Consider the following 117,059-nt stretch of genomic DNA (forward strand, 5'->3'; position numbering starts at 1 on the left):
TATACCTTAAGTTAGTAATAACTGTTTTTTTTAGTTGTCAATATATACTTTAAAAAAATAAGGGTAAGGTAGTACCTAAACAAGTAGAATCTCTTACAATAAAATCTCTTGAGACTTTGAATTAATTTAATAAGTTCAAAGCACATTTTTATATTTGATTCCCTTAGATGAAGGTTATTGCAATTTTCCCATAAAAGTTTTCAGGGGATAACAGATGAGAAAGTTGTTTATGTTTATTTGTTGGGCTGATATAAGATTTGGTCATTTAAATTTATTTTTATTTCTCAATTTTAGGTTTTTTGTTTCTCAAATTTCTTTTTTATTTAAAATAAATTGATCCCTATAATCTAATAAAATCTCATACCATTTTACCCTTTGAGGGATCAAAACCCATGGTTTAAAATTTAAGGAACTAAAACCAAAATAAAAAAATTTTTGAAGGACTAAAGATTATATTAACCCTTTTTTTTTTAATGTTTCCTCTAATTTTTTTTCCACCAGTGTTCCTCCTAATTAAATGTATTAAAATTGAACAAAAATTTTACTTCTTTTTTTTTGCCAGAGTGAAAATTTTTGTTGTATGCTTATCAAATTGCAAGGAAAAAAAACTACCTTCTATAAACCTCGTTTATAAATGAAATCTTATAATTAGAACCGGGAGGTAATATTAAAAAAGAGACAAAGATGATACAAAAAATTAATCTAATATATTTTTGTTGTAATTTAGCGGCATGAAATATTTCCTTTCTTAAGTTGGAGATCGTAAATAGAGATAGGGGGAATATTTTTTTTATTTGGAAGATATAGAATTGATTTGAATGATTTACTAAAACGGATAAAAAGAAAGATTAAGTTCAAGTGTTCTTATTTTCTTAAAGACAATTGGTTGTGGTTTAGTATTCAAATTAATCAATTTCTAGCTCTCGGATAGTTGTGTTTTTTTTCATTAATATAAGTTAGTTTGGGCATCGGTTGTTACTTTTATATTTGTTTTTTAACTCATATATTAGTTCTATATCAATAGAGAATTTTGTTTTTCTTATTATTTATCGTAATATTATGTTAGGATTTTAGAGTGCCACACGAATTTTTTAGGAAATCAAAAAAATGATGCCACTCTATGCCAAAGAATCATCTTATTCATATAAATAACCATTAAAAACTTTGAATGTAATAAATAACTAGAAATTCTTCCCAAAAAACAAACTAGGAAAATAATGTAAAGAGGAGAAAATATGAAATTTAGATGTTATTGTTGTCTCTCCCATGAGACAAAGGAAGGGATTAAAATTTTAATCTTGGATATTCATTTTCTATAAATATTTACGTCTAATCTTTGCCTCCAATTTGTTACTTAACGGTTTCATTCTTATATTGTCAGCACCTGGGATTTCAAATTTTATACACCCGTTAATAAGAGTTAATCCAATTGGTAAAGAGTCGGTCCATAATCTAAAAAATTGTGAGTTTGAATTCTACTACCAATGTGAGAATTTTTATTAGTGGATGATCTGTAAGTACCTTTAAAAAGTAAACAATGACCTAATAAGCTTCTCAGGACCTAATTCATTTGATTTTTTTGTAACAAAAAAAATTATACACACATGCGTTGCGTGGGTCCTAAACTAGTTTTATAATAAATATCCAGGGACTGGCTATTGAGCCATTTAAGAGACTAGCTTTGTGGAGCAGTTTAACATCAACTCCATGTAAAAAATGTTTCATATAGACACGGACGGTGCATGTGCTTTATCTACTCAGATGGCACGATACATCGCTTCCCGAATTTGAATCACCCTCGTCGCCGTCTTCAAGGCGAGTAGCATACAAGGCATACTTCCTTAAATCTATTTATAAAGCTAAGAAAAACATTTTTCTTAATTTTATTTATAAGTTATTTTATTAAAATTTTAGTATGAATGTATTATTTTATTCTTTATTTATTATAGTATAGATAATTATTATTTTAAAAAAAAACCGTATATACTTCTCCGGTCCTTAATATAAGACCCATTTAACTAATTTGATTAGATTAAGAAAGTTAGATAAAATAGTTAATTATAAGAAATGTGACACGTTTTTCCTAAAATACCATAATCATCTTTTTTAATATCTTCTCTTCTTCCTCTTCTACTTAATTATAGTTGAAAAATATCTATATGAGTAATTTAGAAAATTGATAAATATGATAAATGAGTCTTATATTTAGGATCAAAACCAACTCATAATTGGGTTTATATTAAGGACTGGAATGGTATTAAATATGGATAAAATTAAAAATTTATTATGTTTTAATAAAAAAAATTAATACGGTTTAAGCTTTTTCTTGATTTATTGAAATATATTGGAATTGTTTTATAAATAGGAACAGATTAGTATAGTGCTCATATTAGTTCAAACCTTTTTCAAAATGTCTAATACTGATTAACAAATTATCGTAATGATGGTGCCTTGAACGGTCAAGAACTGAGAGCAACGTTACACAGTTATTACTTCAATTGAAGTACGAGAATGCATGCGTTCCATATGGGTAGAGACGGAAATAACGCTGCAGTAATGGATTGGATCTGTGCTCAGGTAGTTGTCAGAACCAATATACACACTAACTTAGCATGCCTAGTAATTTGTTTAATTAAGTCCATTGGTTTCTTATGATACCTCTCTCTCTCTTTGGAAAGGATTATTCAGGCATTGACATGTTGATCATGATATCGAGAAATCTTAATCAATTGTGAGTTATTTTAAAAGTCTACCAATCATTTTGAAAAAATTTAGGAGTGTTATTCAAATTTAATAATCAATTCCATCTTACCAACGCTATAACAAGGTTTTATTAGTAGTGAATTTAAATTTTTATAGGAAAAAAATGAAGGTATTAATCACAAAAGTTAATTAAAAGATAATCATGAGGGGGAAAAAAACAAATGTCATTGGCAGATTGAAAACAAGTGCTGAACTAAACAAGGCTAACTAGGTAAGATTTAAAATATTAGTAAGGATATAATCCCAAAACAATGAAACAAAAAATTATGAAATCGGTGACATGTTGGCTTTGAAATCAATGCAATACAACAACACAGCAAAAATTAACTTTTGTTGTTAGTTTTATTAAATATCATATATTTTAATAAAAATTATCATTATCAATATCAATATAAGTGAGTAAAAGTTTTCTTTTGGTCCTTTAAATCTAAATACTATGTTATCTTAATCTCTATCTTTCAATTAAATGACAATTTTTTTGTAACAATTAGTCTTATTTCATAATAATAATTTTTTGTAATAATTAGTCTTATTTCAAAAATTAAATTTTATATGTGCGCATTTGAAAATATTTTTCCCTCTAAAATTCTAAAGCTTTAATATTAGAATTTTTAATGGCTTTAATATTAAGACTAAAAAAATACTTTATAAATATTATACAAGGTTACAAAATCAAAAATATAAGTGTACTTTTGCCATATTTTATATTAAGGTTAAAGTATATATTTGATTCTTTAATTTATATCAAGTTTTAGTTTTTGCCTTTTAATTTAAAAAGCATATTTTTAGTTTTTTTTTAATCTTAAAATTATTAGTATTAAATAATAATTTTTATAATAGTCATAGTTATTTTGAAAATTAAATTTAATATTAACATTTGATAACATTTTATCAACATTTAAAATCTCAATATTATTTTTAAATGATTTTAAGATTAAAAAACTAAAATTATATATTTTTAAAATTAAATCTTGTGTAAAATTAAAAGAGTAAATGTTGTTTTAAAGCCTTAAATATAAACTATAAAAGGCAAATGAAGGCCCAATGTTATATCTATTTGTTAAACACCATATAATGAAAATATCCAATAATATTGGTTAAGCTAAAAAGAATGCCTCATACAATGACAAATGACATGTCACTCTCCATATGAAATAATCGGGCGTCCAGTGGAATAAAAACGTTACAGAATCAAACAAACACCAAAAATCGGAAAAAATTAAGGGTGTGTTATATTACTTCTTTAATATAAAGTCAGTTTAATATTTAATTTAATTCTAAATATAAGATCCCTAATTTATTTTGTCTTTTATATTTATTTATTTTTTAAATAAACATTATAATTATTGTGTATGTTAGATGTTTCATCACATGATTGTTCTACTAATACACATTATTAGCAAAAACATTTTAGGAGAAATAACATCTATTTATTATAATAACTAATTTAATAAGCTTCCTTAATCTATTTAATTAGTCAAATAATTCTTATAGTAAAAATAAGAAGTAACATATTAGATTTTAACTGTTGGGATGACGTTGCTCTTTTTTTAGTATTTTTCTAAATGATATTGAATTATAAAATTTTTTTGAATACTATACTTGCAAAATAATCCTTATCCCTTTAATTAATTATAAGTTATTTACTGTATCAAAACCTAGCGGAGATTAATATTAATGTCACCTCATGAAAACGTAAAAAATATTTTTTTATTAAATATAGGTGTCTTCTACTATCTTATTGAAGTTAATCTGATTCGAGTTGCATTACGCCAGCGTGCCAGGGAGCTTTCGCTGAGTTGGCCGTTGCAAACGTGGGCTCCTTTGAATTCGCCTCCTTTATGTGCCCCGGGATGGGGGGGGGGGTCCATACTCTTTTTTTTGCTAATGAGTATTTTCAATACAATAATGATTGTAGACAGGGTATTTTATGAAAATTAACATATAATTTTTTTCCAAATAATTAACATATTTCAGGGTCATAACCAACATCTCCTCTGGAAATATTTCTTAGATATTTTTACATTTTAACCCAATATCTTTATTTTAATTGTACCTAACCTTTTTTTTTTTTTTAGAAAAAAATTACACAGTAATTTAAATATAGAGAGATGACACAAAAAAAAAAGCTAAAATTATAAATCCCAAATAAGATTTAGTACAACACTTTATTTGGTACTGGCAATATTAAATTTGCAAATAATAACAAATTTTTGTTGACATTCCTTATTTAGTATCTTTTAAATTTTTCAGTTTTTTTTTAATCATTTTTCCTAATTCACTTTAATACAATGAATGTCCATTGTTGATGTTGATGCCTTGCCTTATCCACTTATTAGAGTGATTACAATTATCAAACTCTGCCATTGCCGGTGGTTGGAGACTGTTATAAATATAAAATGTATAGAAGAAAAAAATTATTCATCAATTTATTAATTCGTAAATTGTTTGTTACTTTTTTTTTTCTATCTATATTGCATTTATGGGATGAAAACCCCTTTATTAATGAATTTGTAAATTATGCATTTGAAGTTCGGATTTATGGAAGAAGATATGGTGGGCATATGAATTATGGTGAAAATTACACATTAGCAATAAAAAATAACAGCCTAATAAAATAATATATCAACATTGGCAAACAAAAATAAAGTAACATATCTAAAGGATAGAAAACCTCGCACGTAACGGCATCCTCTTATACTATTGTACTGCTTAATACTTATCCTTTGAATAAAATCTAAGCTAATCTAATTCATTCCTACTTTAACTTTATATAGAATTTTAATTTGATTTCTTAATGTTAAAATAATATATTGTTAACTTTTTAATGTTAAAGTTATTAATTTTAAATAATAATTTTTTTATAGCAATCATGATTATTTTAAAAATTAGACCTAATATATAAACTATTTGATAATATTTTATCATCGTTCAAAATTTTAATATCATTATTTTTTTAACAGTTTTAGAATTGAAAGAAAATTAAAAAAAATATTTTTTTAAAATTAAATGCCTAAATTAAAAACTTTACATGAAGTTACGAAAATAAAAGTATATTTTAGTTTAAAAATTTCATTTGCAAAATTTTCAAATAACTCTGTTTCATCTTTTTGAACAAAAGATATTCTCACATCAACATCAATTGATTTTTTTTCCAGACACTATCAATTGATTACAACTTATAAATGGTTAAAAATGGTATAGCATTCAAGGTTAAAAAAAAACAATGTTATATTATTTTAAGTATCATTAACTTAATATTAGTCCGAATTTATAAATTTATTTACTATAAATTTTTATAGACATTAGCCAACTATACAACGGAATTATCCCCCCCCCCACAGAAAAAGGGACTATCTTATTTTTATTATTTTAGCAACGCTATTTAATACAATTGATTTGCTCGGAATCATTCACATATAAGTTGCAAGTATAACTACTTTGATGCGTGGACAAAAACTGAAGGAGTCAAATTTCTATTGTGTTATTTGTCATGGCTTTTTATTAAGAAAATTTTTATTATTTATTTCAAATATTCTAATATAAATATAATATAAGAAAAAAAGCAATGTCACTTTTCATTTTAAGATAACAAAAAAAATTTAAAAAAATATAAACTCACACCTAACGTCAAAGAAATATCCATGAGGAAGCAGCCAAAGTGGAAGACAATGCGTAGGGACTAAATAATCAAATTTATTTATTTTTTAAAAAACTTTTTTCAGAAATTTCATAAATACTATTTATCACCAACTTTTTCTTCGTCTTCATTTTTAGTTTTTTAATATGAAAAACAAATTTAGAACACTAAACGTTAATATAGTTTAGTCAATTCTCTACAGCTCTGAGACCCGGTTGTTTGATGTTGAAGAAGGAGACTCTCTGCATCAAAAGGAGGACAAATGGAAGGGAAGAAGCACCAATAGCTCATCGCGTAAAACGACTGCCTTGTGCAGAGAAAGAGACATTCTTCTTCATGTTTTAAATATTTTCAATTCCTTTCTTTCATCCTGGCTGAATTTCCTGCTCTTTCAAGGCAAGTGATTTTTTTTTCTCTTCCCGAATTGTTCTCAATTTTCTGGTGTTTGTTTAATTCTCAATTGTTTTGGTTTCCCATTGGGTACTTGATTTTTCATCTGGGGATTCCTTAGGTGCTAATGATGAAGTCTCTTTCTTTTTTGGCTCTTTCGTTTCTTAGGTTGACGGAGAATTGGCGAATTCTGATTTTGCCTGTTATTTTTCCGATCTTTGTATGATTTCTCGATGCTGCATGTAATAATAGAATTTCACTGGAGTTTATATGAACTGGAATTAGGAATTAGGAGAGGTTCACTTATGAATTTGGATATTTGTTTCAGGATAATTCAAGGTTTGTCCCTGGCAGATTGGGTTTTCCTGCAATAATAACAATTTCCCCTTCATGTGTTCAAATATGATTGATTGAAATATATTGCAATCTTGACTTCAATTCCCCAGTTTCTCATAGCATATGAACAGGGTATTTTTGCGATTTTTGGTGTTTTACATTATTCAGATTTTCAAATTAGAAACCCTATCTGGGAAATTTTACATAGTTCAGGATCATTGATATTGCAAAAGAACATTTCTCCAATGCATATTTGTTGGACACAGTGCTTTAAATTAAACAAATGGAGAACTTGCTGTGCTTCATAGTCCTGCAAGGGTCATATTTTCATTTGATCCCGTATTGCTATTGGCTTCTGATTAGAACATTTTGGTCCAGGAAATGATGGTCTTCTGTTTATGATTTGCATAGCAGGGATTTTGAGTATCTCTTGAACAGCTGAAGGTTTGTCCTGCAACCTATCCTCTGAATCCATGGAGAAAGGTAATCAAACCTCAGTATATTATATTTATAATTCCATTTGTTCAGTTGTTCTTCTGAAAGACAGTTTCATGGTAATTTCACTGTAAAGGATGCAACTTGATACGCTTATAATGCAATTTCACCTTTGGTGTTACAGATCCTAAGGTAGAAGAGACTATTGATTTGAAAAAAGGTGTTGAATTGACAAAATCAGTCTCTGAAAAGCATCGGGATCTTTTGAGACCATCAGCTCGATATTATTCAATATTTAAAGGTAAAAATCCCTCTCGTTGTTTAATAGGCAAGATATCTGAAATCCAAGATGCGCTTTTAAAGGTTTGCATTCTGTTTTCAATTACTCCTTTGTTGTTCTCTGGCATGATTTGCAAGTTATGAGTCACTTATTCCAATTAGATTTCATAGAAAGCTTGGATTAGCTTATCTGTGGTTCCAAAATATTTAATTCGTCCTCTGTTTTTCTCCTCTTTTAGTGGGGGCATCACACCGTTATGGGGTTTAATTTGTCTTCTAGAATCTGCTTTAGGACATGTTGTTTTCCAAAACATGACAAAATTGGTAGATATTTTCACAATATAGCTGCTTGGTTCATTTTCCCCCGCAACTCCCTTGGTCCCTTAAACTATGAAGCCCTGGGCCAATTTTTTTATCAGGAAGTTGCCCTTGTTTACAGATATTAAAAGAACCAATGTTGTATCACCACATGATTGCTTAAAGTTTTTTAAGTTGAATCAACTTTTGACATGTTATTAGAACCTCTATCAAGTAGCCAGGATATGATCCTTGCCTTCCACATTTTTCTTGTTCATTCAAGTATTAGCACAGAGGTCGGGAAACTTGAGCCTTTCATGTGATGGGGCTTGCTAAAGAAATTAATAAAATCATTGGCCTTCACTAAACTTCTTTCAAGTTGAATTGACCCTTGACACCATTCATAGTATGACTTTTCATAGACCTGGGTCAAGTGTTTCAAGTTAAATGATGTTCAGGCTTCTGTAACAGCAATGCTAATCCCCTAGCAAATGTGCCTCTTTATATTCAACATTTTAATGTTTTGACAGCTTTTCTTTATGAGCACTAATTGGTTTTACGGCCAACTGCAGATCGGGAAAAGGGCAAGTATGCCCTACTGAGAGATCCAGAGGATTATCAACAAGGACTTTATGACAAGCCTCTTCCATTTTATGGATGTGGAATTGGATGGTTTTCGTAAGTAACTTTCATCAACTCTCTTTTCCAATTTCTATGTTCTTGTCTCATGGCTGTTTATGTTGAGTTCCAGGTTTCTCTTGGGATTTCTTTGCCCAGTTATGTGGTTTTATGGGACAATTCTCTATTTTCAAAAACACTATCGGAAGGATCCAAGAGAACGTGCAGGGCTCGGAGCTTCTGCAATCGCTGTACACTCTCTCTTGCCCCCCTCTCTGTCTGTTTGTGTGCTCATATGATGCCTTAGAATGAGATCAATCATATTATTGAAGTAGTAAAGCTTTTGATGTGGAAGAGAATGCAGCATAGGGAGTTGGGTTGTGAGCATTCAGGGGGTTCATTTCTTCTTTTTCCACCAATTATCTCTTTTCTCTCTCTTTAGAACACTTTTCAAGCATGTAACTTGGATAATCAAAGTCCATTAAAACACAGTTGTGTTCTTGTAACCTCAGAAATGTACAGCTGTGTCATAGTTAGCTCAGCTCATCTCAGATCAGGCAAAAAGGATGTTGGTAAAACTTGTTTTTGCTATATAAACTTCCATCAATGGAGAGTCCAAAACCCCCAGGGAGGGAGGGAGGGAGGGAGAAGAGATAGTGAGCGAGGGAGGGAGGGAGGTGCCATTTTGATGGGATTTTTAAAAGTTCTTTCCTTTATTTGCATGGATATGTTGAACAATATAGATCATCTTTTCACTTCGTACTTTTCTTGGAAAATGATAGCGCAAAATACTTGGAAATTTGATAGCCCAAATGGAGGCAAGACAATGTTAATGTTTGTATGAAAATCGAGAAATATAACATTATGTATCCATGGTGGTTTATGCATACTAGATGAGTTTCCCTTGTATTATACGGAACTTGAAGAATAAGTCACACTATTCGCAACTTATAAATACTCATGTTTTGTCATTGAATATTGGTTTATTGATATTGTTTATCCGTTATTGGTCAATAAAATCATACTGGACCAAGAATAATAACTATGCATCCCTATTGATTACTAAGAGTGACATTTTGATAATCTTGCAGGCACTGTTATGCTCGGTAGGGTTGCTGGTTACGGCAGCCATTCTTGCATTAAAATTTGGATTACGGCCTTCATAAGTGAAAGTACAGCACAAATTCATATCGATTACCATTGATTTGCAGCAAAGACTGTGCTTTGTATATAGCAATTTGCAAATTATAGGATCAAAATGGCTTTCATATTATGCTGGGAGTGGAACAGGAGACTGCCATCATAAAAGTCCTCTAAAATCTGTAATCCTTTTGTTTTATAAGTTCTTTGAAATCCATCTGTTATGTGTATGTGAAAGTAGGGTTTTGAGCTGCTCTCCTGTTGTTCCACCTCAGTGACTTGAACGACAAATCAACAAGTGACGCTTCCTCATGCCCTTAAATTAGTTCTTCGATTTGATGATGTAATAACAATCATTGCTGACATTGCTACCTGCCATGATGATGCGGAAAAATATTTTCTTAACTGGTAGGTGATACCAAGAGAAGACTCTCATTCAATAACATAATTGGGATTCCGGATTGGATTATGATATGGTTCTGAACGGGAAAACTATGGGATCCCCTTGAAATTGTGTTTGGTGTGAGGAAAAAGCTTTTCTATTGGCATTCTAATGGGGTGGTAATGCGGTTGGCCCGCAGCAGCCTTGGGCCAGAAAGGCCCACTTACAGCCGGACTGATTGAAAGCCAACCTGAGCCTACCGCATTTATTAACCTTTTTTCAAAAACCTATTTTTTGATTGGAATACTTGATGGAAAACGCCTAAAGAATTATATAGACATTTTTTCAAAAAAAAAAAATCAAAGGAGACATGACATATAATGATATAATTATAATAATTAATAAAATTTTAAAAAACCAAATTAATGCATGTTAACTTTGGGGTTAGTGGTCTAACTCATCTGGGGCTGTGGTCTTGCGGGCATGAGAGTGTGAAAAAGGTATGCTTTCAAATAAGTTGGCTATTAGCTAACTTGAACCCATTGGTTTTGACATGTTGGCGAATTGAACTCATGGACCCAACTTATATTGCTAGCTCTTAACAAGTCATTTTAGATTGTTGGTGTGAAAAATGAGTGTCAAATTAAGAGAATTACTTCTAGGTTTTTGCTTTTCCCTCCACAAAAAAGGGGCTTTCTTCCTAATTCTATCACTCAAGCAAAAAAAAAAAAAATTCTTTCCTTTAATCATGGATGGGAACATTATCTTTTTATTGCTTTTTTTAAATTTCAATCCAATTTCTACCCCAAAAATATTTCCAATGCCTGAAGCGAAACAAAGACGTGACTTTTTCTCTTTAATGATAAAAAAAATAACTATTAATGATTTTGACAAAAAAAAAATCCTTGTTTTATTTATAAATTAAAGAAACAACTTTTTTCAGTCTTGTTATAAATCATTTTATTAAATTATTTTTAAAAAGGTATAATTTTATCCTTTATTTACTATTATATACTGTTAATTTTTGGGGAAAAAGTGTGTGTTAACTGTTAAGTAGGAGTAAAATTAAAATGATAGTATTAAATTTAAAGAGAATTAACAATGCTAAAATAAGCTAGAGGAAAAGGCAAGCACTCCATTTCAAGCATGAATCTGTATTCCCTCCTCATCGAATGGTCATGCCCCAACGGCAATGAGATACCATCTTTTCTTCTTCTTCTTTTTTCCCGCCAAATTTTTATTAATACTCCCTCCGTTCCTTATTATAAGAGACATTTGATGCTTATGGCATGTTCCTATATATAAGAGACACTTACAAGTTGTCTCTACTTTTTTGTGTTAATTTACTATTTTACCCATATTTATTATCTCCAACTCACACTCTCTCTCCCTCTCACTTCTCTTTCTTTTAATAATTTAATTGTTCTCTCTCATGCTCTCTCTCCTTATTAATGAGGGCATTTTTGGAAAAAAAATTATACTTTTTACACATTAATTGTTCTTAACTAATTTTAACTGTTTTTTTGATCAACGTACTTCGGTTATTTGTCTCTTATAATAAGGAACGGAGGGAGTACTATTTTTTATTTATTTCAATTAACTTGTATCCGATATTTTAAAATATTTTTTAACAACAATTATTATTTTAAATTAATTAATTTTTAGTGTATCAAGAGTGTTTTTTTCAGTTAGTAAGGCTACTAGAAAAATACTTTAATATACTAAATGCACTAACAATTGAGAAATACTTCGAGTGCTGAATTTCTTAAAAATTAATTAATTTAGAAAAGTAAATGTTATTAAAAAAATATTTTAAAATACTGAATGCACTAAAAGTTAATTAATTTAGGACAGTGGATGTTATTGAAAAAATTCCAAATGCTGGATTCATGAAGAAATAATTAATTTTATATATTGAGTGTTACTGAAAAAATATTTTAAAATATTAAATGTACTAAAAATTAATTAATTAATTTAAGATATTGGATGTCATTGAAAAATTACTTCTAGATGCTTAATTCACTAAAAATAATTAATTTAGGACATTGGGTGTTATTATAAAAATATTTTAGAATATTAGATGTACTAAAAATTAATTAATTGAGAATGCTAGGTAGCCGCTACTGAAAAAAATACCTCAGGATGATAGACTCATTGAAAAAGAATTAATTTAAAATACTAGGTGTTACTAAAAAAACATTTCACAATGCTAAATTAAAAATAAATTAATTTAGGATATTGAGTACTGGAAAAAAATATTTTAAAGTGCTAGATACAAGTTAACGTTGATAAATAAAAAAATAAAATTAATAGAAATTGTTTTTTTAAAAAAGGAGGAGGGTTATATCATCTCATTCGCTCAACATGACATGTAGACTCAAATTAGATTTAAAATCATTTATAAGCATATTTCATGTATGTTGAAGTAAAATTTTTCTCATATACATACTTTCTATTTTACAAATCATGATTTAAAAGCTAATTATAAATTATTTTAAACAGGCCTCATACCTAATCAGATGCAAAAACATATACTACCTTAAGTCTTTAATAATATAAGACCTCATTTGAATTTTATTTTAGTCTTAAATAAAAGATTCGAATTTACTTTGTCTTTCATATTTATTCATTTTTAAAGATATTTATTCTAATAATAGTAATTCTAATCAATAAACTTAATTAGCAAGGATATTTTTTTAAAAAACACCTATTTATTATAAATAATTAATTTAATTTATTTTTTTAATCTATTCAAATTAATTAACTAGTTCTTATATTTAGAACTAGAAGTAGTATATATTAAGAATACCCTACCATATTTTTTTAGGATTAAAATGTAATTTTAACAATAAAATTTTTACATATAAACATGGGTCATCATCAGGTTTGCTTGAGTGCAGTACTGCCGTTACTGTATATCCACGGGGCAGTCCCACGCTCCCCCCCCCCAAAAAAAAAAAAACCTTCTCTCTCTCTCTCTGTTTATTCTCCGATAATTCCTCCAGGTTCATGTGGCCATGGAATCAAGTAAACACAGTATGGCTTGGTCACTGAAATCTGGTAAAAATGGGGAAAAAAAATTTTCAGTATATCAATTAAATTGATTTTAAAATATAAAAGATCAAAATGCACTTAAAAAAATAACTCTGCAAGAAAAAAAAGTTGGGGAAATCACAAATAAAGACCCTTCAATATGCAAAATAACAGATAGGTCACCTGAATAAGTGAAATCACTCACAAGGACCCGGTCTCAAATTGTAATTATGAAATCATGGCCAAATTACCAAAATACCCCTCTTTAATTTTTTTTTTAAAAGAAAGCCACTGCCTCACCGGAATCCGGCCACCGGCGCCGGAGCTCTGGCAGCCGCTTCCGACCATTGCCGGCGGTCGGCCGGCGGCCGCTTTCGGCGGCCTTCCTTTGTTTTTTTTTTTTTGCAACTGTTTTTTTTTAAATAGTGGGGAAAGTGAGGTTGGTGGGATTTGATCTCCCAACCTAATGCTTCCCGAAATAAGGAATGACCATTGAGCCAACAAATTTTTGTTAGCATTATCATGCAAAAAAAAAATATAAATTAACTCATTTACTCTTGTTCCAGGTGATAACAACAATACATTTGGAAATAACAAGTTCTGATTGTAAAATAACACGTCTAGAATAAAAATTTAACAATATGTTTTTTTTATAACAATAAATTATGTTGTAGGTAATAACAACAATACATTTAAAAATAACAAGTTCTGATGATCAAATAACAAGTTTGGGATTAAAATTTAACAACACGTTTTTTTTTATAATAATACACTTTGTTTCAAGTGATAATAAAAATACATTTAAAAATAACAAGTTGTGATTATAAGATAACAAGTCTGGGATTAAAATTTAACAACACATTTTTTTTATAACAACACACTTTGTTTCAGGTGATAACAACAATACATTTGGAAATAACAAGTTCTGATTGTAAAATAACAAGTCTGGAATTAAAATTTAACAGCACCTTTTTTTTATAACAATTAATTATTTTATACTTTTGGAAAATAAATTATTTATAACTTATAAAAAGTACTTGTAATCTATTTAATTTGCTAAAAAATAATTTTATCTCCAATTTATAATCAGAACTTGAAGTATAATTTTTATAGATTAAAAATACTTTTTATTGTTCAAATTTATAAATAAAACTTAGGGAAAATGGCAATACGCTTTTTTAATTTTTTTAAAAAATTTTTAATCTATATATCTATACAACTTATTATAAATCAAACTACTTCTTATAAATTATAAATAGTACAATTTATTGTGGATTAAAAATACTTTTTGACTGCTTAAATTTATAAATGAAATTTATCTCTAATTTATAATTAAAAATACTATTTTATTCTTTAAATATAAAAACCATTTTTAATATTTAAAGAATGAAATAATATAAAATTTATACTATGATTAATAGATTAAAAATGCCTTATTATAAATACTTTATAATTTATAAGAAATAGTTTGATTTATAATGAGTTGTATAGATATACAGATTAAAAAGTATTTTTTAGAGAAATAAATATATTAAAAATATTTTTTATAAGTTATAAATAATTTATTTTTTAAAAGTATAAAATAATTAATTGTTATAAAAAAACATGTTGTTAAATTTTAATCCCAGACTTATTATCTTATAATCAGAACTTGTTATTTTTAAATGTATTGTTGTTATCACTTGAAACAAAGTGTATTGTTATAAAAAAAACGTGTTGTTAAATTTTAATCTCAAACTTGTTATTTTATAATCAGAACTTGTTATTTTTAAATGTATTGTTGTTATTACCTGCAACAAAATTTATTGTTATAAAAAAAACATATTATTAAATTTTTATTCCAGACATGTTATTTTACAATCAGAACTTGTTATTTCCAAATGTATTGTTGTTATCACCTGGAACAAGAGTAAATGAGTTAATTTATTTATTTTTTTTGCATGATAATGCTAACAAAAATTTGTTGGCTCAATGGTCATTCTTTATTTTGGAAAGCATTAGGTTGAGGGATCAAATCCCCCCAATCTCACTTCCCCCACTATTTAAAAAAAAAACAAAGGAAGGCCGCCGGAAGCGGCCGCCAGCGCCGGAGCTCCGGCGCCGGTGGCCGGATTCCGGTGAGGCAGTGGCTTTCTTTTAAAAAAAAAAATTAAAGAGGGGTATTTTGGTAATTTGGCCATGATTTCATAATTACAATTTGAGACCGGGTCCTTGTGAGTGATTTCACTTATTCAGGTGACCTATCTGTTATTTTGCATATCGGAGGGTCTTTATTTGTGATTTCACCGAAAAAGTTTTTAACTAAAATTCCCTTTTTTAAAATAATAATTTAAAATTTGATATTTTCAAAAAAATATATTTTATAAAATCCACAAATAGTTTTAATGCTCCTTCGGTCCTTAATATAGAACCCAATTGTTGAGTTGATTTTAGTCCTAAATATGAGACCCATTTCTTATATTTATCAGTTTTCTTTAAATTACCCCTATGGATACTCCCTCAACCATAATCAAGTAGAAGAGAGAGAGAAGCTATTAAGAAAGATGATTATAGTATTTTAAGAAAAATATGTCATATTTCTTATAATTAACTAATTCACCTAACTTTTTTAATCTAATCAAATTAGTTAAATAAATCTTATATTATATTAAGGATAAAAGGAATATATATATTTTAAAACTTCTAAGTTTAGGCTCTTCACATTAGGTGGCAGGTTGGGAGACACAAATTGTGAAAAGCAGGTATCCGCCACATTCCAAGGCATCCCCCGACCTAAACCCAGTACGTTTCAGCATTTTTATGTGTATGTTGTCGGTATCAGTTGCAGAATTTTCATTACCATCAATAATAACCTTGGCCTCACGATCATCATTATCTTCTCCATTATTCAAAAATAGAATCGTCATCAATCCTTTCACCTTATCCCTTTTCTTCTAGTTTATTATTATTATAATCATCTTTTTCAGAATTAATATATAATTTATCAGTACAATGTTTACTTTTATCACAATTATCAATATCTTCAATATATACGGTGAAAATTTTTAAAATTAAAATACAAATATAATAAAATCAAAACAAATAGAAACTAAACTAAATAGTATAAATAGGTAATTGGTCATGTGAAGACTAAATCCTGAAATAATATTTAAAAGTTATTAAAGATAGCACGTGTGTGTGCGTGAGATGATTTCCCAAAAAAACCGTGCTGCAATTTTCAAAACAAACCATATCTATATGTAATTTACTTTGTTTGATGATATTTTGATGGTGCTCCAAAATATGAAGCAAGCCAATAAATTGTCAGTGGCCTCGTGGACTAATTTTAGCCATAATATATTTAGTGAACAGCCAGTATGCCATGCTCTCTGGCTCTGACGCAATAATACCCAGCAGGCCAAATTCTCTAGGCTCTGCTGCCAAATTTGACTTTGGGACAAAACAGAAGAACATGAAAAATTAGTACAGCGCGGCCCCCACGCAATAAGTCGTTTTCTAGTCGCGGTCTTGATTTTTTTTTTTTGGATAAAAATTGTGTAACGGTAAAAATAAAATTTAAAAATTTAATAGAATGAAAAGTAAAATAATAAATAAAATTTATTTTAATATAAATTTCAGATAAAAATAATATGTTTATAATTTTTTTAAAACATTTCTATCGGCATTAACTAATTAAATTAAACTGTGTTTTAGAAATAGAATGTAATTGTCATAAACTAAAAAAATAGTCAAAGTACTTTACTCTCGTTAAAATTCCACCTTAATCCGTTTCTTTTAATATTATTTTTGTTCCTTGCATCGTTTTTGAAACCCGCTGTCTACGCTTTTATATTGAGAACGCCGCTTTCCACCGTTCGGCTTAGGAGCTGCTTAGTGCTTACCATTATATGTTGACTATTGAAGTCGTTTAATTTAGCTACTAATAAAATCATCACTTATAAAAAAATTAAAATTATTTTAACCTTTTTCTATGATTTTAAAAATAAAAAATATTATTATAATATTAACAATAATTCTTTTACCAAAAAAAATATTAACAATAATTCTTCAAATCTCAAGTGAATTTTTTTTGAGCGGAATAATAATACTCTGCATTAATACTCAAAAACCAGTACAAGCACTGACCAGAAACTGAAGCAACACAGAAAAATGAGACTAACAGAATAAAAGCAGCTGACATTAAATGACAAAGAAACACAGCTGCTAACTAGCCTATGCCAGATCTTTCCCCCACATCCTCATGAGAGTTCGTCACATCCAGATACAGCACAGACTCCAAAGAAGGTGGTGGCTCACAAAGCCAACCTTTCGGTACCATACTCCTCATAGCATCAGCTGCCATAAGATCAGCAGCTTTGTTCCCATTCCTTGCAACCAAAGATAAATGCCAATTCTGCCTTGCCTGTAGCATTGAGATACACTTCTGCAGGATGTCTTCACAACCCCATTCACAGCCCTTTACCTCCTTTTTCTGCAATTTATCAAATAAGACTTGACAATCAGTTTCAACAATTACCTCACAATTGCCTATTCTGTCATAGCTATTCAAAGCTTCCATTACTGTCATACTTTCAGCAATGAAAACCAAATCAGCATTAATTTTTTTTCCCAAACCCCCAACAAATCCTCCCTTATCATCCCTTGCTACTAATCCCACGGCAGCCTTACCTCTTTCCTTACAGAAGGCAGCATCGACATTATTCCTTTCCACCCCTGTCTCAGAAACACGCCTCCTCTTCTTATCATTATCTGCATCCCAGAAATCACATACCATTCTCATAGCTCTGCCAACACATCCAATAGCATCCACCTCCTTACCTTCAAAAACGAACTGGCACCTTGACTTCCAGATTTCCCAGCAGATTATAGCAAAAAGGGCACAACTATAGTCATCAGGCCCCTCCTTAATTTTCAACCACTCATCCAACCATAAATCAATTCTCTTCATACCTCTCTCGTCGAATCTTAATGATAAAGGGGAACCAAACTAGACCTGCATAGCCCAAGGACACAGAAACAACATGTGTTCAATCGATTTTCAACCTGCCAATAACCTTGTTTTAAGAATAATAAACAATAAAAGAAGTTTCCTTTTTATTTAGTCCTTTAATTTTATGTAAGGTTTTAATATTGTCCCTTAACTTTAAAAAGTATGCTTTTAGTCCTTTGACCCTGAAACCATCAACAAAAAATGATGACATTTGTTGATAAAACATGCCCAAATTCTAACAATTTTCGAGTTAAAGGACCAAATGCATCATTTTTAAAGTTAAAGGACCATATTAAAACCTTACATAAAATTAAAAGACTAAATATATACTCTAGCTTTTGTTTATGTGAAAAGAGAGATTTTATTGACAACTAATATTTTAAGAGATTCTAGCTTACACACACTCTAGAGTTCCACACAGTTTGTCCCGGTGGCTCATTCAAACTTCTTTTTCATCCATTGAAGAAAACTACGTCACCTGATTGTAGAAGAAGCAAAAGGAATTGATACTAAATTTTTCCTTTTCAGATTCAGAACTAGTATACTTTATTATTACTTGATGATTATATCTTAAACTAAATTCTATTTTGACTCTATGATATTCACAATAAAAGCTCCCAATTAATGACCCAAATTAATTTCTCAAATGAACTCTTAGAAATCACCGAAAATTAATTGATAACTCTTAAAAACATGCTCAAAATATTGTTTAAAACTATTCAAAATGAAGATGTGTCACTTACTATGCAAGTTGCAATTTTAATAATTGAGCTGTGCGCTAAACCAATATGTTTTGCATTAAATCGCCCGAGCAAGGACAAGGGCAAGGGTGTTGCGTTTTTAAGGTGTGTCAGTCACCGACTTGGAGTGGCGTTGTCCATACCTCAGCTTATTCTCTCCAAATTATATCTTTCCTTCTTGTGAAAACTCTTCATGATCGACAATGTCCATTAACCTAATCCCAGATAAAGATGAGGTCGAATACTTCTGGTGGAGAAACCTGGGATTCCTATCGAGTATCATTGGCCTGTTATCTTATCGTCTGAGTTCCTCTTTTCACTTTATGTTTGGAGAGATGAACACTTGGAAGACTCTTCTGTATATTTTTTTGAGTCTGATCTTTCCCTACAGTATCTTCTTCGTGAAGACATGGAAACCTCTCCAGAATTTATTGTTCAGATCTCACCTAGCATTCCTGGTCTTGCTCCTCTCCTCAATTTACTCTTATTTCTATGACAAATTCGTGAAGGAAAAGCCGGACATGTTCAGTCTCCTTTCTACTGGTTCATTTGCTTTGACGTCTTTAAGCTTGAAAAGGCAGAATATTCAACTTGGATTTGAGGATGATCTTCTCAAATTTTTCCTGGGTTTTCTCACCATCCAGCTCATGAAGATCAACTTGCTTCTCGCTTTGGTCGGAGCAGCTTTGTGTTACTTCGCCATCGTTCTAATTCCTTGGAGTTTAGGTTCTCCATTGGAGACTGTTAGTTGTATTACTGCCCTCCAAGAGAACGTGGCAATAAAAATTGATTGTCGTGTTTCCGATCTCCGAAAGCAATTGTGTTCCACTCAGCTGGGAATTGTGAATGACAGTGAAAATCCTGAGAGATTCGTTTACCCTTCAGATTTTGAGTCTAGACTCAAGGACGCAATCGCTTCTGGGTTAGTTCAAGAGTGTTACGACGCTTTCATCACTTGGCGAAAACAGTTCCTAAACGACCAGATGACTACTATGGGGTTTCAGAATCTCAGCATCAATGAAGTCCCCAGGTTGCCGATGAAAACCCTCAAAAACGACATCGAAGAATGGACAAAAGCTTGTCATTTGGTCGTTAAGAGGCTGTTTCCTCAGGAACGGCATGCCTGCAGTGTCGTCTTCTCGGCGCTCTCTCCTGGGGACGAACTGTCTTTCATGGAGGTTTGTCGGGGAATAATGGCACGGCTATTGAATTATGCCAAAGCCGTTCTGACCACAGCGCAGTCGCCGGAGCATTTGGTCACAATCGTCGTCGTTTTGGACACATTGGAGGAGATTTTGCCTGACATGGAATCGCTTTTCTGCAATAAGATTTGTGAGTTCCTCTACGATGAAGCTATCGCAGTGAGCAAAAGACTAGGAGAAGCAATCACAGGAGTCTTCATGGAGCTCGAGAATCTGATTGGTCAAGACCCGGCAAAAGTAAATACACACGAATCTCAATGCCTGATCTGCATTTACCAATTCTGATCATTTTTTCGCCATAAGAAATTATATGTTTTGTGTATAATATTGACGCGTAAAATTACGAGCTTCTCCCATCATCCTTTGTTTCCATCTCTAGTCCCTCATTCCATTCGTTCTTCGCTCCCTTGGATCGTAAAGGTGGTTCTCTTTGATGAATAAGATGGCCACCATGTTGCAAGCTCGAACTTGTTTGGAAATGTTTCTACCATTGCTCCCAAAAGAGGAATTGGATAAGCTTTATCAAGAGCCAGAACCTTGGCCATCGCTTCCTTAACTTCCTCGTCGCTGACTTTTTAATTCCGATCGTGAGAGCTTCATCTCGATCTCGTTCTGGAGCTGCCAGAAGAGCCCCGTGTTGTCGCGTTGCTCCTCCGCCAGCTGAGTCTTGTTCATTATGAAAAGCATCCCCGTGGCGGTGGGAAAGAGGAGGCCGGAGGAGAGCTTGAAAGGGGGAAGCGCTGCTCCGTTAGCACCGACGACTCCAGCAATAGTAGATGGGGCGAGGTTGATGGTGTTGATGGAGTTGAGGAGGTGGGTGTTCCGGTTGTCCCGCTGCTCGCCAATGTTGTGGTCCATCTATCTCTACTCGATCGACTACTGCTTCGAGGATCAAGTACGATTCCGATCTGATCAGATCATCGCCGTGAAATTGTGAGACGGTGACGTTGGTTGTGAGAGGGAAGAATTGGGTGGGGGAATATCGTTGGCATTTTTGCCCCAGTTTGAACTTGCCTACGCAATATTTAATGTTGAATCACCTCGAAAAAATACCTGAGCTCTTAAATAATTAAATACTAATTATTATATCATAATATCAAGCCCATGATATTTTCTTATTCGTTCATTCTATGGCACGCAGCTAGCAGGAGCCAGCAGAGGTGGGCTTCATCCGACAAACATTTATGTGATGAACTACCTAAGAGCTGCTTGTCAATGTCGGAAGCAACTCGAAAGAGTTTTCGAGGGCACCCATGTTTCATCGTTGCCATCATCACCCTCGTCTTCCTCTTTATCTGAGCAACTGCTTCGGATTGTGGATTTGCTGGAGACCAATCTGGAGGCTAACTCTAAGATCTATGATAATGACCCAGCTCTGTGCTCTTTTGTCATGATGAACAATATAAGGTACATAGTTCAAAATGCCATGAACACTGAACTTGCAGACCTATTAGGTGGCGATTGGCTGCACAAACACATTTTAAAAGTGTACCAATACCATGAGATTTACCAGAAAAGTTCATGGGATAGAGTGCTCGAACTGTTGAACGTTATGGACTACTCACTTGTTCGATTCGAAAATGCCGGACACAGGTTTGAGTTATTTAAGTTGCAGTTTGAGAAGATTTGTGAAAACCAGTCTCGATGGGTTATCTGTGATGATCACCTTAGAAATGCCATTACGAGTTCACTGAGGAGAACTATGTTGCCTGCCTATGAGAATTTCATGATCGAGTTCCTAAATGACGTCGAAACTGGAGATTTCGGAGTCCCAGTTATAGAGGGTCAAATAAACCAGCTGTTTCTGGGAAAATACGAGCAAACAAACCCCAGGTAATGAGTGTGTGTGTGTGTGTGTGTGTGTTTTTGGGTATTATTACCCAGAATCATTCGTAGGTTTTCCTATTGGTTCCCTTAAGATATCAAAGCATAATCTGATTGTACGATGAATCTGGTGCAGCAATATTTAACCGACATGGACGGTGGTGTTACCGAGTGCAAAAGATTTTCATGAATGGGAGGAGTATGGTGAGAAGACGATCCCCAGTTGAACACACCCAAGGTAATTTCATAAACTGTGCAAATTAAAGGATTATATCGACTTATATAAGTGCAATTTTCTTTCTGGGATAGTAAACCTATCCACTTTAATTTATTGCTCCCAACTTGTACGCCTTTCATTTATGTAAGTCGGATGTTAATGTGAAATTTATAAACATTTATATGCTGTGGGGCGACAAAACATGTTCAGCAAGTACAAGATAACCCAAGGTTGCACAAGATTCGCTACTCTGGCTTCCGCACATGTTGCTTTTAAAGGCTTAACAATTATACTGAGCTGTACGGAGGACGAACCAAAATGGATCCTTCAAGTATATGAATGTTGTTAAGTTTCTTGAAGTAGTTAATTACTGTGTTTTTGGTATTAAATTTGTAATAACAGAGAGCGTGCAAGACTGGTCAAGGCAACGGTTCAAAATGGGGTCAGACTAATTGTAATTAAAATAATTTAACTAAAATGCACAAAATATTTAGATTTAAATATAAAAATAATATTTAGAAGAAAAAAAGGCATTAGGCTCACACATACCATTAGTAGACCACTCAAGACTTAACTGTGAAGAAATTAAAGATGTGCTCTTTGATCAAACCTCTTCTCTTCTCTTCTCTCGGTCAGGAGGCGGACGTTGACGAAGGATGGGATTTTTTTTGTTTTACCAGTGCTCTTTTTTTGTTAGTTCAATGAAGGTTCAGTTCTTATACAAAAAAAAAAAAAAAAAAAAAAAGCGCAAGAAATTCAAGATGTCGGTCTGCGTATGGCCGTAACACAATAAAAGCGGAAAAAGGGTTTTGAATATCAGCGTCACGAGCCTTCCATCATCCTAATGACCTAAAAGAGGAGAAATTCTTGTGTACTTTCGAGGTGCCACTTCACCCCTTCTCTCTCCTGCCACGGTGCCCTCTCCCAGTCAAAGCCAGACTTCCCTTCCTAATCCCCCTCACGCCCACGCAAGCGACGAATCTCTCCTGTAACTGATTTGTGCCCATAATTATGAGTCTAATCACAACTTGGAGGAAGCAGCAGAGGTAGCACAAGTAACTAATTCCCTTCTCAATATTTTGTCTCGTTTTCTTGTAAGGCAGATTCTCATCCCTTCTCTCTCTCTCTCTCTCTCTCTGTGCATATGTATACACGCACGCGCGCATTTATCCACCGGTACAGGCTTAATTAAGGGAAAATGACAGTAAAATACCTTCTGAATTTTAAAATGACAAATAAGGCATCTAAATAAACAAAATAACAAACAAGGCATCAGGTACCAATCTGGGATTTTGATTTTGAATTTTACAAAACACATAGTGGGATTTACAGCTTTCATAGTGAGAGTTACTTCTTCGTCAATAGGTTTTGCAACATATTTTGAAGGGCTGGGTAAGTTTTGCCGAATTTTACAAATACATAATGAGATTTACAATTTTTATAGTAGGATTTACTACTTGGTCAATAAGTTTTGTAACCTGTTTTGAGGGGTTGGGCAACTTCTCTGTAAAAAAAAATATAATTCCACGCTGAATTTCACAAAACACATAGTGGGATTTATAACTTTCATAGTGAGAGTTACTATTTTGTTAATGGGTTTTGCAACATGTTTTGAGACCAAAAATCAAAATTTCATATTGATACCTAATGCCTTATTTGTCATTTTGTTTATTCGAATGTCTTATTTGTCATTTTAAAATTCAGAATGTATTTTATCATCATTTTTCCCTTAATTAATCAGGAGCAGTAATTAAGTACCTGCTTTGCCACAAAATCCATAACCTCGATCAAATGCACTAATATTGGTAGTTCACTATTTTTTTCTTTTCTCTTTTTTTAGTGATACGGACAAGAGGTGAGCTTTCCAAGCTACAATTCTACTTTTAATCATGTAGAAAGAACATGGTTGCAGATGTGAGATTTGTTCCTGCCTAAATCATGAGGAATATTTGGGCTAAAAACGAACTTGCATTAAGCTTGACAACGGATATTTCATATCATGAGGAACAATTGGGCTAAAAATTGATGAAGATTTAGTATGATTCAGTTCTTTTCCAGGCCAAAAACAACATAAATCCAGGGCTTCTTTAACCGCCTCAAAGCATATAAAACTAAATCTATATATCTTCGAGGACCAAAAATGAATTTATAGATTTCACCTTCTTTTGGTCTGGTTTAAAATTTTTTGTCCCTAAAATAATAAACAAAACCAAAACCAAATCAAATTTTAAGCAACCAAACTATTAGTTTTAGATTTCTGGGACTAGATCCAAAATGATTAACCTTTTAATTTTTAACAAATTAAAATTAAATCTCATCCTTGCCTTGGAGCATAGCACGCAGGTAGCTAGAGGGAACAACGCACACGACGAGCAATTTCTCTTCCTCTTCTCATTGTGGCGACCTTTATTTTTAATTTTCTTTATGGATTTTTTTGGTGGTTAGTGGGGAGGGTTAAAATCAGCAGTCCCTATCATCTGTTATTTAAATTTTCTGATGATTTTTCTTTTCTTACAAAATTAAAGAAAAATAAAATAGAGAGAGAGAGAGAGAGAGATCATGGCTTTTTAGAATGTTAGCAAACATGATAAATATTCCGATCAGGCTTGTAGTGAAAATAAGCTACTTTTAAGCTTGAAAAAAGTTATGCCAAACAGGTTCATTCTCACTTCTATTTAATACCTTCAATTTATATTTTTACTCAAGAAATCACATTAGAGATTGTTATGGTACAATGGTAGGAATTTGCTTCTCTGCCCCTTATTTGATCTCTAACCATCAAGAAAACAAGATATTCTGGAAAAAAAAAAATTATGAGGAAAAAATTATGAATAAAATTGTAAATTGAAGGTATTATTTATTTAATTTTGTGGATTTGGATATAGTTAATTGCATTTTTCAAATCTGTTTGAAGTTACTGAAAAATTATGATGGTTGACCGGTCCAACCTACCAATTATTAATGTTCATTAACACTTCAAAATATTTTCTCAGGTATATTCAACACCCTGAATTATTTTTAAGTGCATTCAGGCCCTAAAATATTTTTTTTAATACATTTAGCACCAAGGCAAAAGAATACTTCTCAATGCTGGAGCACTTGAAAAATATTTTTAGGATGTCAGATACACTACAAAATATTTTCGGGCACCAGATGTACCTGAAAAAATATTTCAAGGTGCTGGATATGCCAGAGGCCAGTGAGAGGGATTTTTTTTTTTTTTTGAAAAAAACCAAAATCTCTATTTAATCATGTGTGAAAAGGAGAATTTTGCTCATTTTGAGGTCATTATTTTAATATTTCAAATTTAACAATCATTTTGTATGTCATTATCCCGTTTATCCGTCTATATTGTTGACGTGAAAAATGTGCAGAATTCACGAGGCTTCCGCTTTTTCCAATTAAAAAAACAGAAAGCTTTTTCGTACTTAATTATTTCTGCTACTTTTTCCAATTCGATCATATGAAGGAGAAACATATTCGTTTTCCTTTTTCTATCGAGACAAAAAGATATCAATTATTTCATTCCACTTTATATCCTTGTAAAAATATGTATAACGCGTCAAACGAAACTAGGGCGCGGATGTTATTGCTCTCTTTAAAATCGATATAGGAACTTTCGGCCAAGTCAGTGACCCCTTAGAAATGTGCTATTGTGTAAGCCGTAAGAAGCAAGAACTCAATTTCAAGGACGCATGATTTGCCTAATCACGAATAATTTTTTTTTTCAAGTCGAAAAGAATTTAATAATATCCTGGCCATGATGATGTCTTTTTACCTATTTTCGTTCTTCATTTAATTAAAATCATTTTAAACTTTTACTGAATTTAAAAATAAAAAAAATTATAACAATGTTGATAATAAACAATAAACAATAAAAGAAATTTCCTTTCAGTGATTCAAAATCATTTGATACAACAGCTGAATACATTTGCATAATAATAATCAATTTGTTCCTGCAAAATTTTTTTGCAAAGGGAGACGGGGGAGGTTTACAAAATAAATTAAAACAACCTCCTCCTCCTTCACTTCCTCTATAAGTTTAGACGCAAAAAGGGACCCGCCTCCTTTCAATTCTAAACGACATCAATTAATGTCTAAACAACAGCAGCATATCACCAAATAAAAGCCAGGGATTCCAGCTTATAAGGTCGCAACTAGTTACCATCCTTGTTTTTGGAAAAAAAAAACCATATTGAAGATACCTATACTTTCTCTTAATTTTAATTTGGTATCTATGTGTTTTTTTCTTAATTAAATCATTTTATTTTATTTTTTTAGCAACATTAGCTTTTATAACTTTGTTCTATTAGCATTTTTAGTCTCTATGCATGGGTTAAAGATGTTAATAAGGCAAAATTAAATATTTAATTAAGAGCAAAAACACATAGGTACCAAGTTAAAAATTAAAAAAATATATAGGCACCCCAAAATTTGTGTAATTTTGTAAGATTTAAAATTTTTAAAATAATACAAGAGGTTTGAATTGGGATTTTGAAATTTGTCCACACACTTATTTGTTGTTTAACAAATTCTAGGGTATTTTATTGTCTTTTTTTCTATTTTATAAATCATCACTGTTTTTTTAATCTCAATTGATCCAAAAAAGGATCTGACTAAATTATTCATTGGAGGAAAGTGATCGAGCCAAGGGGGAAAAAAAATTAGAGTTGCATATATTTTTTATTATTCTAACTTTAAATTGCACAAAATTCTCGGGTGTATATAATTTTTCTTAATAACTTTTAATTAGAATTTAATACTAAGGAATCTCCAAACTTCCATGAATATAGATGTTATCCCAAACTATTGATTTTATATTTCTTAAAAGCTATTTCTGTAAGAATATAATCTTCTCAAATTTTGAGTTATGTTTAAAAAATTTTTTTTAATTTAAGTCACTATTAGCAAATAAATAATGATATTGTTCAATTGAGACATGTTTATGATAAAGTTTCAAAAGTTAACCAGATTATTCACGCATGACATAAAGTTTAAGAAAATTTTGTATAATTTAACCTTATTTTTAAATAAATTTTTGAAAAAAACCATATTGAAGATACCTATACTTTTTCTTAATATATCTATGTGTTTTTTTTCTTAATTAAATTATTTAATTTTATTTTTTGAGTAACATTAGCTCTTATAACTTTGTTCTATGAACATTTTTAGTCTCTATACAAGGGTTGAAGATGTTAATAAGGCAAAATTAAATATTTAATTACGAGAAAAAACACATAGATACTAAATTAAAAATTAAAAAAAATATAGGTATCCCTAAAATAGTTTTTTTTCCCATATTAACAATTTTTTGTAATAATTAGAGAAAACGCGTCACGGATGTTGACTAGACAGATTTGCTAAGAGAGAACCCGTAAACTCTGTACTCGGAATCACGAAATGCTTCACCCCTGCAATAATATTCGAAACTAAGCACCTTTTTTTTTAAAAAAAAAATCTATATTTAATGTAAGAAGCTACTGTATTTTTTATTTTTTAAAAAATTAGTTAAAAGTAATATATATTAAGGGAAAATATATGATAATAAGGACTCTTTTAAAGTAATTAGTTAAATTTAGTCGTATCCCATATATTTAAACTAGGGTTTTAGAGTTTAGTGTTTGATGAATTATGTGATTGATTTAGAATGTCATTGTATTGTTGTTTAATAGGTATTATTGTTAATCAAGAAAGGGCTCAAGAACAAAGACAAGAAACTAAGGGATCAAATGTATCAAGTAGGTAGTATAAAACTTACAATTTAACGTCAACTGACATAATTTGTTACTATATGTTTTTCTTATTTATTTGTCATGATGTGATAGAGATAGATAGATGTTAACTTAAGCAGCAACCTAGACCATTTCGTTTCATTTGATATTTCGTTTCAAATTGTTGACTAAGTTAAGAACGGGCGACTGTGGGAGGCTAACACCCAACACAGATGTGAAACTGGGTAGATAGTTTTCATAATGAATGGTTCATGTAATGTCGCCGTGAGATGATGCGGGTCGCTGCTTAGGCCACCTGGAGTCTTCTTGATGTGAACGTTGAAATTTTGCCGTCACCGAGCAATCAAATCCTATCTGTTAGAGTGTCTTCAGTTACTTACTTATGCTGTCTAACGTGATGTTTTAAAAATAATTTTAGGTATATGAAATAAATACATAGATAAATCTATCTTGATTTATAAAAAAATATTTTTTAAAAAATACTTCTCATTATATGCAAGCACCCCCTAACAGAGGACATAGGGTAAAAAAAAAAACAACGGAGATCCCAGACGAAAGAAAAGTGAACGAGAGAGAGAGAGAGAGAGATGAGGGTAAGACATTAGAGGGGAAAATGGTCCAAATGGTCGTTTAAGAGGTCGTTTACCGTACGGAGATTTTTTAGGGCAGGGGTCATATAGCTGTGGTCCTGTGGCAGGTGCTGCTTGCGTCCGTTCTCTTCTCTCCCAAGCTCTTCCATCAATGCGTCCCAATTTCCCGTGGGGCCCTCATGTCATGTGACACCCGCGTGCACCTGGGCCCCCACCTCACGCTTCGCCCTCCCTGCTTCTTTCTTGTTAGGTGTGGCTCCCCCGACATTTTCAACATATCACCTCCCAAATTCCCTCATGCACACGCGTTCCCTTTTGCATCCTCTCTTTTACTCATATATATGGAGTCTCCAATTACCTACTTAATACTACTTCCTATCCTTAATATAATTTTAGTTAACTAATTTAAAATGATTAAAAAATTAATTAAGTTAATTATTTTGGTATAAAATGTTTTGTTTTCTCTAAATATCTTTGTTAATCAATTGTATTAATTAGAATTATCGTTTAATAAAATTTTAATGTGTGAAACTATTTATAAGGACTACTTTAACAAAAAATAAATAAATATGAAAAAAAAGTAATTGAAGTACTATATTAAGGACCAAATAAAAAGTTAAATAAGTTTTTACTCTTCCGATCCTAAATATAATATTTATTTGTAGTGTAAATAGGTTTTATATTTAGGACAGGAAAGAATATAATGAGAAACAGAGGCAGTAATGAATACAGGACATGGGATTTAAAAACACACAACGTAAGATCCCAGACGAAGAAAAGTGAACGAACACATGGTGCAGATTACCAACGGTCAGTCACAACTGGACCTTCATCTCCTGCCCCACTCTCTGCCTGGCTCCCCTCCTTGACTTGCTCTGCAAGTGCTAATATCTGGGCCTTAAGATCCATTTCTCCATCTCGGAACTCTCCAGCCTGCACAGGTATTCATGTATCATCAGCCCACTGAGTTGGCTAGGAGCCCTATGATTTCATTGCGTAGCTGGAGAAGATAGATATGTTTCAAAACCAACAAAAATAAAGATGTTTATATGACATTTGTGATAAATAATCACATGCATTAGTTTGTGGCTGAGCACACATCATGTACTTCCTGTCAGATATATTCATTTGATTATGTTTGATGCTAAATTTTTCACTCTTGATTTCGTAGGAGATATTTGGCAAGCTTGTATTCTTGCAGAGTAATTGGTCTGTTGATTTGTAATCCTACGTCCTCACTTTGACATAATACCCTTTAACCTTTCGCAGATCTGGTCTTCTCACTTATGTTTTAATTTAGTTCTTTCAACTTTAATTTGTTTTATATCTTATTCAAGCTATACTTATTCATAGAAAAGGGAAACTGCCGTCTTTGAAGGAATTTGTTCATAATCTCTCAATGACAACAGTTTAAGAAATTGAAACAAAAATATTATTTATATTAAAATAAAAATTCAAAAAAAATTAAAATATGTAAAAAAAAAAATATCTGTGTTCCAAGTTTACATAGTAAGATATTCTCACTTAAATTTATAGAATTTTCAACGTATATGGGCCTAACTTTCTCACTTGATTTGGTTGATCAAATTGCAACCCATCTGAAAATGAACCAATTTTAGCCCAACCCACTTAACTTGTGGATTGGCCTTTTCCAATTTGTATTTTTTAATAAAATATGGAGGCCATGATACACAAATATTTTGTTATATTAATTTTATTTATACATAATGATTACTTTAATGATTTGCACCTTTATTTTATTATTACTGTATAGATAATATATTCATATTTTGTCATATATGCCATATTATTTATTTAATTTTGTGGATTTGGTTATAGTTAATTGCATTTTTCAAATTTGTATGAAGTTATTGAAAAATTATGGTGGGTTCACCGTCTAACCTACCAATTCATTTACGAGTTAAATCCATCCAGTATTTATATCCAACATTTTAAGTATTTTTTAAGTATGTCTAACATCCTAAAATATTTTTTTAGGTGGATCTAGTTTCCTAAAATATTTTTTAATGCATTTAGCACTAAGACAAAAAAATACTTTTGAATGATAGAGCACTTAAAAAATATTTTAGGATGTCAGTAACAAAATATTTTTAGATGCTGCATGCACCCAGAAGGTGCTAAATATGTCGAAAGTGAGGGGGATTTTATATTTTTTTTGAAAAAAACCAAAATCTCTATTTAATCATGTGTGAAAAAAATAATTTTTCTTATTTTGAGGTCATTATTTAAAAATTTCAAATTCAACAATCATTTCTCATGTCATTTTCCTGTTTATCAGTTTATATTGTTGACGTCAAAAATGTGTAGAATAAGAAAACTACCTCGCCGCTTTTTTCAATTAAAAACACAATAAGCTTTTTTGTACTTAATTATTTCTGTTATTTTTTTCCAATTCGATTATATGGAAGAGAAAGATATTCGTTTTCCTTTTTCTATCGAGACGAAACGATATCTCATATCTATTATTTCATTCCACTTTATACCCTTGTAAAAATATGTATAATGCATCCAACGAAACTGGGACGCGGACGTTATTTCTCTCTTCAAAATCCATATAGGAACTTTCAGCCAAGTCAGTAATCCCCCAGAAGCATGCCATTGTGCCAGCCGTAAGAAGCAAGAACTCAATTTCAAGGACGCATGATTTGCCTAATCACGAATGATTTATTTTTCTCCAAGTCAATAAGAATTTAATAATATCCTGGCCATGATGATTTTTTTACTTATTTTCGTTCTTCATTTAACTAAAATCATTTTAAACGTTTTACCGAATTTAAAAATAAAAAATATTATAACAATGTTGATAATAAACAATAAACAATAAAAGAAATTACCTTTCAGTGATTCAAAATCATTTTATACAACAACTGAATACATTTGCATAATAATAATCAATTCGTTCCTGCAAAAAATTTTTCGCAAAGGGAGACGGGAGAGGTTTGAAAAATAAATTAAAACAACCTCCTCCTCCTTTAGTTCCTCTGTCAGTTTAGACGCAAAAATGGACCGCCTCCTTTCAATTCTAAACGATATCAATTAATGTCTAACAATAGCAAAATACCACCAGGTAAAAGTCAGGGATTCCAGCTTATACGGTCGCAACTAGTCACCATCCTTGGCCACCAAACGCACATACTTCCCCTCAACTGCAAATCTGGAACTCGAATTGATCTGTCACCATACGAAATTTCATAAGAAACCCATGTAATTGAGAAGAGATAAATTAACATAATTACAATCGAGTGGGCCAACCTTGTGCTCGAGTGCCTCACTAAATTCAGTTTCATCCACTTCAACGCCAGATTCCTGCAAGGCTTTCCAGACATGTTTTCTCAACTTCTTCATCTTCAATTTTCCATCAGGATGCTGCTTCCCAGGAAAAAAGAAAGCACATGTAAATGCACAAACAGCCACACAAAACATAGGCAAATTAAATTAGCTAAAATTTACACCTCACTCGGAAAAGGCATATTTAAAGGAAATTCATCGGAGATAGGACAGAAGGTCCATGCATACAATCTCAAGCTCACTATGAGGATAAGAACTGCGCATCGTCCAAAATAAAACACAAAATAAGCACACATAGCGCTTAGTATTTAATAATATTTAATTATAAACTCATATGAAACATAGAAGGACAAGTATTCATGTGTGATTGGAGAAGTTAACCTAGTAGATATAAAAAACTTGACCTGTCTAATTAATTAAATTTAGTCGTCTCCCATATATTTTAATTTTCTTCTTTTGTAAGAGAGTGATGCGTGGGGTCAAGTCTCAGAGCATCGCCTGTGCCTTTAAGCTATAAAAGATACCAATTACCAAACAAGGTAGGAAAACTGATGGTTACAGGATACTAATTGATTGGATTCACATGGCAATCCAAAGCGCGTTGCTTCTCGAATAGTCTTGTAGTTTAATAAAATGAATGTTTTTCTGCAAATAGGAGATCGGGTTCAATCTGCTTGTGATGGTTATTTAATTAATATTTGACCCTCTAATTGAGGGAAAAAAGTGTGTTTCATGCAATTATCCTAAATATATTCTCACAAAATTAATTAATGCTAATATATTAAAACATAACTTTTGTGTAGAGATAATTAAATATGATTTTATTATATATGTAGTTTTTTTTTTGTTTGAATTTACCTATTCTCATACATCATAAAATCTATGCCCTGGTCGGTTGTCGAGTTTTTCCAACTTCGAATCCGAAGGCGCCTTGGCTAATGGCTATAGATCTCTTCATCCTTGCTTGCTACCTCAAGAAGATTCTCATGCCAATGAAAAGGGCAGGCCCATCTCTCTCGCAACGTAATGAATTTTTTCAAACGTGGGATTGCGAGTTTATTATGCTAAATTTAAATTGCATAAAATTCTCGGGTGTATATAATTTTTCTTAATAATTCTGATTAGAATTTAATAGAGGAATCTCCAAACTTCCAAGAATATACATGTTTGTTGCTGCTATATTCAACCAACATGGACGGTGGTGGTTAACGAGTGCAAAAGAATTTCATGAATGGGAGGAGTACGGTGAGAAGACGATCCTCAGTTTGGAAACACCCAAGGTAATTTCATAAACGATTATATTGACTTATATAAATGCAATTTTTTCTGGGATAATAAACCTATCTACCTTAATTTATTGCTCCGACTAGTACATTGAATGTTAATGTGAAATTTATAAACATTTAAACAATCTCATGGATTCATATATCTGGGTTGTTGTATGGCAGAAAATACTGGTGGTGCATACACAGGAATGATCAAGGTTGTAGGGCGACAAAGCATATATGTTCGGCAAATACAAGAAAAGCCAAGGTTATACAAGATTCGCTACTCTGGCTTCCACACATGTTGCTTTCAAAGCTTGACAGCTGGGCTGTGGTGAGGATCAACCAAAATGGATCCTTCAAGTGTATGAACTATATGTTGTTAAGTTTGTTGAAGTAGTTAATTACTATGTTTTGGTATTAAGTTTGTAATAACAGAGAGCGTGCAAGACTGAGGGATCGGTCACAAATGTAGTTATGCTGCATATATCCTTTATGTTCTCCATATATACTCATTTTTAATATCTGATGGCTTAGAATGTAGCCATTATATATATAGATGTGCTGTTTTTAAATTTCTATTATCCTCTAAATTTTCACAGAAGGGAGGTAAATGTCTTTATTGGAAAAAGAAATATCACGAGAATTAATTAGTTTGCAATCTCTCATTCACGCCAAATGATAAACAACAAAGACCCCAAACAACTGAAATTTCAATCTAAACAATCAAAAGGTGTGAATGGGTCAAAGCAAAAGACCAAACAAAATTTTTTTAAAAAAAATAGCAGTCTACTTTGCTACTTGAATGTGAACGATAATAATTAATAAGGTGGAAACTATTTTAGCGTTTATTTGGATGACCGTTTGAAAACATACTTCAAAATATTTTCTATGAATAATGTACGTAACAGCTATGTATCTGGCTTTGACATATCAATAAAAACTAAATAAATTACTACCTCCTGCCCTTAATATAAAACCTAGATAACTAATTTGAAGAGATTAAAAAGTTATTTAAATTAGTTATTTGTAACAAAATAGATGTTATCTTTTATAAAAATGACCTTATTAATTATGTGTGTTTAAATTACCATTTGATAGTAACTCCTTAACATATGCAATATATATAGGGATCACTTGAGGAAAAAAATAGATAAATATTGAAGGTAAAATGATTGAGGTCTTTATATTTAGAATCAAATTATAAGGCAAACTAGCTTTTATATTAAGTACAAGAGGTAGTATCTAATTCTAATAATCCTTCTAAAATATTCTTATGTATATTAATTTATAAATTAAATAAGATATTGAAAATAGTTCAAACTGAATTAGACTAATTATAATTAAATAATTTAACTAAAATGTACAAAATATTTAGGTTTAACTATAAAAATAATCATCACGCTCACACCTACCATTAGTATTCAAGACGCAATTACAGGATTATGATCCTAAAATCACGCTTCATATTAAGTACTTTGGTCGATGGAGAAATTAATGAGGGGTTCTAAGTCGGTACTTATGTCTCCAGCTGGTATCGCTGTACACACCCTTGCCCCACTCTCTTTGTCTGTTTGCGTGCCTTCGAATGAGCTCAATCATATTATTGAAGTTGTAAAGCTTCGGAAGGGAATGCAACATAGGGCGTTAGGTTTTGAGTATTCAGGCGCATCATTTCTTCTTTTTCCACCAACTCTCTCTTTTCTCTCTTCATCTTTCTTTCTCTTTAGAACACTTTTCAAGCATCTAACTTGGATAATCAAAGTCCATTAAAACACAGTTGTGCTCTTGTAACCTCAGAAATGTACAGCTCTGTCATAGTCAGCTCAGCTTGCCTCAGACCAGGCCGAACGGATGTTGGTAAAACTTGTTTTTGCCATATAAACTTCCATCAATGGAAGAGTCCAAAACCCAGAGAGAGAATCATGCAGAAAAGAAATTCCATTTTGATGGGAATCTAAAAGTTCTTTCCTTTATTTGCATGGATATGTTGAACAATATAGTCGAATCCCGGACGCACAACCGAGGTCAACTTCTTCTGGAGAAACCTGGGGTTCCTATCGGCCATCATCGGGCTGTTATCTTATCTTCTGAGTTCATCTTTTCACTTTATATTTGGAGAGCTTAACACTTGGAAGTCTCTTCTGTATGTTCTTTTGAGTATCATCGTTCCCTACAGTATCTTGTTTGCGAAGACATGGAAACCTCCTCGGAATTTATTTTTCGGATATCACGTAGCATTTCTGGTCTTGTTCCTTACCTCCCTCTACTCTTATTTCTATGACCAATTCATGAAGATAAAACCGGACGTGTTCAGCGTCGTTTCTAGTGGTTCATTTGCTTTCACGTCTTTAAGCTTGAAAATGCAGAATATTCAACTTGGATTCGAGGATGATCTTCTCAAATTTTTCCTGGGTTTTCTCACTGTCCAACTCATGAAGATCAACTTGCTTCTCACTTTGATCGGAGCAGCTTTATGTTACCTTGCCATCGTTCTAATTCCTTGGAGTTTAGATTCTCCATTGGAGACTGTTAGTTGTATTACTGCCCTCCAAGAGAACGTGGCAATAAAAATTGATACTCCTGCTTCCGATCTCCGAAAACAATTGTGTTCCACTCAGCTGGGAATTGTGAATGACAAAGAAAATCCTGAGAGACTCGTTTACCCTTTAGATTTTGAGTCCAAACTCAAGGACGCAATCGCTTCTGGGTTAGTTGAAGAGTGTTACGACGCTTTTGTCACTTGGCGAAAACAGTTCTTAAACGACAAGATGACTACTACCGGGTTTCAGAATCTCAGCATCAATGAAGTCCACAGGTTGCCGATGAAAACTCTCAAAAACGACATCCAAGAATGGACAAAAGCTTGTCACTTCGTCGTTAAGACGCTGTTTCCTCAGGAACGGCATGCCTGCAGTGTCGTCTTCTCGGCGCTCTCTCTTCGGGACGAACTGTCCTTCATGGAAGTTTGTCGGGGAATAACGACACAGCTATTGAATTACGCCAAAGCCGTTTCGACCACAACGCTGTCGCCGGAGCGTTTGTTCAGAATTGTCGACGTTTTGGACACATTGGAGGAGATTTTGCCTGACATGGAATCACTGTTCCGTAATAAGATTTGTGAGTTTCTCCACGATGAAGCTATCGCAGCGAGTAAAAGACTCGGAGAAGCAATCAAAGGGTCTTCATAGAGCTAGAGAATCTGATTCTTCAAGACCCGGCAAAGGTAAATACACACGAGTCTCCATGCCTGATTTGCATTTACCCGTTCTGATCATTTTTTCGCTTTATGAAATTATATGCTTCATATAATGACGCGTAAAATTACGAGCTTCTCCCATCATCTCTTGTTTCCATCTCTAGTCCCTCACTCCATTCATTCTTCGCTTCCTTCGATCTTAAGGCGGTTCTCTTTGATGAATAAGATGGCCACCAAGTTGCAAACTCGAACTTGTTGGAAATTTTCCCATGACTGCTCCCAAAAGAGGACGTGGGTAAGCTTTATGAAGAGCCAGAACCTTGGCCATCGTGTCCTTAACCTCCTTGTCGCTGACTTTTAATTCCGATCGTGAGAGCTTCATCTCCATCTCGTTCTGGAGCTTCCAGAAGAGCCCCGTAGTGTTGAGTTGCTCCTCCGCCAGCTGTGTCTTGAACAGCATCGGGCCAAGAGGAGGCCGGCTTGAAAGCGGGAGCCATGGTAGATCCGGTGAGGGTGATGGAGTTGAGGAGGCGGGTGTTCCAGTTGTCCCGCTGCTCGCCAATGTTGTGGTCCATCCATCTCTACTCGATCGGCTACTGCTTCGAGGATCACGTACAATCCGATCTGATCAAATCATCGCCGCGAAATTGTGAGACGGTGAGGTTGGTTGTGAGAGGGAAGAATTGGGTGGGGGAATATCCTCGGCATTTTTGCCGAAGTTTAAATGCATTAGGAATCAAACTTGCCTACGAAAATTTAATGGGAATTAAACCTAAATTCATCTCATCATATCTGAATCATCTATATTTTATTTGAATGATTTAGATTTATTTTTTTATTTTATTTATTCAAAATAATTATTTTAATATGTATATAATTTAAAATAAAAATAATCTCTTAACTATCGTTCTTTCATAAAATAATTTTTTCTATTTAAAAATAATTAATTAAATATTTTAAATTTAAACTATTCAAATCAGATATATACGATCGAGATCTGATAAGTTTAGGATGCTCATCAAGATGACGAGCATTGAAACTGATTTCTATTGAATGTTGATGCACCTCAAAAAAATACCTAAGCTCTTAAATAATTAAATACTAGTTATTATATATGCCCATAATATTTTCATTCCATGGCACGCAGCTAGCAAGAGCCAGCAGAGGTGGGCTTCATCCGACAAACCGTTATGTAATGAACTACCTAAGAGCTGCTTGTCAATGTCGGCAGCAACTCGAAAGAGCTTTCGAGGGCACCCTGTTTCATCGCTGCCATCATCGTGCTCGTCTCCCTCTTTATCTGAGCAAATGCTTCGGATTGTGGATTTGCTGGAGACCAATCTGGAGGCTAACTCTAAGATCTATGATAATGACCCAGCTCTGTGCTCTTTTTTCATGATGAACAATATAAGATACATAGTTCAAAATGCCATGAACAGTGAACTTGCAGACCTGTTAGGTGGCCATTGGATGCACAAACACATTTTAAAAGTGTACCAATACCGTGAGACTTACCAGTGAAGTTCATGGGATAGAGTGCTCGAACTGTTGAACATTATGGACTCGAGGGACACTTGTTCAATCCCAACTTGCCAGAGACAGGTTTGAGCTCTTTAAGTTGCAGTTTGAGAAGATTTGTGAGACCCAGTCTCCATGGGTTATCTTTGATGACCACCTTAGAAATGTCATTACGACTTCACTGAGGAGAACTATGCTGCTTGCCTATGAGAATTTCACGATCAAGTTCCTAAGTGATGTCGAAACTGGAGATTTCGGAGTCCAAGTTATAGAGGGTCATATAAACCAGCTGTTTCTGGGAAAAGACGAGCACACAAACCCCGGGTAACAAGTGCGCGCGCGCGCGTGTTTTGGCCTTTTGGGTATTATTACGCAGAATTATTTGTAGATTTTCCTATTGCTTTTCTTAAAATATCAAAGCATAATCTGATTGTACGATGAATCTGTTGCGGAAATATTCAACAAACATGGACGGTGATATTACCGAGTGCAAAAGATTTTCATGAATGTAGGGAGTATGGTGAGAAGACGATCCTCAATTGCACGCACCCAAGGTAATTTCATAAACTGTACGTACAAATTAAAGGGTTATATTGACTTGTATAAACGCAAGTTTTTTCCGGGATAATAAACCTATCTACTTTAATTTATTGCGCCCCGCTAGTTGAGCTTTTATTTATGTAAGTTGGGTGTTAATGTGAAATTTATGAACATTCAAACAACTCATGGATTCCTATATATGGGATTTTATCGGCAGAAAATACTATCGGTGCATATACAGGAATGATCAAGGTTGTAGGGCGACAAAACATGTTCAACAAATACAAGAAAATGCAAGGTTGTACAATTATATTGAGCTGTACGGAGGATGAACCAAAATGGACCCTTCAAGTATATCAATGTTGTTAAGTTTCTTGAAGTAGTTAATTACTATGCTTTTGGTATTAAATTTGTAATATTAGCTTTAGTTCTAATTATAAAACCTTATTTATAGTCTACAAATAAAATTTATAATTAGGACCGGACGTAGTAACAAAGGGTGTGCAAGACTGAGGGATTGGTCACGAATCCAGTTATGCTCCATATATCCTTTTATGTTCATTTCTCCATATATACTCATTTTTAATATCTAATGGCCAGAATGCAGCCCATTATATATAGATGTGCAGTTTTTAACTTGCTATTATCCTCTAAATATTCACAAGAAGAGAGGTAATTTACTTAATTCAAAAAAAGAATATCAAGAGAATTATTTTAACTTGCAATCTCTCATGCACGCCAGGTGTTAAATAAAGACACCAAACAACTGAAATTTCAATCAGAACAATTAAAAGGTGTGAATGGGTCAAAGTAAAAGACCAAACAAATTTTTTTCCAAAAAAAAAATAGACTACTTGAGGTAGAAACTACTTTAGCATGTTTTTGGATGGCCGCTTGCAAAACACACATTCAAATATTTTTTCTTTGAATGAATGTAATAACTATGTATCTGGCTTTGACCTATCAAAGAAACTAAATAAATTACTTTCGATACTTAATACTAGTTCCAGTACTTAATATATATATAAGAGCTTGTTTGATTTTTATTGTGATCTTAAGAATAAGATCCTAATTTACTTTGTCTCTTATTTTTTTTAAGATAGTCCTTGTAATAATAGTAGTTCTAGCCAATATATTTTATTAGCAAAAATATTTTAAAAAAGACACACCTATTTATTACAAATAACTAACTTAGCTAGTTTTCTTAATCTACTCAAATTAGTCAACTAGTTTTTATGTTAAGGATTGGGATAGTATATTTGAATTTCGCCAGGATATGTTAAAACGGTATCTAGTGACTAGTGAGCATCAAACAAGTTTCTAATAATGTTGTCCTTGTGTTTGCAAGAGGATAGTCATTAAAAAGACTTGAGCTTCCATGCATGCATTATTTGAAGAATTGAGCTTCCATGCATGCATTATTTGACCAGGAGTGTGCATTTAATAATAATTATTTTAAACGAGTGTCTTGAGCTTAAACATACGTTAATTATTTACTATTGGTTACCATTGCTTTGCAGCAGCAAAGAGACTGGGCTTGTATATAGCAATTTGCAGATGATACTGTTATAGAATCAAAATGGCTTGCATATTATACTTTAATCAAACACAAGATTGCCAATTTTGCCATCATAAAGGTTGAAAAGTGTAGGATAGAGATTAACATTCTGTTAAGTTAAGTTGAACTGTAAAGTTTGTTATTCAGTTTTATCTAAACTATTATGTATATATACCATCATATTACCTTCAGTTCTAATTGTAAGATTTTATTTGTACTACAAACGAGATAAAGAAGATCTTATAATTAGAATAAGAAATAATATATCATTAATGAAAGTCAAGCCATTTCTTCCCTCTTTCTTTTTTCCCATAATTATGATAATTAATTTAAAAAAATGAATGCTGGGATTAGCGGTCGAACTAGGTTGCAGTCTTGTAAATATGATAGTTAGGGGTGCTCATGTCCTGATAATCAGCAAGGTACAGGAAAGGGACATCTCATCTTTTGAAATATAAAAATTTATAATACAAACTATATGAAAAAAATAGATAAAAATAAGAAAAATATAATAAAGAAAAATCCTGAAAAAAGATCTCATCATTTCCTCCATCATTTTCACCCTTTCTCTCTCCTGCCACAGTAGCCCGACTTCCCTTCCTCATCCCCCTCACGCCCGCGCAGGCGAGGAATCTCTCCTGCAAATCTTGGACGAACGTAACGGATTTCTATTCTTACTAAATTAAAGAAAAATAAAATAGAGAGAGAGAGAGAGAGAGAGAGAGAGAGATCATTTCTTTCTAGAATTTTAGTATCGGAAGCATTTCCAACGTTAAAACCTTATATTTCTCCAAACGTCACGAAAAATGTTGTTTAATATTGCGGCAGAGATATTGAGGTACTGGTCAAAAAAAGCGGAGATATTGAGGCGAAAGCAACGATTAAGTTGGAGTCAAGAAGTAAGCTAAAATATTCAATTATGGACAATACTAATGCATCGTGTGCTTGAAATGAAGAAGAAAGTTCTTGAAAATGAAGGGAAAAAATGTAAGAATGAATAGTTTTTTTTCAATTGAATATTGCCTTCTTTTGAACTTAGTGAAAATTAGGGCGATAAAAGGAAAGTAACCTTCTTTTGAGCTGAGGTCAACAGCAGAATGGCTAGAGTCAAGGCAAGCCACAGGGTAAATTAATTATCTCTCTATTTTATTTTATTTTTATACTAATCCCTCTCTTTTGTTTTTCAATGATCATCACTTACTAAATTTCTGGCAATGGCACATGAAAGTTTTAAAAAAAACGCAGAGTATTACTCCATGCCTGTTAAAAGTTGACTTAGTGGATGACGGTTCTTTTTCACTTCTACTTCAACTTACATTTTTACTCAAGAAATCACTTTAGAGATTATTATGGTACAATGGTAGGAATTGGTGCACATCCAAATTAAACACATACATTCAAGCATGAATCTCTTAATGTAACGACTACTTATCTAGTTTTGACATAGTAATGAAACTAAATAAATTTAGTTCTAATAAATATGAAAAATATTTCTAAAATAATTTTATGTAACACTAGATTATATATCAATTTATAACTTAAATCAAGGTATCAAAAATTGAATAGGTCATTGAACCAGTCAAGATAGTATTTCAAGCTGGGTTTTGACCAGTTATAATTAAAATAATATAATATAATTAAAAAACAAAAAATATTTAGATTTAACTGTGAAAATAATATTTAAACAAAGAAGGTATCAATTAAATTATCATCTTAAGTAAATAGAATTAAGACTTAAATTTGTCTAAAATTCAATAACATAATTGGGATTTTGGATTTGATTGTGATATGGCTCTGAACGGGGAAATAAGTTATGGGAGCCCCTTGAAATTGTGTTTGGTGTGAGGAAAAAGCTTTTCTATTGGCATTCTAGCGGGGTGGTAATGCGGGTGGCCCGCAGCAGCTTTGGGCCAGAAGGCCTACTTACAGCTGGATTGATTGAAAGCCAACCTGAGCCTACTACCATATTTATTTACATTTTTTTAAAAAAACTACTTTTGATTGAAGAACTCGATGGAAAACACCAAAAAAAAATATATGGATATTTTTTGGAAAAAAAATTCAGATGAGACGTGACATATAATAATATAATTATAAAATTAATAAAATTAAAAAAAACCAAATTAATGCAAGTTAGCTTTGGGGTTAGTTGTCTAGCTCATATTCTAGTGGGGTTGATTTTGACATGTTGGCGAATTGAACTCATAGATCCAACTTATATTACTAGCTGTTAACAAGTCATTTTAGATTGTTGGTGTGAAAAATGAGCGTCAAAGTAAGAGAATTACTTCTAGGTTTTTGCTTTTTCCCCACAAAAAAGGGTCTTTTTTCTCAATTCTATCACTCGAGCCAAAAAAAAAAAAAGAATTGCTTTCCTTTAATCATGGATGGGAAACATTATCTTTTTATTGCTTTTTTTAAATTTCAATCCATTCTCTACCCGAAAAATATTTCCAATGCATGAAGCGAAACAAAGACGTGATGTTTTCTCTTTAATGATAAAAAGAAAACCTATTAATGATTTTGACCCCAAAAAAAATCCTTGTTTTATTTATAAATTAAAGAAACAACTTTTTTCAGTCTTGTTATGAACCATTTTATTAAACTATTTTTATAAAAGTATAATTTTATCTTTTATTTATTATTATATACTGTTAATTTGTGGGGAAAAAGTGTGTGTTAATTGTTAAGTAGGAGTAAAATTAAAATGATAGTACTTCTCCGATCCTTAATATAAGACCCATTTAACTAATTTGATTAGATTAAGGAAGTTAGGTAAGTTAGTTAATTATAAGAAAAGTGACACATTTTTTCCTAAAATACCATAATCATCTTTCTTAATACCCCATCTCCTTCTTCTACTTGATTATGGTTGAGGGAGTATCTATAGGGGTAATTTAGAGAAAATTAATAAATATAAGAAATGGGTCCTATATTTAGGATCAAAACCAACTCAAGAATTGGGTCCTATATTAAGAATCGGAGGAGTATTAAATTTAAAGAGAATTAACAATGCTAAAATAAGGTAGAGGAAGAGGCAAGCACTCCATTTGAAGCATGAATCTGTATTCCCTCCTCATCGAATGGTCATACCCCAACGGCAATGAGATACCATCCTTTCCTTCTTCTTTTTTTCCCTCCAAACTTTTTTTAATACTATTTTTTATTTATTTCAATTAACTTGTATATGGCACTTTAAAATATTTTTTAATAACACTTATTATTTTAAATTAATTAATTTTTAGTGTATCGAGAGTGTTTCTTTTAGTTAGTAAGGCTACTAGAAAAATATTTTAATATATTGAATGCACTAACAATTAATTTATAATACTGAATGTTATTGAGAAATACTTCGAATGCTGAATTTATTAAAAATTAATTAATTTAGAAAACTAAATGTTATTAAAAAAATACTTTAAGATACTGAATATACTAAAAATTAATTAATTTAGAATAGTAGATGTTATTGGAAAAATTCCAAATGCTGGATTCATGAAGAAATAATTAATTTTATAGAGTATATTAAATGTTACTGAAAAATATTTTAAAATATTAAATGCACTAAAAATTAATTAATTAATTTAGGATATTGGATGTCATTGAAAAATTACTTCCAGATGCTTGATTCACTAAAAATAATTAATTTAGGATACTGGGTATTATTATAAAAATATTTTAAGATATTGGATGTACTGAAAATTAATTAATTGAGGATGCTAGGTAGCTGCTACTAAAAAAAAAAAACCCTCAGGATGATAGATCCATTGAAAATAATTAATTTAAAATACTAGGTGTTACTAAAAAAATTTCACAATACTAAATTAAAAATAAATTAATTTAGAATATTGAGTGTTGGAAAAAATATTTTAAAGTACTAGATACAAGTTAACCTACATAAATTAAAAAAATAAAATTAACAGAAATTATTGTTTTTAAAAAAGGAGGAGGATTATATCATCTCATTCGCTCAACACGACAATGTAGGCTCAAATTAGAGTTAAAATCATTTATAAACATGTTTTATGTAAGTTGAGGTAACATTTTTCTCATATACTTATTTTCTATTTTGTAAATCATGATTTAAAAGCTACTTATAAATCATTTTAAGTAGGCTTTATACCTAATCAGATGCAAAAACATATACTTCTCCGGTCCTTAATATAAGATCCTCTTATATTTAGGACCAAAAGAGTGCTACCTTAAGTTCTTAATATAAGACCTCATTTGACTTTTATTTTAGTTTTAAATAAAAGATTCAAATCTACTTTGTCTCTTATATTTATCTTTTTTTTTAAGATAGTCATTTTAATAATAGTAATTCTAACCAATAAATTTAATTAGTGAGGATATTTAGAAAAAATAATATTTATTTATTATAATAACTAACTTAAATTTTTTTAATCTACTTAAATTAATCAACTAATTCTTATATTTAATACTAGAAGTAGTATATATTAAGAATACCCCCTATATTTTTTTAGGTTTAAAATATAATTTTAACAATAAAACTTTTGCATATGAACATCGGTCACCATCAAGTTTGTTTTGAGTGCAAAGCTACGCGGAGCTTATCACCAAAATCAAAAAAAAGAACCGCACGCTGCTTTTTCAAAATGGGACAATTTTAGTCAAACCGTTAACCTGAACAAACTCACGTTACTTTATATCTATTTGGGGCAGTCAACTTTCTATCCCTTCCACCCTCCCCCCGCCCCCCCGTGTGTTCATACATGTGGCCCTGGAATCAAGTAAACAATATGGCTTGGTCACTGAAATCTGGTAAGAAATGGGGGAAAAATTTTCAGTATATCAATTAAATTGATTTTAAAATATAAAAGATCAAAATGCACTTAAAAAAAATAACTCTGCAGGAAAAAATGAAGTTTCTAATCAAAATACCCTTTTTTAAAATAATAATTTAAAAATTTATATTTTTCAAAAAATATATTTTCAAAACTTGTGAGTTTGGGCTCGTCGCATTAGCTGGCAGGTACACAGTAAAGTTTCAAAATCAGGTCCCCATCACATTCCAAGGCATCGGCCCACCGAAGCCAAGTAAGATACGTTTCAGCATTTCAGTTACAGAATTTTCATTACCAACAATAGTAGCTTTGGTCTTTGGCCTGACGATCATCATTATCTTCTCATTCAAAATAGAACCGTCACCTACCCTTTCACCCTCTCCCTTTTCTTCCAGCTTATTATCATTATAATCATCTTCTTCAGAATTAATATATACTTTATCAATACGATGTTTACTTCTATTACGATTATCAATATCTTCACTACGTACAGTGAAAATTTTTAAAATTAAAATACAAATATAATAAACTCAAAACAAATGGAAACTAAACTAAATAGCGTAAAAAGGTAATTGGTCACGTGGACACTAAATCCTGAAACAATATTCAAAAGTTATTAAAGATAGCACGTGTGTGTGTGAGATGATTTCCCAAAAAAACCGTGCTGCAATTTTCAAAACAAACCATATATATATATATATGTAATTTATTTGTTTGTTGATATTTTGATGGTGCTCCAAAATACTCCCTCCGTTCCTTATTATAAGAGACATTTGATGCTTATGGCATGTTCCTATATATAAGAGACACTTAAAAGTTGTCTCTACTTTTTTGTGTTGATTTCTTATTTTACCCATATTTATTGTCTCCAACTCACACTCTCTCTCCCTCTCACTTATCTTTCTTTCAATAATTTAATTATTCTCTCTCATGCTCTCTCTCCTTATTAATGAAGGCATTTTTGGAAAAAAAATTATATTGATTGTTCTTAACTAATTTTAACTGCTTTTTTTATCAATGTAATTCGGTTATTCGTCTCTTATAATAAGAAACGGAGGGAGTATGCAGCAAGCCAAAAAAAATCGTCAGTGGCCACGTTGACTAATTTTAGCCACAATATATTTAGTGAAAAGCCAGTATGCCATGCTCTCTGACTCTGACGCAAGAATACTCAGCAGGCCAAAGAACCAGTATGCCCTCTGCTGCCAAATTTGACTTTGAGAGAAAAACAAAAGAATATGAAAAATTAGTGCTGCTCACCAAGTTACTGACACTGATTTTAAGTCGTTTTCTAGTCGCTGTCTTGATTTTTTTTTTTGGATAAAATTTGTGTAACTGTAAAAATAAAATTTAAAAATTTATTAGAATGAAAAGTAAAATAGTAAATAAAATTTATTTTAATATAAATTTTAGGTAAAAATAATATTTTTCTAATTTTTTTAAAAATATTTCTAGCCGCATTAACTAATTAAATTAAACTTTGTTTTAGAAATAGAATGTAATTGTCATAAACTCAAAAAGTAGTCAAAGTACTTACCTCTCGTTAACATTCCACTTAATCCCTTTCTTTTATTCCTATTTTTGTTCCTTGCGTCATTTTTCAAACCCGCTGTCAAAGCTTACCATTGTATGACATATGTTGACTATTGAAGTCGTTTTATTAACATTATAATAATATTAACCTCTTTCAATGATTTTAAAATAAAAATATTATAATAATATTAACAATAATTCTTCAAATCTCAAGTGAATTTAAGAACTCGATTTTCAACCTGTCAATAACCTTGTTTTCAGAATAATAAACAATAAAAGAAGTTTCCTTTTTTTTTTAGGCTAAAGTATATATTTAGTCTTTTAACTTTGCAAAAGAATATTAATTGGATTCCTTTACTTTAAAAAATATACTTTTAATCTTTTAACCCTAAAACCATTAACAAAAAATGATGACATACGTTGATAAAACATGCTCAAATGCTAACACATTAAGTTTATTTTTCAAAATAACTATGATTGTTATAAAAAATATTATTTGAGCCTAATGATTTTCAGGTTAAAGGACCAAATGTATCATTTTTGAAGTTAAGAAACCATATTAAAACCTTACATAAAGTTAAAGAACTAAATTTATATTTTGGCCTTTTTTTTTGTGAAAAGAGAGATTTTATTGATAACTAATATTTTAAGAGATTCTAGCTCACACACTCCCTAGAGTTCCACACAGTGTGTCCCGGTGGCTCATTCGAACTTCTTTTTCATCCATTGAAGAAAACTACGTCACCTGATTGTAGAAGAAGTAAAAGGAATTAGTACTAAATTTTTCCTTTTCAGATTCAGAACTAGTATATTTTATTATTACTTGATCATTTTATCCTAAACTAAATTCTATTTTGACTCTATGATATTCACAATAAAAGCTCCCAATTAATGCCCCAAATTAATTTCTCAAATGAACTCTTAGAAATCACCGAAAATTAATTGATAACTCTTAAAAACATGCTCAAAATATTGTTTAAAACTATTCAAAATGAAGACGTGTCACTTGCCAATTACCATGCAAGTTGCAATTTTAATAATTGAGCTGTGCGCTAACCCAATAAGCAACCTGCTTTGTATGAAATCACCCGAGCAAGGACAAGGGCAAGGGTGTTGCTTTTTTAAGGTGTGTCACTTGCCAACTTAGAGTGGCGTTGTCCATACCTCAGCTTATTCTCTCCAAATCATACCTTTCCTTCTTGTGAAAACTCTTCATGATCGACAATGTCCATTAACCTAATCCCAGATAAAGATGAGGTCGAATTCTTCTGGTGGAGAAACCTGGGATTACTATCGGGTATCATTGGCCTGTTATCTTATCTTCTGAGTTCCTCTTTTCACTTTATATTTGGTGAGTTGAACACTTGGAAGACTCTTCTGTATATTTTTTTGAGTCTGATCCTTCCCTACGGTATCTTCTTCGTGAAGACATGGAAACCTCTTCAGAATTTATTGTTCAGATCTCACCTAGCATTTCTGGCCTTGCTCCTCTCCTCAATTTACTGTTATTTCTATGACAAATTCGTGAAGGAAAAGCCGGACATGTTCAGTCTCCTTTCTACTGTTTCATTTGCTTTGACGTCTTTAAGCTTGAAAAGGCAGAATATTCAACTGGGATTTGAGGATGATCTTCTCAAATTTTTCCTGGGTTTTCTCACCATTCAACTCATGAAGATCAACTTGCTTCTCGCTTTGGTGGGAGCAGCTTTGTGTTACTTCGCCATCGTTCTAATTCCTTGGAGTTTAGATTCTCCATTGGAGACTGTTAGTTGTATTACTGCCCTCCAAGAGAACGTGGCAATAAAAATTGATACTCGTGCTTTCGATCTCCGAAAACAATTGTGTTCCACTCAGCTCGGAATTGTGAAGGACAGTGAAAATCCTGAGAGACTCGTTTACCCTTCAGATTTTGAGTCCAAACTCAAGGACGCAATCGCTTCTGGGTTAGTTGAAGAGTGTTACGACGCTTTCATCACTTGGCGAAAGCAGTTCCTAAACGACCAGATGACTACTATGGGGTTTCAGAATCTCAGCATCAATGAAGTCCCCAGGTTGCCGATGAAAACTCTCAAAAACGACATCCAAGAATGGACAAAAGCTTGTCATTTGGTCGTTAAGAGGCTGTTTCCCGAGGAACGGCATGCCTGCAGTGTCGTCTTCTCGGCGCTCTCTCCTCGGGACGAACTGTCCTTCATGGAGGTCTGTCGGGGAATAACGACACAGCTATTGAATTATGCCAAAGCCGTTTCGACTACAACGCTGTCGCCGGAGCGTTTGTTCAGAATTGTCGACGTTTTGGACACATTCCAGGAGATTTTGCCTGACATAGAATCACTGTTCCGCAATAAGATTTGTGAGTTTCTCTACGATGAAGCTATCGCAGTGAGTAAAAGGCTAGGAGAAGCAATCACAGGAGTCTTCAAAGAGCTCGAGAATCTGATTCTTCAAGACCCGGCAAAGGTAAATACACCCGAGTCTCCACGCCTGATTTATATTTACCAATTCTGATCATTTTTTCGCCACATGAAATTATATGTTTTGTGTATAATGAAGCGTAAAATTACGAGCTTCTCCCATCATCCTTTGGTTCCATTTCTAGTCCCTCACTCCGTTCGTTCTTCGCTTCCTTGAATCGTCAGGTGGTTCTCTTTGACGAATAAGATGGCCACCATGCTGCACACTTGAACGTGTTTGGAAATGTTTCTATCATTGCTCCCAAAAGAGGAAGTGGGTAAGCTTTATCAAGAGCCAAAAGTGTCCTTAACCTCCTTGTCGCTGACTTTTTAATTCCGATCCTGAGAGCTTCGTCTCGATCTCGTTCTGGAGCTGCCAGAAGAGCCCCGTAGTGTCGCGTTGCTCCTCCGCCCGCTGAGTCTTGTTCATTATGAAAAGCATCCCCGTGGCGGCGGCGAAGAGGAGGCCGGAGGAGAGCTTGAAACCGGGAAGCGCTGCTACGTTGGCAGCGACGACTCCGGCCATGGTAGATCCGGCGAGGGTGATCGTGTTGATGGAGTGGAGAAGATGGGTGTTCCGGTTGTCCCGCTGCTCGCCAATGTTGTGGTCCGTCCATCTCTACTCGATCGGCTACTGCTTCGACGATCACGTACAATTCCGATCTGATCAGATCAGTGCCGTGAAAGTGTGAGACGGTGACGTTGGTTGTGAGAGGGAAGAATTGGGTGGGGGAATATCGTTGGCATTTTTGCCCCAGTTTTAAATACAATAGGAATCAAACTTGCCTACGCAATATGTAATGTTGAATCACCTCGAAAAATACCTATGCTCTCAAATAATTAAATACTAATTATTATATCATAATATCAAACGCCCATGATATTTTCTTATTCGTTCATTCTATGGCACGCAGCTAGCAGGAGCCAGCAGAGGTGGGCTTCATCCGACAAACCGTTATGTGATGAACTACCTAAGAGCTGCTTGTCAATGTCCGAAGCAACTCGAAAGAGTTTTCGAGGGCACCCATGTTTCATCGTTGCCATCATCGTCCGCTTCTCCCTCTTTATCTGAGCAAATGCTTCGGATTGTGGATTTGCTGGAGACCAATCTGGAGGCTAACTCTAAGATCTGTGATGACGACCCGGTTCTGTGCTCTTTTTTCATGATGAACAATATAGGATACATAGTTCAAAATGCCATGAACAGTGAACTCGCAGACCGGTTAGGTGGCGATTGGCTGCAAAAACACATTTTGAAAGTGAACCAATACCATGAGACTTACCAGAAAAGTTCATGGGATAGAGTGCTTGAACTGTTGAACATTATGGACTCTGACGGGACACTTGTTCAATCCCAACTTGCCAGAGACAGGTTTGAGCTCTTTAAGTTGCAGTTTGAGAAGATTTGTGAAAACCAGTCTCCATGGGTTATCCTTGATGATCACCTAAGAAATGCCATTACGAGTTCACTGAGGAGAACTATGTTGCCTGCCTATGAGAATTTCATGATCAAGTTCCTAAATGATGTCGAAACTGGAGATTTCGGAGTCCAAGTTATAGAGGGTCATATAAACCAGCTGTTTCTGGGAAAAGACGAGCACACAAACCCCAGGTAACAAGAGTGTGTGGGTGTGTGTGAGTGTGTGTGTGTGTGTGTGTGTGTGTGTGTTTTGGCCCTTTGGGTATTATTACCCAGAATCATTCGTAGATATTCCTATTGGTTTTCTTAAAATATCAAAGCATAATCTGATTGTACGATGAATCTGCTGCAGCAATATTCAACCAACATGGACGGTGGTGTTACCGAGTGCAAAAGATTTTCATGAATGGGAGGAGTATGGTGAGAAGACGATCCTCAGTAGGACACACCCAAGGTAATTTCATAAACTGTACAGATTAAAGGATTATATTGACTTATATAAATGCAATTTTTTCTGGGATAATAAATCTATCTACCTTAATTTATTGCTCCCGACTAGGACATTGGATGTTAATGTGAAATTTATAAACATTTAAACAATCTCATGGATTCATATATTATTTGGGATTGTAGTATTGGCAGAAAATACTGGTGGTGCATATACAGGGATGATCAAGGTTGTAGGGCGACAAAGCATGCTCGGCAAATACAAGAAAACCCAAGTTTGTACAAGATTCGCTACTCTGGGTTCCACACATGCTACTTTCAAAGCTTGACAGCTGGGCTGTAGTGAGGATGAACCAAAATGGATCCTTCAAGCATATGAATGTTGTTAAGTTTATTGAAGTAGTCAATTACTATGCTTTTCGTATTAAGTTTGTAATAACAGAGAGCGTGCAAGACTGAGGGATCGGCCACGAATCCAGTTATGCTGCATATATCCTTTATGTTCTCCATATATACTGATTTTTAATATCTGATGGCTAGAATGTAGCCCATTATTTATAGATCTGCAGTTTTTAAATTTCTATTATCCTCCAAATATTCACAAGAAGAGAGGAAATTTTCTTTATTCAAAAAAAAATATCACGAGAATTAATTTAGTTTGCAATCTCTCATTCACGCCAAATGCTAAACAAAGACCCCAAACAACTGAAATTTCAATCTAAACAATCAAAGGGTGTGAATGGATCGAAGTAAAAGACCAAACAAAGTTTTTTTAAAAAAATAGACAGTCTACTTTACTACCTGAAAGTGAACGATAATAAGGCGGAAACTATTTTAGCATTTATTTGGATGACCCTTTCCAAAACATACTTTGAAACATTTTTCTATGAATAAATGTAACAGCTACATATCTGGCTGAAATTAAATAAATGATTTATTTCTAATATATCTTTCTAAAATATTCTTATGCATATTAATTTATAAGTTAAATAAGATATTGAAACTGAACAGGCCAAGACAATGGTTCAAAATGGGGTCAGATTAATTATAATTAAAATAATTTAACTAAAATGTACAAAATATTTAGGAAAAAAAAAGGCATCAGGCTCCCACATACCATTACTAGACCACTCAAGACTTAACCGTGAAGAAATTAAAGATGTGCTCTTTGATCAACCCTCTTCTCTTCTCTCGACCAGGAGGCGGACGTTGATGAAGCATAGGTTTTTTTGTTGTTTTACCAGTGCTCAGTTCTTATTAAAAAAAAAAAAGCAAAAGAAATTAAAGATGTCGGTCTGCGTAACACAAAAAAAGCGAAAAAAGGGTTTTGCACTTTGAATGTCAGCGTCACGAGTCCTGATGACCTAAAAGAGGATAAGTCTTAGGTGCCACCAGGCAGAGTGGCCCCCCTCTCTCAATCAGGTACTTGACTACTTATACTGTTATACTGCTTTTGCTTCTGTTCAGATTTTAATAAGAAAAATCCAAAAAAAAAAATCTCTTTGCACCTGCTTTTTCCCCGCCAAAAAAGGGCCTTTTTTCCCAATTCTATCACTCAAGCCAAAAGAAAAATTGCTTTCCTTTATCAAGGATACGAAACATTAAAATTTCAATCCAATAATTCTACCTCTAGAACATTTCCAATGCATGAAACGAAAGCCCTATCGGCTTCTGCAATCGCTGTACACTCTGTCTTGCCCCACTCTCTTTGTCTGTTTGTGCGCTCACATGATGCCTTAGAATGGGACCATTCATATTATTGACGTTGTGAAGCTTTGAAATCGAATGCATTTCATCTTTTTCCACCGACTTTCTCTTTTCTCTCTTCATCTTTCTTTCTCTTTAGAACACTTTCCAAGCGTCTACTTGGACAATCAAAGTCCATCAAAACACAGTTGTGTTCTTGTAACCTCAGATATGTACAGCTGTGTCATAGTTAGCTCAGCTTGCCTCAGGTCAGGCCGAAGGGATGTTGGTAAAACTTGTTTTTGCCATATAAACTCCCATCAATGAAGAGTCCAAAACCCAGAGAGAGAACCAGAAAAGAAATTTCATTTTCATGGGAATTTAAAAGTTCTTTCCTTTATTTGCATGGATCTGTTGAACAATATAGATCACATTTTCACTTCGTACTTTTTTACGAAAATGATAGTGCAAAATACCTGTAGAATTAGAATATCAAAAGCCCAATTCAGGGATCTGAATTTATAATACCAGACTGAGAAAGAAGCAGCAATTTGGAACCTGCAAATCTTGGAAAAAGACCTCATTATTTCCTCCATCATTTTCACCCCTTCTCTCTCCTACCAAGGTGCCCTCTCCCACTCACAGTCAGAGACTTCCCTTCCTCATCCCTCTCACGCCCACGCAAGCGAGGAATCTCTCCTGTAACTGATTTGTCCCCATGATTATTCCCTTCTCAATATTTTGCCTGATGCAGAATTTGGAATACTATTCACAAACGACAGCCGCTTTAATTTCTGATCTTCTTGTATGGTTCCAGTGCAACATCATTAAGTGAGAAAATCTAATTACTATAAGCCAGATTCTCACCCCTCTCTCTCTATACACGCGCGTGCGCCTTTATCCACCAGTACAGGCTTGGTTAATCAGGAGCAGTAATTAAGTGCCTGCTTTAATTTGCCACAAAATCCATAACCTCAGATGCACTAATATTGCTTATAGCTATAGACTTTCTTACCATAGGCCATTGGTATCTGCCCAGCATTTTCATCTGGGTAACTGTCACAGTGACACCCAAGTTGCTAGTTAGTTATATATATCTGCTTCAACAAAACACGCGCTAGTAATCTTTACCATGAAACTAAACCGTACACACAGATTAAAAAAAGGCTTGTTTTAAAATACATAGAACTAAAAGAATAAGGAACTGGAGGGGTGCGTGGCTACGTGCTGTGAAAAATGGGAAGCAAAGAAGAAGTTGGTTTTCATGAATGACAGCAGCAACGACAATCTCAGGATTGGAGCTTAGTCGGGGGAATCTGCTTTTGTTTCTGTTCAGATTTTAGAGAGAGAAACCCGAAAAAGTATTGTTATTCAAGACACAATCATAGGATTATGATCCTTAAAATCACGCTCTATATTGTGTGTTTTGGACGATTCCAACTCATCAAACAGTGCGAACGGAGTGAGGAAGGAGCGTCAAGCTGCGGGTGACAGAGTGCGCTGTGCCAGGAGAGAGAGAGTCGTGACGATGGAGCAATTAATGAGGCCGAGTAAATTTGTACTTTTGTCCCCTGAATTAGGCTTTTAATGTTTCCAAGAGAAATTCTTGATGTTATCGACACGTACCAACTGAGTGCCTGTTTGGCATCACTTATTTTGAGTTTATAAGTAGCTTATAAACTCGATTGACACAATTAGGTCTGTTTGGATCAACTTTTCTGTAATCGGGTTTTTATCTGAAAAGTTACAATAAGCGATAAGCTAAAATTTCAATGCCAATTAACAAATCATATTCACAGCTATATATATTGGTTGGATTTGAAAATAGATTAAGTTGGTATAATATAGTTTTCTTTAATACTCCTCCGTTCCTAAATATAAGACCCTTATACTAATACTAGTGTGTATAAGGGTCTTATATTTAGAACCGAGGGAGTATTAAAAGTTTTTTTCTCAACCAATTCTTTTTCTATTCATCATTTAAGTTGATAATTATAAACTAGTTTAAATATGCAGCTTAAATTTTCTTAAAAAAGTTATCCTTTTATTCCCCCTTGACATATTTCCTGTCTTTTTAACCTATTTTTGTTTTTCAATATTAATAAAATTTCTAACCTACTTTTATGAACTTATAATAACCATTGAAAACATCAAAGATACACTAGAAATAATGTATGGAGAGTGAAGAACCAGTTGGGAACTTAATTTTTAATGTTTTAATAAATATATATAGAGCATTTTAGTTAACTCAAATCATTTAAAATTTCATAAAGAAATATGCTTTTTTATTGATATTTCAATAACTTGTGGTCACCAAATATAATAATATCTTACAAGGCTCTTCAGGTGTCAATTGCCCCAAGATGAATTAATATCATCAACACATCAATATCAGTAGGACAATAATAACGTGAAATTATTTATATCAATTATGTTAATTTCTCTAATCAAATATGATGATGTGTTTTATTTTCTACACATTAGTATTTAATAATATTTAATTATAAACCTACATGAAATATAGAAGAATAAGTATTCGTGTGTGATTGGAGAAGTTAACTGAATGGATATAAAAAACATGACTTATAATAAATTAAATTTTGTCGTCTCTCATATATTTTAATTTTCTTCTTTTCCAAGAGGGTGATGCGTCAGAGCATCACTGTGCATGTAAGCTATTTAATTTTCTGGACCTGAGATTATACCTTAAAATTTATTTATTTTTAAATATCTTTTTTGGCCAAGTCTGTGCATCAAATTTTCTTAATTATGTTCTAGTTTCTAAACAAATTTAAATAATCATCATTACATTGTTTCCTCTGAAACAGGCGGTAAAGGAAAAGATTAGTTTCCTTTAAACATGCTCCCTTCTCTATTTAATATGAAAACTAATTTGACATTTAATTTGATTTTAAATATAAGGTCTTATTTATTTTGTTCCTCGTACTTATCTATTTTTTTTAAAATAACTTATGTAGTAGTTACACATGTTAAATATTTTATTAAATAATAATTTTAGCTAACACACATAATTTGTAAGGATGTTTTAGAGAAAAAATACCTATTTATTATAAATAACAAATTTAACTAATTATTTTAATATCTCCAAATTAATCAATTGAGCTTTATATTATGCAGCAGTGGTAGCGTATGGAACACAGAATAATCATTTTTAGATATAAAAGATATATGATTAAAGTGAGGAGAGAATTTCAACAGCGCTAACAATATTATTGTCAAACGTATCGAAATAGTTTTTCCTAAGATTTTAAGATAAAAGTTATTTAAGTGTTTTTGGAGACTTGCTTTGATTCTCATAGTGATATTTATTATTTAATATTTTTTGTTTTCATTGTTTAACTTTTACTTAACAAAAATTGCCACCCCATTGTATACGATAACATCTCGTTAGTACTAGTATTTTACAGGAAAAAGGCATCAAAATCCTCTCAAAAATGCTAAAGAACAAATTAAAGTGAGTGAATTTCAAAATTCCAAATTAGACTCCTTGTAATATTGTAAAATTTTAAAATATTATGAAATGACACCGCAGTCCTCATTTCCGTTGACTACTTTTATATAGCTATTGACAATTTTAATTTAACTATTGACTATTTTTATTTTTAAAGTCCTGGTGACTACTTTTATGTAATTATTAACTACAAAAGAGTAGTAAATAACTAAGCAAAAAGTGGTCACTAGATTTCCAGTAATATTTAATGTATTTTTTGAGTTTTTGAAACAAAAGTAGTTAATAGCGAAACTAGAGTCAATAGCTGGATAAGAATAGTTACCACATTTTTAAAAATATATAAAAGTAGTCAACTGCAATGCTAGAATAATCAATAGATAAACAAGAATAGTCATCGGAGTTCTAAAAACAAATGTAGTCATTAGCTAAAAAAAAGAAGTCAAAACATAAAAAAAGAGTATCAACAAGACTCTAGCGGCTAGCCACTGACAAGGTCACCAATGTCAAAGCTCCGACGGCAGAAAACCAACTAAGGGTACTACGGTGGCAATATTTAAGAAAAAATGGTGAAGGACATATGTGTAATTTTGTAAGATTTGAAAATTTCAAAATGATAGAAGGGATCTGAATTGGGATTTTGAAATTTGAGCACATTGATTTGTCCTTTAAAAAATTCTAGGGTGTTTTATTGCTTTTTTTCCTATTTTATAAGGCATCACTGCTTTCTTTAACCTTATTTGATCCGAAAAAGGATCTTCGAAGACCAATGAAAGTTGAAGCTTTAAATTGTATAAAATTCTCGGGTGTATATAATTTTTCTTAATAACTTTTACTTAAAATCTAATAGTAAGGAATCTCCAAACTTTCAAGAATATATATGTAATCCCAAACTATTAATTTTATATTTCTTAAATGTTATTTCTGTATGAATATAATCTTCTCAAATTTTGAGTTATGTTTAGATAATTTTCTTAAAATTTAAGTCACTATTAACAAATAAATAATGAACATAAACTAACAGTACCCGAGTTATCTGCATAATTGTTAAATTGAGACATGTTTATGATAAGGTTTCAAAAGTTAATCAGATTATTCACATATGACATAAAGTTTCAGAAAATTTTGTATAATCTAACCTTATTTTTAAATAAATTTTTGAAAAAACTATATTGAAGGTACCTATCTATACTTTCTCTTAATTTTTAATTTAGTATCTATGTGTTTTTTTTAATTAAATCATTTATTTATTTTTAACAACATTAGCTCTTATAACTTTGTTCTATTGGTATTTTTAGTCTATATACAAAAGTTAAAGATGTTAATAAGGCAAAATTAAATATTTAATTAAAAAACATATAGGTACGAGATTAAAAATTAAAAAAATATAAGTACCATAGGTTTCCTCTCTATATTAACAATTTTTGTAGCAGTCAGAGAAAACGCGTAACGGATGTTGACTGGACAAATTTTGCTAAGAGAGAACGCGTAAAGTCTATACCCAGACATCACCAACCTTATAATAAAGTTCTAAACTCAAGCAATTTTTTTTTAAAAAAAATCTATATTTAATGTAAGAAGCTGCTGTATTTTTTATTTTTAAAAAAAAATTAGTTAAAAGTAGTATTAAGGGACAAGATATGATAATAAAAAATCTTTAAAAGTAATTAATTAAATTTAAGTTGTTGACCAGGTTGAGACGGGGTGACTGTGGGGGACAAACACCCAGCCACAGATTTGAAAGTTGGTAGGAGATTTTCATAATCATTAGTTTCTGGACTCTAACGGTCACAGTCAGATAAAACGGTTGCTGTTTGACCAGCCAGGAGTCTTGTTGTGTGACGTTGAATCGTTACCATCACCGTGCAATCAAATCATATCCAACGAGTCTCCACTTACCTACTTAATACTACCCCATATTCTTAATATAAGACTTAAATAATTAATTTAGAAAGATTAAAAAAATAGTTAAATTAATTATTAGTTATAAATAGGTGTTGTTTTTCCTAAAATATCTTTACTAATCATGTATATTAGTTAGAATTACCATTTGATGAAACTTTTAATATGTATAATTATTACAAGGACTACTTTAAAAAAATGAATAAATATGAAAAAAAAATGAATTAAAGTATTATATTTAGGATCAAATTAAAAGTTAAATAAACTTTTACTCCTCCAATCCTAAATATAAAATTTATTTTGTAGTGAAAATAGATCTTACATCTAAGATCAGAGAGAAAATAATAAGAAACATAGGTAGTAATTAATATAAGACATGGGATTCAAAAAACACAACGTAGGATCCCAGAGGAAGGAAAGTGAGTGAACACATGGTGCAGATTATGAGCAGGCATGTCTCCTTGCCTTGCTCTACAAGTGCTAATATCTGGGCCTTGGGATCCATTTCTGTATCTCGTAAGTCTCCAGCCTGTATAGATATTCATGTATCACCAGCCCACTGAGTTTGGTTAAGAGTCCTATGAATTTCATTGCGTAGCTGAAGAAGAAAGACATATTTCAAAACCAACAAAAACAAAGATGTTTATATGACATTTGTAATAAATAATCACATGCATTAGTTTGTGGCTGAGCACACATCGTGTACTTCCTGTGAGATATGTTCATTTGATTATGTTTGATGCTAAATTTTTCACTCTTGATTTCGTAGGAGATATTTGGCAACCTTGTATTCTTGCGGAGTAAGTAGTCTGTTGATTTGTAATCCACTTTGACATAACACCCTTTAACCTTACGTAGATCTGGTCTTCTGGCTCATGTTTTAATTTAGTTCTTTCAACTTTAATTTGTTTTATATCTTATTCAAGCTATACTTATTCATAAAAAAGGGAAAGAAACTGCCGTCTTTGAAGGAATTTGTTCATAATCTCTCAATGACAACAGTTTAAGAAATTGAAACAAAAATATTATTTATATTAAAATAAAATTTCAAAAAAATTAATATCTGTTTTTTCCATATTAAGATATTTTCACTTAAATTTATAGAATTTTCAACGTACATGGGCCTAACTTTTTAACTTGGATTGGTTGTGAAAATTGCAACCCATTCGAAAATGAACCAAGTTTAGCCCAACCCACTTAACTTGTGGATTGGCCTTTTCTAATTTGTATTTTTTAATCAAATATGGAGGTCATGATATTCAAATATATTGTTATTTATCCGTGTTAAATTTTATTTATATATAATTATTACTTTAATGATTTTCATCTTTATTTTATTATTACTTTGTAGATAATATATTCATATTTTGTCATCTATGCTATATTATTTATTTAATTTTGTGGATTTGGATACAGTTAATTGCATTTTTCAAATTTGCATGAACTTGTTGAAAAATACGTCCAATACCCTAAAATATCTTTTTAATGCATTTTAAGGCAAAAGAGTACTTTCAAAGCACCTGAAAACTACTTTAAGATGCTAGATATATCATATAATACTTTCGGATACTGGATATACACTAGAAAAAAATAGTTCAAGATGCTGGATATGCCGAAGGGCAGTGAGGGGGATTTTTATAATTTTTTTAAAAAACCAAAATCTCTATTTAATCATGTATGAATAGGAGAATTTTTCTTATTTTGAGGTCATAATTTGAAAATTTTAAATTCCAACAATCATTTTTCATGCCATTTTCCCGTTTATATTGTTGACATGAAAAATATGTAGAATTAAGAAAACTACCTCGAGGCTTCTGCTTTTTTCAATTTAAAAAACAAAAAGCTTTTTCGTGCTTAATTATTTCTGATATGAAGGAGAAAAATATTCGTTTTCCTTTTTCTATTGAGACGAAACGATATCTATTACTACTTTCAGTCCTAAATATAAAAACTAGTTGAATAATTTAAGTAAATTAAGAAAATAAATTAAGTTAGTTATTTATAATAAACATGTGTTGTCTTTCTTAAAATATCCTTACCAATCAAATTTATGAATTAGAATTATTATTATTAGAAGTACTATCTTGAAAAAAAATTAAATAAATATAAAAGAAAAAATAAATTGAAGTCTCATATTTAAAACTAAAATAAAAATCAAATGAGTTTTATATCTACCGGTAGCACTTCATTCCACTTTATATCCTTGTAAAAATATGTACTCCTCTAGTCTTAAATATAAAATCCCTTTTACAGTGTAAAATTATACTACAAAAAGTATCCCATATTTAGAACGAGAGGAATATAATGCATCAAGCGAAACTAAGACGCGGATGTTATTTCTCTCTTTAGAATCGATATAGGAACTTTCGGCCAAGTCAGTAATCCCTTGGAAGCATGCCATTGCGCAAGCCGTAAGAAGCAAGAACTCAATTTCAAGGGCGCATCATTTGCCTAGTCATGGGTGATTCCCCCCCCCCCCCCCAAACAAAAAAAAGTCGATTAAAATCATCTTAAACTTTTACTGAATTTAGAAATAAAAAAATATCACAACAATGGTGATAATAAACAATAAACAACAAAGGAAATTTCCTTTCAGTGATTCAAAATCATTTTATACAACAACTGAATACAATTGCATAATAATAATCAATTTGTTCCTGCAAAATTTTTTTGTAAAGGGAGACGGGGGAGGCTTAAAAAATAAATTAAAACAACCTCGTCCTCCTTCACTTCCTCAGTAGGTTTAGACGCAAAAATGGACCCGCCTCCTTTCAATTCTAAACGATATCAATTAACGTCTAAACAATAGCAAAATATCACCAAATAAAAGCCAGGGATTCCAGCTTACAAGGTTGCAACTAGTCACCATCCCTGGCCACCAAACGCACATACTTCTTCTCAACTGCAAATCTGGAACTCGAATTTATCTGTCACCATACGAAATTTCATAAGAAACACATGTAATTGGTAAGAGATAAATGAACATAAATACAATCGAATGGGCCAACCTTATGCTCAAGTGCCTCACTAAGTTCAGTTTCATCAACTTCAACGCCAGATTCCTGCAAGGCTTTCAAGACATGTTTTCTCAACTTCTTCATCTTCAATTTTCCATCAGGATGCTGCTTCCCAGGAAAAGGAAAGCACATGTAAGTGCACAAACAGGCATACAAAACATAGGCAAACTAAATTCGCTAAAATTTACCCCTCACTCGGAAAAGGCATATTTAAAGGAAATTCATCGGAGAGGACAGAAGGTCCATGCATACAATCTCAAGCTCACTATGAGGATAAGAACTGCGCATCGTCCAAAATAAAACACAAAATAAGCACACATATCACTCTGAATCCACAGATACTTACAGATTTCAACTCTGATTTGATAAACTTCTTCCACTTTATGTTCTTCTTGTCATTAACCATCGTTTCTTTCTTCAAACGATCTTCTTTTCTCCCAGCCTCTGCTCCTTCAGCCTGAACTACTTCCCCATTTCCCAACTCACCTGAATTGTCATCCCTGCCCTTTTTCCTGTTAGGGTCATCCTCCGCCACATCAGATTTCCTCTTTTTATTTGATTGAGAGATTTCATCCCCCGATTTCAAGTTATTGTGTTCAGATGGATCTTGCAATTTTGTCTGCTGTCCATTATTGTTGAGTTGGACCTTATCATTGGAAGCTTGCTCCACTGGAAGCTTTGCATCCGGAGAAGATGCGTCCATCTGAGTTGGTTGTTGCTTTGCAGCATGGAATGCCCGAGCTTTTGCCCTGTGTTTCTTTCCATCGGCGTGGAGAAGATGTGTTTGCTTACTCGTAGCTCTTGTGTTGCAGAGGCTGAAAAGCAACAAATAAATCAAGGAGAATGAATTTGGTGGCAGTGCAGCCAGCAACAAAGCTTAGTTAATAACTTAAGATTCTGGGAACCAAGTACAGGCACAATTCAATTCCCAATTATTAACAGGACACATCTGTAAGGGTATTTCAGATAATCAGTTGTTTTTTACAATAGAACTAATAACTGCGTGGATTCTAAATGAAGAGGTAAATAAGGCATCCGAATAAACAAAAGGACAAAGAAGGCATCATCTACCAATCTGGAATTTTGATTTTGAATTTTACAAAACATATAGTGGGATTTACAGCTTTCATAGCAAGAGTTACTACTTCGTCAATAAGTTTTGCAACATGTTTTGAAGGGCTGGGTAAGTTTTGCCGAATTTTACAAACACATGATGAGATTTACAACTTTCATAGTGAGATTTACTACTTGATCAATGGGTTTTACAACCTGTTCTGAGGGGTTGGGCAACTTCTCTATAAAAAAAAAATATAATTCCATGCTGAATTTTACAAAACACATAGTGGGATTTATAACTTTCATAGTGAAAGTCACTACTTTTTCAATGGGTTTTGCAATATGTTTTGAGACCAAAAATCAAAATTTCATATTGATACCTAGTGCCTTATTTGTCATTTTGTTTATTCAGATGCCTTATTTGTCATTTTGAAATTCAGAAGGTATTTTATTATCATTTTCTCCTTAATTAATCAGGAGCGGTAATTAAGTACTTGCTTTGCCACAAAATCCATAACCTCGATCAGAGGCACTAATATTGGTAGTTCACTATTTTTTCTTGTTTGTAGTGATGCAGACAAGAGAAGGTGAGCTTTCCAAGCTACAAGTCTACTTTTAATCATGTAGAAAGAACATGGTTGCAGATGTGAAATTTATTCCTGCCAAAATATGTAAAGTATCCAAATATTTTCGTAGCTAGTCGAGCAGAAAAACAAACTTGCATGAACTTGACAACTGAATTTTCAGATGAGGAATATTTGGGCTAAAAATTGATGAAGATTTAGTACGATTTAATTCTTTTCCCGACCAAAAACAATACAAATCCAGGGCTTGTTTAATCGCCTCACAGCAAGATTGCGTAGCCTCAAAGTATATGATTTAGAGTTGCATACATTTTTTTATTATTCTAACTTTAAATTGCATAAAATTCTCGGGTGTATATAATTTTTCTTAATAACTTCTGATTAGAATTTAATACTGAGGAATCTCCAAACTTCCAAGAATATACATGTAATCCCAAACTATGAATTTTATATTTCTTAAATGTTATTTCTGTATGACTATAATCTTCTCAAATTTTGAGTTATGTTTAGCTAATTTTTTTTAAAATTTAAGTCACTATTAGCAAATAAATAGTGATATTGTTAAATTGAGACATGTTTATGATAAAGTTTCAAAAGTTAATCAGATGATTCACAAATGACATAAAGTTTTAAGAAAATTTTGTATAATTTAACCTTATTTTTAAATAAATTTTTGAAAAAAAAATCATATTAAAGGTACTTATACTTTCTCTTAATTTTTAAGTTGGTATCTATGTGCTTTTTTCTTAATTAAATCATTTCATTTTATTTTTTAGCAACATTAGCTCTTATAACTTTATTCTATTACCATTTTTAGTCTCTATACGTGGGTTAAAGATGTTAATAAGACAAAATTAAATATTTAATTAAGAGAAAAAACATATATGTACCAAATTACAAATTAAAAAAAAATATAGGTACCTCAAAATGGTTTTTTCTTTTCTATATTAATAATTTTTTGTAGCAGTCAGAGAAAACGCGTAACGGATGTTGACTAGACAAATTTTGCTGAGAGAGAACACATAAAATCTATTCTCAGACATCGTAAAATCTATACGTCCTGGGCGGTTGTCGAGTTTTTCCAACTTTCAAACACGAAGACGCCTTGACTAATGGCTATAGATCTCTTCATCCTTGCTTGCTGCCTCGGAAAGATTCTCATGCCATGAAAAGGGTGGGCCCATCTCTCTCGCAACGTAATGAATTTTTCTAAACATGAGATTGTGAGTTTAAATAAAAGGCAATAAATGCGTGAATTATATGATTAAAAAAATGAGGATTTCATGTGAGTTAAGAAATGCAGTTAAGATCAATCGCTATACCTTAAATTTTTTTTCAAAAAATATCTTTTTTGACCAAGTCTGTGCATCAATTTTTCTTAATTATGTTCTAGTTTCTAAACAAATTTAAATAATCATCGTTACATTTTTCCCTCTGAAACAGGCGGTAAAGGAAAATATTAGTTTCCTTTAAATATGCTGCCTTCAGTATTTAATATAAGAACTAGTTTGATATTTAATTTGATCCTAAATACAAGGTCCTAATTTATTTTGTCTCTCATATTTATCTATTTTTTTTATATAAAATAATCTCTACAATAGTTGCACATGTTAAATATTTTATTAAATAATAATTTAACTAACACACATGATTCGTAAGGGTGTTTTAGAGAAGAAAACACCTATCTATTATAAATAACAAATTTAACTAATTTTTTTAATCTTCCCAAATTAATCAATTGGGTTCTATATTATGTAACAGAGGTACTATATAGAACACAGAATAATCATTTTTAGATATAAAAGATATATAATTAAAGTGAGGAGAGAATTTCAACAGTGTTAATAATGTTATTGTCAAACGTATCGAAATAGTTTTTCCTAACCTCTACTTCACAAAAGTTGCCACCCCATTGTATACGATGACATCTTATTAGTACTAGTATTTTATAGGAAGAAAGACATCAAAATACTTTCAAAAATGCTAAAGAATAAATTAGGGTGAATGAATTTCAAAATCTCAAATTAGACTCTTTGTACTATTTTAAAATTTTAAAATATTATGAAATGACAGCACTATCCTTATTCCCGATGACTGCTTTCATATAGCTATTGACTACTTTAATTTAACTATTGATTACTTTTATTTTTAAAGTTTCGATGACTACTTTTATATAGCAGTCGCACAAGAGTAGTAAGAAAACCAATAGGAAAATCTACGGATGATTCTGGGTAATAAATAATTTAGTCAGATCCTTTTTCGGATAAATTGAGATTAAAAAAACAGTGATGCTTTATAAAATAGAAAAAAAAACCCTAGAATTTGTTAAAGGACAAATAAATGCGGGCAAATTTCCAAATCCTAATTCAGACCTCTTGTAGCATTTTAAAATATTTAAATCTTACAAAATTACACAAACGTCCTTCAATATTCTTTTTTTAAATATTGCCATCGTAGCACTCTTAGATCCAGTGACCTTATGGGTGGCTAGCCGTTAGAGCTTCGGTGACTGTTCTTTTTGTGTTTTGACTTTTTTTATTTTTAGCTAATGACTATATTTGTTTTTAGAACTTCTAAAGAGAAAGAAAGATGAAGAGAGAAAAGAGAGAGTTGGTGGAAAAAGAAGAAATGATGCGCCTGAATACTCAAAACCTAACGCCCTATGTTGCATTCCCTTCCGAAGCTTTACAACTTCAATAATATGATTGATCTCATTTGAAGGCACACAAACAGACAAAGAGAGTGGGGCAAGGGAGTGTACAGCTGTGTCATAATCAGCTCAGCTTTTGCCTCAGACCAGGCCGAACGGATGTTGGTAAAACTTGTTTTTGCCATATAAACTTCCATCAATGGAAGAGTCCAAAACCCAGAGAGAGAATCATGCAGAAAAGAAATTCCATTTTGATGGGAATTTAAAAGTTCTTTCCTTTATTTGCATGGATATGTTGAACAATATTGTATTACTGCCCTCCATTGGAGTTTAGATTCTCCATTGGAGACTGTTAGTTGTATTACTGCCCTCCAGGAGAACGTGGCAATAAAAATTGATACTCGTGCTTCCGATCTCCGAAAACAATTGTGTTCCACTCAGCTGGGAATTGTGAATGACAAAGAAAATCCTGAGAGACTCGTTTACCCTTCAGATTTTGAGTCCAAACTCAAGGACGCAATCGCTTCTGGGTTAGTTGAAGAGTGTTACGACGCTTTTGTCCCTTGGCGAAAACAGTTCTTAAACGACAAGATGACTACTACCGGGTTTCAGAATCTCAGCATCAATGAAGTCCACAGGTTGCCGATGAAAACTCCCAAAAACGACATCCAAGAATGGACAAAAGCTTGTCACTTCGTCGTTAAGACGCTGTTTCCTCAGGAACGGCATGCCTGCAGTGTCGTCTTCTCGGCGCTCTCTCGTCGGGACGAACTGTCCTTCATGGAAGTTTGTCGGGGAATAACGACACAGCTATTGAATTGCGCCAAAACCGTTTCGACCACAACGCTATCACCGGAGCGTTTGTTCAGAATTGTCGACGTTTTGGACACATTGGAGGAGATTTTGCCTGACACGGAATCACTGTTCCGTAATAAGATTTGTGAGTTTCTCCACGATGAAGCTATCGCAGCGAGTAAAAGACTCGGAGAAGCAATCAAAGGGTCTTCATAGAGCTAGAGAATCTGATTCTTTAAGACCCGGCAAAGGTAAATACACACGAGTCTCCATGCCTGATTTGCATTTACCCGTTCTGATCATTTTTTCGCTTTATGAAATTATATGCTTCATATAATGACGCGTAAAATTACGAGCTTCTCCCATCATCTCTTGCTTCCATCTCTAGTCCCTCACTCCATTCATTCTTCGCTTCCTTCGATCTTAAGGCGGTTCTCTTTGATGAATAAGATGGCCACCAAGTTGCAAACTCGAACTTGTTGGAAATTTTCCCATCACTGCTCCCAAAAGAGGACGTGGGTAAGCTTTATGAAGAGCCAGAACCTTGGCCATCGTGTCCTTAACCTCCTTGTCGCTGACTTTTAATTCCGATCGTGAGAGCTTCATCTCCATCTCGTTCTGGAGCTTCCAGAAGAGCCCCGTAGTGTTGAGTTGCTCCTCCGCAAGCTGTGTCTTGAAAGCGGGAGCCAGGGTAGATCCGGCGAGGGTGATGGAGTTGAGGAGGCGGGTGTTCCAGTTGTCCCGCTGCTCGCCAATGTTGTGGTCCATCCATCTCTACTCGATCGGCTACTGCTTCGAGGATCACGTACAATCCGATCTGATCAAATCATCGCCGCGAAATTGTGAGACGGTGAGGTTGGTTGTGAGAGGGAAGAATTGGGTGGGGGAATATACTCGGCATTTTTGCCGAAGTTTAAATGCATTAGGAATCAAACTTGCCTACGCAAAATTTAATGGGAATTAAACCTAAATCATCTATATTTTATTTGAATGATTTAGATTTAATTTTTTTTATTTTTTTTATTCAAAATAATTATTTTAATATGTATATAATTTAAAATATAAATAATCTCTTAACTATCGTTCTTTCATAAAATAATTTTTTCTATTTAAAAATAATTAATTAAATATTTTAAATTTGAACTATTCAAATAAGATATATACGATCGAAATCTGATGAGTTTAGAATACTCATCAAGATGACGAGCATTGAAACTGATTTCTAATTAATGTTGATGCACCTCAAAAAAATACCTAAGCTCTTAAATAATTAAATACTAGTTATTATATATGCCCATAATATTTTCATTCCATGGCACGCAGCTAGCAAGAGCCAGCAGAGGTGGGCTTCATCCGACAAACCGTTATGTAATGAACTACCTAAGAGCTGCTTGCCAATGTCGGCAGCAACTCGAAAGAGCTTTCGAGGGCACCCTTGTTTCATCGCTGCCATCATCGTGCTCGTCTCCCGCTTTATCTGAGCAAATGCTTCGGATTGTGGATTTGCTGGAGACCAATCTGGAGGCTAACTCTAAGATCTATGATAATGACCCAGCTCTGTGCTCTTTTTTCATGATGAACAATATAAGATACATAGTTCAAAATGCCATGAACAGTGAACTTGCAGACCTGTTAGGTGGCCATTGGATGCACAAACACATTTTAAAGGTGAACCAATACCGTGAGACTTACCAGTGAAGTTCTTGGGATAGAGTGCTTGAACTGTTGAACATTATGGACTCTGAGGGGACACTTGTTCAATCCCAACTTGCCAGAGACAGGTTTGAGCTCTTTAAGTTGCAGTTTGAGAAGATTTGTGAGAACCAGTCTCCATGGTTTATCTTTGATGACCACCTTAGAAATGTCATTACGACTTCACTGAGGAGAACTATGCTGCTTGCCTATGAGAATTTCATGATCAAGTTCCTAAGTGATGTCGAAACTACTGGAGATTTCGGAGTCCAAGTTATAGAGGGTCATATGAACCAGCTGTTTCTGGGAAAAGACGAGCACACAAACCCCAGGTAACAAGTGCGCGCGCGCGCGCGTTTTCCTTTTGGGTATTATTACGCAGAATCATTTGTAGATTTTCCTATTGCTTTTCTTAAAATATCAAAGCATAATCTGATTGTACGATGAATCTGTTGCAGAAATATTCAACCAACATGGACGGCGATATTACCGAGTGCAAAAGATTTTCATGAATGGAGGGAGTATGGTGAGAAGACGATCCTCAATTGCACGCACCCAAGGTAATTTCATAAACTGTACGTACAAATTAAAGGGTTATATTGACTTGTATAAATGCAAGTTTTTTCTGGGATAATAAACCTATCCACTTTAATTTATTGCTCCCCGCTAGTTCAGCTTTTATTTATGTAAGTTGGGTGTTAATGCGAAATTTATAAACATTTAAACAACTCATGGATTCCTATATATGGGATTTTATCGGCAGAAAATACTATCGGTGCATATACAGGAATGATCAAGGTTGTAGGGCGACAAAACATGCTCAACAAATACAAGAAAATCCTAGGTTGTACAAGATTCACTACTCTGGATTCCACACATGTTGCTTTTAAAGGCTTAATAATTATATTGATCTGTACGGAGGATGAACCCTTCAAGTATACCAATGTTGTTAAGTTTCTTGAAGTAGTTAATTACTATGCTTTTGGTGTTAAATTTGTAATATTAGCTTCAGTTCTAATTATAAAACCTTATTTATAGTCTACAAATAAAATCTATAATTAGGACCGGAGGTAGTAACAAAGGGTGTGCAAGACTGAGGGATTGGTCACGAATCCAGTTATGCTCCATATATCCTTTTATGTTCATTTCTCCATATATACTCAGTTTTAATATCTAATGGCCAGAATGCAGCCCATTATATATAGATGTGCAGTTTTTAACTTTCTATTATCCTCTAAATATTCACAAGAAGAGAGGTAATTTACTTAATTCAAAAAAAAGAATATCAAGAGAATTATTTTAACTTGCAATCTCTCATGCACGCCAGGTGTTAAATAAAGACACCAAACAACTGAAATTTCAATCACAACAATCAAAAGGTGTGAATGGGTCAAAGTAAAAGACCAAACAAATTTTTTTCCAAAAAAAAAAATAGACTACTTGAGGTAGAAACTACTTTAGCATGTTTTTGGATGGCCGCTTGCAAAACACACGTTCAAATATTTTTCTATGAATGAATGTAATAACTATGTATCTGGCTTTGACCTATCAAAGAAACTAAATAAATTACTTTCGATACTTAATACTAGTTCCAGTACTTAATATATATATATATAAGAGCTTGTTTGATTTTTATTGTGTCTTAAGAATAAGATCCCAATTTACTTTGTCTCTCATATTTATTTATTTTTTTAAAGATAGTCCTTGTAATAATAGTAGTTCTGGCCAATATACTTTATTAACAAAAATATTTTAGAAAAGACACGCCTATTTATTACAAATAACTAACTTAGTTAGTTTTCTCAATCTACTCAAATTAGTCAACTAGTTTTTATGTTAAGGATTGGGATAGTATATTTGAATCTCGCCAGGATATGTTAAAACGGTATCTAGTGAGCATCAAACAAGTTTCTAATAATGTTGTCCTTGTGTTTGCAAGAGGATAGTCATTAAAAAGACTTGAGCTTCCATGCATGCATTATTTGAAGAATTGAGCTTCCATGCATGCATTATTTGACCAGGAGTGTGCATTTAATAATAATTATTTTAAACGAGTGTCTTGAGCTTAAACATACTTTAATTATTTACTATTGGTTACCATTGCTTTGCAGTAGCAAAGAGACTGGGCTTGTATACAGCAATTTGCAGATGATACTGTTATAGAATCAAAATGGCCTGCATATTATACTTTAATCAAACACAAGATTGCCAATTTTCCCATCACAAAGGTTGACAAGTGTAGGATAGAGATTAACATTCTGTTAAGTTAAGTTGAATTGTAAAGTTTGTTATTCAATTATATCTAAACTATTGTGTATATATACCATCATACTAATTTCAGTTCTAATTATAAAATCTTATTTGTACTACAAACGAGATAAACAAGGTCTTATAATTAGAATCAGAGGTAGTATACCATTAATGAAAGTGTCAGGTCATTTCTTCTCAATTTCTCTTTTCTCACTCCAAGTCACAAAGGTCTTCTAGAATTTCTAATCTTTTTGGTTTTCATGCGCACAAATATATGAAAGTATGGTTTTGAGCTGCTCTGTTATTGTTCCACCTCAGTGTCTTCTATGGCAAATCAATAAAGCTAGCTTACAGGCGGGTTTATTGAAATGAAAGCCAACCTGAGCCTGCCACATGTATTTACATTTTTTTAAAAATGATTTTTTTTTCAATTTTTTCTTATATAACGTAAAAAATTAAATAAAATGCTTATTTTTCTTTAAAATATTTGATTCAAAACACCAAACAAATGATACTAGACATTTTTAAAAAAATTAAATGAAATTTAACATAAAATTATGATAATTAATAAAAAAAAAAATGAATGCTGGTATTAGCGGTCGGACTAGGTTGCAGTCTTGTAAATATGATAGTTTGGGGTGCTCATGTCCTGATAATCAGCAAGATACAGGAAAGGGACATCTCATCTTTTTTCTTTTTTTTGAATTTTTTTATTTTTTTTAATTTAAAACTAACTATACATGAAATATAAAATTTATAATGAAAACTATATGAAAAAAATAGATAAAAATAAGAAAAATATAATAAAGAAAAATCCTGAAAAAAGATCTCATCATTTCCTCCATCATTTTCACCCTTTCTCTCTCCTGCCACAGTAGCCCGACTTCCCTTCCTCATCCCCCTCACGCCCGCGCAGGCGAGGAATCTCTCCTGCAAATCTTGGACGAACGTAACGGATTTCTATTCTTACTAAATTAAAGAAAAATAAAATAGAGAGAGAGAGAGAGAGAGATCATTTCTTTCTAGAATTTTAGTATCGGAAGCATTTCCAACGTTAAAACCTTATATTTCTCCAAACGTCACGAAAAATGTTGTTTAATATTGCAGCAGAGATATTGAGGTGCTGGTCAAAAAAAGCAGAGATATTGAGGTGAAAGCAACGATTAAGTTGGAGTCAAGAAGTAAGCTAAAATATTCAATTATGGACAAGACTAATGCATCGTGTGCTTGAAATGAAGAAGAAAGTTCTTGAAAATGAAGGGAAAAAATGTAAGAATGAATAGTTTTTTTTTTCAATTGAATATTGCCTTCTTTTGAACTTAGTGAAAATTAGGGCGATAAAAGGAAAGTAACCTTCTTTTGAGCTGAGGTCAACAGCAGAATGGCTAGAGTCAACGCAAGCCACAGGGTAAATTAATTATCTCTCTATTATATTTTATTTTTTATACTAATCCCTCTCTTTTGTTTTTCACTGATCATCACTTACTAAATTTCTAGCAATGACACATGAAAGTTTTTAAAAAAAACGCAGAGTATTACTCCATGCCTGTTAAAAGTTGACTTAGTGGATGACGGTTCTTTTTCACTTCTATTTAACACCTTCAATTTACCTTTTTACTCAAGAAATCACTTTAGAGATTATTATGGCACAATGGTAGGAATTGATACACATCCAAATTCAAACATACTTTCGAGCATGAATCTCTTAATGTAACGACTACTTATCTAGTTTTGACATAGTAATGAAACTAAATAAATTTAGTTCTAATAAATATGACAAATCTTTCTAAAATAATTTCATGTAACACTAGATTATATATCAATTTATAGCTTAAATCAAGCTATCAAAAATTGAATAGGTCATTGAACCAGTCAAGATAGTATTTCAAGCTAGGTTTTGACCAGTTATAATTAAAATAATATAATATAATTAAAACACAAAAAATATTTAGATTTAACTGTGAAAATAATATTTAAATAAAGAAGGTATCAATTAAATTATAATCTTAAGTAAATAGAATTAAGACTTAAATTTGTCTAAAATTTAATAAAATTGGGCCCTTGAGTCCTGTATTATTCACCCAAAAAAAATTGTCCAAAAATTTAGCAACGGAATTAGGTACAAAATATTTTTTTTGTGACTAATTAGTGACAAAATTTTTTGTTGGTAGTTCACTATCTTTTTTTTTTTTTCCAGTGATACTGACGAGAGGAGGTGAGCTTTCATATTATAGGATCAAAATGGCTTTCATATTATGCTTGGGAGTGAAACAAAAGATTGCCATCATAAAAATCCATCTATTATGTGTATGCGGAAGTAGGGTTTTGAGCTGCTCTCCTGTTGTTCCACCTCAGTGACCTGAATGACAAATCACAAAGTGACGCTTCCTCATGCCCTTAAATTAGTTCTTATCTATTTAATTATTTTGATGATATATATATATATAATAACAATCATTGCTGATATTGCTACCTGCCATGATGTTGCGAAAAAATATTTTGTTAACTGGTAGGTGATACTTGAAATTGTGTTTGGTGTGAGGAAAAAGCTTTTCTATTGGCATTCTAGTGGGGTGGTAATGCGGGTGGCCCGCAGCAGCTTTGGGCCAGAAAGGCCCACTTACAGTTGGATTGATTGAAAGCCAACCTGAGCCTACCATATTTATTTACCTTTTAAAAAAAAACTATTTTTTGATTGAAGAACTTATGGAAAACACCAAAAAAAAATATACACACATTTTTTGGAAAAAAAATCAGATGAGACGTGACATATAATAATATAATTATAATAATTAATAAAAAATTTTAAACAAACCAATTTAATGCAAGTTAGCTTTGGGGTTAATTGTCTAGCTCATATTCTAGTGGGGTTGATTTTGACATGTTGGCGAATTGAACTCATAGATCGAACTTGTATTATTAGCTCTTAACAAGTCATTTTAGATTGTTGGTGTGAAAAATGAGCGTCAAATTAAGAGAATTACTTCTAGGTTTTTGCTTTTTCCCCACAAAAAAGGGTCTTTTTTCTCAATTCTATCACTCGAGCCGAAAAAAAAAAAAAGAATTGCTTTCCTTTAATCATGGATGGGAAACATTATCTTTTTATTGCTTTTTTTAAATTTCAATCCATTCTCTACCCGAAAAATATTTCCAATGCATGAAGCGAAACAAAGACGTGATGTTTTCTCTTTAATGATAAAAAGAAAACCTATTAATGATTTTGACCCAAAAAAAAATCCTTGTTTTATTTATAAATTAAAGAAACAACTTTTTTCAGTCTTGTTATGAATCATTTTATTAAATTATTTTTATAAAAGTATAATTTTATCTTTTATTTATTATTATATACTGTTAATTTGTGGAGAAAAAGTGTGTGTTAACTGTTAAGCAGGAGTAAAATTAAAATGATAGTATTAAATTTAAAGAGAATTAACAATGCTAAAATAAGGTAGAGGAAGAGGCAAGCACTCCATTTGAAGCATGAATCTGTATTCCCTCCTCATCGAATGGTCATGCCCCAACGGCAATGAGATACCATCCTTTCCTTTTTTCTCCCCTCCAAAATTTTTGTTAATACTATTTTTTATTTATTTCAATTAACTTGCATATGGCACTTTAAAATATTTTTTAATAACACTTATTATTTTAAATTAATTAATTTTTAGTGTATCGAGAGTGTTTTTTTTAGTTAGTAAGGCTACTAGAAAAATATTTTAATATATTGAATGCACTAACAATTAATTTATAATACTGAATGTTATTGAGAAATACTTCGAATGCTGAATTTATTAAAAATTAATTAATTTAGAAAACTAAATGTTATTAAAAAAATGCTTTAAAATACTGAATATACTAAAAATTAATTAATTTAGAATAGTAAATGTTATTGGAAAAATTCCAAATGCTGGATTCATGAAGAAATAATTAATTTTATAGAGTATATTAAATGTTACTGAAAAATATTTTAAAATATTAAATGCACTAAAAATTAATTAATTAATTTAGGATATTGGATGTCGTTGAAAGATTACTTCCAGATGCTTGATTCACTAAAAATAATCAATTTAGGATACTGGGTATTATTATACAAATATTTTAAGATATTGAATGTACTAAAAATTAATTAATTGAGGATGCTAGGCAGCTGCTACTAAAAAAAAACCTCAGGATGATAGATTCATTGAAAAATAATTAATTTAAAATACTAGGTCTTACTAAAAAAAATTCACAATACTAAATGAAAAATAAATTAATTTAGAATATTGAGTGTTGGAAAAAATATTTTAAAGTACTAGATACAAGTTAACCTACATAAATAAAAAAATAAAATTAATAGAAATTATTGTTTTTAAAAAAGGAGGAGGATTATATCATCTCATTCGCTCAACACGACATGTAGGCTCAAATTAGATTTAAAATCATTTATAAACATGTTTTATGTAAGTTGAGGTAACATTTTTCTCATATACTTACTTTCTATTTTGTAAATCATAATTTAAAAGCTACTTATAAATCATTTTAAGTAGGCCTTATACCTAATCAGATGCAAAAACATATACTCCTCCGGTCCTAAATATAAAATCCTTTTTGCAATATAATTTACATTATGAAAGAGGTCTTATATTTAGGACCAAAGGAGTGCTACCTTAAGTTCTTAATATAATATCTCATTTAACTTTTATTTTAGTTTTAAATAAAAGATCAAAATCTACTTTGTCTCTTATATTTTGTCTCTTATATTTATCTTTTTTTTTTAAGATAGTCATTTTAATAATAGTAATTATAACGAATAAATTTAATTAGTAAGAATATTTTTAAAAAATAATATTTATTTATTATAAATAACTAACTTAAATTTTTTTAATCTATTTAAATTAATTAACTAATTCTTATATTTAAGAGTAGAAGAAGTATATATTAAGAATACCCTGCTATATTTTTTTTTAGGCTTAAAATATAATTTTAACAATAAAACTTTTACATGTAAACACCGGTCACCATCAAATTTGTTTGGGTGCAAAACTACGCGGAGCTTATCACCAAAATCCAAAAAAGAACTGCACGCTGCTTTTTCAAAATAGGACAATTTTAGTCAAACCGTTAACCTGAACAAACTGCCGTTACTTTATATCTATTTGGGGCAGTCCCCATGTTATTTTCTCCTCCACGTCGACTTTCTGTCGCTTCCACCCCCCCTCCTTCTCTCTGTGTTTCTTCTCCGATAATTCCTCCAGGTTCATACATGCGGCGCCATGGAATCAAGTAAACAGTAAGGCTTGGCCACTGAAATCTGGTAAGAAATGGGGAAAAAATTTTCAGTATATCAATTAAATTGATTTTAAAATATAAAATATCAAAATGCACTTAAAAAATAACTCTGCAGAAAAAAAATAAAGTTTCTAACCAAAATACTACCTCTGTTCCTAATTATAAAACCCAGTTGACTAATTTGAGGAGATTAAGGAAAGAAGTTAAGTTAGTTATTTGTAATAAATATGTGTTGTCTTTTCTAAAATATCCTTACTAATAAACCATATTGGCTAGAACTACAATTATTAGAAGAACTACCTTGAAAAAAATGTATAAATATGAGAGACAAAATGGATTGGGATTTTATATTTAGGACCAAAATATAAGTCAAACAGGATCTTATATTAAGGACCGGAGGTAGTACCCTTTTTTAAAAATTTATATTTTTCAAAAAATGTATTTTTAAAACTTGTGAGTTTGGGCTCGTCACATTAGGTGGCAGGTATACAGTAAAGTTTCAAAATCAGGTCCCCACCGAAGCCAAGTAAGATTCGTTTCAGCATTTCAGTTACAGAATTTTCATTACCATCAATAATAACTTTGGTCTTCGGCCTCACGATCATCATTATGTTCTCCATTATTCGAAATAGAACCGTCATCAACCCTCTCGCCCTCTCCCTTTTCTTCCAGCTTATTATCATTATAATCATCTTCTTCAGAATTAATATATAATTTATCAGTACGATGTTTACTTCTATTACAATTATCAATATCTTCAATACGTACAGTGAAAATTTTTAAAATTAAAATACAAATAGAATTAAATCAAAACAAATGGAAACTAAACTAAATAGCGTAAAAAGGTAATTGGTCATGTGGACACTAAATCCTCAAATAATATTCAAAAGTTATTAAAGATGGCATGTGTGCGTGTGAGATGATTTCCCAAAAAAACCGTGCTGCAATTTTCAAATCAAACCCCCTGTGTGTGTGTGTGTGTAATTTAGTTGTTTGTTGATATTTTGATGGTGCTCCAAAATATGCAGCGAGCCAAAAAATATCGTCAGTGGCCACGTGGACTAATTTTAGCCATAATATGTTTAGTGAAAAGCCAGTATGCCATGCTCTCTGACTCTGACGCAAGAATACTCAGCAGGCCAAAGAACCAGTATGCCCTCTGCTGCCAAATTTGACTCTGAGAGGGAAAAAAAAAAAAAAAAGGACATGAAAAATTAGTACTGCTCACCGAGTCACCGACACTGATTTTTTTAATTCGTCTTCTAGTCGCTGTCTTGATTTTTTTTGGGATAAAATTTGTATAACTGAAAAAATAAAATTTAAAAATTTATTAGAATGAAAAGTAAAATAGTAAATGAAATTTGTTTTAATATAAATTTCAGGTAAAAATAATATTTTTCTAATTTTTTAAAAATATTTCTAGCCGCATTAACTAATTAAATTAAACTGTGTTTTAGAAATAGAATGTAATTGTCATAAACTAAAAAAATAGTCAAAGTACTTTATTCGCGTTAAAATTCCACCTTAATCCCTTTCTTTTATTATTATTTTTGTTCCTTGCGTCATTTTTCAAACCCGCTGTCAACGTTTTTATATTAAGAACGCGGCTTTCTACCGTTCGGCTTCGCAGCTGCTTAGTGCTTAGTGCTTACCATTGTATGACATATGTTGATTATTGAAGTCGTTTTATTTAGCTACTAATAAAATTATCACTTATAAAAAAATTAAAATTATTTTAAAATTTTTCAATGATTTTAAAATAAAAAATATTATAATAATATTAACAATAACTCTTTTACCAAAAAAATATTAACAATAATTCTTCAAATCTCAAGTGAATTTAAGAACTCGATTTTCAACCTGCCAATAACCTTGTTTTAAGAATAATAAACAATAAAAGAAGTTTCCTTTTTTTTAGGCTAAAGAATACATTTAATTTTTTAACTTTACAGAAAATTTTAATCGGGTCCTTTTACTTTAAAAAGTATACTTTTAATCTTTTAACTCTAAAACTATCAACAAAAAATGATGACATATGTTGATAAAACATACTCAAATGCGAACACATTAAGTTTAATTTTTTAAAATAACTATAATTGTTATAAAAAATATCATTTGAGCCTCATAATTTTCAGGTTAAAGGACTAAATGTATTATTTTTAAAGTTAAGAAACCATATTAAAACCTTACATAAAGTAAAAGAACTAAATTTATACTTTGGCTTTTTTTTGTGAAAAGAGAGATTTTATTGGTAACTAATATTTTAAGAGATTCTAGCTCACACACTCCCTAGAGTTCCACACAGTGTGTCCCGGTGGCTCATTCAAACTTCTTTTTCATCCATTGATGAAAACTACGTCACCTGATTGTAGAAGAAGTAAAAGGAATTAATACTAAATTTTTCCTTTTAAAATTCAGAACTAGTATATTTTATTATTACTTGATCATTTTATCCTAAACTAAATTCTATTTTGACTCTATGATATTCACAATAAAAGCTCCCAATTAATGCCCCAAATTAATTTCTCAAATGAACTCTTAGAAATCACCGAAAATTAATTGATAACTCTTAAAAACATGCTCAAAATATTGTTCAAAACTATTCAAAATTAAGACGTGTCACTTACCAATTACCATGCAAGTTGCAATTTTAATAATTGAGCTGTGCGCTAACCCAATAATCAACCTGTTTTGTATTAAATCACCCGAGCAAGGACAAGGGCAAGGGTGTGGCTTTTTTAGGGTGTGTCACTTACCAACTTGGAGTGGCGTTGTCCATACCTCAGCTTATTCTCTCCAAATCATATCTTTCCTTCTTGTGAAAACTCTTCATGATCGACAATGTCCATTAACCTAATCCCAGATAAAGATGAGGTCGAATTCTTCTGGTGGAGAAACCTGGGATTCCTATCGGGTATCATTGGCCTGTTATCTTATCTTCTGAGTTCCTCTTTTCACTTTATATTTGGTGAGTTGAACACTTGGAAGACTCTTCTGTATATTTTTTTGAGTCTGATCCTTCCCTACGGTATCTTCTTCGTGAAGACATGGAAACCTCTTCAGAATTTATTGTTCAGATCTCACCTAGCATTTCTGTTCTTGCTCCTCTCCTCAATTTACTCTTATTTCTATGACAAATTCGTGAAGGAAAAGCCGGACATGTTCAGTCTCCTTTCTACTGGTTCATTTGCTTTGACGTCTTTAAGCTTGAAAAGGCAGAATATTCAACTGGGATTTGAGGATGATCTTCTCAAATTTTTCCTGGGTTTTCTCACCATCCAACTCATGAAGGTCAACTTACTTCTCGCTTTGGTGGGAGCAGCTTTGTGTTACTTCGCCATCGTTCTAATTCCTTGGAGTTTAGATTCTCCATTGGAGACTGTTAGTTGTATTACTGCCCTCCAAGAGAACGCGGCAATAAAAATTGATACTCCTGCTTCCGATCTCCAAAAACAATTGTGTTCCACTCAGCTGGGAATTGTGAATGACAGTGAAAATCCCGAGAGATTCGTTTACCCTTCAGATTTTGAGTCTAGACTCAATGACGCAATCGCTTCTGGGTTAGTTGAAGAGTGTTACGACGCTTTCATCACTTGGCGAAAACAGCTCCTAAACGACCAGATGACTACTATGGGGTTTCAAAATCTCAGCATCAATGAAGTCCCCCGGTTGCCGATGAAAACTCTCAAAAACGACATCGAAGAATGGACAAAAGCTTGTCATTTGGTCGTCAAGACGCTGTTTCCTCAGGAACGGCGTGCCTGCAGTGTCGTCTTCTCGGCGCTCTCTCCTCGAGACGAACTGTCTTTCATGGAGGTTTGTCGGGGAATAACGACACAGCTATTGAATTATGCCAAAGCCGTTTCGACTACAACGCTGTCGCCTGAGCGCTTGTTCAGAATTGTCGACGTTTTGGACACATTGGAGGAGATTTTGCCTGACATGGAATCACTGTTCCGTAATAAGATTTGTGAGTTTCTCTACGATGAAGCTATCGCAGTGAGTAAAAGGCTAGGAGAAACAATCACAGGAGTCTTCAAAGAGCTCGAGAATCTGATTCGTCAAGACCCGGCAAAGGTAAATACACCCGAGTCTCCATGCCTGATTTATATTTACCAATTCTGATAATTTTTTCTCCATATGAAATTATATGTTTTGTGTATAATGAAGCGTAAAATTATGAGCTTCTCCCATCATCCTTTGGTTCCATCTCTAGTCCCTCACTCCGTTCGTTGTTCGCTTCCTTGGATCGTAAGGCGGTTCTCTTTGACGAATAAGATGGCCACCATGTTGCAAGCTCGAACGTGTTTGGAAATGTTTCCATCATTGCTCCCAAAAGAGGAAGTGGGCAAGCTTCATCAAGAGCCAGAACCTTAGCCATCGTGTCCTTAACGTCCTTGTCCCTGACTTTTTAATTCCGATCGTGAGAGCTTCATCTCAATCTCGTTCTGGAGCTGCCGGAAGAGCCTTGTTGTGTTGCTTTGCTCCTTCGCCAGCTGAATCTTGCTCATTATGAAAAGCATCCTCGTGGCGGCGGCGAAAAGGAGGCCAGAGGAGACCTTGAAAGCGGGAAGCCCTGCTCCGTTGGCAACGACGACTCCGGCCATGGTAGATCCGGCGAGGTTGATCGTGTTGATAAAGTTGAGAAGATGGGTGTTCCAGTTGTCCCGCTGCTCGCCAATGTTGTGGTCCATCTCTACTCGATCGGCTACTGCTTCGAGGATCACGTACAATTCCGAGCTGATCAGATCATCGCCGTGAAATTGTGAGACGGTGACGTTGGTTGTGAGAGGGAAGAATTGGGTGTGGGAATATCGTTGGCATTTTTGCTCCAATTTAAATACATTAGGAATCAAACTTGCCCACGCAATATTTAATGTTGGATCACCTCAAAAAAAAAACCTAAGCTCTTAAATAATTAAATACTAATTATTATATCTTAATATCAAATGCCCATGATATTTTCTTATTCGTTCATTCTATGGCACGCAGCTAGCAGGAGCCAGCAGAGGTGGGCTTCATCCGACAAACATTTGTGTGATGAACTACCTAAGAGCCGCTTGTCAATGTCGGAAGCAACTCGAAAGAGTTTTCGAGGGCACCCATGTTTCATCGTTGCCATCATCATCGTCGTCTTCCTCTTTATCTGAGCAACTGCTTCGGATTGTGGATTTGCTGGAGACCAATCTGGAGGCTAACTCTAAGATCTATGATAATGACCCGGCTCTGGGCTCTTTTTTCATGATGAACAATACAAGATACATAGTCCAAAATACCATGAACACTGAACTTGCAGACCTGTTAGGTGGCGAGTGGCTAGACAAACACTTTTTAAAAGTGAACCAATACCATGAGACTTACCAGAAAAGTTCATGGGATAGACTGCTCAAACTGTTAAGCATTGACTCTGATGAGTCACTTGTTCAATCCCAATACGCGAGCGACAGGTTTGAGCTCTTTAAGTCGCAGTTTGAGAAGATTTGTGAAAACCAGTCTCCATGGGTTATCTTTGATGATCACCTCAGAAACATCATTACGAGTTCACTGAGGAGAACCATTTTGCATGCCCATGAGATATTCATGACCAAGTTCCTAAATGATGTCAAAACTGGAGATTTCGGAGTCCCAGTTATAGACGGTCATATAAACCAGCTGTTTCTGGGAAAAGACGAGCACACAAACCCCAGGTAACAAGTGTGCGTGTGCGTGTGCGTGTGTGTGTGTGTGTTTTGGCCTTTTGGGTATTATTACCCAGAATCATTCGTAGATTTTCCTATTGGTTTTCTTAAAATATCAAAGCATAATCTGATTGTACGATGAATCTGCTGCAGCAATATTCAACCAACATGGACGGTGATGTTACCGAGTGCAAAAGATTTTCATGAATGGGAGGAGTATGGTGAGAAGACGATCCTCAGTTGGACACACCCAAGGTAATTTCATAAACTGTACAGATTAAAGGATTATATTGACTTATATAAATGCAATTTTTTCTGGGATAATAAACCTATCTACCTTAATTTATTTCTCCCGACTAGTTGTTAATGTGAAATGTATAAACATTTAACCAATCTCATGGATTCATATATTTGGGATTGTTGTATTGGCAGAAAATACTATCGGTGCATATACAGGAATGATCAAGGTTGTAGGGCGACAAAGCATGTTCGGCAAATACAAGAAAAGCCAAGGTTGTACAAGATTCGCTACTCTGGCTTCCACACATGTTGCTTTCAAAGCTTGACAGCTGGGCTGTAGTGAGGATGAACCAAAATGGATCCTTCAAGTGTATGAATGTTGTTGAGTTTGTTGAAGTAGTTAATTACTATGTTTTTGGTATTAAGTTTGTAATAACAGAGAGCGTGCAAGACTACTGAGGGATAGGTCACAAATCCAGTTATGCTGCATATATCCTTTATGTTCTCCACATATGCTCATTTGTAATATCTGATGGCTAGAATGTAGCCCGTTATATGTAGATGTGCAGTTTTTAACCTTCTATTATCCTCTAAATATTCACAAGAACGGAGGTAATTTTCTCTATTCAAAAAAGAAATATCACGAGAATTAATTTAGTTTGCAATCTCTCACTCACACCAAATGATAAACAACAAAGACCCCAAACAACTGAAATTTCAATCTAAACAATCAAAAGGTGTGAATGGGTCAAAGTAAAACACCAAACAAAATTTTTTTTAAAAAAATAGGCAGTCTACTTTGCTACTTGAATGTGAACGATAATAAGGTGGAAACTATTTTAGCATTTATTTGGATGGCCGTTTGCAAAACATACTTTGAAATATTTTTCTATGAATAAATGTAACAGCTATGTATCTGGCTTTGACATATCGGAAAAAACTAAACAAATTACTACCTCCGGCCTTTAATATAAGATTTAGATAATTAATTTGGAGAGATTAAAAAAGTTAGTTAAATTAATTATTTGTAACAAATAGATGTTATCTTTTATAAAATGATCTTATTAATTATGTGTGTTTAAATTACCAATTGATAGTAACTTCTTAACACATGCAACATATACAGAGATTACTTAAGGAAAAAATAGATAAATACTGAAGGTAAAATAAATTGAGGTCTTATATTTAGAACCAAATTACAAGTCAAACTAGCTTTTATATTAAGTACCGGAGGTAGTATCTAATTCTAATATATCTTTCTAAAATATTCTTATGTATATTAATTTATAAATTGAATAAGATATTGAAAATTGTTCAAACTGAAATTAGACTAATTATGATTAAAATAATTTAACTAAAATGGACAAAATATTTAGGTTTAACTATAAAAATAATCATCACGCTCACACATACCATTAGTATTCAAGACACAATTACAAGATTATGATCCTAAAATCACGCTCTATATTATGCATTTTGGTTGATGGAGAAATTAATGAGGGTTCTCAGTTGGTACTTATGTCTCCGTCTGGTATCGCTGTACACTCTCTCATGCCCCACTCTCTTTGTCTGTTTGTGTGCCTTAGAATGAGATCAATCATGTTACTGAAGTTGTAAAGCTTTCGAAGGGAATGCAACATAGGGCCTTGGGTTTTGAGTATTCCGGCACATCATTTCTTCTTTTTCCACTAACTCTCTTTCCTCTCTTCATCTTTCTTTCTCTTTAGAACACTTTTCAAGCATCTAACTTGGATAATCAAAGTCCATTAAAACACAGTTGTGCTCTTGTAACCTCAGAAATGTACAGCTGTGTCATAGTCAGCTCAGCTTGCCTCAGATCAGGCCCAAAGGATGTTGGTAAAACTTGTTTTTGCCATATAAACTTCCATCAATGGAAGAGTCCAAAACCCAGAGAGAGAATCAGAAAAGAAATTCCATTTTGATGGCAATTTAGAAGTTCTTTCCTTTATTTGCATGGATATGTTGAACAATATAGATCATCTTTTCACTTGGTACTTTTCTTGGAAAATGATAGCGCAAAACCCCAGTGAAAGACCTTTAAGATTAGAATATCAAAAGCCCAATTCAGGGATCTGAATTTATAATACCAGATTGAGAAAGAAGTAGCAATTTGGGATCTGCAAATCTTGAAAAAAGACCTCATTATTTCCTCCATCATTTTCACCCCTTCTCTCTTCCTGTAACGGTGCCCTCTCCCACTCACAGCCAGAATCTCTCCTGTGACTGATTTGTGGCCATAATTATGAGTGTAATCACAACTTGGAGGAAGCAGCAGCAGAGATGGCACAAGTAACTAATTCCCTTCTCAATATTTTGTCTCATTTTCTGGTAAGCCGAATTCTCATCCGTTTTCTCTCTCCCCCCCATATATAGAGATATATATATACATATATGCACGCATTTATTTGTCTGATTTTCTTGTACGGTTCCCCCAGCAACATCATTAAGTGAGAAAATTCAATTACTATAAGCCAAATTCTCATCCCTTTTTCTTCTGTCTCTCTCTCTCTCTCTCTCTCTCTCTCTGCATACACAGTTACGCGCGCGCGCATTTATCCAGCAGTACAGGCTTAATTAATCAGGAGCAGTAATTAAGTACCTGCTTTGCCACGAAATCCATAACCATCAGATGCACTAATATTGATATAGTTCACTTTTTTTTTTGTAGTGATACAGACGAGACAAGGCAAGATTTTCAAGCTACAATTCTACTTTCAATCATATAGAAAGATCATGGCTGAGGATGTGAGATTCATTCCTGCCTAAATCAATCTATTGGCCTATTGTATAAACGTAAGAAGCAAGAACTCAAGGACACATGATTTGCCTAATCACGAATGATTTTTTTTTTCCAACTCGATAAGAATTTAATAACATCCTAGCCATGATGATTTTTTTTTTTTGGCTTATTTTCTTTCTTCATTTAATTAAAATCATTTTGAACTTTTTGCTGAATTTAAAAATAAAAAATATTATAACAATGTTTATAATAAACAATAAACAATAAAAGAAATTAAATCTCCTTTCAGTGATTCAAAATCATTTTATACAAAACTGAGTACCTTTGCATAATAATAATCAATTTGTTCCCGCAAATTTTTTTTTGTAAAGGGAGACGGGAGAGGTTTAAAAATAAATTAAAACAACCTCCTCCTCCTTCGCTTCCTCTGCAAGTTTAGACGCAAAAGTGGACCGCCTCCTTTTCAATTCTAAACGACATCAATTAATGTCTAAACAATAACAAAATATCACCAAATAAAAGCCAGGGATTCCAGCTTATAAGGTCGCAACTAGTCACCATCCTTGGCCATTTCTAAACTCGAATTGATCTTTCACCATACGAATTTCATAAGAAACCCATGTGATTGAGAAGAGATAAATTAACACAAATACAATCGATTAGGCCAATCTTATGCTCAAGTGCCTCAGTAAGTTCAGTTTCATCCACTTCAACGCCAGATTCCTGCAAGGCTTTCAAGACATGTTTTCCCAACTTCTTCATCTTCAATTTTCCATCAGGATGCTGCTTCCCAGGAAAAAGAAGGCTCGTGTAAGTGCATAAACAGCCATACAAAACATAGGCAGATTAAATTAGCTAAAATATATAATTTAATTAAAAATTATACCCCACTTCCACCCTCTTACCAAACATATTTTAGAACCCACTTCCATTTCCAATTCTACTTTCATTTTCACTTCCACTTCCACTTCCATAAAAAACTATTCCATCATACCAAACGAGGAATAAAAGGTAATAAATGCATGAATTATATGATAAAAAACAAATGAGGATTTCATGTAAGTTAAGAAATGCATTGAAGATCAATAAATATACCTTAAAATTTATTTTTTAAAAAAATATCTTTTTTGACCAAGTCTGTGCATCAATTTTTCTTAATTATGTTCTAGTTTCTAAACAAATTTAAATAATCATCATTACATTGTTCCCTCAGAAACAAACCGTAAAGGAAAATATTAGTTTCCTTTAAATATGTCACTTTCTATGCTTAATATGAGAACTAATTTGATATTCAATTTAGTCCTAAATATTTTTTTTGAAAAAATAGTGAAGGAAATTTGTGTAATTTTGCAAGACTTGGAAATTTCAAAATAGTACAAGGGATCTGAATTAGAATTTTGAAATTGACCCACATTAATTTGTTCTATAACAAATTCTAGGGTGTTTTATTGTTTTTTCCCCTATTTTATAAAGCATCACTGGTTTTTTAATCTTATTTGATCCGAAAAGCATCTAACTTTATTTATTGGAGGAAAGTGATCGAGCCAAGGAAAAAAAATTAGAGTTGCATACATTTTTATTATTATTCTAACTTTAAATTGCATAAAATTCTCGGGTGTATAATTTTTCTTAATAACTTTTAATTAGAATTAATGCTAAGGAATCTCCAAACTTCGAAGAATATACATGTAACACCAAACTATGAATTTTATAATTTCTTAAATGTTATTTCTGTATGACTATAATCTTCTCAAATTTTGAGTTATGTTTAGAAATTTTTTGTTGAAAATTTAAGTCACTATTAGCAAATAAATAATGATATTGAATTGTTAAATTGAGACTGTTTATGATAAAGTTTCAAAAGTCATCAGATGATTCACATATGACATGAAGTTTAAGAAAATTTTGTATAATTTAGCCTTATTTTTAAATAAATTTTTGAAAAAAACCGTATTAAAGGTACTTATACTTTCTCTTAATTTTTAAGTTGGTATCTATGTGTTTTTTCTTAATTAAATCATTTAATTTTATTTTTTTAGCAACTCGTATAATTTTGTTCTATTAGTATTTTTAGTCTCTATGCAAGAGTTAAAGATGTTAAGAAGGCAAAATTAAATATTTAATTAAGGAAAAAATACATAAGTACCAAATTTAAAAATAAAAAAAATATAGGTACCCAAAAATAGTTTTTTCTCTTCTATATTAACCATTTTTTTGTGGCAATTAGAGAAAACGCGCAACGGATGTTGACTAGACAAATTTTGCTCAGAGAGAACATGTAAAGTCTATACTCACATCATGAAACGCTTCCGCCCTACATTAACTAAAGCACCCTTTTTTCCTTTGAAAAAAAAATCTATATTTAATGTAAGTAGCTACTGTATTTTTTATTTTTAAAAAAAATTAGTTAAAAGTAATATATATTAAGGGACAAGATATGATAATAAAGACTCTTTTAAAGTAATTAATTAAATTTAGTCGTCTCCCATATATTTTAATTTTCTTCTTTTGTAAGAGAGTGATGCGCGGGGTGAAGTCTCAGAGCATCACTGTGCCTTTAAGCTATAAAAGATACCAATTACCAAACAAGATAGGAAAACTGATGGTTACAGGACACTAATTGATTGGATTCACGTGGCAATCCAAAGCGCGTTGCTTCTCGAATCGCCTTGTAGTTTAATAACATGAATGTTTTTCCTGTAAATAGGAGACCTGGTTCAATCTGCTTGTGATGGTAATTAAATTAATATTTGACCCTCTAATTAAGGGGGGAAAAGTGTTGTTTCATGAAATTGTCCTAAATATATTCTCACAAAATTAATTAATGCTTATATATTTAAACATAACTTTTGCATAGAGATAATTAAATTTGATTTTATTCATATCCTGTCCAGCGTCTACTATTCCGAGCAGGGTTACTGCCGTTGCCACCAATGGTGGCAATGGGGCTTAAAAGTGGACCACATGATACACGCCCCGTCGATGCTCTTACGGGGCGTATCCTGATCAGAGAAGCCAGTTCAAGACGACAGCAATAAAAATGATGGTGAAGATGACACCCCCACTCCATAAAACCTTACTATGTCGTTTTTAAGGGTGTCTTTTTTTTCTAATTCTGTTGACCCCGCTATTCTATGTATATCACCAGAATGTGTATTTTCAATCGGCTTGCCAGTTAACTAAAGAGAATAATTGCTATTTGCTTGTTGAAAGTGCCTGTTGGGAAAGGGTTGTGGATCTGTAATGTGTCATCTAAAGCCAGAGAAAGAGTCAGATGTCATTTCCACCTTCTCAAATATAAGATGAATTTTGATTGGCTTGTGGAAGCGAATTAATGGTTAATCTTGGTGATGAAATCATGAAATGCCAGATATTTTTGTATCTTGGAACCTTTGCTTGGGCAGAAAGGAAAGTAGCTGATTAGTAATCCTTATATTCTGGATATCTTCTTGTTACTTTTCATGTTTCTGTACGGCATTTTGATTCTATCCTGAGATGCATTTTGGAGGATAATCTTTAGTGTAAATGTGAATGCACTTCTAAAAACAAAGAAAAAAATAGTTAACTAAAGGTTGTTCATGAGATATTTTGGGTACTTAATTTTTGATATATCTAATAGTCGTTAGATTTTAGATTTAAATGGACTAGTCAGTGAAATGTCAATTAGTAGGCAATGCCAACCCTCAGGCTTGGTGGGGATTTTTTTTTTTTAGATATATGTATCTTCTTATTAGAGGTAATCTTATTCGAGGTAATGTAAGTACCTCTTGAGATGGAGTCAAATTTTGAATCGTCACATCGTGAGGAACTAGTTTTTTTTTGTTAAACTCAACCCTATCGGTAAATGAGGTTTTTTTATTAAAAAAAAAAGTTGTTTTGATAGAATGAAGGGTAGAATACAAAAAGAAATGAAATAGGAATTTGGCTTTAAAAAATGATATTCAGTAAGCATAAGGTCAAAAAATGAAAATTGAATGCTTCCTTAAATGAAGTTTGATAAGATACTAGCTCAAAACAAATAAGAATAGTAAATTATCCGTCAATATAAATATAAAATCTATGTAAAGTTACCATCAAAATAAAGACAAAATTAGATTCGTATTATTAATTAACGAGAGATAGCTAAATTATATAGGATATGTACGAAAATCAAACATTAATGATTCATTAATTTTTGCAAGATTTCTTTATTTATTTTAGATTGTAAAAAATAAAGAAATCTCATGGAAATTGTAAGACATTGTGAAATTTCTTTATTAAATAAGAAATATTCTAAACTACCTATAAAAAAATGAGCAATATACATCGGTTTTAGTGAGATGGCCTTAGGCTGGTTATAGAAGAGGCTTAGGCCACCTAAAGCAAGAAGTCTTGAATTAAAGTTGGAGTTCATATGTATGCAGATTTAGGAGAGTTATTCACAATTGACTCTGATAATGCTTGAATCCAATCCAATCATATAGCCATATTAAAAAAAAATTAACTATTAATACCAATTATTAAATATGAAATGATTATAATCATGAGACCTAACATAGTTGACACTTAGTTAGGTTTCTTAAACATCTAGCTAGAGATTTAATCCCTAAAATGTGTTGTAGAGGGTTTCGTGGCCAGCACTAAAATCCTTTCAAAAAGTTTATGGTGCAAAGAGATTGATTATTACTGCTGGCCGTGGATACTCTGGGTTCAACAAAAAAAAGACATGATTATATTATAAAAGGTATCTACGATAGATAATTTAACTAATACTTCTCCGTCCTTCATTATAAGATTTTCTTGGATTTGTCTAAACAATAAATATATTTTTACCCGCTTTACCATTAATTAATATACTCGCTGTCATTATTTTTTGTCATATATTCTCCCCTCTTTTTTTTTCTCACTCACACCTGCCCACTTATAATAGGGCATATTTAGGAAACAAAATACATTTTCAACATATTTATTACTTTTAACTAATTTTAACAACTTTCTTAAACCACATAATATAGTTAAGTGGATGTTATAACAAGTAACGGAGGAGTAGCGATTTATTAAATGTACGTACACTGTAAATTCTAATGTTATGCCCCAGGAAACAGATGTTAATTAATAAGGATATCAAAGTTCGCAGCAAGAGTAATAATGGCGTGTGGGAAATATAATAAGATTAATTCACAAAAATTTCAAGTCAGAATAACTTGTGACATAGAGACAAAGAGATGATCGAGACATCTATATGGAAAATTTGGTCAACTAAACATTTCTATACAAGACTCTAATATTCTTGTAAATTTCATGGAGTCACATCCTCGAGAACAAGTCTTCATTCTCATAATACTCTATTTACTGTCAATATGCGAATTTTGAATAAATAACGATCTAAAAAGATTATTTATCAAAATGAAAATCTATTATTAATATGCAAACACTTAGTTGTCATTAAGTTGCAAGGCAACATCTTGCATTCGCATTAAGGATATTTTAGATTTTTATATCGGAAAATATTTCCATTTTAGTCTTGTGAGCCTACAAGAACATCTTAAATTAAATACGCTTAAAATTTTGTAATTTGTCTTATGAATAGAAACAAATCATCCTCCAAAATTAGGTCCTATCAATAAAAATGGAGGGAGTATTTTTGGTACAAATTTAATTACGTTAACTATCTTAAATTAATTTTATTGATTTGTGGGAGTGGTAGTAGAGTGAATTACTTAATATATATTTGAGAGGAGATTATAAATAAATAAACAAATAAATTTATATAATGCGCACATGGAAACAACTGGACTAACACACATATGGTCTTTCTTTAATGATGTTGGAAAATTCTTCGTCTTCCACTAGCTGCAAAAGGTCTTCATAAGCCATTCTGGTGTCTATTATAATATACTGCCTCCTGTCGTAATTAGAAGAGTTAGTTAACTAATTTAAGGAGATTAAAAAAGAATTTAAGTTAGTTATTTTTAATAAATATGTGTTGTCTTTTCTAAAATATCCTTGCTAATCAAGTATATTGTCTAGAACTACTATTGTTAGAAAAACTACTTTGAAGAAAAATGCATAAATATAGGAAACAAAGTGGATTTGGATCTTATATTTAGAATCAAAATAAAAGTCAAATAAAATTTTATATTAAGGACTGAAAGTAGTATCTAGGAGGATTTTTTAATATACGGGAAATCGCTTTATCAGAAGCATAATTTAATTTGTTGACGAATTCGTACTCCATTCATATATGATCAAAGACTAACATATTAAATTAATTTTTACAGTGGCAGCATTATAAATAAAATTACAAGTAAATTTCAGTGATGGAAACACACATAGAATTTTTTTTGCAGCTGCAGTAACGCGCGTGCAAGATTTTAATGAATTGGTCCCCCCAAAAGACCAAGAAAAATTTTGCATATAATTTCACCGTAAGCTTCAGGCATATTTTATTCACGTCATTTTTTCCACAAGGCTATATATGATCATTATTGCTAAATACTACCTCTGATTTTTAATATAAGACCCTATTTGACTTTTATTTTGATCCTAAATATAAGACCCCAATCCACTTTGTCTTTCATATTTATACTTTTTTTTTAAGGCAATCCTTCTAATAATTGTAGTTCTAGCTAATATTGTTTATTAATAAGAATATTTTAGGAAAGATAATACTTATTTATTACAAATAACTAACTTAACTTCTTTCCTTAATCTCCTCAAATTAATTAGCTGGATGTTATAATTAGGATCGAAGGTAGTATTGACTATTGGTCAATCGGGTCCTCTCATGGCAATTTATAAACAAGTGGCATATATAAAGTGGAAATCAATCAATTTGCCGTAAAATTTTACCTCATTGGCTATTAACATCACAACTTGTTTCATACAGCATCTAAAACGACATACGAAACTTTCTTTGATAGCCTTATAGTCTAGCAGTGTGAAGAGTTTTCTCATGAGAAAGATTTTCGAGTCCAATCTTTAGACTAAATTATATGTGATGTTTAATATAAAAGCTAAATAAATAATTTATCGATATAAAAAAAATTAGTTAAATATTTATAATAAATAGATGTTATCTTTTTTAAATATCTTTGTTAATCAAATGTATTAAAACTAATTCTTGCCAAATTCCTTAACATATGCAATATTCACCATCCAGATTATTTAAAACAAAATACATAAGTATTAGAGACAAAATATATTAGAATCTTATATTTAAGGTCAAATTAAATTTTTAATTAATTTTATATTAATGGGCAGAGGTAATATATTTCTTTCATTTAGAAAAAAAAAACACAAAAGCTTGCCAATTAATTTGCTTCAATAAAAAAAAAACCTAGTGATCAAAAAGGGATTCATAGCATAAACATCACCTTAATATTGTTTATTAAACTAACATGAAAAGATTTGGGGGAGAAGTCTTCTATTGTCACCCCTTTACGCGAGGCGATAACTTCTGCCGCAGAAAAGTGAAGATTCGTGTCAAATTTAAAACTTTACGTGTCATATTGCATGCGTTGTTTGTCATGATGTAACTATATTCACTAAAGAAAGTACTCGTGGGTTTTTATTAAAAAAAAAAAAACTCGTGCGGTTACACCCAACTCAAAATTTTTTATTTAAAAAAATACTCGTGCGATTACACCCAACTCGAAATTGTAAGAATCTTATCATGCTTTTTTAACATGTGTGTATAAAAAAAAAAGAAGTAATTTGATGGTGGCAAAAAATATTAAAAAAAGTAATTGCCCTTTTTTTTAAAAAAAATCACTATGAAATTGTAAGAAAATAGTTTAATCATAAAAAATTCTTACAACAAGTGAGCAGTGTTTAATGACAAATTTCAGTGCAAAAAATGAGATGAGATTGGTGATGTTCCCTTATTATTAGGACATTTTAGTGATTATATTCTTTTTTTTAGAACTCACTATAAAAAAACATAAAATACCATATTCTTTTTTTATTTTTATAATGATTAAAATATACATTTAATCTTTTAATTTTGTATAAATTTTTAATTTGGTCCCTTAACTTTACAAAATATTCAGTCTTTTAATCATAAAATTTTTAGCAAAAAAAAATTATAGCACCGAGATGTTAACTATAAAATATTCTCAAATACTAATATGTTAATTTTAATTTTCAAAACAATCATAATGGTTATAAAAAGTTATCATTTAAATCTAATAATCTTTGAATTAAACGAGGGATCAACTTGAAAATTTTTATAAAGTTAAAGGATGAGAATATATAAGTTAGCTTTATACAATTTAATCACTAATATGCACACAAATATATCATCGTCAAACTTACACTTTTGACCTCGTTCCGGTATCATTCGTGGTTTTGCCGCTGGAACAACTTAACGTTAACAAAATGTCATGTGATCTTTTCATATGTTGCCGACAAGGTATTCCTCGCGGATCAGTTTCCTTCCTCTTTACAAGAATTATGTCAGAATCAGATATGATATGTCGTTGAAAGGTAATGGAAAAGGTCAAAAACAATTAAAGCACACTCATCCCCCATAAAACATCCCAGCAACCATGAACGCCACTTCACATAGTGCCATGTTTCACGTGCATGGTAATTATTGTTACACACACCGGTTGTCTTTCAAAAAAAAAATTATTGAAATTTCAATACCAATTAACAAATCATATTCACGGCTATATATATATTGGTTGGACTTGAAAATAGATTAAGTTGGTATAATATAGTTTTATTTAATACTCCTCTTGTTCTAAATATAAAACCTTTATACTAATAGCGTGTATAAAAGTCTTATATTTAGAACCAGGGGAGTATTAAAAGTTTTTTTTCTCAACCAATTCTTTTTGTATTCATCATTTAAGTTGATAGTTATAAACTGGTTTAAGTATGCAGCTTAAATTTTCTAAAAAAAGTTATCCTTTTATTCCCCCTTGACATATTTTGTGTCTTTTTAACCTATTTTTGTTTTTTTAATATTAATAAAATTTCTAATTAACCTACTTTTATGAACTTATAATAACCATTGAAAGCATCAAAGATACACTAGAAATAATGTATGGAGAGTGAAGAACCAGTTCGGAACTTAATTTTTAATGTGTTAATAAATATATATAGAGCATTTTAGTTAACTCAAATCATTTTAAATTTCATAAAGAAATATGGTTTTTTATTGATATTTCAATAACTTGTGGTCACCAAATATAATAATATCTTACAAGGCTCTTCAGGTGTCAATTGCCCCAAGATGAATTAATATCATCAACACATCAATATATATCAGTAGGACAATAATAACGTGAAATTATTTATATCTATTATGTTAAGTTATCTAATCAAATATGATGATGTGTTTAAAGGAAAGTAATATTTTCCTTTACCGCCTGTTTCAGAGGGAACAATGTAATGATGATTATTTAAATTTGTTTAGAAACTAGAACATAATTAAAAAAATTTGATGCACAGACTTGGCCAAAATAGATATTTAAAAAAAACATTTTAAGGTATAATCTCAGGTCTAGAAAAATCGATTATGTTGCGAGAGAGATGGGCCACTGTATACGATAACATCTCGTTAGTACTAGTATTTTACAGGAAAAGGGCATCAACATCCTCTCAAAAATGCTAAACAACAAATCAAAGTGAGTGAATTTTAAAATTCCAAATCGGACTCCTTATAATATTTTAAAATTTTAAAATATTATGAAATGACAATATGGTCTTCGTTCCTTGTGACTACTTTTATATAACTATTGACATTTTTAATTTAACTATTGACTACTTTTATTTTTAAAGTCCTGGTAACTACTTTTATGTAATTATTGACTACAAAAGAGTAGTAAATAACTAAACAAAAAGTAGTCACTAGATTTCCAGCAATATTTAATGTATTTTTTGAGTTTTTGAAACAAAAGTAGTTAATAGCGAAACTAAAGTCAATAGATAAACTAGAGTAGTTACCACATTTTTAAAAATATATAAAAGTAGCCAATCATAGTGCTAGAATAATTAATAGCTATACAAGAATAGTCATCAGAGTTCTAAAAACAAATATAATCATTAGCTAAAAAAAAAGAGTCAAACATAAAAAAGAGTAGTCAACAGACTTTAGCAGCTAGCCACCGACAAGGTCACCCATGTCAGAGCTATGGCGGCAAAAAAACAACTAAGGGTGGTACAGTGGCAATATTTAAGAAAAAATAGTGAAGGATATATGTGTAATTTTATAAGATTTGAAAATTTTGAAATGATAAAAGAGATCTGAATTGAGATTTTGAAATTTGAGTACACTAATTTGTCTTTTAACAAATTCTAGGGTGTTTTATTGCTTTTTTTTTTCCTATTTTATAAGGCATCACTGTTTTCTTTAACCTTATTTGATCCGAAAAAGGATCTTCGAAGACCAATGAAATTTGAAGCTTTAAATTGCATAAAATTCTCGGGTGTGTATAATTTTTCTTAATAACTTTTAATTAAAATTTAATATTAAGGAATCTCCAAACTTTCAAGAATATACATGTAATCCCAAACTATTAATTTTATATTTCTTAAATGTTATTTCTGTATGAATATAATCTTCTCAAATTTTGAGTTATGTTTAGATAATTTTCTTAAAATTTAAGTCACTATTAACAGATAAATAATGAACATAAACTAGTAGTACCCGAGTTATCTGCATAATTGTTAAATTGAGACATGTTTATGATAAAGTTTCAAAAGTTAATCAGATTATTCACATATAACATAAAGTTTCAGAAAATTTTGTATAATCTAACCTTATTTTTAAATAAATTTTTGGAAAAACTATATTGAAGGTACCTATACTTTCTCTTAATTTTTAATTTGGTATCTATGTGTTTTTTTTCTTAATTAAATCATTTAAATTTTTTTTAGCAACATTAGCTCTTATAACTTTGTTCTATTGATAAATCATATTCTTTCATATGTTTGAAATGTAGATTTTAGACTATTTTAAGAAATAGATTGAGCATTAATTGCACTAATAAATAAATAAAATGCTGATGCACTTGAGCAAAAGAATTAAGCAATTGTGATGTTTTAACAGCTTTATGAAATTCCACAGTTGGATATTACTTCTGGGTTACTGTTCTGAATTCAGGGGCAGAGTTGTAAACATAAGATGGCAGAAACACATTTCCAATGGGAAAGGAAAAGGGAGTCCAGAGGAAAAGCAATTCCATCATTGATAGAAACTGATTTCTATCACCAATGGAAAAGAGTTTCCACGCAAACTTACAATTAGTTCCGAAAATCCCAATTCAGGGAGGCGGTTCAGAAATTCAGGGAGGCGGTTCAGAAATTCAGGGGGGCGGTCAGTTACAGCAACAAGATTAAGAACGGAAAAAAAGAAGAGGGAGAGGACGATTTGGAGCTGAACCGAACGACCAGAGGGAGAGAGAAAGACATTCGTTCACGGGTGCTGATTGATCGCAATCTTTTCAGAACGCCGACTCGGAGATTGGTGGTGATTGCCGAATCTGATAATCTGATGGCAGAGCTACAATCTAAGTTCGAAGGAGGAGAAGTCGCAGTCATGTGTAGCTAGTTCTGCAGATTCTTCCAAGAGCAGAACCGATTCCGAGCTGCTGGATTGTCGAGGGAGTTAACATTCATCTATCTTCTTTAATTACTGTGCTAGTTGTAGACTAATTAGAACAGAGTCTGATTGTCCTTTGTTCAGAAATTGAATTGAATGTATGTAACTGAATGCTGTAGAGAATTTGGTAATTCATTCTTGAGTTGGATGTTAATGAGATCCTTGATTCGATTCGGTGGAATTGGAGATTGTGGTTTGATTAATTGATTCATTTGAATAGAAGTTCTGTTCAGTTAAGAATGTTTAATTTTCTTTCAGCACACTCAGTAACATTTAGCTCCAGATTAGAGTAAGGCGATGAAGATGAAGTGAAACTCTTGGGAGAATTGACACTGATTGTTTTTCTTGAGTTCCATATTACCGTTTGCGTTTCCATTCATTCTCATTTTAATACTGTATCTGAAAATCAACAAAGACTTTTTTTGTATTAACCTGAATGTTGTTCTTCTTCTACATGTTCTCCAGGTAAATTGTGTTAACTTTACTTAGAAATTCAGAGAGTTATTAGACCAAGTGATTCGACACTTAGGTTGCATCAGTGTACTGCATACTCATTTCTTTATTATTTTTGATTGCCTATACGACTAAGGGTAAATCATCTATTAACATTTTTAGTCTCTATGCAAGGGTTAAAGATGTTAATAAAGCAAAATTAAATACTACCTCAGGTCCTTAATATAAAACCATATTTGACTTTTATTTTAGTCCTAAATATAAAACCACAATTCATTTTGTCTCTCATATTTATTTAATTTTTTTCTAAGATAGTCATTCTAATAATTATAGTTCTAGTTGATACACTTGATTAGTAAGGATATTTTAGGAAAAACAACACCTATTTAGAACAAATAACTAACTCAACTTACTTTCTTAATCTCTTTAAATTAGTCAAATGGCTCTTATAATTAAAATTGAAGGTAATATTTAACTAAAAAACACATAGGTACGAGATTAAAAATTAAAAAAATATAGATACTTTCAAAATGATTTTCCCTCTATATTAACAATTTTTTGTAACAATTAGAGAAAACGCGCAACCGATGTTGATTGGACAAATTTTGCTAAGAGAGAACGCGCAAAGTCTGTACCCAGACATCATGAAACGGTTCAACCCTATAATAAAGTTCTAAACTCAAGCACTTTTTTAAAAAAAAAAATCTATATTTAATGCAAGAAGCTGCTGTATTTTTTTATTTTTTAAAAAAAATTAGTTAAAAGAAGCATTAAGGGACAAGATATGATAATAAAGAATCTTTAAAAGTAATTAATTAAATTTAAGTTGTTGACCAAGTTGAGAAGGGGTGACTGTGGGGGACAAACACCCAGCCGCAGATTTGAAAGTTGGTAGGAGATTTTCATAATCATTAGTTTATGGAATCTAGCGGCCGCAGTGAGATAATACGGTTGCTGTTTGACGTTGAATCGTTAACCATTATCGTGCAATCAAATCGTATCTATGGAGTCTCCAATTACCTACTTAATACTACCTCCTATACTCAATATAAAACTTAGATAACTAATTTAGAAAGATTAAGAAGATTAGTTAAATTGATTATTAGTTATAAATAGGTGTTGTTTTTCTTAAAATATTTTTACTAATCATGTATATTAGTTAGAATTACCATTTGATGAAACTTTTAATATGTGTAATTATTACAAGGAAACTTTGAAAAAAAATGAATAAATATGAAAAAAAAAAAGTGAATTAAAGTATTATATTGAGGACCAAATTAAAAGTTAAATAAACTTTTACTCCTCTGATCCTAAATATAAAATTTATTTTATAGTGTAAATAGGTTCCATATTTAGTATCGGAGAGAGTATAATAAAAAACATAGGTAGTAATTAATACAAGACATGGGATTCAAAAAACAAAACGTAGGATCCCAGAGGAAGGAAAGTGAATGAACACATGGTGCAAATTATGAGCAGGCATGTCAGCTTCGGTTACAGCTGGACCTTCGTCTCCTGCCTCACTCTCTGCCTTGCTCATCTCCTTGCCTTGATCTACAAGTGCTAATATCTGGGCCTTGAGGTCCATTTCTGTATCTCGTAAGTCTCCAGCCTGTATAGATATTCATGTATCACCAGCCCATCGAGTTTGGTTAAGAGTCCTATGAATTTCATTGCGTAGCTGAAGAAGATAGAGATATTTCAAAACCAACAAAAACAAAGATGTTTATATGACATTTGTAATAAATAATCACATGCATTAGTTTGTGGCTGAGCACACATCGTGTACTTCCTGTGAGATATGTTCATTTGATTATGTTTGATGCTAAATTTTTCACTCTTGATTTCGTAGGAGATATTTGGCAACCTTGTATTCTTGCGGAGTAAGTAGTCTGTTGATTTGTAATCCACTTTGACATAACACCCTTAACCTTACGTAGATCTGGTCTTCTGGCTCATGTTTTAATTTAGTTCTTTCAACTTTAATTTGTTTTATATCTTATTCAAGCTATACTTATTCATAAAAAAAGGAAACTGCCGTCTTTGAAGGAATTTGTTCATAATCTCTCAATGACAACAGTTTAAGAAATTGAAACAAAATATTATTTATATTAAAATAAAATTTCAAAAAAAATTAAAATATGTAAAAAAAATTAATATCTGTGTTTTCCATATGAAGATATTTTCACTTAAATTTATAGAATTTTCAACGCACATGGGCCTAACTTTTTAACTTGGCTTGGTTGTAAAAATTGCGACCCATTTGAAAATGAACCAAGTTTAGCCCAGCCCACTTAACTTGTGGATTGGCCTTTTCTAATTTGTTTTTTAATCAAATATGGAGGTCATGATATTCAAATATTTTGTTATTTATCCGTGTTAAATTTTATATTAATTTTATTTATATATAATTATTACTTTAATGATTTTCATCTTTATTTTATTATTACTTTGTAGATAATATATTCATATTTTGTCATCTATGCTATATTATTTATTTAATTTTGTGGATTTGGATACAGTTAATTGCATTTTTCAAATTTGCATGAACTTGTTGAAAAATTATGACGGGTTGACCAGTCTAACCTTTAAATTCATTTAAGGGTTCAGGTTCATTCAATACTCTAAAATATTTTTTTTAAGTGCATCCAACACTTTGAAATATTTTTTAAATACGTCTAATACCCTAAAATATCTTTTTAATGCATTTTAAGGCAAAAGAATACTTTCAAAGCACCTGAAAACTACTTTAGGATACTATATACATCACAAAATACTTTCGAATACTGGATATACATTAGAAAAAAATAGTTCAAGATGTTGGATATGCCGGAGGGCAGTAAGGGGGATTTTTATAATTTTTTTAAAAAAACCAAAATCTCTATTTAATCATGTATGAAGAGGAGAATTTTTCTTATTTTGAGGTCATAATTTGAAAATTTTAAGTTCAACAATCATTTTTCATGCCATTTTCCCGTTTATCCGTTTATATTGTTGACGTGAAAAATATGTAGAATTAAGAAAACTACCTCGAGGCTTCTGCTTTTTTCAATTTAAAAAACAAAAAGCTTTTTCGTGCTTAATTATTTCTGATATGAAGGAGAAAAATATTTGTTTTCCTTTTTCTATCTAGACGAAACGATATCTATTACTACTTTCAGTCCTAAATATAAAAACTAGTTAAATAATTTAAATAAATTAAAAAAATAAATTAAGTTAGTTACTTATAATAAACATATGTTGTCTTTCTTAAAATATCCTTACCAATCAAATTTATAAACTAGAACTATTATTATTAGAAGTACTATCTTAAAAAAAATTAAATAAATATAAGAGAAAAAATAAATTGAAGTCTTATATTTAAAACTAAAATAAAAATCAAATGAGTTTTATATCTACCGATAGCACTTCATTCCACTTTATATCCTTACAAAAATATGTACTCCTCTAGTCTTAAATATAGGATCCATTTTGTAGCGTAAAATTACACTACAAAAAGTATCCTATATTTAGAACCAGAGGAATATAATGCATCAAGCGAAACTAAGACGCGGATGTTACTTCTCTCTTTAGAATCGATATAGGAACTTTCGGCCAAGTCAGTAATCCCTTGGAAGCATGCCATTGCGCAAGCCGTAAGAAGCAAGAACTCAATTTCAAGGGCGCATCATTTGCCTAGTCATGGGTGATCTCCCCCCCCCCCCCAAAAAAAAAGTCGATTAAAATCATCTTAAACTTTTACTGAATTTAAAAATAAAAAAAATATCACAACAATGGTGATAATAAACAATAAACAACAAAGGAAATTTCCTTTCAGTGATTCAAAATCATTTTATACAACAACTGAATACAATTGCATAATAATAATCAATTTGTTCCTGCAAAATTTTTTTGTAAAGGGAGACGGGGGAGGCTTAAAAAATAAATTAAAACAACCTCGTCCTCCTTCACTTCCTCAGTAGGTTCAGACGCAAAAATGGACCCGCCTCCTTTCAATTCTAAACGATATCAATTAACGTCTAAACAATAGCAAAATATCACCAAATAAAAGCCAGGGATTCCGGCTTATAAGGTTGCAACTAGTCACCATCCCTGGCCACCAACCGCACATACTTCTTCTCAACTGCAAATCTGGAACTCGAATTGATCTGTCACCATACGAAATTTCATAAGAAACACATGTAATTGGGAAGAGATAAATGAACATAAATACAATCGAATGGGCCAACCTTATGCTCAAGTGCCTCACTAAGTTCAGTTTCATCAACTTCAACGCCAGATTCCTGCAAGGCTTTCAAGACATGTTTTCTCAACTTCTTCATCTTCAATTTTCCATCAGGATGCTGCTTCCCAGGAAAAAGAAAGCACATGTAAGTGCACAAACAGGCGTACAAAACATAGGCAAACTAAATTAGCTAAAATTGACCCCTCACTCGGAAAAGGCATATTTAAAGGAAATTCATCGGAGAGGACAGAAGGTCCATGCATACAATCTCAAGCTAACTATGAGGATAAGAACCGCGCATCGCCCAAAATAAAACACAAAATAAGCACACATATCACTCTGAATCCACAGATACTTACAGATTTCAACGCTGATTTGATAAACTTCTTCCACTTTATGTTCTTCTTGTCATTAACCATCGTTTCTTTCTTCAAACGATCTTCTTTTCTCCCAGCCTCTGCTCCTTCAGCCTGAACTACTTCCCCATTTCCCAACTCACCTGAATTGTCATCCCTGCCCTTTTTCCTGTTAGGGTCATCCTCCGCCACATCAGATTTCCTCTTTTTATTTGATTGAGAGATTTCATTCCCCGATTTCAAGTTATTGTGTTCAGATGGATCTTGCAATTTTGTCTGCTGTCCATTATTGTTGAGTTGGACCTTATCATTGGAAGCTTGCTCCACTGGAAGCTTTGCATCCGGAGAAGATGCGTCCATCTGAGTTGGTTGTTGCTTTGCAGCATGGAATGCCCGAGCTTTTGCCCTGTGTTTCTTTCCATCAGCATGGAGAAGAAGTGTTTGCTTACTCGTAGCTCTTGTGTTGCAGAGGCTGAAAAGCAACAAATAAATCAAGGAGAATGAATTTGGTAGCAGTGCAGCCAGCAACAAAGCTTAGTTAATAACTTAAGATTCTGGGAACCAGGTACAGGCACAATTCAATTCCCAATTATTAACATGACACATCTGTAAGGGTATTTCAGATAATCAGTTGTTTTTTACAATAGAACTAATAACTGCGTGGATTCTAAATGAAGAGGTAAGAGAAAGTCAATGAAGCCAATTGTACTAAAAAAGATATTTCAACATTTTACTAGCAATCAATTCACAAAACATAATTCCAACAAGTATGCTTGGTATCTACTCAAACGTACATCCCTTGAGTTACAACTCACCAGGGATTGCAAACTACTATTTGGCTAAGATGGTCCCACCTTAGTGGCTGAAAATCTACTATTAAAAAGAGCCATAACTCGCACAGAGCATTGGTTCATAAGATAGGCATAAATAAATGATTTTACATAGATTTTTGTAAAATACTTCCTAAAGCAACAAAAAGCGCACATGATTAGATGCCTTGAACTTACTAGCACCTATTCCTGTCCATTTTGACATTCTCTGCTTACATCACATAACAATTCAAACTATAACCTTGACGATCCCATAAACCCAAAAGTGCAATAAATTATAAGTAGCAAGCCAATTCATGCAGAGAACAGGAACTAGAAAGCCTGAATCCCATCCTAAGGAAACATAAAGACCAGGAAAATCATTATACTTTAAAACATTAAAATGTCATTTCAGTAGACAAACTATTCAATATGTACACCCTGAATAGCACGGTGATAGAAAGTGCAACCAATAGAGCATACCTACAAAACCACGGAGGTCTTTCTGCTAACCCAACATGAATATCAACTTCAGGCTTTTGCTTGTTATTATTGTTAGATTTGGCAGTTGTAACATTCAAAGTTTTGCCTTGGCCTTTTGGACCATACTTTTCCTGGATTAAAGAGTGAGAAAAATTACCTTTATAAGCTAAGAGGGTCAAGGGCAAACCAGAAAAAAAACTTAGTCAAATTACTAATAACATCGTAGCAAAACTATCAAAGCCAAGGACCGCCAAAAGTAAGAAAGGGGGAACAAAAGCTTTACCAAACCTCAATCAACAAGCTGACAAAAGTAAACAAAGCCCAATAAGAATAAAATGAGGCAATGCTGTGGTGAAACATGAGCAAAAATTCAAATGCCAATAATTAGAACGGAGTGAATGATCTTTGAGCACATAGTGGACAACCATGGAGCAACCAACAATAAACATCACTAGAGAAAGGAAACTTGATAGAAGCGTCCCTGACCACACGCTGGAGAAATCCAAGATGAACTAATCCTCAGACACTCTAAATCTAAAGATAACCCGTTTGAGGCGCCCAGATTTTGAATTTATCGGAAAGGGAAAAAAAGGTTCAAATTCAAAACCATCTTTCGTTCTCATTCATTGCCATAGAACAATAATCCGCTTCGAAAAAGAAGTAGCTGAAAGACTCCTGTTTATCCGACTTGATCCAATAAGAATATTATGATACAGAGGGGCGTACCATTTCCGTAATACATTGTGTGTGCTGCTGAACGGTGTCTTGCCCAAATATTTCTCCACAATCGATGCATGACAACTGCAATATATAGTCAGGGGAAAAAAATTAATTAAGCAAAACAGCAGGGTCGGTATCCCAAAATAACCAAAGTGGCTTCATCATTTCATTTCCCAACTATATGCTGCGTTCACGAAATTAATCTAATCTAGCAAACGAATAAACCAGTGTGTCAATCGATAACAAGAATGTAAGTGGGATCGAAAAAGAACCTTAGAAGCGGAACAAGTTCTGAAATGATTCGGTAACTTGGGTTTCTTCAGATTGTCACCACAATCCTCGCATTGAAACCAAACCATCCCTGACTTTTTTGTTGCCAAATGCCAAGTGCCTCGGCGACTCCGTTTCAGCCAATTCAGGGTTTAACGGAGCTAGGGTTTTCGGAAGGATCCGAAATCTAAATTGCGTCCCACAGGCCACGTAAGTATCCCTACTCCTCGGTCTTCCAATTAGTTATTTCACCCGCCCGCCCCAAACGTAGCGTTTTGGGTCTAAGCATTTGCTAACTCTCTTTTAACTCCAGAATGTCTCTATGCTCCCACCTATTATCTGGATACATTTAGGAAGTATTCAGGAATCTACAAAAGTATTTTTTTTAAATTTTTTTTGATAAATCAAAATAAATATTTTTTTTATATATTATAAATTTATTTTTAAAATTATTATTTTGTTTCCATCCAAACACCTCTATTACAAGTCACGCGTCACATTTTCATTTTTTTGGCCAATACACATTTTCACATAACGTGATAGCAGGAAAAAAATAAATATATTAAATTGATAAAAAAAATTATTTTTTATTCTTTTGATTTTTTTTCTTTATATTTACAAATCATTTTATATCTCGCTTCTTTCTCACTTTTCAATAAAAATAAATTTGAAAAATAAGTATTAAATATGTAAATAACTTATATTTATAACTAAAATTTTTCTTTACAAATGATTTACATTTGGGACAAAAGTGATACAAATTTATATGTTTTTAAAAAAAAGAAAATATCATTGTATTATATTCACTTAATGACACGAATCACGGAGATAATACTGTTATTTGAAAGGAAAAATAAATAAATAATCTGCATTTTTCATTGCCAAGATCAAAACATGCACAAATATTTTTCTTTTGCAACAATAGATATATTACATTTATAACTATGATCATTGTAATTAGACATTGTAGGAAATATATATGTATGTATGGTCTCAAAAAACACATTTAAGAATAGCGTATGTGCCCGATGAAGATCACGTAAATGACAGACAAAGTTGAACGTGAGCTCCCTGCCGTCTAATTGCCTGTGCCATGAAGTGGGTCAGAATAGGAGATTGGTTGCTTTTTATGGTTGGCCTCAGTCTTCCTTTTATCCCAATGTCTCGATCTTGGATCTGCAGTCTCTACCTCCTCCATCACTTCTTTTTTTTTTTTCATCCTTTTTAACCTTATAAAAACCAAATGTGAGTTGGATGTTAAAGGCTCACTAAAGATAGATCTCAACCAACAAAGAGTTAATTTAGTAGTGTAAGACCCTGTTAGATTCTTTTAGGTCTCAAGTTCGAGTCCCAGAAAAAAAAATCTTTGTAGGGAGAGAAAACCATGAATCCCAAACTGGAGTAGCTAGATATTAAAAAAGAAGAAGTTAAGATGAACCTCAAAACTCAAAAAAGCGCTCACCAATATATTTGTCAATAATTACTTGCTAATAAAAATATGATAATTCATTTTTAGAAAATTTCATGCAGTCATTGAACCACTTAGGCGGACAGTAATGAAACCATTTTATTTTGAACATCTGATAAATATGTATACATAACAAAAATATCTGTTTTGTAAACTTTATCTCTAATTTAAGTCATCCTCACTAATATTTTGAAATGGGGATTTTCCCCTTTTTTTTCCTTTTGTTTGTAGATAATATATTTTATATTCATGGTTTTCTATGCAATATGTTTATGGTTTTATCTCCAACTTTATGTTTTATATTTTATAGTTGATCTTTCCATTTGATTTGAGAGTAAATTTTGAATAATAATTAAAAGAAAAGGCTTAAAGTAGATGATATGAATATGATCGACATCTTGAACGTGACGCACTGCTCACTGGGGTAGCTTGGCTGCGTCTCATGGGAGACTTGGGCCCATATCGGCCCTTCCTATCCTAGCACGTCAGCAGACTATTGTTTTTAATATTTACACTCAGCCTTCATTGGTTACTTGTTAATTATATATGAAAGCTTATTTATGATTGAATTTGGGATGCATGACTGTCTCAAAAACAGGCCTACCTGGCCCACATTAGCTTAAATGAGCTGAAGGCCGAAAGTTTAGTTCCATAATTTCCATGACTTCTCTTAAAAGGCTCAAATTGTTCGTGTTTGGGGTTAGATCTGAAAATTTTGAATAAATTTCTTAATTTAAGTCTTGCATTATCGTAAAATAATCAAAAATAGGTATATAAAGTCTGATTTGCGTAACATAAGTCTAGGCTCTAAATGACCAAATTAAAATAGTTTAGAATCCAAATTAAATAATACAAACCTAAATTTTAAAGGACAGAAGATAAATCTTTTAAAGTCTAAATTGTAAATATAAAATCAAATATTCCTTAATCATCATCTTCATGATTTTCTAGGGTTTAGTCCATAAAGAGGGAGCTGCATTTTAACCTTAATTTTTTAAGGAACTTGAAAATAGAGAAACAAAAGCTTCAAGGCTAACCCTCTATGCTTAAAATGTCTAATTTTCAATGCTCATTCTCACGTATAAAATAGTTAATTAAAATATGATCTATCATATATATATTTATATATATAAAGAAACAGAACATGATGAACAGGAAAAGAGCGCATTTTGTCCCCATAAAGCAGTAAAGCATAAGAATTGTATTGCACTTGAGCTCGATTTCACTCGAATGAGACTGAAAGGGGTCCCTCTTTTAGGCCCAAGTGGAAGCAGGAACACTTTTTTTATTTAAAAAACAGAAAAAAAAACTATTTTGTGACTATTCATATTTTCTCTCAATTTTTAGTTTCATATTTATGTTTTTTTCTCTTAATTAAATGCTTTAATTTTGCTCTATTAACGTCTTTAAATTTAATACCTTTGCTCCGTTAGTGTCACTAACTATTTAACTTATGCGTAGGAGGTGTTAACAAAACAATTTAAATATTTTTTTTCTTTTCCAGTCCTTTTTATCACTTAAAAAATTTTGAGAATTTATTTGAATTAACGTTGACAAGGTTAACTTTTATATCTCACTTGACTTATGCAAATCAAAATTAAGATAAATTATTTATATTTAAATGATATTTTATTAAAAAGTTAATTTTACCCAAAAAAATTTTGGATATATATTAAAAAAATCAATGTTCTTTAAATTGATCTTTGGACAAAAAGCAATTACTTGTAAAAATAGGTTATATTGTAAAATATAAAACTACAACAAAAACAAAAAGCTTGCTTTAAAAATTGCTTGGATGGGGGACAAGAGGGAGTATTAAAATAAGGAAATGATTATAAATAAAGGATATTTTAGGAAGGAAGAGAGAAAAAAAAAGGGAAGAAAAGTGCTGTGTGGTTGGAAAGGGGACATGTGGCTCAATGATTGCTGTCACGCTCCAATGATTCAGGCTCCTCAAAAAGGGCACTTCCGTCTTCCTATTTCCTAATTTCCTCCCACTTATTTTATAATTTTTTTGTTATGTTTTAAACATAAAATTTATTTTGTAATATAAATTATATTTAGGATTAGAAGAGTATTATAATTTCTCAATACTGTCTTTTACTACTATATACTCCTCTGGTCCTATTTATAAGGCACTTCCAACATGTTTCACACAGACCAAGGAAAACCTTAAACTGCATTAACTCTCCATTAAAATATAGTAACTTTCCAACTTTACCCCTATTTAACATATACTCCTTTCAAAAAAGATAACTACTTACACTATAATAAATGAAGGACAAAATAGTACATTCACACTGAAAAGTTAATGAAGTGACTTATAAATAGGACAAAAAAAAACCTTCTCTCTCTGCCCTATAAATAGGACCAGAGGAGTATTTGGTAAATTTTTTAAAAATTTTCCCATTACAAAATTTATTATCTAAGTATATTTGAAATTTTTTTAACGTCGGAGGTGCAATATATTTTTCGTCCGAGTATTGTTGCTGCTGCTGTGTAATCTATTTTTGACTATTTACAAAACAAAAGGTATTTTTATGTAGTTAAAAATATGTTGTATATAATTAAATAACAGTTTCACTCGCTTAATGACCTAAGCCCTCGAGTACATTTTGACAATAAATTTTTTTATATATTTTATAATTGAATGCTATGGATAGTATTATAAGAAACTTCTAAATGAGTTCCATTATTTATAACTTATGAGTAAGATAATACTACTGAGGTCTTAATTATAAAATATTATTTATAATTTATAAATAAGGTTTTATAATTAGAACCGGATGTAATGTTCAAGGTTCACCTATTTGGTCGGATGCATATTAGTTAAATTTTCAGTCGAATTCACTTTTTGGGTGTCCCCAAATAATTGACAAAAATGTTAAAATTAAATAGACTAATAACTACTCCTCCAATTCTTAATATAAGACCCATTTAACTAATTTGATTAGATCAAGGAAGTTAGGTAAGTTAGTTAATTATGAGAAATGTGACACCCTTTTCTTAAAATACCATAATTATCTTTCTTAATACCCCCTCTTCCTCTTCTACTTGATTATGGTTGAGGGAGTATCCATAAAGATAATTTAGAGAAAATTGATAAATATAAGAAATGAACCTTATATTTAGGACCAAAATTAACTTAATAATTAGATCCTATATTAAGGACCGGAGGAGTATTTATTAAAAGAAGAGTTGAATATCACGGTTATTATTGAAGCATATTAAATGCTGTCATATGTAAGGGTTGCATGCATGCGTGCGTGCATGTGTATTTGTGTATAAATGGAATTACATGGAATTATGCTTATCTCAACAAATTTTTTTCCCAAAATAAAGTCAAATTAATTAAAATAAATACAAATAATAATCAAATGAAATATATCAGTGGCACAGTATTATATAAATCATAATAAAGCATTCCTTGCTGACAAACAAAGAAATGGATACCTCAACATCTAGCTGTCGACGGTTCTGCTTTTGTTTATCTATTTGCCTACATCTTTATTCTTCCCCTTTTTATTCTTCACCAATTATTTCTTTCACTGAGTTGTACAATTTATTTTATTCTGTCAAAATTATTTTTCATTTTTGTTAAATAATATTTTGGGATAAAATGATTTCGCTCGAAATATTACCTAAATACCAATTTTTTTAAGGAAAAAATAGGCTGATACTATAACTTTAAGGTAAAATCATAATTGAAAATTTCTAGTTAAGTTTATAAAAATCATATATTTTGAAATTATTTTGAGAATTCAGAATATAAAAAATTAAATGACATAAAATCCTACCATTTTACGTTTTAAGTGAAGTTTTTTTTCCATAAAGTGTTTGAAATAACTTTAAAATTAGAAAATTTAATATAAATTTATGCAGGTCCTTAAACTGTAGCTGGGCATAATTGCTGTGGCAAATGCATTATAGCAGATTTCAAAAGTTGCTTTCAATAATTAAAAATATTATTAATTAAATATTAAAAAAACGAGGGAATTGATAAATGGGGACCCAATCAACGTGAATTTCGTTGATTGGTATATTTATTAAAATATTGGGTTCCTTTCAGCCTAATCTCAAATCCAATGCCAACAAGAATTATTTTTATTTTTTAATTTGATTGAGTGTATTATTATGTTTAATTTTTCAAACTTATATTTTTCAAATTTTTATTAAGTCATTAATTAATACAATTTTGTGGAGCCAAAATAGCAATTTTTAAAAAGACATTGTTTAATATGGTCAAAATAGCAATTTCAATCCACCATCAATTTCAAATGTTGTAGCTATTAAAGATATAATATAATAAACTTTTAATTTTTTTTCACAAGATATACTATTGATGTTTTTCAAGCAAAAATCAGAAGGACTTAGAATTTAAATCAACATTAATATAAAACATAAAAAAAAATACAAAGTCATGTAACCAGGGAAAATATGCTAAAAAAAATCACTTATAAGTTAAAATTATTATACTACAACCTATCCTTGATATAAAAACTATTTAACTAATTTAGATAGATTAAAAAAAAGAGATAAATTGATTATTTATAACAAATATGAAATGTCACATGACCTCCTTAAAATATTTTTGTGACATTATCAAACTATATATCAACTTATAAGCTAGGTAAGTTAATTTAAAAAAATGATAAATACAATAGACAAAAAGAATTGATATGTTTTATTTAAATGAAATTCAATCCTTTAATTAGTTCTAATATTAAAAGTTGAAGCTTGAGGGAATAGTTTGTTACACTTTTTTTTGCAAATGCATGAGCCTCGTCCTAATATACGAGTATATTTTTAAAAAAACTTACATCAATGTGAATTCAATTTTTCTCTAGCAAAATTCAAAATTCAAATCCTATCAATAGAATGCTGGCCAAAAAACAACACAAAAATCAATCTTATCAATAGTTTTGGTAAAAAAAAAAAATCAATAGAGAAAGCAATACTTAAGAGTAAACATAGTTGGCAGGATCAGATAATTGTTACTACTGAACAATGAAAGAGTAATTTTTTATTTATTTTATTGGCCAAAAAAGTCAAAGTATTTTAAGATATATATTTGATATTTTAAAATGTTAAATTATGCTGTAAATTAAAAATATGATAAGAAATTTTTTAAACTTGAGAATTTGTTTTTGATAGAGTTCAGAATATTTTTTTTCCCCACTAAAAGTAACGTGTTTATGTTTCTGCGAAGCAAAGCTCGTCATGAAAGGAAATGAATGAAACTCCAACAGTAGCACAGAGACACACACTTCACTTTCAGCACAAGCAAAGCAGCCAGCCATAGCCAAATCGCTAAAACAACGCAACACAACAGAACAAACTACAACCACCACCATCACCACCGTGAACCTCCATGCCTCACCGGCGGTCATCCTCGTCGTCTCCCTTTCTGAGTCCACCTCTGCTTATTATTATCTTACCCATTATCATCCTTCTCTTTCTCTTCCTCGCACTTCCTCCTTTTCTCTCCTTTACCTCAAGCCTCCTTCGACCTACTTCCGTCAGGAAAAGCTGGGACTCCATCAATATTCTGTTTGTGCTTTTCGCGATTCTTTGTGGCGTTTTTGCCAAGAGGAACGATGAGGATTCGGCGTCGTCGGAAGAGGTGGAAACTGTGAGGGTCAGGGCGGTAGGGTATGAGAAAACTGTGGAACAGGAAGATGGGCCTGTTTCTCGGCATTGGTATGGGTTCCCGGAGAATAAGATTTATGATTCACCTCCGATCATCCGATTGCAGTCTCCGATGGCTGGAGTTTCCCGGCTGAGGAGAAGCAGTAGCTCTTATCCCGATCTCCGGCAGGAGTCGTTGTGGGAAACTGAGAGTGATAGGCATCGGTATCGTTTCTTTGATGATTTTGAAATCGACAGATTTCGATTGCCGGAGAGGGAGCAGATTCCGGTGGGCATCCGCATGCGGCCGGAAAATGTTGAGGAGAAGGTTGGAGAAGAGGCTGATGTGAAGGAAATTCAGGTTGATACCTTCGAAATTCGCAGTTCGTCGCCGCAGCCACCTCAACCGGCTCCGAAGTCACCGACGCCTCCCCCGACTCCTCCGCCGCCGCCTCCACCTCATCCGCCAGCTACTGCTCGGCCCAAATCTAGGCGAACATATCAGAGAGTCCCGCGCAAGAAAAAGGTGGAACATGTGAAGGTCGATGATAATGATATCACGAGGAATCCTTCTCCGCCACGACCACCTCCTCCCCCGCCCCCGCCTCCGGCACCGTCGTTCCAAACAGAATGGGAGCATAAACGTGGAAGGAATCAGCGTAGGAAGAGTAATGTGAAGAGGGAAATAGCAATGGTGTGGGCTTCACTATCCAATCAGAAAAAGAGGAAGAGAAAGCAGAGAACAACAAAGGTCGACCATATTCACAGTGAAGACAACCTCAGTGCGAAACAGCCTCCGCCGCCTCCCCCTCCTCCTCCTCCGCCGTCAGTTTTCCACAGTTGGTTCAAGAAGGGAGGAGGCAAGAATAAGAAAATTCATTCTGTCTCAAAGCCTCCACCCCCTGCTCCCCCACCTCCACCGCCATTGACATCTTCGAAGCGATGGTCATTTCGAAAGCCCAAGATCCCGCCGCCACCCCCACCGCCTCCTCCTCCAGCAGCTGAACCCCTCCGGCGTCGAAACTCCGGTAGGCCGCCATTGCCCACGAGAACAAGCACCTTCCACAACGAGACATTACTAAACAGCGGCAATCAATCACCACTGATCCCGATCCCTCCACCGCCTCCGCCACCGTTTAAGATTCCGGAGATGAAGTTCACCGTTCGCGGGGATTTTGTGAGGATACGCAGCACTAACAGCTCGCGGTGCGGCTCACCCGAACCCGAAGAAGACCCAGATGACCCGAAACCCAAGGACGACCCGCCTGAAATGGAAATTGGTGGGACCACTTCCTGTCCAAGCCCTGACGTGAACGTGAAAGCTTCGACCTTCATTGCGAGGCTGAGAGGGGAATGGAAACTGGAGAAGATAAACTCAATGAAAGAGAAGCAGAATTTGGGCCTTTACGGCCCAGGCCCAATGAGAGGGCCCAGCTGAAGTTGGCACTGAGAAAATATGACTGAAATGGGAGGGATCACCTCTATTTCTGCGATCCATCTCCTTCCACGAATGGTAAAGAAAAGAAAATCAAATCATTCATACACATGGCAGTATATTAGATTATACAATCTCATATAGGGCTCTAATTATGGTTATTTTTTGAACTGAACTTCTAGAGCTTATTGAAGAAAAAGCTGGAGTCTTGGATTTGGGTTTATATCGGTTTGTACATAGGCTTTATAGAAGGGGCTCTAATTGACCTTTTTGAGATCCAATTTGAGCCTCAGGTGACCAAGTATAACAAACCAAGTTGGAAGTGTTTGAGTTTCTATTGGGATTGACGCTTGCATTTAGTGCTTGATAGTTCCTAAAATAAGATTGCCTTCAATAGGGAATACTTTTATGCTAGCCAAAAAAGTTGAAAGTGTGTCTAGTGATATGTGTGTGTGTGTGTTCACGAGTGAGATTCCTTGTTCTAGTTGACCATACAAGGAATGAATGTAAGGTTTTTCTACTTTTAACTAGTGTGATTGTCAAATACCGATTTGGCATTTTTCGTGTAGCAATATATCTATATGCTTCCAATAAAATGCATGCTTTGTGGATGGCCCTGTTGGGTGGAGTTAAGCAATATGACAGTGTTGTATTGTTGAGCATTACAGATAAAAATGATTGAGTTATCATAGTCTTGTTCTTTGGCTTCACCCGTTGCTCCCTTTCCAATTTATAATTAAGCACTTTATATTGCTGTAATGTAACAGCTTTAGTTTTTATAATTAAGCACTTTATAATTAAGTTGTTCTGAAGAAGCATTCATTTTTGCAGGGTTTAATTAATTTGTGTGTGGGTCATGTGAGATTGTACAAGTAGCAGTTATCTGTTGGGTTCATATTGAAGATACAAATCCTGAACAAAATAAAATGGGAGAACTGCAATTAGGTTCCAAGAAAGGAACATAAATATTATAAAATCTCAATGACAACAGAGTAGTACGTAATAACAACTTTTAATAAGAAATGATAATTTCTCATTTGTTGTTGAGACATTTTAGAAGCTATTTTCTTTTCATATGGATTCTATTGCAATTCTCCCGAGTAAAATTACGGTGTTTTAATTCTTATCAACAAGTCCTCAAGTGATTAAACTTGTATGAATGAAATCGTGTGGCTCTTCTACTATTTGGCGGTTATGTGGGGAGACCACCCATGAATTGGAAGAACCATCATCTATATCGCCAGTATCAATCAGCATTCATCAATACCTCATAAAAATTACCAACGGGAGCATTCATCAATACCTCATAAAAATTACCAATAAGGATTGGTTCAAGTGGTAAACAGCTTAGTACCGTTTAAGCGAGGTCTCAAGTTTGAGCCTCAGCGTATGTAAAAATTCCCGTTGGAAGACTCACCCACCACAGCCAGATGTGCGACGTGGGTCGAATCCAAATGTAGTAGGAAAAAAGCTATGGTGAACTGCGTGGGCAATAAAAAAAACCTCATAAAAATTTGGATTTTTTTTTGGTAGTGAATAGTAATAATAAAATGTGTTGGGCTGAACAATTCCACCGTCTCTTATGGGGAGGAATTCTTAGATACTCCCAGTGCACCACATCATATAAACACTGCCCAATAAAAATGCACCAACTCCATGAACGTCAGTCTACATGTCACCTGATGTGGCAATTTTTTTAATTAAGACTATTTTATCAAAAAAAACTCTGTCACCCTCATACTCTCTCTCCCATTTTCCGAAAACTTCTGTCAAAATTTTCTCTTTCCACTTTAAAATTCCAACAAAAAGAACTAGATATCCACGGAAGTTGAAAAGAAAGAGAGGTATATATGATTGTATGAAATCATCTTGTGTTTGTTTCTACTTTCTGGATCACTCGCTGCATTGCTCTTTTCAAAAGCACAGCGTTTTTTCACTGCTCATTTGCGACCCACTCCTCTGGTTTCTATGATCGATTGCTTAGAGAAATTTGTAGATTCGATTTTATCGCTCTTACCAAAATCACTGCCCAAAGCACCAAACCTCGCGTCCAGTGTTTTTCTGATGAAGAGTTTGGGGTTGTCATAAAACGCAACCTAGAAGGTAATGAAAGAGAAGAGGGGAGAGAAGGGCAGGAGAATCGGCTGAATAACGGGGGAGAGACGTGTGAGAATAAAGATGAGAGAGAAAAATTTAAAAGAAATTCATTGAAAAATGGGAGAGAGAATACGCGTCGCAGAATTTTTTTATAAATTATCCTAAATTTAAAAGTAGCCACATCAGGTGACATGTAGACTGACATTTATGGAGTTGGTGAATTTTTATTGGGCAGTGTTTATATGATGTGGTACACCAGGAGTATCTAAGAATTCATCCTTATGGGGAGAAGGAACCCACTCACCCGTTTTTACAAGGCTACAGAACGCGAGATGGTTTTTTTTTTTTTTTTTGGTGAGCTGAGAACGTGAGATGTTATTGAACTGAGATTTTCAACAAACAAACTGTGATAATTGATAGAATAAATAAAGTGTGAGATCCCCTTAGAATAAAATTGGTTCGGTTGCATTAATACTCGCTTGTTTAAAAATTTTACCCACCGTAATTCGTTGGTTTCTTCTTATTTTTCGTTTTCACATGGGGGCCAATGTGGTCTTTGTATATAACTTGTAAATTTCAGCCGGGTGTTGTTTCTAATTTTCGAACAAGCGGAGTAGCTGTATGATCTTACAAGAATTTTATTTGAGTACCCTACTGATGTGGGAATTACACATAGCCACCTAAATGGTGTGAAAATTCCATATAATTACCATAATCCGGTGAAAATGACACACAACTGTTCTAATCATACAGGTAAAATAAATACCCTTCTTATGCAAAGTGCACAAAATCTCCCATGCACTTCCAGTTGGCATGGTGAACTTTTCATCAATGGAAGTGTTCTCTTCACATGGAAGTTCATGCAATTCTCGTCACCAACTGAGTATTGATTTCTGGGACCTGAGGAAATTGAGGAAGTCAATTTTAAAATCTATCAGTCAATTTCAGAGAACCCATTGTTATTCGCCTCTCAAAAGCCTATATGCGATTTGTTATGAGTCTCGCATTTGAAAATCTTACAAACGTAGTATGGTTTATAAGTTTAAAAGCCTATCCCTCTAAATAGGCTTTTCTTTTCTTTTCTTTTATATATTTATTTTTTTTAGATTAATTTTCCCTTTTAAATTTGTGCTCATAACATTGATATTCTCATTAAGGGTTGATGTTTATGACCACCCACGAAGACTTTTGAGAAACAAGAGGTCGAAGTGTGATTCTGAGAGAGAAATGAGAGGAAGAGATTTTGAGAGAATCTGAACCTTCTCAATATATATACACGTGTGAGAGTGAGAGATCAAAGTGTTAATCACAACTTAAAATGCCTATGGACATCACATATTATTATTGTTGAGGAGACTCAATATATACTCTTTTAGATCAACTGGTTTGGGACTGTTCTGATCTAAAAAGGTTTTAAATTTAAGACGTGGGAATGCAACATCTTAAGGGTCAAGATGCTAACCTTAATAATTCTTGTTATACTTGTATCTGGATTAATCTAAACCTGTTGTTGTGCCTGAAAAACAACTTAACCCAGGATACTAGCTGTTTATGCAAATACGCACACTCTTTTAACGTAGAAAAGGGCCAAGAAAATGTGGACTTACTAATCATGATAAGACAAACACGCCATTGACCAGAATACACTTCGGATTTGGCGACATCGTGGGTATATTCCCGGACATCAAGCCAAAAAGAACAAGACATCGTTTCTGTGGGGCTAATTAATTGAATGACGCCACTGTTATATTGAACTCCTCCGGTCCTTAATATCATATTCAATTATTGAGTTGGTTTTGATACTAAATATAAAATCTATTTTTCATATTTATCAATTTCTTCTAAATTATCCCTATGGATATTCCCTCAACTATAATCAAGTAAAAGAGAGAGATGGGGTATTAAGAAAGATGATATAGTGTTTTTTAGGACAAACGTGTCACATTTTTATAATTAACTAACGTACCTAACTTCATTAATCTAATTAAATTAGTTAAATGAGTCTTATATTAAGAACCAAAGGAGTGTATATATTTTATAATTAAAAAAAACACATTATCTCATATTCTTAATATAAAAGTTTGTTAATTAATTTTAAAAAAATTTAAAAAATTTGTTAAGTTTCTTATTGATAACAGAAATGTGTATTGACTTATTTCTATTACCCTTTTTAATCATGTGGGAGGCACCTAAACTAATTAATAAGGATATTTTGGCAAAAATGTCATAAATTTGGAAGATAAAGTGAATCAACATTTTATATTTAGGATCAAGTCTAATTCTTAATTAGCTCTTGTATTAAACACAAGTAGTATTATATATAAATCATTTCATTTCGTTCTAATGTTTTTCAACCTATCACATTTGTATAACATAAACATTTACCAAATTGATCCCAAACATTTTTCACAAATAAATCATGCCTTAAAAATATTATGGCAAAAAAAAAAACATGTTGGATATAATTTATATTTAATTATTTTTAACTATTGGAATATTTGAATTAGGAGTAAATCGGATACTCCGATGAGATTTTGGATAATTTAATAATATTGTGTGCGTATCCCTTCTGTGGTCCTAAAGCCAATCGACTGGGTCCGGTTTTATAATTAATTAGATAACGGCAAACTTACAAAAGAAAATGTTTCTATATTCTCTTTAAGGTCAGTTTGGTACAAGGGAAATTGAAAGAAGGGGAAGAGAAGAAAAATTTTAATGAACTCGTTTAAAAAAATTAAAAGAAATGAAATTAAATTTTCTAATAAATTTTTTTTTACTCTTTTATCTTATATTTAATTTTCATCAAAATTTTATAACCCTATTTTTTAATTTTTTAAAATGAGTTCATTAAAATTTCTATTCCACTCCCACTCCCTTTCCTTCGTGTCCCTCGTATCAAACAGATCCTAAAAGAATTTCCTAGCCAGTGACGGCAGAATTCTGAGTTAACGTCGATGTTCCCCATGCTGCTTAGAAAAATTCTCAATCTTTGTTTTTCTTTTTTTCTTTTGCCGGATCAATCTCTTCGTTTCATCTAATTATTCTCCAGATTATTTCCTTCCTTTCTTTTTAGAACATAAGTTTCTTATATTTACTATGTCAAGTCTTCTAATCGTATATGAAAAAAAATATTAGCATTTAATAATATTTAATTATAAATTTATATAAAAAACACTTAATTATAAATTTATATAAAAACACACTTAATTATGCGTGGTTGGACAACTTGACATGATAAGTATAAAGAGCTTCACTTAAAATATTTTTCTTTTTATCTTTAGTTCCCAGCTCAAAATATTCAAAAAATTATTGCTTTGTATATTTATTTAGTATGATAAGATGTATTTATAAGTCTTCCATTATAATGACATCGTGAGATTTCTAATACTTATATATAGCTATTAATTTAGAGGACATATGTCCTAAAAAATGCTTCATAAAACATATGGTTCACGGTAAAAGAGTTTTATAAAGCAAATGTAATGATAAACATTTTTTAACTTTTGCTTGTCTCTAAACTTTATGGAGAATCTCTATCCGTTATTTAAAAAAGAAAATGATAATTAAGACCTCTTCGGTATATTTAGCATCACGTGACTATCAGTTAAAACAAAAAGGCTCCAACATGGCCATATGAAATCAACAGATCATTACCTTTTTAATTTGCACTTTTTTTTATGTGCTTTGTGCCCAACGTGCAATATTATTATCAGTGTTTTGATCTAAGTAACAATTATTTCTCTTTGAGATGACAAGTGACCATGGTTAAATAAACATTGTAATTTGTTTCATGGATCATGCCTGCCTCGTTTTATTTCTAAGTTT

The 117,059-nt window shown here is 32.3% G+C and overlaps 6 protein-coding genes across 6 annotated transcripts; 3 read left to right on the plus strand and 3 right to left on the minus strand.

Annotated features, from left to right (window-relative positions):
• Positions 1 to 6,612: 6,612 nt before the first annotated feature.
• LOC114752973 (uncharacterized) lies at positions 6,613 to 10,341 on the plus strand. Its single transcript, XM_028941648.1, has 6 exons — positions 6,613 to 6,799; positions 7,544 to 7,612; positions 7,749 to 7,865; positions 8,713 to 8,818; positions 8,892 to 9,009; positions 9,850 to 10,341. Exons 2-6 carry the CDS (start codon positions 7,603 to 7,605, stop codon positions 9,922 to 9,924), a joined length of 426 nt encoding a protein of 141 aa, XP_028797481.1. The 5' UTR covers positions 6,613 to 6,799; positions 7,544 to 7,602; the 3' UTR covers positions 9,925 to 10,341.
• A 7,179-nt stretch (positions 10,342 to 17,520) lies between these two features.
• Positions 17,521 to 18,261, minus strand: LOC114752972 (uncharacterized). Its single transcript, XM_028941646.1, has one exon. The coding sequence runs from the start codon at positions 18,259 to 18,261 to the stop codon at positions 17,521 to 17,523; it is 741 nt and encodes a 246-aa protein (XP_028797479.1).
• Positions 18,262 to 19,246: 985 nt separating this feature from the next.
• On the plus strand, positions 19,247 to 20,530 carry LOC114752970 (uncharacterized). Its single transcript, XM_028941644.1, has one exon. It carries the CDS (start codon positions 19,247 to 19,249, stop codon positions 20,528 to 20,530), a length of 1,284 nt encoding a protein of 427 aa, XP_028797477.1.
• A 10,899-nt stretch (positions 20,531 to 31,429) lies between these two features.
• On the minus strand, positions 31,430 to 65,201 carry LOC114752971 (UBP1-associated proteins 1C-like). Its single transcript, XM_028941645.1, has 4 exons — positions 65,128 to 65,201; positions 61,073 to 61,541; positions 60,718 to 60,831; positions 31,430 to 31,800 (listed from the first exon to the last, which is right to left on the minus strand). Exons 1-4 carry the CDS (start codon positions 65,199 to 65,201, stop codon positions 31,732 to 31,734), a joined length of 726 nt encoding a protein of 241 aa, XP_028797478.1. The 3' UTR covers positions 31,430 to 31,731.
• Positions 65,202 to 99,705: 34,504 nt separating this feature from the next.
• On the minus strand, positions 99,706 to 102,807 carry LOC114752975 (UBP1-associated proteins 1C). Its single transcript, XM_028941650.1, has 6 exons — positions 102,609 to 102,807; positions 102,343 to 102,417; positions 101,617 to 101,747; positions 100,328 to 100,796; positions 99,973 to 100,086; positions 99,706 to 99,891 (listed from the first exon to the last, which is right to left on the minus strand). Exons 1-6 carry the CDS (start codon positions 102,693 to 102,695, stop codon positions 99,823 to 99,825), a joined length of 945 nt encoding a protein of 314 aa, XP_028797483.1. The 5' UTR covers positions 102,696 to 102,807; the 3' UTR covers positions 99,706 to 99,822.
• Positions 102,808 to 109,322: 6,515 nt separating this feature from the next.
• Positions 109,323 to 111,992, plus strand: LOC114752974 (formin-like protein 5). The gene is made up of 2 exons (XM_028941649.1): positions 109,323 to 111,215; positions 111,969 to 111,992. Exon 1 carries the CDS (start codon positions 109,446 to 109,448, stop codon positions 111,138 to 111,140), a length of 1,695 nt encoding a protein of 564 aa, XP_028797482.1. The 5' UTR covers positions 109,323 to 109,445; the 3' UTR covers positions 111,141 to 111,215; positions 111,969 to 111,992.
• Positions 111,993 to 117,059: the final 5,067 nt, after the last annotated feature.

Source organism: Neltuma alba, unplaced genomic scaffold, assembly GCF_004799145.2.
Source record: "Neltuma alba isolate B1F8T4 unplaced genomic scaffold, ASM479914v2 tig00007624_pilon, whole genome shotgun sequence".
NCBI lineage: Eukaryota > Viridiplantae > Streptophyta > Magnoliopsida > Fabales > Fabaceae > Neltuma > Neltuma alba.

What these genes read in the sequence shown, in the direction of transcription:
- LOC114752973 (XM_028941648.1), top strand. An exon ending in TGTGGAATTGGATGGTTTTC is followed by an intron (nt 8,819 to 8,891) that starts GTAAGTAACTTT and finishes GTTGAGTTCCAG; the next exon opens with GTTTCTCTTGGGATTTCTTT. An exon ending in TCGGAGCTTCTGCAATCGCT is followed by an intron (nt 9,010 to 9,849) that starts GTACACTCTCTC and finishes ATAATCTTGCAG; the next exon opens with GCACTGTTATGCTCGGTAGG.
- LOC114752972 (XM_028941646.1), bottom strand. Translation starts at nt 18,261, where the DNA reads ATGAAGAGAATTGATTTATGGTTGGATGAGTGGTTGAAAATTAAGGAG.
- LOC114752970 (XM_028941644.1), top strand. Translation starts at nt 19,247, where the DNA reads ATGTCCATTAACCTAATCCCAGATAAAGATGAGGTCGAATACTTCTGG.
- LOC114752971 (XM_028941645.1), bottom strand. Translation starts at nt 65,201, where the DNA reads ATGGCAAAAACAAGTTTTACCAACATCCGTTCGGCCTGGTCTGAGGCA. An exon ending in TCAAATCAGAGTTGAAATCT is followed by an intron (nt 60,832 to 61,072) that starts GTAAGTATCTGT and finishes CCTGGGAAGCAG; the next exon opens with CATCCTGATGGAAAATTGAA. An exon ending in GTGAGGCACTTGAGCATAAG is followed by an intron (nt 31,801 to 60,717) that starts GTTGGCCCATTC and finishes GTATGGTGACAG; the next exon opens with ATCAATTCGAGTTCCAGATT.
- LOC114752975 (XM_028941650.1), bottom strand. Translation starts at nt 102,695, where the DNA reads ATGGTTTGGTTTCAATGCGAGGATTGTGGTGACAATCTGAAGAAACCC. An exon ending in GAACTTGTTCCGCTTCTAAG is followed by an intron (nt 102,418 to 102,608) that starts GTTCTTTTTCGA and finishes TATATATTGCAG; the next exon opens with TTGTCATGCATCGATTGTGG. An exon ending in GTGAGGCACTTGAGCATAAG is followed by an intron (nt 99,892 to 99,972) that starts GTTGGCCCATTC and finishes GTATGGTGACAG; the next exon opens with ATCAATTCGAGTTCCAGATT.
- LOC114752974 (XM_028941649.1), top strand. Translation starts at nt 109,446, where the DNA reads ATGCCTCACCGGCGGTCATCCTCGTCGTCTCCCTTTCTGAGTCCACCT.